General features: G+C 36.3%; 3 protein-coding genes and 1 long non-coding RNA gene across 12 annotated transcripts; 3 read left to right on the forward strand and 1 right to left on the reverse strand.

Moving 5' to 3' along the window:
* Positions 1–13,162: 13,162 nt before the first annotated feature.
* Positions 13,163–38,829, reverse strand: ptpn18 (protein tyrosine phosphatase non-receptor type 18). 5 transcript variants are annotated; one of them, XM_067394457.1, is made up of 18 exons: positions 38,338–38,807; positions 37,374–37,460; positions 34,824–34,932; positions 32,338–32,414; positions 32,008–32,103; positions 31,853–31,891; positions 31,697–31,765; positions 31,406–31,468; positions 26,795–26,937; positions 26,341–26,407; positions 26,057–26,134; positions 25,733–25,810; positions 24,185–24,273; positions 20,594–20,910; positions 19,167–19,198; positions 18,684–18,717; positions 17,385–17,474; positions 13,165–14,596 (listed from the first exon to the last, which is right to left on the reverse strand). In XM_067394457.1, exons 5-18 carry the CDS (start codon positions 32,083–32,085, stop codon positions 14,523–14,525), a joined length of 1,251 nt encoding a protein of 416 aa, XP_067250558.1. In that variant the 5' UTR covers positions 32,086–32,103; positions 32,338–32,414; positions 34,824–34,932; positions 37,374–37,460; positions 38,338–38,807; the 3' UTR covers positions 13,165–14,522. The 5 variants fall into 5 exon arrangements, 4 of the variants coding, with proteins under 4 accessions (XP_067250556.1, XP_067250555.1, XP_067250558.1 ...); XM_067394455.1 differs by lacking the exon at positions 37,374–37,460 and having other exon boundaries at positions 13,163–14,596; positions 25,733–25,774; positions 38,338–38,818; XM_067394454.1 differs by lacking the exon at positions 37,374–37,460 and having other exon boundaries at positions 13,163–14,596; positions 38,338–38,818.
* A 2,121-nt stretch (positions 38,830–40,950) lies between these two features.
* On the forward strand, positions 40,951–49,610 carry mon1ba (MON1 secretory trafficking family member Ba). 2 transcript variants are annotated; one of them, XM_067394459.1, is made up of 5 exons: positions 41,023–41,302; positions 44,941–45,730; positions 47,429–47,468; positions 47,574–47,659; positions 48,792–49,610. In XM_067394459.1, the coding sequence occupies exons 1-5, from the start codon at positions 41,128–41,130 to the stop codon at positions 49,015–49,017; spliced, it is 1,317 nt and encodes a 438-aa protein (XP_067250560.1). In that variant the 5' UTR covers positions 41,023–41,127; the 3' UTR covers positions 49,018–49,610. The 2 variants fall into 2 exon arrangements, with proteins under 2 accessions (XP_067250559.1, XP_067250560.1); XM_067394458.1 differs by lacking the exon at positions 47,429–47,468 and having other exon boundaries at positions 40,951–41,302; positions 47,574–47,721.
* Positions 49,611–50,033: 423 nt separating this feature from the next.
* On the forward strand, positions 50,034–109,262 carry gripap1 (GRIP1 associated protein 1). 4 transcript variants are annotated; one of them, XM_067394463.1, is made up of 29 exons: positions 50,034–50,297; positions 51,058–51,124; positions 54,871–54,932; positions 55,383–55,409; positions 55,530–55,637; positions 56,848–57,004; positions 57,113–57,249; positions 59,744–59,792; positions 60,005–60,075; positions 60,524–60,571; positions 60,651–60,682; positions 61,760–61,807; positions 64,273–64,372; positions 64,659–64,736; positions 67,311–67,403; positions 71,468–71,602; positions 71,938–72,033; positions 72,805–73,017; positions 73,191–73,304; positions 73,605–73,682; positions 75,169–75,264; positions 76,280–76,336; positions 77,051–77,150; positions 81,930–82,063; positions 84,625–84,741; positions 85,980–86,073; positions 97,527–97,696; positions 105,055–105,142; positions 109,223–109,262. In XM_067394463.1, the coding sequence occupies exons 1-28, from the start codon at positions 50,256–50,258 to the stop codon at positions 105,115–105,117; spliced, it is 2,586 nt and encodes an 861-aa protein (XP_067250564.1). In that variant the 5' UTR covers positions 50,034–50,255; the 3' UTR covers positions 105,118–105,142; positions 109,223–109,262. The 4 variants fall into 4 exon arrangements, with proteins under 4 accessions (XP_067250564.1, XP_067250563.1, XP_067250561.1 ...); XM_067394462.1 differs by lacking the exon at positions 109,223–109,262 and having other exon boundaries at positions 105,055–105,218; XM_067394460.1 differs by lacking the exons at positions 105,055–105,142; positions 109,223–109,262 and adding an exon at positions 102,266–103,568.
* A 16,985-nt stretch (positions 109,263–126,247) lies between these two features.
* LOC137026384 (uncharacterized) lies at positions 126,248–142,510 on the forward strand. The gene is made up of 4 exons (XR_010895872.1): positions 126,248–127,054; positions 127,181–127,342; positions 138,098–138,191; positions 142,394–142,510. It is a non-coding gene; the product is annotated as an uncharacterized lncRNA (long non-coding RNA).
* The last annotated feature ends 1,669 nt before the right edge of the window (positions 142,511–144,179 follow it).

Below are 144,179 nucleotides of genomic sequence, written 5' to 3' on the forward strand. Positions count from 1 at the left end.
GGGTTATAACTGGTGTGTTTTATGTCATAGATCAAAACATGAAAATATTTAGAGGCTTTGTTAACCACAGACCTTATTTCAGGCGATTTATCAAAAACCCATTCAAAATTTAGACTTTAAGGCGATGGAACCGGAAGTCCTAAAATGCTAACTCATTTCCGGGTTTTGCCTACAAAAACACGTCATCCCTGAGGTACTATATTGGCCGTTAGAAACTCCGGTTCCTATAGAAACAGTCAGACGCACAAGAGATGCGCATTTAGTGCATGAACTTGGTCAAGCCTGAAAAATACAATTTTTTTTTGTCATGATTCGAGTGTTTAGAAACAAAATTTATGAGACAGTTGTTGTCAGATTTCTTTGGTGATTTCAAATATGAAATTTAATCGAAAGCTTGGCAATGTTTCCCCATTCAAAGGGATAGGAGTTGCACTTGAAAGCCCGAGAAGCGTTTCAAAGATGGCCACCGAGTGAAATGACTTGTCTTAATGGGACTTTGGTTATAATACTGCAATATTCAAAAAAATCTCTTTTTTTGCATAATATAAATAATGCATATAAATTACATAAAATTATTTTTTTGTTAACTAGATGTTTTCCATATATCATAATAACTGCTTTAACATGCTCAGTGTTTCTGCTTAAATGAATACATGATTCTAGCTACAGTAACTGCATGATTTATCTTAGAACTGTTCATTTCTGCTATATGGACATTACTTTGACTGACGCTTTCTTGTGACAAATTACTTTGACCTCTAACAACAGATCACTTTTAACATAGAAACATGCATTTTCTGTAAAGCTGCTTTGAAACGATATGTATTGTGAAAAGCGCTACAAATAAATGTGAATTGAATTGAAAAGAAAGAAAAGAAAATGAGGAGATTATTGATATTGCTGGAGAAAAATCATGACACAGTAACAGTCTCAATTTTCCTAATTTATCTCATTGCCAACTAGGAGAAACAATTGGGATATGTTCAGCAACTTGGCCAGCCCTGATGAAGGGAAGTGTAAGTTACGATAGGTTAGCCAATTATAAGAGAGCTTATTTAAGCTACATTTAGAAGTCATAAATGTACTTAGGCAGCATCCAAAATCACATACTCTCTTGAGTAGGTAATTATTTTGAATAAGTAATTACCTCATGACTGCTAAAAAAGGCCACTCACCTGTGGCCTCATGGGATAGTAAAATGTCCATCGTAAGCATTCTTCAGAATCTCGCTGGGGTACTTTTCGCCTACTTTTATGAGTACTGAGTTCGGACATACTTCTTTTGTCACATTCTGTTTTTTGCCTACTATATGAATGAATGAATGAATGAGGCATTTATATAGCGCTTTCATATGTACAACTGTACACCCAAAGCGCTTTCCAATCATATCAGGGGTCTCTCCTCATCCACCACCAGTACATAGTACGAAAGTATGCGATTTCGGATGCAGCCTTAGTCTCTCTTTTCACCTGATATTAAGATGCGTTTTGGGCGATCGGTTCACAAGTAGATGAGGAAGACATTCCCGTTTACACCTGGTATTAATCCGTCTCTTTTGCACTTTCATCCACTTCTGTCCTGATTTATTTGAGGTGAGTTAAATTAGTTTTTATCTAGATCTTTCGATATAATGGACAAAAAATGAACGTGCCCAGAAACTCTGGAAAAACACAGAGAGCATCAGCTTTCATTTCTGCTCTGACAGCCGCAAGACCTTGCCGAACGCAGTGAGTGTGTGTTAGAAATCAGGAATGGTGAGAGAACATTGTGCTTGGTACATTTTTTGTCTTCAAACCAAACTTGGGACTTCAGCCGACAAAGTTTAAATCCCGTCTGGCTAGCGTGCTTCCCATAATGCTTAGCCGTTAGATCAGTAGGTGGAGAGTAGGTGGTCTTTAGTGGCTGTTTGAATGCATTCGACCACATGAGCGTTTCCATTATGAAAGCAATCCGGTCGAATGTGTTTTTGACTACCTCTGGAAGTGGTTGAAAGAGGACAAGCTCAAAAACGTTTTACACCCCGTTTACACCTGCCCCGTTTGCGTCGTCCACTTGTGATCCGATCGACCAAAAAGCATCTTAATACCAGATGTAAACAGGGCCTTAGTCTACAAAGATCTACAAAGATGTTAAAGAGATCTCATTTGTAATGTATATTCCTTTCGTTCTAGTTTTTTTATGCTCTATAATTCATTCATGAACGATGTGAATGACTGTTATGCAGTCCATTTGTAGCATCAAATTAGATCTGATTCATTCTCGAACAGTGTTCATGCTCCAGACGCTACAAAAGGATATGAACACTAATGAATATGTAGACAGTAAAACACATCCCGACCTGTGGTAAATGAAGCAATATTCTGGCCCGAGTGAGCGGAAATTTGAGTGAGTCAGACACAAAAGCAAATGATGTCAGAGAAATCTGACAAGGCAATTAAGACAAAGGCAGCCATAATTAAACAGGAAGTGCTTGCACGGGATTCTCCTGCACTGCTCTAAGGATTATTTTTTAGTCCTGGAATATATCAGGAATTTATAAAGTCTGAAAAAGCCACACAGTGCATGTATGTTGAGCGATGAGATGGAGCTTTATGACAGATGTCTGCGAGTCCATTCATTATCTGGGTTTCATTACAGTTATTGAACTTTCGCTTCCATGAGTCAGAGCGAACTACTGGGCCTTAAATCCTGCAAGGTTCTTAATCAAAACCAGCCCGAACCTCCTCTCTGCCTGTCGTACAGCAAAAATGTCATCTCCTCTCCAAACGTGCACCCTTCATCTCTGCCTCCCTCACTCCCTCGCTTCGGTTCTGCTCCTCTCTCTCTAATGCGCTCACTCTTTCAGTCTTGGCCCTCGAACTTCTGGAAAAATGCACCCCCCTGAAGCGGCGCTCTCTAATCTGAGTCCAAAAGAAGTCATCAAAAAGCCCGCGGTTGACCCGTTTCCCTCCCTCTCCCAAAACTCTCCGGCACCTCAGCGAGCACATTCACCAGGAATGAAGCGAATAGACACAGTATGTGCACATTATAGAGAAGAATTCGACTTCTAAAGCATTATGGAGAGGTTAAATGAGACATGCTCAACTCCATTTATCAATATTTATTGAAGGGGACATATAATAGAAAACATGATTTTCCTTGCTGTGGTGAAATAAAGGCCATTTTTATATATGATAGCTTTGCCAAGTGCACAAGCTAATGAAACGAACTGAATAAAATGCAACATATTTCTCCATGAAATGGAGAAATCAGCCAGTTAAACTGAGCTCTGTTCTTCAGAAAAATCCTCCAGGTCCCAAAAATACTTCAGTTTTCCACCATCTTTTGCATTTTTGAACCCTTTTCAGCAGTGACTGTAGGATTTTGAGATCCATCTTTTCACACTGAGGACAACTGAGGGACTCAAACGCAACTATTAAAAAAGGTTCAAACATTCACTGATGCTCCAGAAGAAAACACGATGCATTAAGAGTCAGGGGGTGAAAACTTTTGAACAGGATGAAGAGGTAGATTATTTCCTGTCCTTGATTTTGATTGGTCAATAGCTGTGTTTTATTCACGATAAAACACGGCTATGACCGCTTCACCCAACGGTTCTGTGTTTCACTAGACAACACTCTTAGCAACGTAAACTGTTTGTTCTCAATCGATATTGTTCATTGAAGCTTACTGAATTATGTAGATGATTGTTGTGAGAAAGAGATCAAGTTTATACTTTCATACTTCCTTCAGGTCAGTCCTATGTTCATAATAAAAAATCTGTTTAAATGTCTGATGTATTAGCTTGTCCTTTTAACAGTTGAGGGGTTTTCCCGTGACTGACAGCGCTAGTCAAAGCATTTGTCAGTTGCGTCTTGTTCCGCGTTCACAACAATTCAGTCTTTTCAATGTAAAAGTCTTCGCTACGGACTGACACACTCATAAAGACGGTCTTTGCTGCCATCTAATGGCGTAATAATGTAACTTCTGTTGCTGTTCACGGTCAGGGACTATTTTCTTCCGGCGGAAGGAAGGCTTTAGTGAAATTTTACTTCATGAGAGTTGCATTGATACATATTTTTGGCTTTACTATTTGTATCATGTGGTAACCGTTTAATAAAAGCAATAAGGTACTCGAGGCTAGTGCTGTATCGTGAATAAGTCACGGCTGAAGGGTTTGTTTCACATTGTGCCTAACAACGCCCTTCGGCCGTGATTTATTTATGATACAGCACAGCCTCTCGTACCTTATTGCTTACATATACACACCCATTGGGCACTGATATATATATATATATATGTATGTATACAGTACAGTCCAAATGTTTGGAACCACTAAGATTTTTAATGTTTTTAAAAGAAGTTTCGTCTGCTCACCAAGGCTACATTTATTTAATTAAAAATACAGTAAAAACAGTAATATTGTGAAATATTATTACAATTTAAAATAACTGTTTTCTATTTAAATATATTTGACAAAGTAATTTATTCCTGTGATGCAAAGCTGAATTTTCAGCATCGTTACTCCAGTCTTCAGTGTCACATGATCCTTCAGAAATCATTCTAATATGCTGATTTGCTGCTCAATAAACATTTATGATTATTTTCAATGTTGAAAACAGTTGTGTACTTTTTTTTCAGGATTCCTTGATGAATAGAAAGTTCAAAAGAACAGCATTTATCTGAAATACAAAGCTTCTGTAGCATTATACATGTAGCATTACCTTTCAAAAGTTTGGGGTCAGTAAGAATTTTTATTTTTTTGAAAAGAAATTAAAGAAATGAATACTTTTATTCAGCAAGGATGCATTAAATCAATCAAAAGTGGCAGTAAAGACATTTATAATGTTACAAAAGATTAGATTTCAGATAAACACTGTTCTTTTGAACTTTCTATTCATCAAATAATCCTGAAAAAAATATTGTACACAAATATTTTGTACAAGTGTACACATTAAATGTTTCTTGAGCAGCAAATCAGCATATTAGAATGATTTCTGAAGGATCATGTGACACTGAATACTGGAGTAATGATGCTGAAAATTCAGCTTTGCATCACAGGAATAAATTACTTTGTCAAATATATTCAAATAGAAAACAGTTATTTTAAATTGTAATATTTCACAATATTACTGTTTTTACTGTATTTTTAATTAAATAAATGTACCCTTGGTGAGCAGACGAAGCTTCTTTTAAAAACATTAAAAATCTTAGTGGTTCCAAACTTTTGGACTGTACTGTATACATATATATATATATACATATATATACACATATACATATATATATACACATATACATATATATATACATATACATATATATACATATACATACATATACATATATATATAGTGCACCATTTGGGACAAGGCTGATTTTGATTTAAGGACATTTACGATTTATCTGTTTAAAGCATATTTTATTAAATAGATTTAAAACTTATTGTCTTATTTTACCTGCATTTCTCTAACTAAATCCAGATAGATTATTTCTGGGGATTTAAGCTCTATTCAGACTTTCTTGAGGAGACATGTGGAACATAACATAACATATTAAATATGCACAAAAATTTCAATGTAAATGTTTTTTCTTCAGGTTTTTATAATGAGCTGATATCTGATCACTTGTATGTTTATTGTAAATTCACATGTATTTGTTGTTGTACTGCTAAAGTCACTTTTGATAAAAGCATTTGTAAATGTATGTGACCATGGATTAATCAATAAAAGTCAAAGTTAAAAACCAGATTGACAATCACAAAATGGCCACCAAGTAGAAAAAAGTCCGATACTGTAATTCAGTCGGATAAATGGATTAGTCTCCATGGAGACGGCAGACGGGAGTTGTAGTATGGAGGTATCGCAGTCTTCACCCAAACAGATGGGCGGCAAGACGGCAGGGAGCAGATCAATATCCATGTGCTCTAGTGAACACAGGCCTCCCTTGTCTGCTGGATCCAAACCAGCCTAAGGGCCACCACGGCTCCTCTTCTTTCTCACTCACTCACTGTCTTTGTCTTCCCTCAGAACTGACTGTTTTCTCACTGCAGACACTGGCTGAAAGGGATGCTTATGATCCCCGGGTCATGAAGAGACTGTTGGCTGTCTTTGGAGGACACTGAACGCTTTTTAAAGTCAAACTCTGATTAATAATCTAATAGATGACTGTGAAGCCATCTTGAAACAACAATGAAAGAACCTCACAGAGTGTTAACTGACTTGCCTTCATGGGAGCTGGTAAATGTACCAACTGTTCTGGATGCAGGCTGAGTGTCCTGTTCTTTATAGCTTTAACACAGACTCTGACAGTAAAGTGAAACTGCAATAGTAAATAGGAATCATTTGGGGTTTTAAGTGCTTAATGAGAGCATCTAAATGTACAACAAAACACCGAAAACTATCAAAAAGCTCATTATAAAAATCAAATGGACATGCACTCAAGACATTGCATAAGCTGCCAGAATGCCGGTAAAGGTAAAAAGGGGTTAATGGGCAAAAAACTATTTTCCCTGATATGTATGTATATATATATATATATATATATATATATATATATATATATATATATATATATATATATATATATATATATACACATCACTTACCTGGGGAACACATGGCACCAGGATGCACTATGGGAAGAAAACAAGCTGGCAGGAGCAGTGTGATGCTTTGGGCAATGTTCTGCTGGGAAACCTTGGGTCCTGCCATCCATGTGGATGTTACTTTGACACATACCACCTCTGCATTGGTGCAGACCATGTACACCCTTTCATGGAAACAGTATTTCCTGGAAGCTGTGGACTCTTTCAGCAGGATAATGCACCTGCCACAAAGCAAAAATGGTTCAGGAATGGTTTGAGGAGCACAACGAGTTTGAGGTGTTGACTTGGCCTCCAAATTCTTCAGATCTAAATCCAATCGAGCATCTGTGGGATGTGCTGAACAAACAAGTCCAATCCGTGGAGACCCACCTCGCAACTTACAGGACTTAAAGGATCTGCTGCTAACATCTTGGTGCAGATACTACAGCACACCTTCAAGGGTCTAGCAGAGTCTATGCCTTGATGGGTCAGGGCTGTTTTGGCAGCAAAAAAATGAAGAATTGAAAAAACAATTAAGGCAGTTCTGAAGGCAACAGGGTGTCCAACCCAGTAGAGGAGAGCAGGGTTAGTTGTCACATTGTCACAGTCTTCATAACTCCAAAACTAGAGGCTCTATCTCAAAAATCAAATAGCCACTTTGTGTGACTTCTTCTTTTATGCAATACAACTTTGTTAGATATGAATGTTAAAAATGATTATTTTGCACAACATAGAGGAGACAATAACGTGCCTTTTGATACTTTAGTTGACGTGCTATGTTGAGCGAATGTGACAACTTGCCCCAGTACAAATAAACACATAGAACATGCTCAAAAAAGAGGTTCAACGTGTTAAGTCAGTTATATTCAGAGATTAAACATGTTAAGTAAAGCGAGTTATTTGCAGTATCCCATTCAGTTATCATGGATCTATGTGCAAGCCAGAGAAAGAGTTTAAAGTTCAAAGTAAAGTGGTCTTGCCGCTTAATGTGTTTTGATTTAAATGTGTATTGTTTGGATTGAAATAATTGTTTTTCCAAATTCTCTAGGCATGATTGTTTATATTTCCAGTACTGGTTTGAATTTAAAAATTAAAATCAATAATAACAATTAAGTAGTTGTGTTCTTATTTTTAGATAATCTAGTGTGACAACTTACCTGCCGATGGGGCAAATTGTCACAAGTGCACATTCTCTATTCAACAGTCTACAACTCCATAATGAGATAAGATATGAAAATGTAATGAATACAACATATGTTCCCAAGACTTCCTTCTTTCATTTGGTATGACATTTATACCATTGTGATGCTCAGTAAATGTTAGACAGTGTGAAAAGTGTAACAACTTACCCCGCTCTCCCCTACTAGCAAGGTGTACCTAATAAAGTGGCCATTATTTCAGTTGTCAGTTATTTTAAAACTGTAATAATATTTAACAATATTACTGTTTTTACTTTATTTTTGATCAAATAAATGCAGCCTTGGTGAGCATAAGAGACTCAATTAAAGAAAAATACAAACTTTTACTGAATCCAAACACTATAGGTAGGCCTATATACATTATAACTGGACAAAAAGTTAGTTTTTAAAATAGTTGGGACTAAAAGTAGGCACTAATGCTAATCTTGCACACTAGATTCAAACTCAAACAAGCTTTATTGGCATGACTGGTACAGTATATAGAACTGATACTATGCAAATTGGGATGCTGCCAGTAACTGTGACTGTACTGTAAAATTACAATAATAATTCACTCAAACCATAACGGCTGACCCGCTCTGCAGCGATGTTGTGGATAAGAGAGATTTTATGGTAAGATGGTTTGTTCACTGGGATGCTTGTGTGCTACTGTGGGGGCGTTCTTGGAGAGAGGATCTATGAGATGTTGCTGTGAGATTGCTCCAGGCCTGGGTTGAAAAGCCATGGCAGAAGGTCATTAGATTCTGGTTTCACATTAGCATGTGCTGAATGGGATTACCCAGCCAGAGGAGACACACACACACACACACACACACACACACACACACACACACACACACACACACACACACACACACTTACCCTACAGGCTTTACTGCTAACAGAGCAGCCATTAGCAGAACACTAGTAAACAGCCTCTCCTCTTGGTCTCTGTTGGTGTTTCATTGTTATTTTTTTTCAACGAGCTTCCATCCGCCGGTCTGTCCTCAAACTCCTCTATTGAGCTCTTTCTGTCTCATCACACTCATAAACACACACACACACACACACACACACACACGGAGAGAGAGCTGGAAACTCTGCTGGAGTCAAAATATCCACTGCATGACTAAAAATGGAGTCTCTGTTGACTGCAACACCTTCAGAGTAAAACTCCCTCAAGGCTAAAACACATCTGCGGGGACTTTTTGATATAATAATCATGTTGCTTTTGTTTTGGACAGCTCTTGTACTGTAACACGAATGATCAAAGGTGTATTAAGTAGTACACAATTTATTAGTCAAAATAAAAGTAGATTTCCTCATATATTTCTATTTTTGTTTTACCTATCAAATCGTGTACTTACTACACCGTTGATGTGTGTGTGAAAAATATACATAATATTATAATATGTTGAAGATATGAATTATTTTTCTTACCTATAAAAAAAACACAAAAACAAAAAGCCAGTTCCTTTTACATAATATTACTTTAATACATTGAAGAAAATAATAACAACAACATACTTGGGTTAGTTCACACAAAAATGGAAATTCTGTCATTTATTACTTACCCTCATGTCGTTCCACACCCGTAAAACCTTCGTTAATCTTCGGAACACAAATTAAGATATTTTAACGTTAGCTGAAATCCAATGGCTCTGTGAGGCCTGCATTCACAGCAATGACATTTCCTCTCTCACGATTCATAAAGGTACTAAAAACATATTTAAATCGGTTCATGTGAGTGCAGTGGTTCAATATTAATATTATAAAAATTTTTGGTGCGTCAAAAAAACAAAAACAAAATAAGGACTTATTTAGTGATGGCCGATTTCAAAACAATGCTTCAGGAAGATTCGGAGCACAAATGAATCAGTATCGAATCATGATTCAGATCGCGTGAAATCACGTGACTTTGGCGCTCCGAACTGCAGATTCGATACACTGATTCATTTATGCTCCGAATCTTCCTGAAGCAGTGTTTTGAATTCGGCCATCACTAAATAAGTCGTTATTTTGTTTTTTTGGTGCACCAAAAATATTGTCGTCGCTTTATAATGTTAATATTGAACCATCGGTCACATGAACCGATTTAAATATGTTTTTAGTACCTTTTATGGATCTTGAGAGAGGAAACGTCACCTATGGAGGACTCACGGAGCCATCGGATTTCAACTAAAATATCTTAATTTGTGTTCCGAAGTAAGGCTTTACGGGTGTGGAACGACATGAGGGTAAGTAATAAATGACAGAATTTTCATTTTTGGGTGAACTAACCCTTTAAATACAGGTGCATCCTAACAAAAAGCCAGTTTCTTTATGACATCAACATCCCGGAAATGTTGATCTACATGAAAACATGCCACTGAAATTTATTTGGGCAAATCAGGAATTTATCTTGAAAATGTCAGTCAGCACAATCCATGCTTATATTCATTAATTATTCATTCATTCATTCATTCATGCTTATATTCATTCATGAAAAGAAGCATTTCCGTCAAGGTTACAAGAATGGCATACAAATTCAACCTATATCACGTATTTTAGCACAATTGGAATGGTGTATTGACCAATCAGCATTCAGGACCAGATCTATCTGTTTTAAAAGCAGTCAACAGACCTGTTAACATGATATGACTGCAAGTCTTTATGTTGCGGCCACATTAAAGCAGTCAGTCTTAACCAGGCGATGCATGTTTGATATGGTGTAAAGAGCAGTAGAGAGCATCTCACAGCATTTCTGCAAGATATTGCTGTTACTGCGAGAATGATTCATCATCAAAAACACGCATCCAGGAATGCTGCCAATAGGCCGAGCATCTGGGAAAACGTACTCTCAGCTTTAAGCACAACTTAAGATTCCATTGATTTTCATGACGGAAATAACATCGCACTGGAGTTTAGAGGGCAAGTTTTATGGTTCTATTCCTGAAATGAGTGCTAAGATTGGACAGATAGTCAGCACTGGATTTAGAACTGAATTTAAAAGGCTTCATACACAACACACAGCGTCATGCATTAAGCTTATTTCTAACCCTGATCATTTCAAAACATGCTGGATCACATAATCTTCATGTTTTACACAATGTTAATGCAGCTCTAGTGCTGATGCTGCCAATAAAGCAAAGGGGGACAAACCAAATACTAAGACAATTGTTAGATTTTGCTGTATTTGGCTGTGCAGTCATCTGGGTGGCTCGCCAATGTATTAGATTTCTCTAAAACATAAAACAAATAAGCTTGACCAGAGTTCTTGTGGGGAGAAGAATTTATTGAAGGTGGTAGTGTAGCACAGTTCTTCAGCAGCGATGTTAGTGTGTCAGCCTTCAAAACATCTTAACCCAAAGTTCTGTCTGTGGGACAGAACTTTATACATGACATCAAAAAGGCTACAAACAATAGAACACTGTTAGGACCTCCCACAGGAGATCGATTTACCCTGCAATCTACTCTGAGCAATGCTGTTTGTTTGTCATTCACACCCATCAGTTTCTGTGGGCCATACGTCTGTATGGGCCATTTGGTTCACACCTTTACAAACAGAGTTGATTGCATCTGAGGCGCAGTCACAATGTAAATGCATCTAACTAAAGATAATGAAAATACACATAATCTTTCACATTCTTAAGATGTTCTTATGGTTAAATATCAAAAGGGTAGATTCATAGATGAGATGTGGCATCAATAATTATGCTCATGTTATACTGTCTGTAAATGACTTTATTTTTATAACCTAAGTGATCTGTCGTTCTGGGGAGTGCCATGAAGAGAAACTACACCTCAACACTGCCCTCTACTGAGAAATGCATCATATCGCAACAACGACAAACAAGCTGTTGACTAAAAGCAGGGATGTCAAACTCAGTTCCTGGAGGCCCCCTGCAGAGTTTCGCTTCAACTTTAATTAAATGCACCTGATCCAGCTAGTCAAGCCCTTTAGGCTTATTTGAAAAAGTGAGAAGTGAGTACCCCTACTCACTTCGAAGGGCAGAGCCCTTGAAGTGGGGATTTTGGAGGGAGCAGGGCACTCGTGCGTCATAATGAAGCCATTTGGAACACACTTGGCAAAGAGAGCAATGAAAGGCCACGTAATTTCCTCATTAGCTTCACATGGAATGTTACCACGACAAAGGAATATCTTATTATTGCTGTTAATATGATACAAATAAATGTACATTTATAATAAAGTTTTTAAAATATGCTTTATATGTGTGTGTTCCCAATCGGCTCTTAACTTTATTAAGCATTAAAAACATAAAGCATTAACTCTTTCCCTGCCATTAAAGAGTTATCTCGACTTTTTTGAGAAAATCAAAATGGCCTAATATTACTGAGTGAAATGTCGATCCAGGAAGTGGTTAGGACTGTGCAAGCTTTGGGGGTGTTGATACACTTGATCTGCTCCATGCACATCATCATACTGAATCTAGTCTAGATGTAGTCTTTGACAAAAATGTTTTTTTGCAAAAAATGTTTTTTTTTTTTTTTTTTTAATTTTATGAAACTTTCCAACATTCAAATGTTGACAAAAAAGAATGCTGCAGTTGTTTAAAAGCAGAGGGTCTGTTATTTTATATATATATATATATATATATATATATATATATATATATTATATATATATATATATATATATATATATATATATATATATATATATATATATATATATATATATATATATATATATAATATATATATATATATTGCATGTTCATATATTCATACAACAAATTATTTTGGGAGCCATAATATTTTTGTGAAAATGACCAAAAACCCTAGCGGTGCCTGGCAACTTAAAAAAACACTCTCAGGGAAAGAGTTAAAGGGTTAGTTCACATAAAAATTTAAATTCTGTCATTTATTACTCACCCTCATGTCGTTCCACACCTGTAAGACCTTAGTTGATCTTCGGAACACAAGTTAAGATGTTTTTGATAAAATCAGATGGCTCAGTGAGGCCTCCATTGCCAGAAAAACACCCAGAAAGATGCCCAGAAAGCTACTAAAGATAAATTTAAAACAGTTCATGTGACTACAGTGGTTCAAACTTAATGTTATGAAGTGACAAGAATACTTTTTGTGCACCAAAAAAAACTAAATAACAAATTTATTCAACAATATCTAGTGATGGGTGATTTCAAAACACTGCTTCATGAAGCTTCTAAGCTTTACGAATCTTTTGTTACAAATCTTTTGTTTCGAATCACTGGTTCGGAGCATGTATCAAACTGCCAGAGTCACGTGAACTATTGAAGTTTTAAAACACTTATGAAGTAACAAAGCCTCGTTTACTGAAATCATGGGATTTTGGCGCTCCGAACCACTGATTCAAAACAAATGATTCGTAAAGCTTCGAAGCTTCATGAAGCAATGTTTTGAAATCACCCATCTCTAGATATTGTTGAATAAAGTTATTTTGTTTTTTTTGCCTCACAAAAAACAAAAAAAACATGAACTGTTTTGAAAAAGTCTTTATTAGCTTTCTAAGCACTGAAAGTGTTAATTGTGCCATCACTGAGCCATTGGATTTCATCAAAAATATCTTAATTTGCTTTCCGAAGATGAACAAAGGTCTTACGAGTGTTGAACGGCATGAGGGTAAGTAATTAATGACAGAATTTTTATTTTTGGGTGAACTAACCCTTTAAGTATGTTGTTATTTTCTTCAATGTATTAAAGTAATATATTATGTAAAAGAAACTGGCTTTTTGTGTGTGTGTGTTTTTATAGGTAATAAAAATCATTCATATCTTCAATATATTTTAATATTATGTATATTTTTCACACACACATGAGGGTGAGTAATTAATGACAGAATTTTTATTTTTGGGTGAACTAACCCTTTAAACATTTCTTACCTATGAAACTTTTTTAAACTTAATATGAAATGCATGACGAAAATGTAATATATAACAACAAAACAACTTGAATTATTATGTTCATACATTAACTCCAACTCTCCTGCTTTATTTAGATTTAAAATGAATTGCGAAAACTTGTCACCCTGAGTCATGACCATAAACGATTAAATTACTTCCTTTATGTGACCATCACAAGTTCCCTTCATTAGCGGACTTGTGGAAGGGAGCTACGTGAAGGAATTCAGTATTCAGTTCACTTTTATTTGTAATGCCCCTACCAATGTCGTCCCCTTCCTGAAGTGCCCTTCACGTGTGCAAAAACAGCATTTGAAATCGTGTGTTTTAGAGAAAAGTTGGAACTAAACTCTGTAGGGCTGTGGTCCTTCCTGAGAGCAGTTTGACAAAATGCTAAAGAGGGTCATATCATATCAAATTTTCCTTTATGCCTTTAGATGAAAAGGTACAATCAAAACACATTGAAAACATCCAAAAAGAACATCAGCTGAAAACAAACAAGCAAGCAACTTGCTAATGTCAGATGAATATATTACCATAGCAAATACACATTACCACCAACATTTACAATTATGGTACATAAAAATGTGAACACCGTAAATGACAAACTATTAAAATAATAAAAAAATAAATGAAACGGCCCCTTTTATTGTACATCACAGATGCATTCTTAAATCAGCACTCAAATTTTCAATTTTTAGTATAAGTATTTGCCACACAAATACATTAATAAACTGAACAACATAACCATGAATTGCAACAATAATTAAAACAGTAATACAAACAAAACAAGAAGTGGAACCTCTGACGGAAATAAATAAACGCTCTATTACCCAGCGTAAAAACAGCTGTGCATCTACTGGATCCAATTAACTCTTTATAAAACCTAAAACCTGTTCATCTTTCTGCACGACTCCATTCAGCTGGTGGATCTCGTGGGCCTTTGGGTTTCTTTATGCGACAGTTGAAACCTGAAGCGCAAGACAAACAAAGACAAAGTTTAAAATCACCACGTGCGATTAATTGCATTTAACATAAAAGTTTGTGCTTACATAATATATGTGTGTGTAAATGTATTATTATATTTTGTAGACACAAACAACAGTATAAGTAATTAAGTGTAATTTGTTATATATCACACACACACACACACACACACACACACACACACACACACACACACACACACACACACACACACACAGTCAAACCAAAAATTAAGATATTTTTGATATATTTTTACTAGTGGGTTCAGGACACTATAGTTCATTTATGTAAGTGAGGATAGCAAAATAAAATAAACTATGACATATTATACCCAAAAATTCTTCAAACAGTGGACTAAAATTGATAAAAATTTGGAACCAAAAATTATTCAGACACTTTGACCTGACCAAGTGTTATCTGACATAATTAAGATTATTTTTTCTGACACAGTTTAACTCTGAGATCTTGTCATGTTTTATTACCATTTTTTTTAAACTATAGTGAATAAACTGTAATAATGAATGAAATGTTTAAGGTCTCTCAACACACACACATATACACACACACAAACAAAAACGTTTAAGTTTGATGCGATTAGTCGTATTTAATTGATTTTACAGTCCTAATATGAAGAAAATATTTTAAATGGATCTTGGATCAGGATCAGATAGATGTTCTGAAGAAAGCAACATCATCAGAGGTGGTTGCCAAGCCGTTTCTATGTGATTACTATGATGTTCTGAGTGTGTTGCTATGCAGTTACCAGGGCTTTTAAAGGGATACTTCATTCAAAAATAAACATTCTGTAATTATATACTCACCCTCGTGTCGTTCAAAACCTAGCTAAAACATTCTAAGACTGAGCTCAACACACAGTGATCGTTTCCTTCGGCTGAAGCAGATTTATATACTTACACACGGAATCTGAACACCGACTGTAATCGCAGACTGAACGCAACTGGCACGCGTTTGAGCGTGATCAGTCATAACAAGTATCAATTTACATTCATAATCGGCCTTACAATCATTAAGCTTGTGAATGGCACTGTCCACACCACCACTATAACGATGATATAGAGAAACTATATCATTGGGATCACTTTTCAGACTATTTTTTTAAAGCTGTTGAATGACAAAACACTGGCAGCCAATCAGAATCCATTCTAATTTAAGGGCTCGTGCATTTAAAATGGCAGACATTGGGGAGAATCGCCAAGGTTGAGAAAAAGCCACCACTGTTTGACAAGTCAAACCCCCTTTTAAGGATACTTTAAAGATCATTATAACAGGCTAGCAAACAGTGTAACATAAAATTACCTCAGGTATCCAGTTTGTTAACATTGTCTAGCATCATTTGAATTTGCAGTGAAAAAACAAACAAAAAACTAGACATTGTTTTTATTGCACTATACTGACTTCGACTGCTAAATTCACTGTTAGACTAGATCGACTAGCTATTCACTCGAAACATAACATGCTGAGGACATCTGCTGGTTAAAGCCTTGTAAATGCAACAAGAACAGCAAAAACATGTTATACACCTTTGAAACCGCAGCGCATGAGCTTAAAATAAACAGACCGTTATCATTTGTTGGTGTGGACACAAATATAGTTATCGTTCTTGGTGTGAACAGGCCTGAAGAATCTTCACACAGCTATTTTCTAACTAATGACATTTTAAAGTGTCATTATTTTTGTACCACAGAATAAAAAGTCATACAGGTTTTGAATGACGTTAGCTATGTTTCAATCCACCTATTTTTATATGAATTTTGGGAAAAAAAAAAAAAAAAACGCTGGATGGAAACGTATGCACTCAATTGAGTCGGATAGGTTTTTTATCCAATAGAAAGACATGCACATAAACTACAATGGAAAAACGATTACTGAATAAATCCCAGCAAAAAACATCACATGACTTTGCATCAACAGAGGATGTGATTGGATAACTGGATTAACCAGTGGACCAATTTCATTGCACAACATCTCAAATGTTGGTTTGATCATTCTGAAATGCCTAATCCAAAGTCTGTCATCAGAATGATGTGGTATAATAACATCACAGAAGTATGAGCCACGGTGGCTTCCGACTGCAAACTTCTATTATTATTACAGTTATTTTGCACCAATTTACCAGGAAGTGACGAGTTTGTTCTCTTGAACACATGGGATGCTTAAATGTTTTATGCGACGTTCCAATTTTGCACACAAGTTAAATTTGCACCTTTGGATGGAAACATATTGTTGAGTGAACATTTGCTTTAATAACAAAAACTAGTGGTTTGTTTAAACCTCTAACCATAAATTTGAGAAACAGTAAAAGTGATGTTTGCCTTTGCCAGATATGAGCACTGCTGCTTTGAGGCCTAGAAACCACAATGTCACTTTTATGTGGTTGTAAGTGTGTGTGTGGTCTTAAGTGCCGTGCTTTTCCAACAATCTGTTTACCCTGTTGTAAAACAACTTTTTATTTATTTTTATATACTAAATGACAAGTTAGCAATTTACATGTGTACAATAAGATTGATTTTGGCAGCCGTTCATCTTTTAGAGAAACTATTTTTTTTTTTCAAGACGGGTCATATTGTTAAGTCAGTTACATAAAAAGATAGATAAAGTCTAATTTAAATTTCGAAGAGTATGACTAATTACTAGTTAGTCAGACTAGTTCTTAAGACACCGTCTTAACTTGGTGGCTACGTTTATGCAGCTGGCCCCAGTACTCTTGTTGTGTTCAGAATGAAGATTTAGTGTGCATATGGCGTTACTCACCCAGGCTGCCCGGGGCAAATGGGCTGCTGGTGTCCTTGACGACGCTAGTCACATATTCATAATCATCATCTGTAGAAGATTGGCTCTCAGCTGAGAAAAACATGTTTAACAGCGTTTAATAACTTAAAAACAAACCTCAGAGCATGAGATTGAAACCGACACTGTCTAGCAGTAAACAGGAAGAAGTGCTAGATCAGAGTTTCACACTTATTTGGTCGATAAGGAGCCTCAGGAGAACTGAAATGACTCCTATATCACTAACAACATACATGTTACTTTTTATGGTCTGTATTTGAATGCATTCATAAGTGGGTTGTTGACATAACATGAGGTCCTTCAACTTCAACATTTTAGGTTAAAATTATACCTGTGACGCTGATGCTCTCAAACTTAGTCTGGGTGTCTGGTTGAGGTTTCTATTAATAGTATTTTGTAGGTCTGTAGGTTAGACCTTCATATTAATTATGCAGCGTGTCTTATATTTAAAAAATAACACAACACCTCACTTTCCTGCATGAGATGGTGAAAAATACAGTAATAAAAATAGCTTATGCCAAAATATATAAATTAAAAAATATATATATAAAAATATTAAATTACATTCATTGTTATTCTTAATTTAAGTCTTTAAACATTTTTCTATTTTAATATGGTCCTGCGGTGTGACCAGTACTTTTATTAAAAGTACAAATAGTCCATGTAGACTCTCAGTTAATAGATCATAAATCATGTATAATAATTAGAAATTATTATTTAAAAGTTAATAAAAAAAAGGGATAAAATTGTTTGTCAACACCCCATTTAACATAAGATTTGTGTGTGTGTTCTTGTATACATGGTTTATGAGGACACAAATGTGTATAATGACAAGAGTATTATAACGTAAACATGGTGTATGAGGACACTTCCTGTGTCCTTGTAAACCAAAAGGCTTAAAAAAACTTTTTAAAAAAATTATTCAAAAAATGCAGACAGTTTTGTGTGATGGATAGGGGATAGGATAGGATAGGGGTAGGGATAGTGTAGGGGGATAGAACATACAGTTTGTACAGTATAAAAACCAATGGAGAGTCCCCATAAAACCACATATACAAGTATGTGTGTGTGTGTGTGTGTGTGTGTGTGTGTGTGTGTGTGTGTGTGTGTGTGTGTGTGTGTGTGTGTGTGTGTGTGTGTGTGTAATAAATCATTTGAAATCTTGACATTTAATAAATAATAAACAATACTAATAAATAATGTGTAAATGTCACTTCATTGTTCTCCAGATCAACTTGCATAGTAAATAAAACATGCACTTACTTGCGCTTGATGATCGTGAAAGAGGACCGCATGCCTGAGGAACACACATTTCATTTTATTAGATTTAATGATATTGTTTGGAGTTCCTAATCTGTGATTATCAGGGTTAATAAGACTGTGATCATCTGTCAAATACACATTAGAATCGTATTCAGTGGAAATATTCAATCTGTCAGGTTATTTTTACTAAATGTACTGCCTGTATGTGTGCTAAAGCTTGTTAACTTGCGAGTGTGATCTCAGCTAGAAGCTTCATATCACAGGAAGAGGCTGAATGTGAATCTGATGTGAAACACAAACAAGTAATTTGACACATCTACAAGTGTGCAGAGAGGAAATACAGGCCAATAACTGCATATAAGATTAATATGTGCCTAACACTTTAATTTGACATCTAATATGCTAACATGAAAGCCAAATGAAGCCATCTGCCAAGCAAAAATGATGGCAGAAAGTTATCTTAATACGAAACAGATTGTTTACCTGTGCATCTCTATTCACGGGCCTCAAGTCCCCTGAGGAAAAAGAAGGCGGCAAAATTTTTATATATATACATATATAGATATAACCGGACCACCACCACTATTACTACTACAACAACAACAACAACAACAACAGTATTTTTAAAAGGTGAAATATGCATTTTTAGGCTTTGTAAAATTGTACATAATAAAAAGCAGACGGTAAGCCATTGGTAGGTTAATATGTATCTGGTATGTAAACACTGGTGCTAAGTGCTGCCTTTTGGCTCAGCAAATGCCGTGAATTTGGAGGCGGGACTATCTGCTTGGTAGACCAATAGCAGACAGGGGAGAGATTATGAAACCAGCTTGAGAACACTGGCTATGTTCAAAAAGTAAAACTAGCTTACTACTTACTGAATACTGTTCAGTATACACTATATCCTGCTGACTATTTCTGTTTGGTGGCACAGGAATTACACACTTCACCTGTTAGGGCTCTGCTGACACTTTAAAAGTTCAATAACAGATGCAACAAAGAAGCATTGAGAGAAATGGAAATACGAGCTTCAAATAACTTAACTTTTAACAGATAAACACCAAATGAGAGGGCTCTGAATACCCTTATGATCACATGAAAGAGAAGAACTCAAACATGAGAGGACAATGAAAGCTGCAAGCAGAAGTTTCCCTAACTTTAGCCTCCTAAAACAAACAAGTTCCCTCTGTCTGAAATTATCTTCCTTTTAGTCTGCAGCTGAGTTTGCATTTTTTTTTAAATTCATTTTCAGTTCAGCAAGATTCTCAGTATATAAGAAAATGTGGCTGGTCTGTGCAAAACTTAAGTGTGGATGATAGTTGCTACAGTGTTGTAGGTGGTTTCCAGTGCATTGATATGTAGTTGTGTAGTTGTTTTTTGTGTGGTTTTCCCTGAACACCCTAGCAAATGCATAGAATTGTCATGGAAATCCTCCTGCAACACCCTAGCAACTGCATAGCAACGCCCTGGAAACACCCCAAAGCACTGTAGCAACTGCATAGCAACTATCCACAACATTCAAGTTTTGCACTGAGCAATGTCTGTGTTGTTCTGGTTAACTTTTATACTATTAAAACTATTAAAATGTTTTTGACTAATTGAATAATTTATTATTTAATAAAATATTAAATAAAAAAACCTAAACAAAAATAATAAAATGTCACCTTTTGTGCATAATTTAAATTTAATTTGCAGTAATAAAACAAATAAAATTTTAATTAAAGCTAAAAAATATTTTTTAAAAACCCTATAAAACTACAAAATTTAATACTAAAATAATACTGGTTCAGGGTCGTTGCTTAGTGGTTCCTTTTTTGTTTCTTTCTTCAGATGAAAATCGATGAAAACTACTACTAATTACGGAATAAAAGATTTTTTTTTATATATGAGCCATTCAAATTGTCCCTTACCTGGCAATAGCTCATAGCCATCATGGTCCATTGCTTTAGGTGACAGTCCTCCTCTCTGATTGGCTGTTGGTGATCTGTCATAAACCGGTGAGGTGGGAGGAGGCAGGAATGATACAGGCCTGCTTTTAGGTTTGACTGCACTGTATACAGCATTGTTTTTGCTTTTCTCTGATTTAGCATTGTCATAGTAATGGACAGTGAGTGAATGGGCGGCAGAGCTGGGGGGCTGCAGTTTTGGCTTGTTGACGACCGCATAAGTGTCGTTCATCCTGGTCTGAGGAATAGGATGAGAAAGCCTGGGCTTGAGAGGAGGATTTCTGAAACCACAGACAGACAAGTACACTTTTTAAGTTGGCATGAAATGAAAATTCACAAAATTCCCACAACTCAACGTAAAAGAGGCCAGCTAGAAAGAGCTGTGCGCAATAACTTCACTCCTCTGGCCTCAAATGGTGCACTAGCGACTGATGCTAGAGGCTGCGGCCTTCAACATCCATGTTAGTGTGCCCGTCTCCCATGCCGGAAACGCAGGTTTGAATCTCACTCAAAGCGGTGAAAGTAGAACTGAAGGGGTTACATTGGTGCCGTGACCCGGATGGGAGAGAGGATTAGGGGTGTGAGTGTAACAGAGGCCAACTAGTAAAACTTCACTCCCCAGGCCTCAAGAGGCGCACTAGCTCCTGATGCTAGCCTTTAATGTCCTGGTTAGCGTGCCCGCCTCCCGTGCTGGTTTAAATCCCGCTCAGAGCGGTGCGAGTAGAACTGGAGGGGTTTCATCAACAGCCAATGCATTGAACCAAGACCCCAGCCTATATTTTTTCCTTTTCGATAATTCATTTCACTCTGATATACATCACAATGTGAAAGAAAAGGTCCATCACTACTTCAGTTTTATCGTGAATAATTTATCAGTGTATCATTTAGCAATTTTTTTTTTTTTTATTTTAGCAAAAAAAGTCTATGTCCAACATCGCCCCCTATACCCTTAAAAAGGGCACTATTTGAGGGGACAGCCATTTGTAGTGGTGTCCGAAACCATGGTGGACGTTATCGAGTACACTCAGTCAATCCCACAATGCACCGTAATAATGAGCGTACAACCAATGTATGATCAATAGGGTTTGGAACCGAGAACCGGTTCTCATCCGGAACCGGTAGTGTTTTTTGAAAAGAACCGGAACCGTGGAAGATTTCTAAGTTTCGGTTCCGAAAACGGTTCTGGTGTGATGGGTGGTCGAAGTGCGGGGAGCGTATCCTTTCATAGAGACGTCTCACATCATGAATATTATAGCAATGAATGCACTGAAAAGCCCTCGCGTGGCGCTACTCATATACGCAAGATTTCAATTGAGAGAGAGAGAAAGAGACGTGCCCAAACCTGCATGATTAATCTTTATAAGATCGCGTTCTCGATTTCATCACCCACATGATCGCCCCTGTATATTAAACCTTTGACAAAAGTAAAATCGCGACATTCAACCTTGCGTTTGCGCTGCCGTTGATCTGAAGAGAGTTGTAATGTGTATATAAACAGCTTCACAAACAGTCTTTTCAAAAGCACAGTAGGCTATCATTATTTCTGTGTGAGAAATAGGCCTATTCCAATTATAACAGAAGTATACAAAAGTTTATTATTCAGATAGAAACGCTGATGTTTATGTAGGTCTATAATAAATTACCTTCTGCTCTGAAAGTGACGACTGTATCGATTGCATTGTTACGCCACTAGGTGGCAACAAATTTACTGTTAAAATGTCTATCAATGAATCATTCTGTCAGAAACAAGTCTTTATGAATCCAACTTACAAAAATATTCTGTTTCACCTGTCTGAATCTTACATGTTTGTTAAAGCATCTTATCTAATTTGTGGTAACACTTTATAAGGTTCATTTATGAACTAACCATCAATAATACCTTTGTTACTGTATTAGTTAATCTTTGTTAATGTTAATAAAAATACAGCCGTTCAGAGATGTTACTTCACAGTGCATTAACTAATGTTAACAAATACAACTCTTGATCTTAATAATGTAAATGTTGAAATTAACATTAACAAAGATTAGAAATGCTGTAGAAATGCAGTTCATTATTAGTTCATGTTAATGTAGTTAACTAATGTTAACTAATGAACCTTATTGTAAAGTGTTAGCGAATTTGTTGAGATTAACAGTTTGTTAAATTAATTTCACACAAAAGGGACTGTTTGAGTCGAGTATTGTGCATTTTTCCCTTACTACTATTTTTTAATAGTTGTTTAATTATTTTAATGGAACCGGAATCGTTAGGCAGAACCGGAATCGGAACCGGAACCGGAAAATTTCTCACGATTCCCAACCCTAATGATCAACGGCTAGAGAATATCCATAATGCATTGTGAGGGTTGCGACGAATTAATTCCCGCGTCCGACCTGAAAGTGGCGCCTGCAGTTGAATCCTCCATCCATCCATTTTCCAAAACGCTGGTCAAATGTGGCTACAGTGTAACTTCATACAAGTAAAAATTCCTTTTTAGTTGATTATTAAATTGTTTAATTAAGGTTTATACATGGTTTCCATGACAGAGTTCTAGATAAATCTTTTCATCTTACTACTGGAGCTGCCAGCTTGCTAAGTTTAAAATAATTATTAAACAGCAAGCATAAACTATGCAAAAGCGGCAGCCCTTCTGGCACATCTAGTGTCCGAATTCACTCATTTGTTTTAATTCACTCTCTCAAGTGAACTATATTAGTGGACTAATGTAGGGAATAGTTAATGAGGGTAAAGGGGGCGATTTCTGAAACAGCCCTAAGGCACCTAAGACCAGAATATTAGAGACATGCAGAAAAACATTTTTTACTTCAGTAGCCATAGCAATACCCTAGGAACCAACGAGCAGAGAGTTTTGTGCAGACAAGCATCCAGAGAAAAATGCAAGAATCTAGTCATAATATAATCCTCATTATGGTGAAGAGATGAGGTGACTAGCATGTCAATTACATTTCTAGTACATACATTTATGTAAGACTAGTAGCTCACTCACATTTTGCTCTGGGTGGCTTGAATACATTGGTGCATTGTGGGACCCCAAATACAGTAACGTATAATGACCAACTGTCACATTTGCATTCAATATATCTTAAGAAATACATTATTTACCCAAGGGGAGCGGCAATAACAGAACACTGTAACTTAAAAATGATTAAATGCTTAGTATAATCTGAGCATACATTCATGCCAAATATTCACATCTTTGGATCAATATTCATTACAAAAGTCCTATTCATCTGTTTGCAAAGCAGAAATGCCACTATGAATGCCACTGTGCAATATTCAGCTATACATCGATGACTCATGAGATTAACTCTGCTGTAGTCACATATTAGACAAGAGAAGTTCAAATTGCTCCCTGTGGTGTGTGAGACAGAACCGACAATAACAGCTTGCGTCTTGGCTGAGTCCACCTGTGTGACGCACGGCACCGTAGTTAGCAGAATTGCGCGTTGTGAATCTCAAATTGGCCTCTGGCTGTCACTGATTTTAATCACAGACATCCGCAAAAAGTCAAAGGGGGTTAGAAATTTGGAAACCAGGGTCATTTGTGGTCTTACCGTGTTTTAGTGGATACGCTGAAGCCTAATGTTCCCGATTTCAATGAAGCCTTTGGCAGAACCGCATTGATGTACAGAGAGGTCGAAGTCTTGTGTTTCCGATATAAAAAAGAAAAAAGACAAACAAAATGTGAAATACGTACACCGTGTGGGAGAGCAGCTGCATAGAGCGTCTGTGTTCAACTGTTGAAAGATGCCTGAGCATTTGCATAGAGGAAGCACACAGTGAGCGCGCTTCCTGCTAAACTGCTTTTTTAAAGCTCAGGGCTTAAGGTCTTGAGGAAGTAAAACAAGATGTGATGTAAAAATGGGAGATGCAATGTCAGAGAAATTTTATTTTAGACACAAATATCAAAGAAAATAATACAGAGACTTTTTCTACATATGACGACAACGAACGGAAATTGCTCTTTTGTCTCAAAAAATATCCACCTTCTAAACATGCGTAAATGTAACCACATGTACTCGAACATTAGTACGTCACCCAGCAAAAGAACATTGAGCAATATCTGTTGGACATCATGACACTTTTAAATTTATAGTTCACCCAAAAATTAAACTTCTGTCAGCATTTAGATATGACTTTCTCAAAAGGAGATATTTAGCAGCATACCCTAATGACCTAGTGGATCAAAACAGAAGATGTGAAAGTCATATAAGGACAAAAAACAAAAAAACAAAAAAAACCCCACCAAGACACCAATAAATTAGTCCATATAACTCATGCTCTATATTTCAAGTCTTTGATAGCTCAGTATGAGGACAAGGCTGACAGTTTGACATTATTTCACTTTCATATCAATGAGTATGAGCTGAAGAAAGTGAACTAATCCTTTAAAAGTGAATTTCAGAGCTATGGCAGAGGGGAAGATTATCAATGAATAACAACATATGTTTCAGTTTGTTCATCACTATGAATTTAGATGGCTATAAACATAGTGTACAAGTCATATGGACTACTTTCATAGTATAAAAGATAGTATGAAAGAATAAAAGGAAATCATGTAGGTTTGGCATGTGAGTGAGTAAATGATAGAAATGTATTTTTTGGGTGAACTATCCCTTTAAATTGGATTTAGTTACTCTACTCTTCAAAAGTTTGGGGTCAGTAAGATTTTATAATGTTTTTGAAAGTCTCTTATGCTCACCAAAGCTGCATTTATTTGATCAAATATACAATAAAAACAGTAATATTGTGAAATATTATTACAATTTAAAATAACTGTTTTCTATTTGAATATATTTTAAATAGTAATTTATTCTTGTGAATTTTCAGCATCATTTCTCCAGTCTTCAGTGTCACATGATCCTTCGGAAATCATTCTAATATGCTGATTTGCTGCTCAATAAGCATTTCTTATTATTATCAATATTTTGTATCGTAATATTTTTCAGGATTCCTTGATGAATAGAAAGTTCAAAAGAACATCATTTATTTGAAAAAGAAATCTTTTATAACATTATAGACGTCTTTACTGTCACTTTTGATCAATTTAATGCATCCTTGCTAAATAGAATTTTTTTTTTGAACGGCAGTGTGTGTTTTACCTCTGTATCCTTGTTTATAGCCTGCAAGGCCTTCTGAAACATCTGAGCAACCGTATGAAAGACAAATCCATACTGCTCCTGAGTATATTCACATAAACATGACACTTGACATCAGGAATTCACATGGTGTTGTGGAATATGAGAGACAGGGCTAAATGGGTCTATCCATGTGCTCAGATTAGATAAAAACATAGCTTAAGCATCAAGGCTTTCATTTTTTTTTCTTTAATGGTCAGAGGGGTTAGTTATAATCAAAGAACTTAAGTTGTAGATGTTTTCCATTATCTGTGCCATGCAAAAAAAATCATGTTGTTATGATGTTACCTTGGTCTGCACAGCTGAAGGTCTCTGTTTTCTGAGTTCTAACACCAGGTCCAAGATATTAAAATCCTCCTGTATTTGCTGAGAATAAAATAATGCATTTGTAATATGTTTTATTAGTCAGATCAATCACATATATATATATATATATATATATATATATATATATATATATATATATATATATATATATATATATATATATATATATATATATATATATATATTAGTATGCTTCACATTCAAGCAGAGTACACATAAATGTATATTGGTTATGATATTAATACCTCTGTCAGTAGTAGATCATTGACATAGTCAACAGCACAAATGACCCCGGTTCTACCACAGCCAGCACTGTAAAGCAAGAGAAGCCGTCACATTTCCATATCATGATATGATCCGTTCTCCCCTGAGTCTTAGTTCAGAGGGTCATGGAGGGAATTAAGGGCCATATTGTCGGACAGAGCCTCTCTCATGTATATAGAGAGAGGGTAATGAGTGAATCTGTGCTGAAGTCTGGAAGTTAACTGGCTTTTCCAGCGCCACATCAGGTGCTGAATATTTAACATGTCTCACTTCATTTAAATGGTGCCATTAAAATGCATGGAACCAGAGGAACACAGGCCGGCCCCTGCTGCACCCCAACAACACGGACGAACTCAATGAATTTTCATAGGCAGATGGGTTATTTGTCAGAGGCACAGAAAAACACAGATACGGCTGTGTGTGTGTGATACAGACCTGCAGTGGATCACTAAAGGGTCCGTCTGGTTGCCCTGTTTTTGGCGAGCCAACTCCATCATACCCAGAATGCCATCCGGCATGTCTGGAATTCCGTGGTCCGGCCAGGCAGTATACTGGAAATGAGACACTTCACGAGTTTCCTGTGTGGAAAAGATGGCGAGTTTTGACCTCTGAATGGATTATGGTTTCTACACCAAATTACAGTGTTTGAAATTAGCTAAAATGGGAAACATCACACGCTGACATCGTTATAGCGGTTCCTTGTTTGGAACTGTTTCAGAGTGTTTTAACAGTGTTTTACAAGACACTCAAAATGAAGTACACAGCAATTTTGTGGTGTGACAGATTTTCTTTAAGTAAAAAATGCTCTTAAAGGGACAGGTTAGCATAAAATTTCAACTCTCTCACCTATATATATATATATATATATATATATATATATATATATATATATATATATATATATATATATATATATATATGTATATATATACACACACACACACACTACCGGTCAAAAGTTTGAAACATTACTATTTTTATTGTTTTTGAATAACAATAAGTCTCTTATGCTCATTAAGGCTGCATTTATTTCATAATAAATACAGAAAAAACAATAATATTATGAAATATTATTACAATTTAAAATTATGGTTTTCTATTTTAATATACTTTAAAATATAATTTATTCCTGTGATGCAGAGCTGAATTTTCAGCATCATTACTCCAGTCTTCAGTATCACATGATCCTTCAGAAATCATTCTAATATGCTGATTTGATACTCAGTTATTATCAGTGTTGAAAACAGTTGTGCTGCTTAATATTTGTTTGTAACCTGTTGTCATGATCACCGTCTGTTCCTGTCACTGTTCCTGGACTACATCTCCCATCATCCTCTCTGTCACTCACCTGCACACACTTCACACTAATCACTGATCACCACACCCAGCTGCAGCTCATTACCTGGACTATAAAGGACTTCCACACACACCACCTCACCGCGAAGTATTGTTAACTGTTGTTGCAATTTCCGAGCGTTTATTCCCTGTTTGCCTGTCTGTTCTCGACCTTGTTTGTTCCTGTTTTTGATCCGTTGCTGCCTGTCCTGATCCTTGCCTTGTATACTGTTCTGTGAGTGATATCTGCCTGCCTTTTGACCTACCGCCTGTACCCTGACTACGACCCTGCCTGTCCTTTGCTGCTCCTGTTTGTTCCTGATTGACCCTGCCTGTACGACCATTCTAACTTCAATAAAGACGCTGCACTTGGATCTCCTGCCTGAGTCTCCATTCACAACAGAATACTTCGCCACTACCAAGATCCAGCAGCTACCGTGAGTGTTCCTGTCTCAACAATTATGAACCCATCTGCCAAGTTAATAGGTCTCCGTCAAGGGGACAGATCCATTGAGAACTATGTCATGGACTTTATTGAACTGGCACCGTTAACCTGTTTTAATGAGGAGTGCCTAATGATATTTTTTCGCGGTGGACTATCTGACCCGCTCAGTGCTGTCATGCCGCTACACGATCCAAACGGGATGTTGGAACAGTATATTGAACAGGCTTTACTACTGAGCGGATCTCCCTTTACTGTGGGTGTCGCAGAAGAACGCGACACCATGCTTAATCACGTAATGGCCGCCGCATCAAAGAACACTCACAAAATGGTGGTCACCACAATAACAACACCAAGTCAAGTCAGCACTGATCGCCCAGAGCAACGTCACGTCTCCGCTGATCGCCCAGAGCAACGTCACGTCTCCGCTGATCGCCCAGAGCAAAGTCACGTCGCCGCTGATCGCCCAGAGTCACGTCACATCTCTGGATCTGTCTGGGAGTGGAGAGGGTTGCGTTCCAGAGTGGCTGATCCACCGCTGATGTCGGCGCGTGCGGCTGGAATTCCCAAGCATCAGTCGGCCTCCTCGCACTCAAGCCCGCCGGCCGCCTCGCACTCAAGCCCGCCGGCCGCCTCGCACTCAAGCCCGCCGGCCGCCTCGCACTCAAGCCCGCCGGCCGCCTCGCTCTCAAGCCCGCCGGCCGCCTCGCTCTCAAGCCAGTCTGCCGCCTCGCTCTCAAGCCAGTCTGCCGCCTCGCTCTCAAGCCAGTCTGCCGCCTCGCTCTCAAGCCAGTCTGCCGCCTCGCTCTCAAGCCAGTCTGCCGCCTCGCTCTCAAGCCAGTCTGCCGCCTCGCTCTCAAGCCAGTCTGCCGCCTCGCTCTCAAGCCAGTATGCCGCCTCGCTCTCAAGCCAGTCTGCCGCCTCGCTCTCAAGCCAGTCTGCCGCTTCGCTCTCAAGCCAGCCTGTTGCAACGCCCTCAAGCTCGCCTGTTGCAACGCCCTCAAGCTCGCCTGTTGCAACGCCCTCAAGCTCGCCTGTTGCAACGCCCTCAAGCTCGCCTGTTGCAACGCCCTCAAGCTCGCCTGTTGCAACGCCCTCAAGCTCGCCTGTTGCAACGCCCTCAAGCTCGCCTGTTGCAACGCCCTCAAGCTCGCCTGTTGCAACGCCCTCAAGCTCGCCTGTTGCAACGCCCTCAAGCGCCCTGGACGCGATGGACAAGATGGCTGCTTTGCCAGTGCCTACGGGCAAGATGGCCGCCCCTTCGGTGCTCACGGAGGTAGGGGACGTTCCAGCCATTAAGTCCGCTCCAGAACCCGCTTCAGCCAGTGAGTCTGCACCTGAACCCGCTCCAACCGGTGAATCATCGACTCACCCTCGGAAAAAAAGGAGGAGGAGGAAGAAGGCGTCCTCCTCTCCTCAAGACACCGATGCCCTTCAAGAGGCCGCTGTGGGCCTGGAGACCATTCCAGTGGTCTCTCCTGCTCCGCCCAAGCGCCTCGCCCTGCCGGCGCCACCTGTGCTCCTCGCCCTGCCGGCGCCACCTGTGCTCCTCGCCCTGCCGGCGCCACCTGTGCTCCTCGCCCTGCCGGCGCCACCTGTGCTCCTCGCCCTGCCGGCGCCACCTGTGCTCCTCGCCCTGCCGGCGCCACCTGTGCTCCTCGCCCTGCCGGCGCCACCTGTGCTCCTCGCCCTGCCGGCGCCACCTGTGCTCCTCGCCCTGCCGGCGCCACCTGTGCTCCTCGCCCTGCCGGCGCCACCTGTGCTCCTCGCCCTGCCGGCGCCACCTGTGCTCCTCGCCCTGCCGGCGCCACCTGTGCTCCTCGCCCTGCCGGCGCCACCTGTGCTCCTCGCCCTGCCGGCGCCACCTGTGCTCCTCGCCCTGCCGGCGCCACCTGTGCTCCTCGCCCTGCCGGCGCCACCTGTGCTCCTCGCCCTGCCGGCGCCACCTGTGCTCCTCGCCCTGCCGGCGCCACCTGTGCTCCTCGCCCTGCCGGCGCCACCTGTGCTCCTCGCCCTGCCGGCATCTACTGAGCTCCTCGCCCTGCCGGCGCCGCTCAAACGCCTTGCGCTGCCGGCGCCGCTCAAACGCCTTGCGCTGCCTGGCCCTGCTGGCGCCACCCGAACTCCTTGCCCATGAACCTGTTACGGGCCCCGCTGAAATCCCCAAGAACTTTTTGGGGGGGGGCAGTAGACCTAGAAGTGGGGAACTGGTGGGTGGGAACCCTGCCCAGCCACTGCTGTCAGGGCCATTTATGGACTGAAGCTCACTAGGGCCATTCATGGACTGTAGCCCACTTGGGCCATGTATGGACTCATTACCGTGGCCGCCCGAGCCACCTGACCCGCCGTGGCCGCCCGAGCCACCTGACCCGCCGTGGCCGCCCGAGCCACCTGACCCGCCGTGGCTGCCTGAGTCCCTGGGGCTGCATTGGAGATTCCGTGCCTGTCTGCCGTTAGATCTCCAATGCACCCACCCCCCCTCCCTAGCTGTTCCTTTTACGGCGCAAGGACGTGCCTTCCGGGAGGGGGGCATTATGTCATGATCACCGTCTGTTCCTGTCACTGTTCCTGGACTACATCTCCCATCATCCTCTCTGTCACTCACCTGCACACACTTCACACTAATCACTGATCACCACACCCAGCAACTTGAACTTGAACTGTTTGCCTGTCTGTTCTCGACCTTGTTTGTTCCTGTTTTTGATCCGTTGCTGCCTGTCCTGATCCTTGCCTTGTATACTGTTCTGTGAGTGATATCTGCCTGCCTTTTGACCTACCGCCTGTACCCTGACTACGACCCTGCCTGTCCTTTGGATTTTTTTCAAAATATAAATCTTTTCTAACAATATAAATCTTTACTATCACTTTTTATCAATTTAACACATCTGTGCTGAATAAAAGTATTAATTTCTTTCAAAAAAATAAAAAATACTGACCCCAAACTTTTGAATGGTAGTGTGTGTGTGTGTGTGTGTGTGTGTGTGTGTGTGTGTGTGTGTGTGTGTGTGTGTGTGTGTGTGTGTGTGTGTGTGTGTGTGTGTGTGTGTGTGTATTTTATATATATATATAATGCTCTTAAAGGGACAGTTCATTTCAACTCACTCACCTATATATATATATATATATGTGTGTGTGTGTGTGTGTGTGTTAAGTACACAACAATTTTTCCTTTAAATAGAAACACTCTTAAAGGAACAGTTGACTGTAAAATTTAACAATGGCATTACATCAGTTCTATATCATAATGACACACTGGAGACACCACTTACATTGCAATAATTTACCACCAACGTCCGAACAATGACTTCCTCATTTGGTCGCAACTCCTTAATCTAAAGACAAAAATGACAGTAATCATGAGGACTTCCTCTTGTGAGGCCTTGCAGCTGCATGAACTACACTTGGTATTGAACTGCTGACAAAAAACTGAAGAAAAAAAAACAAAAAACGCTCATGACGCATGAAGATAACATCAAAAGGAACTGTTGTAAAAGATTAATATCCTGTATCTTAGACCTAACTGTTGATTTACACAGTTCAGAAGCACAGAAAACACTTACAGTTGAGACAGTAAAGGGACCAAATGTAGATGTGTCTGTGGTTGACGCCCAGTAGACTTCACATTTTTTCTAAACAACAGAGAGGTTGTTAAACAGTGAGTGCCAAGAAAATGACAGGCGTATGACACAGAACAACAAAGGAAATATAAAGATTACCTTTCCCATCTCAACCTCTCGACAAGCCATGATTATGACCTAACAAAAAAAGAACAGACCAGACTTTAAAAAGTGGAAATAGTTCAAAAGCAATTCAGTCAAGCTATAATGCATAATTATTATAGAATGAAATAAAATGTGTCAAAGCAGCTCACCTTTACACTGTGTTGCCAAATCATACGCCAGAAATCAATCACAGTGCTGCTCAAAGGGCCTTGGGTGGCGATATACATCTTGTTCTTAGCAGCTCCCTATTGGGGAAAAATATAGAAAATGATAATAATACAGCAAAAAGAATTTCTATCCATCTATGATTCAAAAAATATCTGGACAAAACCAACACTACACCAATTTATCTTACACATACAGTATAAAATGATCTACTATGTTCTTAAAAAGTTTTTGTCACATATTATCTTGCCTATCACAAAAAAGTGAATGATGCTCCTGTGAATAGAAGTGTTGAAGTTAAAACGCTCCAGTACCTTGATGAAGTTGGCATTAATATAATCAGATTCATATTCAGATGGGGTCGGAGTTAGACAGACTCTGGTCTGATCATCTGGAATACACACACACACAAAAAAAAGAGGAAAAATATGAGGGATTTGCATAATTTTCCTATTATCAGTGTAAGTAACACATAATAATTTATCGTGCAACACAATGTGTTGAATCAATTATGAAATATTATGACATGTTTTTGGCATTGCAAAGCTAAAAAACAGTGCTGTAACTATAGGAGGCATGTTTTGACAGATTCGTGTAAAATAATTTTGGTGCATTATTCTGTCATACTGAGAGAAACTGTGAGTCACGAATATTTCAAAGCTGATGAGATCTGAGCTCACTGTCAGATGTGAAAATCCTGATAGGATATTAAAATATGTAATATACTAACACACAAAAAGTGTTAATCTTAGCATCAGTAAAAATGGGTTGCAAATAATACAAAAACACCATATATGCCATTGTTTTTCTGTAAAAGTGTGCTTATGAATTTATATGTGTTGGAGATATATTGTAGCTGTATAATTTATTATAAATTATTAGTTATTATTGCTTAAAACATAATACACTATTGCAAACTATTTAAAAAAGTAATGTTTAATGAAATATATAAATGTATTTATTTTTGATACATAAAAAAATGCTCCTGAAAATAAAATGTAATATAGTTTGTGGAGGGACCAGTGAAAATATTGGCCTGATTGGGCCAGCAGATTGTTAAGCCCTGACAACATTTTTCTTGTAAAATTATGCAAGCAGCTTTTGTGACCGCATACTAACCATTTAAAGACCTGGGTGTTATATTAGACAGCAACTCGCTCTTCGAAAATCGTATGTTACAAAAACGGCCTTTTTCCACCTCAGAAACATCGCTAAGCTACGGAACATGCTGTCTGTTTCTGAAGCAGAAAAGTTAGTTGATGCATTCATGACCTCTAGACTAGATTAGTGTATTGCATTACTGGTTGTCCTGCATCCTCAATAAACAAGCTACAGCTAGTCCAAAATGCAGCTGCTAGAGTACTTACCAGGTCAAGAAAGATGATCATATAACACCAATTTTATCATCTCTACACTGGTCACCTACACTGTAAACCCTAACGCTCAAAATAATTAATTGGTTTGAGTGGGACAAACTTAAATTAAACAAATTAGTTCAGTGAAAAGAACTTTCTTTTTCTTTCGAGTTCACAGAACTGATATATTTTAACTGTTTCATTGCTTTAAGTTTTATGAACTTATTTCTTTTAATTTAGACAAACTTAAGTTTAACTGAAACTGGGCTGGGATTTCTGTTTCCCAGCATGCTTTGCCCATGGCATTCGATAGGGAGAGTAAATGCTAAAATTAGTGTTTTATAATGTTTTTTGTGCAAGATTAATGTTTCTGTTAATATTATTTTTGGAGAGTTCATGGTAACAAGTGGTGCATGTGGATTGGTTTGAGAGCAAGTATGTTAAATGTATTTTTGTATTCATCCAGCAAGTGCTATACCATGCAATTGCTGACATTAGCAAATTAGCATTTATACTTAGCATCTAGTTATAGATAAAATAATAAAAAATGTTACGGTGAGATTACGTGATAATTTTAAATTAAAGGTATGAATTAGTTTCATTTAATCAAATATTTCAATTTAAATACAATTAAAATCTTTGGGTACAAAATAAAAATCTGCCAGTTCTGCTTGAAACTTTTCATTTCTTAACTTCAAAATTCTGATGCAACCGATTGCCTCAATTTTTTTTATTTTTGCCAACTTATTCAGATTTACAGTGGTTCCATATCATTTACAAAGTATTGCTACTGACCTATAAGCCTGTGTATTATTTAACCAATCTTCTATCGCCCTACAATCCACCACGCTCTTTAAAGTCACAAAACTCTGGACTTCTGGTTGTACCTAGGATATCTAAGTCCACTAAAGGAGGGAGAGCATTTTCACATTTGGCTCCTAAACTCTGGAATAGCCTTTCTGATAATGTTCGGGGCTCAGACAATCTCATCGCCCAGTTTAAATCTAGATTAAAGACGCATCTCTTTACCCAAGGATTCACATAATGCATCTTATAACCTTATACTCCAGTTATATCAGATCAAATGCAAATGATTATCTTTGCTTAATATTATGAACAGCAGCTATGTTAATTATTTTACATTCGCTTTTCTGTTTTATCTCGGGATGCCCAACACGATGTAACTAGAGAGTACATGAGCTCCAGTTTGGATCCAGTCTCTTATGAAGACACAGTCACCTCAAATAACAGATTGGATGCATTTTCTGTAAAGCTGCTTTGAAATGATATGTATTGTAAAAAAAAATGTGAATTGAACTGAATTTAATTGAATTTAAATTAATTGGTGTAAATTGAATTAAATTACAGAAACTGTTTCACCAAGAATTACCCTTAAAAATTTTACTATAATTAAAAAAAAAACTTTCTCTGATGAGACTACATACAGGGCAGAATATCCCTATAGCGGTTTTTCTTCACATTTTCCTTGAGTTCTCCTGCCGCAGTGGTCAGGCCACAATCCTCTTTTAGTGATGCACTTTTCTGTCGTATCAACTGAAAAAGGAGAGAGAAAGCACAGATATGAGATCAAAACTAATTTTTTAATACATCATATTAAATACATGTTGGTCGATTGCACCATCTGACCACAAGGTGGCGTCTTGTTGCTTGTAATGCTATGGTGCATTCCAATAAACGGCTCATGAAAAGGGTCTTTTTATTTAAGGGTGGATGCAGTTTATGAACCTTTCAGGATCAAACCCTAATTTATGCTATTAATTATGCTACTGTCAAAACATACTGAAACCTCAAGTATAAACTTATATAACTTTATACATTTACAGTACATTCAGATGCATTTTCATGCAAAGTGATTTGCATTACATTCAAGGTACACTTTAGATCCATTCAAGCATTCCATTTCAAACATGATTCGTTTGCAGAGCATTTCCAATACGTACGCAGTAGGCATGTGTTGTGGAAGCAGCAAATGGCCATTGTGCATTGCTTTGTGCACACGCAGCAATCCTGCATCCATATGCAGTGTGAATGCTCTAAAAATGCGCATCGTATACACACTGCAAACGGAGTATGTGTGAAACAGGCCTAGCTGTTGTTAGCGGAAAGCCTTCAGTGTATCTCAGACAAACAAAGAGGTAATGAATATCTGTAAATAGAAGCAACTACACAGTTATGACTAAAACTACTCTGTTTTACTTTCAGTCCCTAAAAGCAGAAGAGATCATCTCACATGTGTTATTTTCAACATCATGCTCTGGGTTAGGTCTACGTCAAGGAAGCAACAGAACATCACAACCCATTTTTGTCCCCTTTACCACAAGCACTACAGTCTCAAGTGTTGTTTTTTTTTCCACAGATGCTTCATCTTCTAACTCTGAATGCTGCCTGGAGTATATATATCCGAGAAACTCAATGAGGAACTGCAGATTGTGCTTCTCACAAATGCCCTCTTACTTTCACTAATGCAGCCAAGTGAGTCAAAAAGAAAGAGACACTTCTGTAAAACGTTGGTCTCACTCTAACCACAGTGGAATGTAATAACATATAAAATTATGAGTTTAGATGATTAAAGTTCACCTAAAACGAACATGAATGCCTTAAACATTAAATATGGAGCTCTCTCTCTCTATATATATATTTATGGTGTAGGATACTGTATATGATGTTCTGCTTTCACATCTAAACGGGACAGTTAATTATCCAGTAGTATATATTAGGGGTGTAACAATGTATTGTGTCACAATATATCACAATACAAAAATGCAACGATATGTATCGTGGATAGTGACAATCTGTATTGTGTATAGATCATCCAAAATAAAAAAAATTACTGTGAGAAAAATTCAAGTTAGCAGTGTTTTAGTGTCAGCACTACATTAAACTGCAGTATATAATGTTGAATATATTGTATAATAATGGAATAGGGGAATATTTGTGGTTCCTGATGTCTTATGTTACCAGTAAAAAGTGGCCTATACATTATATTAAATATGTCTAGACAGAGAGCAAACTACACTCTAAAAAATGCTGGGTTAAATACAACCCAAGTTGGGTTGAAAATGGACAAACCCATTGGTTGGGTTAAATGTTTGCCAAACATGCTGGGTAGTTTTATTTAACTCAACTATTGTTTAAAAATTACAGTACTGCCCACTTAAAATGAACCCAAAATGGGTTGGAAATTAAAAATCAGACACATAATTACTAGAGGCAACAATAATAATCAGAAGGTGAACGTTTATTAATAAGCAGTTTAATAAATGTTTATTGTTTAATTATTATTCATTAAACTTATTAATAAATGTTGATTTCCAACATACTTTGGGATTATTTTTAAGCAATCAGTACAGTCATTTTTAAACAATAGTTGAGTTAAATAAAACTGGCCAGCAGGTAAAGCAAGCATTTAACCCAACTACTGGGTTAAAACAACCCAATCACTGGGTTTGCCTATTTTCAACCCAACTTAGGTTGTTTTTAACCCAGCATTTTGTAGAGTGTATACATGTTTTATTTTGCTGTCATCATTGTCCTGTGCATTGGGTTACCAGCACCAAGTCCAAACGTATTCATTCACACCTCCGATGTAATACAAAAATTAAGTATTTTAATCAACAGTATAATTTTGTCCATATGTATCGCAATAATATCGTACATCGTGAGTTCAGTATCGTGATATGTATTGAAGCGTGACATGAGGGTATCGTTACACCTCTATTATTTAGGGCTTGTAGTAAGTTGTGTACATTTTGGGACTTTTTTTTTTTTTTTTTTAGAAAACAAAAAGGGTCTATCCACAACAGCGTACGGAATGCAAAAACTTTGAAGCTCAATATCTCAAAACTGCTCAGAATGCAGACAGAACCTTATAATTCCAAGGTGGCGAAATGTTAGAAAGATGTCCCATGAACAATGTATAAATAAAAAAATTTTGTGGTGCCAATGTTTTGAGAATGTTATTAAAGACCACATACCTTTGAATGAACATTCTATTAATATTACTGGAAGAACGTTTGCTCATAACTTTGAGAGAACCTTGCCTGTTAGCTGGGTTTAAGCTTCTGAAATGAAAAAAGCTTGAATGGAATCTTTCACCTCTGTTTATTGTTGCTCATGCAAATGTTGTGTAAATTGCTTTTTATCTAGTATGCAGTCATTAACTAATTTGCAAAGAAACTGGCTAAAATATATTTAACACTACAGTAAAAATAACTTTCACCTCATAAAATTAGTAAGAAAATTAAAAACTAAAGCACATTCATGTAGTTAGAAATGTCCATATATTGAACATATATGGTATAGTGATGATACAGTAATTCCATGTAATTTTGATTACCATAATCACATACCATGGTATTTAGATGATACTTCAAATACTGCTATCGTGAAAAGACATGGCTTTACCGTAATGTCTGACACAGTGGTGGTACTTTATACAAACTAAATGACTTCTATATTCATTTACCATGGTATTTACACACTACTCCAAGTGAGTGAAGTGCCTTGGAGTAGTGTGTAAATACCATGGTAAATGAATATAGAAGTCATTTAGTTTGTATAAAGTTTTACATGTGAAACCATGGACTTCTTAGAAGTACCTCAGAGTGACATATAGCAATATATATATACCAAAGTATGGTATTACCATCACTGTACCACGATATCACCAGAGTTCACAAAAATCATAGTGTCCAAAGATTTTACCATGGTACATAAAAATAACACAATAACACTTTTCAAGCAAAACGTTAAACAATGAGAATTTTGTTGTAATGACATTCTGACAGGTGTGGATTTACCTCTAATGTACACATCATGACATTATCCAAAAACATAGTAATACTATGGTATTGTGTGTCAGCTTATTATACTGATATGACCTGGTAAGTAATATGAAGCATTATCAACTAAAAAAGAGGTCTAAAGTTTAGGACTCACGCTGAACTCGCTGGAGATGAGTTCTCCACTGCTGTCATGGTCGGACAAACAGCGTACCCGCTCCACGAAACTCAACAGGTGCGCTTCCATCACCATATAATTAGTCTCCTCAGCATCTTACTGCGTCGTTTTTTGATACTGGACTCCCTGTACTTTCTTCACCACAAATATATGATCATTTAACACTAAACCTGCCCTGTTTCCGTCTTGGTAAAAGGTATCCAGGCAGCAGAACTGACACAGGGAAGTTTCTCCTGCTGATGTTTTTGCTTGTCACCTTCGTGTAAGGCGTTGTGTCAATCATTAGCCGTCGCCAAGCCCACTTTACGATTCCAGCCAATCCGCGGTCAGAACCTCACCTGAAGCTATAAAGGGAGAAACTACTACAACTCTCTCATTTAGCTTTTGAAAATAAACTACATTTCCCATCATCTTTTGTGGCAGCACGAGAGCTATATAATAATAAACAGACATATCGTCGATTACAGACACATTTGTTCTTCATTATGTTACAGTAGTACTAAATTCCTGTTGTGAAAGTGAAAAAGAAAGAGAACTAGTGCCCTGCAACCCCAATGTAATGTCACAACTGTTATGTCCAAATTTGTAAATAGAAACTTCCACATGGTGAACTGATCTGCCCTATAGTAATTTAGACTTTTTTTTTTTTCAGTTTGAATTTATTACAAAATAATCAGAGGTGTAAAGTAAAGAGTACCTGAAAACCGTACTTGAGTAGAGATACCTTACATCGAAAATGACCCCACTACAAGTTACAAGTAACCAATTCCAATTCGACTTGAGTAAAAGCATCTGATTTTAATAGTACTTGAGTATTTTACTCATGCTGAATGTAGGCTCAGAGATGCACTAGAGAGACATGCTGGTGAAAATAAGAAACAATTGATTTGTAAGATGAGAAATCATGTTTATTTTCTAAAATCAAACTTAATATTGCAATAAGGTTGACACAACCTTTTAAACATCTATAAATTCTCAAGTCTCAGTTAAGCTCAAATCCACAAAAAGGTCATAAGTAAACCAATATCTTTCAGAAAGGTTGTCGTCAATATAGCAGATAAATAAAACAATGTTAAGTAAAATTAAATAGTCAAAGTCGACTGTATGTGCTGGTTTGAGCCTCATCACCAGCTGCAGTCATTTTCCTCATCTAATAAATCAAACACCTGTGATTCAGAAACCACCTGCTAATGCACTCACATTCACGTAAAGTAGCCTTTTTTGACAAGTTTGGGGGAGTAAAGGCAAAATGCACAAGATATAGTACCTTCAATGCCCTTAGATGGCGATATCGCTTCTTTATATCAGAAACAAACTGCTGCAGAAAAAGTTAGGTGTCATGCAAAATGTAATCTGTAATTGCATTACTCATCCAAAATGTATTGGAGTAAAAAGTACATTTACTTGTTCAAAAATGTAGTCAAGTAGAGCATAAAAGTTGCCAATATCTTTGATACTCAGTACGACTACAAAGTAGCCAAAAAGATACTTAAGTACAGTAACTAATTACATTTACTCAAATACTTTACATAAGTCACAGTATAGGCTAATGTTATTTCATAGTTAGGCCTATGTCATAAACAATGATTATTATGGTGTAGATGTTACTTGTGATGTTATCTGGTAGCATTCAACTTTTATTTTGTACTATGACTGTATTTTTTTATTTTTTGTTTATTTATAGGTTACATTTTTATCATATTTTAAATAGTATTTATATATAATATATATGTGACCCTTGACCCTTGTCATAAGGGTAGTTTTTTTGAAATTGAGATTTATAGCCTACATCATCTGAAAGCTGAATAAATACTGTAAGCTTTCCATTGATGCATGGTTTGTTAGGACAATATCGGACAATATTTGGCCGAGATTCAACTATATGAAAATCTGGAATCTGAGGGTGCAAAAAAATCAAAATATTGAGAAAAACACCTTTAAAGTTGTCCAAATGAAGTCCTTCCACTCACAGAAATAAAGTTTTTGATATATTTACAGTAGGAAATGTACAAAATGTCTTCATGGAGCATGATCTTTACTTTTTTGGCATAAAAGAAAAACAATAATTTTGCCCCATATAATGTATTGTTGGCTATTACTACAACCCGTGCGACTTATGACTGGTTTTGTGGTCCAGGGTCACATATATCAATTTCCCATTTATTTTACTTGTCACCAAATGTATATGTTTTCAAGATATAAATCTAAGACTTAAATCAATAATGTGATAGTTTCATCAACTCATCCAAAACTTAACTCAAAATACTCCTAATTATATACCTGGATGCTCCATTTCCACTCCATTTTGCATTCAGTCAGTTTTATGTCCCACTTTAATATAATCTAAGTCAGCACTGCCACAGACCAGTTAGAAATAATTCTTTCAGCAAGAAATGAAGCATCATGTTCATCCTATTACACAGTTTTAACCGTTCTCTGATCCCCAGGCATCATGTGATACCTCTTGGAGTAATGGAGAGTCACAGAGATCCATTGTGTGACATCAATAGAACAAGTGTTTGTACCCTTAAAAAGAACACCAAGTCCAGACACAGAAGATTCTCACTTTGAGGGAAATGAGAAAGAGACGACATGCACAGGAGCGAGAATAGAGGAAGCAGGGAGTTTCAACCTGAGGACACCTTAATAGAGGATTCTGGTGAGTTTACATCTTGCTTGGCCCAGGCGAACCTCAGTGGGCAGAAAAAGGACCCCTCGGTAGGTTGTGCTGTTGATGTCCCAGATCTGTCTTATCGGAATGAAGATATAATGGCAGAGAGTTGGAGGCAACACAGGAAACATGTGTTTGTGTTGAGCGAGGCGGGTAAACCTATCTACTCGCGCTATGGCAATGAGGAGGCCCTTTCCTCCACCATGGGCGTTATGATGGCACTGGTCTCATTCGTCCAAGCTGGAGGCAACACAATTCAATCTATTTTTTCAGGTAAGTTCCACCATTTTCATAGGATTTAAGAACTGTCTGATGGTTGTCTTTGGTTCTTTGCAGCACATTAGTTTAGCAACAAATCAAAAGACTTCAGGTTAAGGTTGTAGATTTCTTTGGAACAGTGTAGTAAGTAATGAAGAATGGTGTCTGATTGTTTGAATATATGTTGAATGTTTAAGTTAAAGCCTCCTTAAATAAAAGTTTTGTGGTCACCAATATGTTATAGTATAAACATGTTCACACAAAGAACTGTTATTACATTTACCTTTAAAATGTACAATATTTTTATTCATGGTAAAACATATTTTATATGTATATTTTATATTTTAATATTATATACATTTTATAAAAAAAATGTAAGTGATTAAGATATTTAATCTCTTAAATATACTGTACCTATACACTACAATTCAAAAGTTTTGACAAGAGTTTTATGTTGTTCTTGTTGTTGAAGAAATTTATATTTTTATTCATCACTGATGTATTAAATTGATCAAAAATGACAGTAAAGACTTTACACTGTTACAAAAGTTTTTTATTTCAAATAAATGCACTAAATCATCATATTAGAATGATTTTTGAATGATGTGTCACTGAAGAGTAATGATGCAGAAAATGCAGCTTCGCCTCACAGGAATAAATTACATTTTGCAAAATAATAAAATAGAAAATAGTTATTTTAAATTAAAAAATAATATTTTACAATATTACTGTATTTTTGATCAAACTTAAAATTACACTTCAGGAAATTTAAACAAAAACATGGGAAACAAAACAACCACAGATAATGAACTAGACACAGGTGAGACACATGAGGGCAAATCTATGGCAACCGATGACAGGGACAAAGGAAACTGAACTGGGAACAGTGCACAAATAACAGGCTAACAGCTCAGGGAACATTTACATGACAAAGATGTACTAAAAGCGAAAAAGTGTTTCCTTTGCATTTTTCGCATACAGACGACAATGTTTTCAAAACGATCCTCATTCACACAGATCCGCGAAAACGATTAAAAAAGCTGTGTTATGCCTACAGGCCAGTAGTTGGCGATGTCACTTTGTAAAGCGATCTGCTATGACATCACAATCAAGTTGAATTATGGGATATAGAACTGCTTGAAGTGTACATCGGAGTAGACTTGCTCCCTCAGTCAAAATCAAGGGGACGAGGGAGGGTCTGTCCATATAAACTTCCCTCGTCCACTTCACGAAGTGGAACGCACTTCAAAATGGCGTCATGGATTTCCCCGAGGGGAAGTGCTGAGGGAAGTTCGCGATTGCGTGTCTAAAAGCGGAGTTGAAAGTAGCCCACGTAATACGCATGCACGTGATGTCACCATTTTCGCAAATTTGCCTTTTTGTAGTTTACACTGAGACAAAACGGTATCATTTTCAAGAACTTGTACTTTGAAACCTGTTTTCAGAAGTTTACATTTTCAGGCCCCCAAAACTCTGTTGTCGCGTAAACGAGCAGACAAAACGCATAAATAGATTTCAGTTTTTAGTTGAAAACGGTGTCATGTAAACAGCAGTTAAAACAGCATGTAACACTTATCAGCACATAGACATTCTATTTAAAAAGCAAAAAAAAAAAGAAAGGATGAGACCTCCAATATGTCCTGGCAAAACTTATATCACTGAACAAAAACTTGAACAAGTGTTTCCTTTGCAGTTTTCACATATGGACGACAACATTGTCAAAACGATCCCGTTCACACGGATCTGTGAAAACGATAAAAAATGCTGTGTTATGCTGCCAGGCCAGCAGGTGGCGATGTCACTTTGTAAAGAAAAACTATGCACCTATAGACTGAACACATAATACATGCTGCATTCACTCCACCTCGTATTTACCAGAATCTTGAGATAACAACATGTGATATTCAGAGCCGTTCACGTCCTTTGACTGGGAATTATGCATTTCCATGACACCACTATCAATACCTATGAATCTACAGCGGTCAGGTGGTACAGCGGCCACATGGTACATCTGGGAGCTTTCAGAAAACTCCCAGCTTACAAGCTGTAATTACGAGCTCTACGAGGATGTGAACGCTTTTTACAAGCTAGAATCTCGTAACTACAGGAATTACGAGGCCACATGAACGCACCTACACATGCGCATGACATCACTATTTTCACAAATTCACATTTTTGAAGTTTACACAGAGATAATAACGGTATCATTTTCAAAAAATGGCACTATGAATCCCTTTTTCAAAAGTTTATGTTTTCAGGCCCCCAAAACGATATTGTCGTGTAAATGAACGGTCAAAAAAGGTTTCAGTATATAGTTGAAAATGGTGTTGTGTAAATGGCCCCTCAAACCAAACTCAAACCCAGAAACAGACTTAACACTATCACCGAATAAAAAACTTGAACTAGTGTTTCCTTTGCAGTTTTCACATATGGACGACAACATTGTCAAAACGATCCCCGTTCACACGGATCCGTGAAAACTAAAAAAAATGCTGTGTTATGCTGCCAGGCCAGTAGGTGGCAATGTCACTTTGTAAAGAAAAACTATGCACCTATAGACTGAACACATAATACATGCTGCGTTCACTCCACCTCGTATTTACCAGAATCTTGAGATAACAACACATGATGGTATATTTCGGAGCTGTTCATGTCCTTGGACTGGGAATTATGCGTTTCCATGGCACCATTATCAATACCTATGAATCTATTGTGGTCAGGTGTTACAGCAGCCACATGGTACATCTGGGAGCTTTCAGAAAACTCCCAGCTTAGAAGCTGTAATTACGAGCTCTACGAGGATGTGAACGCTTTTTACAAGCTAGAATCTCGTAACTACAGGAATTACGAGGCCACATGAACGCACCTACACATGCGCATGACATCACTATTTTCACAAATTCACATTTTTGAAGTTTACACAGAGATAATAACGGTATCATTTTCAAAAACTTGCACTATGAATGCCGTTTTCAAAAGTTTATCTTTTCAGGCCCCCAAATCGATGTTGTTGTGTAAATAAAAGGTCAAAATGCATTAAAAGTTTTCCGTTTTTAGTTGAAAATGGTGTCGTGTAAACGGCCCCTCAAACCAAACTTAAACCCAGAAACAGACTTCTATCACCGACGCTATCTATCATCTATCTATCACACACAAGTATTTCCTTTGCAGTTCTCACATATGGACGACAACATTGTCAAAACGATCCCCGTTCACACGGATCCGTGAAAACAATAAAAAACGCTGTGTTATGCTGCCAGGCCAGTAGATGGCGATGTCACTTTGTAAAGAAAACGCACCTATGGACTGAACACGTAATACACATGCGCATGACGTCACTGTTTTCACAAATTCTCTACCCTGTCAGTCTCGTACGCAGTTGACGCAGTGAACACAGTGCAGTGCAGTGTGTTTTTGTAGTTTACATGGCAACAAAACGGTATTGTTTTCAAGAACTTGCACTCTGAAACCTGTTTTCAAACATTTTTAGGCCCCCAAAACGCCTTTGTCGTGTAAATGAAAAGCCAAAACGCATACAAATATCTGAGATCTTTAAATTGTGCATGTAAATAATGTTCTATATCTATAAATCACTTATAAAATAATGACAGACAGCAGCTAATATTTCTATTCTTTCCCTCTGTTTCTCTCAGATGAGCGTACGGTGGTGTTTTTGCAGAAGGGGCCGCTGGTGTTTGTATCCGTTTCTTCCACTCGCCAGTCTGAGCAGCAGCTCCGTAGCGAGCTCCTCCATGTTTATCATCAGATAGTCAGCATGCTCACGCAGGCTAGCATAAATCGCATCTTTGAGCGCCGGAAGAACTATGACCTACGGCGTCTGCTGTTTGGCTCGGAGAAGGTTCTGGAGAGCCTTCTTGATGTCATGGATTCTGATCCCAGCTTCATGCTGTCTGCGGTCCAGTGCCTGCCTCTGCCATCCTCTTCCAGAGACGTTCTTAGTCACATCCTACAGAAAGCCGTCACCCCAAATCTGGTCTTCTCCTTTCTCATTGCCAATAACCGACTTGTCTCCATCGTTCAGGAGAAGACGGTCCTGGAGGATGCTAGACTAAAACCCACTGACCTTCATCTCCTCTTCAACCTCATCAGGGCCATTGCTTTTCAGGCTGGAGAGATATGGACGCCTGTCTGCCTGCCTCTGTTCAATCATGACTGCTACTTTTATGCTTATGTGGCATATCTAGACCCTCCCGAATGTACTGTATGCCTTGTTCTTCTGTCTACAGATAAAGAAGCTTTTTATGCCGTGGCAGAGTGCAAAAGGAAAATTGAAGAAGCTTTCACATCCCAGAATGCCTTGCAGTGTGTGGCAAACACTCAGATGAGCTGTTTTAATGATATCGGTGCAACTAATCTCAAGCACTTCCTGTACAAACCCTCAAATGCGCTAGAACACCATCGCCAGCTGCCACAGTTCACATGGTGCGTAGCTTGTAGTGCTTCATTTAATATAAAGATGAAATTAAAACCAATTTAATACCAATACCAATTTATTTATTTATTTTTAAAGAGGACACATTATGCCCTTTTATAAAGTCTAGATTTAGTTTTGGGGTCTAAGTCTTCAAAAAACATCTTGTTTTTTTCCACATATCTTTCATTGTTGCAGCACCTCTCTTCCCAGTCTGTCAGTAATGCTCTGTTTAGGCTGGGCACATTGATTTTGGGCCCGATTTGTAACCCCCAACAATCTGGGGTGGGGTGGGGGTTGTGTTTGGCCCATTTTGGTGGCTTCTCACAACCGACTTTTGTCAAAAAATCCTCAATTGTGTGGAGTCATTAATATTTTTTTACTGCTCCCGATCACATCGGAGCCCCTCTCATGTTTTATATGTACAGTACGATCCCAAATCATACATATTAAACATGTTTGATATTTCCGACTCTTGATTGGGCTTCCTCTCACGTGATACCTGCGTTAGCCAATGAGGCGACAACACGCTACTAAGACAACTCAACCAGGCCTCACCCAAACAGTGACATTACACACTAAAGAAAGTTGAAAATGTAAAAAATCAGTAGGTCCTTTTTAACACAATATCCCTGGTCTTATTATGCACAAGTCACCAGTGCATGTTATTCCAAATTCAATTGACTTTCATGAAAATGTAACTACTTGATCAGCCTCTAAAATTACTTTTCTTTTCAGATGCCATCACATTAATCAACGTTAATTTACTCACCCTCAAGTTGTTCTAAACCTGTATGAATTTCTTTCTTCTGCTGAACACAAAAGAAGTTCTTTTGAAGAATGTTGGTAACCAAACAGTTGATAGGCCCCATTGACTTCCATAGTATTTTTTCCCACACAAACGCTGTAAGTCAGTGGGGCCCATCAACTGTTTACTCATATTCTTCAAAATATCCTCTTTTGTGTTCAGCAGAAGAAAGAAATTCATACAGGTTTGGAACAATTTAAGGGTGAGTAAATGATGACAGAGTTTTAATTTTTGTGTGAACTATCCCTTTAATTAAATACTATGACATTACTGACAAATATGAGTAGATTCTTGGTCAAAAAGTCTTCTCAAAAGCAGAAAGTATTCCGATCTGACTCTGTTCTGGTATGTAAAACACCCACTTTTCATCATCAAATCAAGTCGCCCTACATTTTTTCCTCACTGAATATTCTATTTACCTATTACAGAAGTTACATGGGTTATGAATGCAGGTTAATGTTGACTTCAAGCCAAAATGAGTCACTAATAAGCATTGAACCACAAGGAAACGAACAAATCATTAGTGGTTTGACTCATTTATTCGAATCATTGGTTCTTTTGCCATCAGACACACCAGATGGCTCTCAAATCCTGATAAATGATAGCCTATAAGCCAGGATTTCCACATTCTGCAAAAGATTAGACCACTTTGCCATGAATTCTACAACAGTAATCACTTGATTCGGCTAATCACATGGCTGAAATGTTTCAAACCCTGTGCGGACACAGTTGAGAGGTGTCTTTTATGCAAAAATGCAAGCAAATATAGTCAACTGAATGATTAGATTGAAGCATCAAAGACCACATTATGTGTGGAAACAGCCTGTGTCTGTTTAAACTGTGTCTATCTCAAATTGACTGAAACTGAGTGTTGTTTTCATCATCTGGTTTGCATCGACAGTCTATGTTTTCAGAAGACACATCTCTGGCACTGTAATAATGTAGGTGGCATGATCAGGTCACATGTCTTAGTGAATAACGGCTGTGTTGGAATCGATGATGCACATGCTAAATGATGCCCTTTTTTCTTATATCATTTCACTCAGCCCAGAGATGGATGTGACATACAGAACCCAGGAGGAGAGGATACGTTTGCTGGATCTGTATCGCAACATGCACAATCGCATCCACAGTACGTCACGGCCTCTTAAACTCATCTACCATTCTGCAGAAAGAGAAACTCTGCTGGCGTGGGTATGTGCCAATCTGTTTTTAGAAGATTCAAGACAGCTTCAGTAGTTAAGGATACCGGAAAATAAATATATACACATCATTTCTTATTGAACTTAGTTATTGAACTTACTGAAGCTATATACATACAGGACATTTTTGCTCACCAGCCATGTGGCTAGAGGTTTTCCAAAGTTACTAGCCACATTGATACCATGGGGAAAAACTGCTATATAGACATTTTTAATATTATCTCATAATTTGGCAGCAGGTATATTAGGCTGCTGTCACTTTAAGACCAGACGCATGGATCAATTATACTCTTACACATGCGTTTTCTCAACTGTTTATGTTCACTTAAAACACATGACTGTTTTAAGCGCAATAAGCAGTGAAAAAGGACTCAATTTAGTACTGAGAGGTGGCTTTATGTGCACACACTTTGGGTGTAAGAACAAAATCTGCAGAAATGAGTAAAATTAAGCGCAATACGTGCAATCCCACACTGAAATTCATGCCCTGTAACACCAGCAATATTCTTTCAGAGCAAATGAAACAAGTGAGTGAGGGGAGCGGGTTTGTGTGTCAACTCGCTGTCGGAGAGATGAGAGAGATAGTTTATTATCTCAGATGCTTTTTTAAAAGACTACAATTGAAAAATGTATATTATATATAAAATTCAACCTGCCAAAGTGGCTAGTAGGAGTGACTGTGTTACACACTCATTATATATATATATATATATATATATATATATATATATATATATATATATATATATATACAGCATATATATGTCACATCAAATCAAAAGTGACAGTAAAGGCTGTTACATTGTCACAAAAGATTTCTTTTTCAAATAGATGCTGTTCTTTTGAACTTTTTATTCATGAAAAAAAGTATCATGGTTTCCACAAAAATATTAAGCAGCACAACTGTTTTCAACATTGATCATTTTTGATCAAATAAATGCAGCCTTGGTGAGCATTTTTTTTTTCAAATACTCCAAAAAACCCTCCAAACCCAACCTATCCTTACTTGAATAGTAATTATTAACAATATGTATTTCCTAAATTCTTCCTCTTGTTCTATAGGTCACTAGCAAGTTTGAGATGTACGCCTGCTTTACTCCGCTTGTCACTAAGAAATCAGCTATCAGTGAACTCACTAAACTGCTGCGATGGATCAAAAAGGAAGAGGACCGTCTCTTTATCTGTCATCTCCAAAAATACTCCACTACCCCACAGCCGGGCAGGAGTTCCTCAGACAAACCAAATACATCAGACACTGGCCTTCTGTCTCTCTTGTAGTCTTGTGTAACCTGTTTTACTTCGATGTTTCATGGTAAATTCAGTGGGTTTGTTTTGAATGGGAGATGTGGCTGCATGCATTAAATACATGTCTTCCTATGTGGGATTGTACGTGTCATGCTTCCTTAACGAAGCTCTGAAATTTATGTTAATTTTTCAGTTCAACTTTTGAGTCATTGTTCTGTAATTTGCAATGACAGACTGTTGTATTAAATTAGTACTAAAAAGTGTGTGTGTGTGTGTATATATATATATATATATATATATATATATATATATATATATATATTCAACATTCCTCAATGTACTGTATGTAATAATAAATGTTTTTTGAGCAGTGAATAAGCATGTTTGATTTTTGAAGGATCATGTGACATTGAAAACTGGAGAAAGGGCTCATGATTCGCAATCACAGGACTAAATTACATTTTAAAATAAATTAAAATAGAAAATAAAAAGAAAACAACTGTGAAACTGTGGCCCACTTTAATAACAATGAATAAAAAGCTGAATTACATTCAAAATCACCATGGATTTTCATGTATGCCACTTTAAATCACATTGGAGATGTATTTACTGGTAACTGCTTGTAAAAGTTGTTAACTGTGCATGTGACACTCAGGTGTTACTCATGTTTATTCTACAGATACAGTATAAAGTTCATTGACTTACAAACCTTATCAGAGTATTGTTTTTTGTTTTTTTTATGTGTTCCTAAAACAGCAGTCATTTGGCTGAAAAGTTTATGCTTTTCCTCTTCATTTTCTGTCCCAACCAAGAAATGTTAACCTAGTTATTTTGTCAACAGTGTCGATTGTCTCTTTGACTGTGGACAAAAGAGCATAAAATCATTCCTGTAGTCTCAATTCATTCATCTATGTGAGAGAGCTTTTCCTGTCAATATCTATAAATAATTTGTAACAAATGAGCATAATAGGGTGTCGTCTACTCTAGGCTGTCCGCTCACTAGGTTTTGAAGCACAGCCCATTTCACTCGTCTCAAGAACTACAGCAGTGAACATATATTGTCTGAGTGCGCCATCTTCAGGACAGGTGCGGTCATTACTCATAGTGGCGTTTCTGTCAGCAAGCCAAAGCGTTTAGATGGGCGACAACAGAAAGCTGCAGCTTTAACCTTAAACTTATCAGAATGACAGTTATTTTGGCAATACAAAGCTGTCAGAAAAAACAGTAACAGCAGACAGAGAGAGTTTGTATTCTGTCCAGCAGTGTTTTGCTGTAGTGAAGATGGCGCAAGCACTGTCAGAAGAGGAGTTCCACCGTATGCAGGTACAAATCTCTTTATTTGCACTTGGATTTGACATCTACCTCAACATTTAATGTACATACGCGATCGTTAATGTGTTCAAAAGTTATTTCCAGTGGTAATATGTGTCTGTTTGACAATCATCTTGAGCGGATTAGGACTCTGTTAGCTGTAGCCGTTAGCGTGCCAAGCTAACTGTTATGAGGCCGAAAAATAGTTGTAATGGACAATTACGATATTTTATATTAAAGCATGTAATAGTTTGGCTAATAAAACTCCTGTTTGTTGGAATGACATGGACTTTAGTATTTATATAACGAGTTTGTGACAAATGTAATAAAGATGCGTTTAGCCTGTTAGCACGCTAACCTGTAATTAATGACCATTAACACCGTTAGCTAGTCAAACAGCTGCTTTTCTACACAACTAAATGTTTTTTTTTTTAATTATTATTATATATTAAGTGTTTGAGACGTGTTTCGTATGTATTTTAAGGTACTAAATATCATATCGCTGTTGTTTTGCCCTAACATCCTCTTGTTTACAACTCCAGAGGCATCTAATATTCAGATTTATAGCAACCAGACTTTTTTATTGAATGTTTCCATTACGTAAATCTCTGTTATGATTCATAGCATAAAAAGACCCTGAGATTTGTATAATGCTTTTATTATGATGTGTTGTCATTATTTCTGTTTTACAATAATCAATAATATGCATATTAAATACCCTGTTAACCTCAGTAAACTATCTTTTGCTCTCTTTTAATGCTCCTTTCATCAGGCTCAGCTCTTGGAGCTGAGAACACAGAACTACCATCTATCTGATGAGCTGCGGAAAAATACAGCGGGTGAGTAGAGAATGTAAACCTAAACCTTTATTTATTCAAGACACATACCAGCTGACCTGTTTGCGTCATTAACACTTTAGATTGTAATTTGTCGTTATTAAAAATCAGGTCTTATTGCACCTATTCCACTGAACTTTTGTCACATTTCTGTGAATGAGACGCTTTTTGACAGCTGAAAGCACAATCAAATGTAGTAAATTATTTAATAATTGAACATGGGAAGGGGGTGGATATATAAAGATAGGCATTCTAATTCTGTCAACCATTTCTGAGTTTTCTGAGGGCCTGAGGCCGGTTGCACCAGTTGTAAGTCAGAAATCTAGTTTAAGCATAAATGGCACTAAGTTACAATGTATGAGCTACTAAATATTAAAATTTGTGTGAAAATGTGAACTAATATATTAACTAAATATTTAGAAAATTAGTGAGCTCATGTTTTGCTCACAGACCTCAATCATTTAGACCAGGATGTCCCAAAATGCACAGGATTCTTGAATTGTTGAAAAGCTAGTAATTAGTTAAATCATAAAAATGTAAAATTAAAATGAATGAATAATTTAAAAATAAAAATACAAATAAAACAGTTGCTAAAAAAGATATTTAAAATAAAATATTCAAAAGTAAAATATGTATGTCATGTGACCATGTGTTTAGAAAATATGTGAAATGGAAATGTTAAATTATTGATATATTAGCTTATATTAAGTAAATATTTTAGGTCAAAGGGGTTTTACAGACAAAAATGTTTGATAATCCCTGCTTTAGACATATACAATGATGTAGACATTTTAAGACAATGTTACATTTTAAGAAATAATAATTGAAATGTTCCACTATTTGTATTTATTTATTGTCCCTTATTCATTTTATGTGCAGTTCCTGGATGCACATACTCAATGAAAATTATGGAATAAACCTTTGACAGTTATGAAATGCAAAAACATTAGAAAACAACAACTGCGAAATGTATGGAAACTAAAATGTATGGCTTTTCAGCACTACTTCTTATTTACAGTTTTGAAAACTGCTTATTGGATCAGTAACAGTTATATCAACTCGGCATTAGTTTACAGAGATCTTATGACCTACAAGCAGTGTCTTGCTTTAATTTGTAAGATCTTATGAATGACTTGTGCAATCATACCCTGGTCATCAGTGAGCAATCCAGTGTTCTCTAAAAAAACACAAATTTAAAGTATGCAGGGTTTTTTGTTTACTTATATTATAGTCCTGTTAATTATTAACAAAATGCCTTAGCATTTTCAGCCTGTGCAGTTGTCTGTCAAATGTGATAAATACAAGTATACAGTAGGGTTGGGCGATATGGCAAAAAAATAAAATCTCAGTTTTTCAGAACGATTGACCGATTCACGATTTCGATTTCGAAAAAAAAAAAAAAAATTAACTGTTTAACTAGTCAACTTAACTTAACTACAATATGATTTAAGTAACATTCTCTTTATTAACAATCAGTAGTGCAATATTAATGTACTCAACTGTGCTATTTTGAGACGGCATGAAATATGAACTAAAATGTGCTTCTGTGTTTAAAAATGTATTTAGTTACCACTTGTAGCACACTATGGGTTCAAATGTACTATAAGTAGTATCTAAATATATTTTTTAAATACAGAGATAGAATATTTAAAGCACATTTTAGTTAATATTTCATGCTGTCTCAAAATAGCACAGTTGAGTGCACTTACATGTTCTTAAGATGATCTTAATAAGTACTAAAGATGAATTTTTAGTATATTAAGTTCAAAATTAGTGCATGAAAATAGAGCATTTTAAGTACATTATAGAAATGTACTTTTTTCACCTCGGGTAAATGTTTAACAAATTGTTAAATATCTTAGCAGAAATATGCCTGAAATATGAAGACAAATGTTGTACAAATTTATCTTAAACACATAGCAATAAATAACAAGAGTAACAGGCTATTATTACCATCAAATGCGTTGTAAAAACAGAAAACAACAGAGCAGCTTTCAGCCGGTCACCATCATGCAAACAAGAAATATCAAACAGGTTTACAAGTGTTTGCATTCCTTTGCGCTATTTGTCTTATTGTTTTTATGTTTGGCGGACATGTTTAGGTGTTGAACTTGTCTCGTGTCTTTTGCAGCATCTCGACCATGAAACGGCATTGTAAAAACACAGCGGTCAATTTAAAAAAAAAAAATTAAGTTCAACCCGCGTTTAATAACTTTGCCTTTTTTTCCTCATTCCACTGCCTGCGTCTCATTTTTATAATGCAATAACAGATTTCTGAATGAACAGCCGCTTAAGTGAGTGTCACATGAGAGCAGTTAATCAGGCGCACCGGCGCCATCCTCAGGTTGGATCGTTTTCTTCTCCTAATGCGGTTATCACTGCTGTATTGTCATTTTTATTAAAAATTTCTCGATTCAAAAAATAATAAAATCGAGGCAAAACATAAATTCGAATTAATCTAAAAAATCTGAAAAAACGCCCAGCCCTAGTATACAGTGCCCTCCACAAATATTGGCACCCTTAGTAAATTATGAGCAATTTGATCTTTCATTCAAAAATTTCACACAATTCTAACCTTTCATTTAAGTAAAACAATTGAAAGTGTGGGGAAACTCACATTATGAAATAAATGCTTTTCTCTAGTTCACATTGGCCACAATTATTGGCACCCAATTATTGCAACATCCCTTTCCCGAGATAACAGCTTTGAGTTTGGAGAATCTTTCCAGAGAGTTTGGAGAATCTCTCCAGATCCTTCGGATCTCCAGCTCCATGTTTGTGCTTCTTCTCTTCAGTTCACTCCACTCATTTTCTTTAGGGTCCAGGTCAGGGGACTGGTATGGCCATGGCTCAGTGGGGCTCAGTGACCCATTTTTGTTTGTTTTGGATCATTGTCCTGATGGAAGATCCAACGGCCCATTATAAGATTTCTAGCAGAAGCGTTCAGGTTTTGTTTTTTTATCTGTTGGTATTTGATAGAATCCATGGTGCCATGTATCTGAACAAGATGTCCGGGACGTCCAGCAGAAAAATAGGCCACAACATTAAAGATCCAACCGTGGGCATGGGGTACTTTTTATCCATATGTGCACCAAATCCATCTGGTGGGTTTGCTGCCAAAAAACCCTTCTGAACAACTTGTGGTGATGTAGGTGCAGTAGGTGCATCTTTAGTTGACTGGAATTTCTTAATTATTGCCCTGATGGTGGAAATGGGGATTTTCAATGCTTTAGCTTTTTTTCTCACAGCCTCTTTCTATCTTGTGAAGCTCAACAATATTTTGCTGCACATCAGAACTATATTTTTTTGGTTTTACTCATTGTGATTAATAATTAAGGGGATTTGGCCTTTGTGTTTACACATTGTATAGTCTATTTTCATGCTCCTAGTCACCCTGGTGTGCTAAAAAATGTAAATATGAATGGGAATATACTTCAGAGATATTTTACTCATAAGAATTTCTAGGGGTGACAATAATTGTGGCCAACATGTATTGGAGAAAAACATTTATTTCATAATTCAACTTCAATTGTTTTACTTTGAAAGGTTAGAATTTTGTGAATTTTTTTTAATAAAAGATCAAAAGGATAAACAGTGCAGATTTATCTTCACAGCCGCCTTTGCTCATATTTTCTAAGGGTGCCAATATTTGTGGAGGTACAGTGCGTATGTGTATCATTGCATAAAATGAGTTTATTATGTTGTTTCTAGTTATTTTGTGTGTTAACTTAACATATTCTGTGTTACAGAGCTCAACAGTGTCCGTCTGAAGACCTCGAACTTGGAGAAAGACTATATCAAAGCACAGAAGGTAGTTTTTTCCTTAATTTTTCAGCAGGTCATTGCCATTAGATAAAGGTCACTTTATCACACAAGGCACTGGTCATCATGTTGCAGAATGTTTTTAATGTAATCAAAATGTAGCACAGTACATTGTGTCTGTGACAGCATTGACAAAACACTCATAATTCTGAATGAATGGTGCTGCAAGAGGAAGAAGTTATTTTAATTAATGATTTTGAGCACATAAAAAAAGATGTGCACGGATGGATTATTTATAATAAGTACTGCAAAATTAAAAAAAAAAAAAAACAAGAATTGTTAATTTTAATTTCATGGCGACTAAAAATATTAATAGTGCAGTCAGTGTTTCTTTATCTTGTGTATGTTGTCATATTGAAAGAAGTTGTCTGTTCGGTAGTGAAGTCTGTTTTAGTTAACAATTTATTTTAGATAATGTTTTCTTCATTTTCACCCTTAGGCTTTGAACAAGAGCAAGAAAGCACAGGTGAGAGTATCAGTTTTTGATTTTTGACAGTAATGGCTATGAATACAAATACAGTGATATGATATCCAGAGTAGTATGTGAAAAGTCTCTGGTAAAGTGTTATATTCTTTTTTTTTTCAGGAGGTAGACGCCTTACTCAGTGAGAATGAGATGCTTCAGGGCAAGTTGCACAGTCAGGAAGAAGACTTCAGACTGCAGAACAGCACTCTCATGCAAGAGCTATCCAAGGTGCTGAGCGCACACACACACAATGTGGAACCCCCGTCATGACCATGTGAACCCAGACGACTTATGTACAAGTATACTAGAAAAGGATTGCTCACACTCTGAGGAATGAGTAATGAAATACAGTAATGTATCCACCTTATTTTGTAACATGGAAGTAAGCTATTTTCTGTGGATGTACAAAATTTATAGTTCATTAGCCGCCATAAGTAGAAGAATGACAGAGTGTGGTAAATGGTAAAACTATTTGCGCTATAAACCAGTGTGTTTATAATTAAGACAATACATTAAAATAATATGATAAGAAATACCTGTTTGCAATATCAAGCAGCATAACAAGCTGTTTTGTACAGCTAAAAATAACTGGAAGCGGATCCAGAAGCCTTGCACATTAAATTTACAAATGGCCACACCCGCTGTTACGTTGAAAATAAGGTGTATAATCAGTAGTCACATTGCTAATAGGACAATTTAGACAACTTTACAGCTCAACTAGCTCACTTTTTTTTTTTTTTTTTTTTTTTTGTAAAAGCCTCGATAATACATCACCTTTCAAAAATTTGGGGTCAGTCAAATTTTCAAAGAAATAGTTTGTCAAGACTGCATTTATTTGATCAAAAATATAGTAATATTGTGAAATATTATTATTGTTTTTTATTTTTTTCTATTTTCATATATTTTAAAATGTAATTTATTCCTGTGATGCAAAGCTGAATTTTCAACATCATTACTCCAGTCTTCAGTGTCACATGATCCTTCAGAAATCATTCTAATATGCTGATCTGCTGCTCAAGAAACGTTTCTTTTTATTATCAATGATGAAAACGGTTGTGCTGCTTAATATTTTTGTGAAAACGGAGATATATTTTTTTCAGTATTCTTTGATGTAAAGAACAGTATTTATTTTAAAAATAAGTATTTTGTAAGTGTCTTTCACTTTAATGTAATTTTACTGTCAGTTTAATGGCTGAATAAAAGTAGTAAATTCTTTCAAATATTTAAAAAAAACAAAAAAACTAAAAAAAATTACTGATCTTAAACTTTTTTTAAATGGTAGTTTAAGCACTTTAACAAAAGTTGCATGTCACAGATGATGTCATGTGTATTGAACACAAAGAGAGTCTCTACCTTTATGTCCATTATGTGATGTCACACCAGAATCATATGAGTTTTTATTTTTCTGTTTCTGATCAGTTGCCGTTTGTTTGTGTAGTTATGTTCCCAGATCGAGCAGTTGGAGTCGGATAATCGAGGTTTAAGGGAGGGTCAAGGGCTGGAAAGACCCACCTCCAGCCCCGCCTCTGGTCCAGTGGATGCTGAGCTCCTGCGCCTACAGGCTGAAAACTCCGCCCTGCAGAAGAAATTGACATGTGAGAGGAGCTCATGCATACAGTCATTATCTATTTTTCCTCACAAACATTTTAGGATAGGAGTTATGAATCTGGATTGATTATAGTGTTATGTGTGTGTCTATGCAGCTCTTCAAGAGCGTGCAGATGTTACTGATGGAAAAGCAGCTCTCATTGATGGAACGGCTGGCACTAACGGTGTCCAGTCAGATGCCAGCAGTCACAGTGACGACCCTTCTGCCTCGGGAAATGATCAGATTGATCAGGTAATTGATCAGATAATGTGTTTCAATCTCATCAGGGTTGGGATGCTGCACCATACAGTGGAGGTTTGAAAGTCAGTGGAAAAATGAAATGTCCTCAGCTTCTTCTGAGATAATAATTACACAATGTCCACTTCACAGTGCAGCAAAACCAGAACTCTCAGATGACTGTCAATGAAGCCCACTACAGTGCTAGCGAGTGTGATTGTCATGTGTCTCGTGTTTGTGATTAGTTTTCAAATTTTGAACTGTTCGTTATTCTTAAGAAACTTTAAAAAAAAAGTTTAACGTTTAAGTAAACAAGTTGCAGTCAGAGTATCCTAACAGTATCAGAGCGAATCAATTTTTCAGCTACGCAGTGCTGCACTCATCGTCTGGAGGCGTTTATGGAGTTCACTGAGGTCATGTTTAATGCAGGAGCTACAGATGCTGGGTGAACTGTAGCCAGACACAGCAGAGACACCAGCATCAGCTTTTTTCTAGGAAATCAGCCCAGTAAATTTGTAAGGACAGTGAACTGGTGTCTAGTGTTTGACCACCACACCCCATTCATTAGCATTACCAAATTTGATAAAATGAGGGCTGCTGCTAATCGGTTATTCTTTATATAGTTTTGTAACTTTTTTTGAAACATTCCCAATCCCAACTGATTTTAACTTAATGTGGTGCAATTTCAGAGTGAAACAGAACATCCAGCGGGAAATGATGTAGAATGGGACTTGATTTTATCCTTCATGATTTGATTGGATGACGAAAAGTAGGTTATGATGTTATTGGTTAATATTTTTTTCCCAGCCTGCATGTCCTTGCTTTAAAGGGGATCTATTATGCCCCTTTTCAAAAGATGTAATATAAGTCTAAGTCTCTGGTGTCCTCAGAATGTGTCTGTGAATTTTCAGTTCAAAATACCACACAGATCATTTATTATAGCTTGACAAATTTGCCCCTATTTGAGTATGAGCAAAAACACGCTGTTTTTGTGTGTGTCCCTTTAAATGCAAATTAGCTGCTTCTCCCGGCCCCCTTTCCAGAAGAAGGCGGAGCTCTAACAGCTCATGCTTTGGTTGCTCAACAGCAACAAAGTAGCCAAAATGATGATTGTCAGTAATGGTGTTCAGCCTTACATTGTTTAAACTGGAGTCGGACACTGATGGAGAGACTCAGGAAGAAGTTTAAGAATGCAACTGGATGTTTCTGAATGGTTAAATGGGTAATTTTTTGTGCTTTCTGTGGAGTTGATTTCAACTCATTGACTAGCATGTGCCGTCATGTTAATCTTTTGTGCAAATGTTGATGCTTGCAAAAACAAAATGGCGGCACCGTGGGTGGAAACGTGTAGATTAAGGGGCGGTAATATTATAATAAGGTCCCCTTCCAATGTCACTAGGGGAGTGAAATCTGAGTGGCTTGTTTTCTCAAATGCTTGCAGAGAAAGGCTTACCAAAACAAAGTTACTGGGTTGTCCTTTTTCATGTTTTCTGGGTTGGCAGATGCGCCATGGGCCCTATTATATGGAAAAAGTCAGATTTTCATGATATGTTCCCTTTAAATCAGCAGAAAAGTTGTTTAGGGGTCCGTTCACGCAAAACGCATTTTTTCATTAAAAATGCGAGAGCAGGGCAGAGGGGGGAAAAAACTTGGGATGTGTTTTTAAAAGTTTTTACTTGACACTTCATTCTAAAAACTCAACATAAATGTGAAAAAGATGCTAGACATGAGCAATCCGGTCATAGACGTCCATGAATCGCATGTTTACAAAGTAAAGCAATGGAAAACAAGCACAATAAAATGCAATGTGTTCTTTGTGAAGGTGGAGAAAGTTTTACATTTGATGAAAGATAAAGATGCATTTCTTTTCATTAGAATAACGGTCCCACTTTATATTAAGTGGCCTTAACTACTATGTACTTACATTTAAATTAATCATGTGATACAATGCACTTATTGTGTACATACATGTTTTTACATTGCACTTATATTTTAAAAACACCTGTATGTAATTACATCTGTAATTAATTTCTGTAACTACATTCATAATTACACTGTTGACTTATCTCTTACACCTTAACCCACCCTTAAACCTACCCATACCACCAAACCTGTCCCTAACCTTACCCGTATCCCACCTCTATAGCAGCCAAAGTGTTTTGCAATTCAATATGAAGCCAATAAGAACATTGTACTTATTTTTTGATGCAAGTACATAGTAGTTAAGGCCACCTAATATAACCAGAATAACTTGCATCATTTACAATAAGTCCTGGAACATTTATTAAATAGGAAATAAGTATATAGGGTTTATTTTAATATTTTAATATGCGGAAAGTCACTTTTCATGAAGTGCTTTCCTTTTAACGTCCAGTGATTTCGGCATTTACTGGGGTTTTATGTCTTGCCACTTTTTAGAACCTGCTGTTAAAATTCTTTGTGAACAAGAGTTCATTTTTACAGCGTTTTTTTTTTTTTTTTTTTTTTTGTCTTCTTCTTTGTTCTTTAGGCCGAAGTGCAAAGCGTCAAACTGGAACAGCGAGATAATGAACTGAGTGGTGAGTACATCTTTCTGACAGCTTCCTTTTAAAGTTGTGACCTTATCAAACTCATTGAAGAGTTAAGTGAGTAGAACTAGGGAAGATTGCATTCTGGATCTTCAAATAGCAGCACAATGGTATGACACTGACTGAGCATCAGTTGAACACCTCTCAAACTCAAGATATTTTAGGGGTCGTGTGCATTGATGTCTGTTAACGCTGGTTTTCAGAGGTGGCATTAAAGCTTCAAACGGAAATGGAGGAGAAATGCTTACTGAGGGAACAACTCCAGACACTAGAGGTAAAAACATCAGTTTTATCCTCTAAATGCCCAGGACAGCATGAAACAGACAAAAGGACAAAATGCTAGGATTCGTTTTGCTGATGAGTGTATATTTTTACCCTCGCCATGGGTGCTAATTTTGGATGCATTTATTCTCACCTTGCACCAGAGAATACTTCCATATCTATGATGAAACATGCATTTTGGAGGTTTAAGAGGCAGATGATTTCTAGAGGCAAATAATAGAACATTTTAGAAGGTCAGATATTAAAAACAACCATTTTTTTTTAGGTTTATCATTAATTTTTGCATTATCAATTGAAACATATTATATTTTCAGTTCATTATCTGATTTTGATTATTCACTTTTTCAAAGATCAGATTGTTGGGTCTTTTTGTGTATCCATATTTTAGCCCCCCATACAAAATACTTTTCTTGCTGTAATGTATTTCTTTTCATTTTCAGATGTCCAAGCAGACAGAAATCACAAAACTACAAGAAGAAAATGCTAAAGTTAGTGTCACATGTCTAAGAAAGCATGTGCTCAATGATAAAATGCCAAGTGATAATGTATTTTTTTTTTTTTTATTAGTTGTCTGATAAGTTGAAGAAAAAACAAGAGAGGTAAGTGCAAGTTAGTTTTTTGCTTTTTTTGTCTTATATGTTCAGCACTTTCATATATCAAAGGGACGGTTCAACCAAAAATGAAACAGGATTTTTAATTTCTCCTTTTGTGGTCTAAAGATAAAGAAAAATTGTCATATGGCATTAGAATAACACCAGGGTTAGTTAAAAGTAACACAATTTTCATTTTTGAGTGAACTATCCCTTTAAGTACATTTAACTTTCCCCCAACATAATATAAAACTGGTCACAAAACATTTCTTTATGGCCCGAAATTCACTTAACATTCAGAGACACTCACTCTTTCCTTTTTGCATTTCTCAAAATATATTTATTTTTTCTGTTACTTTGCATTTCTTAAAGGTGCACTCCGTCATTTCTTTTTTATGTTATATATTTTATGTTGGCCAACATGACAGTTAACATGATCTAGTGGCATGGACATAGCAAAAGCAAGCCATGGTAGAAATATGCAGTTCTCAGTCAGCCATTCTCATGTGAATGTGCATTATATTACAGAGTTTTTAAAAGTAATATTAGTTTCTTAATTTGTTTTTAAACTTTTGTAAGACTGCAACTTGCAGTGATTAATTGAGGAAGACAGTGCTGGAGTGATTTCATGCAAAACCTGCTGAAATATAGAAGAATGAATGTTAAAGACAGTATTAATGGACAGTACTAATGTTCCATTTGAACACATTACCCTCTCAAGCACAAGATAAATGACTCAATCCTCCATTTAACTTGAGTCCATGATACGCTCTTCCTCTGTACAGTAGCCAATCAAAACTCTCTGTGTGATCACCCCTTAGCGTTCCATCCAGGGTGCTGTGGTAACTCAGCTGTGGCCTAGCGACAGTCACTGTGTCAGTGTAATGAGTCTGAATGTGAACTTGTTGTCCTGGCACTTGCTGTAGACTGCTGTATCAGCACAGACTACCTCCGTTCCGCATCCCTCTGGTCAACACAGAGCCTGTTTTCACTGATCAGGAGATGCTGCCTGTTATTTATCACTGCTGTATGGGTTTTCTTTTTAGGGCCAATAAAGATTCCAGTCTCTTTATGCTTCTCTTACAGCTTCCAGCGGCTACAAGTTGAGAAGGAAGCACTTTACAATGACAGCAGGTGAGAAAGACAAACCCAGCAGAGCAGTTATTTTGCCGTAAAGCTCAACAGGGGCTGCCCACTTTTTTAGCTGCTTGAGTTCTGGAAGTGTATTTCCCATTTAATTTCTCAATTAGGAGTTATAAACCTTAAAGCATATTTTAACTTTTTTTATTCTAAACAAAAAACAAGGCAAAAGTATGAGCCTCTGTCTAACGGCTGATTCACACGGGGCGTCTGAAGCTTGGTGCTGACACTATTGTCACAGTGATAACAGCCAATCACATTACTTCCAGCTTACTTACATGCTATGCTAGCTGTCATTCAATGATAAACAGAGTACATGGACACAATACAAGCACAATACACACCAGATTCACCAACTTCCTCTGCCACCTCCTTCAAGGCTTGGTCCCTATGTTATGAGTTCCGGTACATATATAAAGACTGATTGTGAAGAACCGGGTGATTACCCACCGCAATAAGTTTTTCCTCCATTTTGATGGTCCTCTATTTTCTGGTGTTGCATGAATGCAATTGGCTAGCGTCTACACTAGGGTATTTGCATAAGGTGATCTTATTGGCTGACACCTGCATTGGCCATTGAAAAGTTGTAAAATTTTCAACTTATTCCACAAGCAACACCAGTGATGTGACGCAGCAGAACCTACCATTCATTTCGGCAACGCATGACATCACCCATTCAAAGTAAACGAGAATCATTAACTCTGACGTCCCGTGTGAATCAGCGGTTATGGGAGAAGGAACTACTCATCCCATAAACCTGATTAGTGGATCTTGATTCAGGATTTTAGGTAGTGTACTACTTCTGAATTTAGGGGCCTTGCATAATACTGTGCACGCTACCTCTGAATGTTGCAGATCTATTGATTTCAATGGAAAAATCGAATTTGCTATATTTCCGCTTGATTTTAAACTGATCCGACTCATTGTACACTTTCAGAACAGATCATACACATGTGCATCTGTTTAGTGCCTTCAGTTTTTGAAAATCAATTCTATAGAACCATAATATATTGTTTAAAGTGCCCCTATTGTGCTTTCTCAGACATTACCTTTCATGCAATGTGTAATATAGCCGTTTCGTGAATGTAAGAGGTCTGAAAAGTTTCAAAGATCAAAGTGCACAATAAATGGAGTTAGTCTCCCAAAAGAAAAAAAAAAAACTATCAGCAATCAACAAAAAAATATCAATAAATCCAGTCTTACTTCCTACTTGAACCTATGTAGGTTTGTAACAGATTTGCATAATACCAGTTTATGGTCTTTTATTGGCTGCCTGTGAATGATGTCTACTTTGATTCGCCCCCAAACATTGTAGTTGTAGCTGAGGGTTGGGAGAGTTTGGTTCGCATTGTCGACATGTCTAGAAGATGCTGTTTTCTGCGCTGCCATAGCAAATCCGCTTTGCATGCACTTCCAAAGGATGAGGACTCGGGCTCAAATTGATATGGAAAAACAGGATTGGGCACCCTGATGTAGACCTATTGTAGGAGACCTACAAAACAAAATTAGGAGCCTTTAAAATGGCACAGGGGCACTTTAAATATCTCAGAGTTTGCTGGAAATATATTGAATAGCATTTTTACTTCCAGAACCCAATTCTACACAGTGTCAAGTGGTTCCAATCAAATTATATTGAGTAATTTGTACAAATTTGTACAAATAACAATTTATTTGTATGAACAAAAGAAATTCAAGTAAAGCTGACAATTTCTTTGAATAAATACAAATCATTTGGATCACATTTAATTTTTTATATGTGCAGTTTACTTAATATGTAACACATTTATTGACTTAATTTACCTTATTAAATTAACTCATTGAACAAACTCAATTTAAATGAGACCAGGAATTCCATATTAAACATGCGAAAATGAGTGTTCACAGGCTAAACACAGGTGCCACTCTTCTGCATAATGGTAGCCACAAAATTCAAAAACATTACAGACAGTCCTCTATATTGTCCAACATAACATTAAACATCTACATAAACTTACTGAAAAACACATAAAATAACACTTTAGTCTCTAAATTTACGCCAGATGTAGTTCTTTGCAAAGTATGCTGGGAACTATGGATCCACTGCCCAGTTAGTTATGTCAACATTAATTTGTGTGTTTCACTCAGCAATGTTTACTTGACTGAACAAACACTTAAATAAAGCTGACAATACTCATTTTTAGTAGAAACAACTCTGTTAAATTTAAGTTCATGTAGTTACATGAGTTAAGTAATGTGAACAAGGATGGTTTGAGTGAAGCTAACAGTGAAATTTATTTATTTTTGTGTGTGTGTGTATACTACATCTGTTCCCATGATGTCATTTATACGCCCCATGTTTTTTTTCCTGCTGAATTTGCTGTTGTATTTTGGTATTCATTTTACAATACCTGAAAATAGACCCTACCACACATTATTCACATCAAACCCCTGATAGCATATGATGCATTTGTTTTCCACAGGACTAAAATTGATGAGATCCAGCAGAGGAAAGAGGAGGAGCTCAAATCCATAAACCTTCGCGTGCAGAAACTGCAGGCAGATTTAATGGCCGCCAACCAGGTGAGATCCGCTCAAGCCCGCCTTGTCAAATTCTTCATTATTAAAGCCCATTTGTTGCATATCTCAGAGGGCGATCGATAGATGGCCTCTAAGGGAGTATGATGATAAACATTTGCAAACCCTTGGGAGTGGGCTAAAGACTGCAGTCAGTGCTTCAGCTTTAGATTCTGGCACGGAGGCACATCTGCAGAAAATAATGGACCGTAGACACGCTGCTGCATTCATCACTGTCATACTAAAAATGCATTGAATCTTCCCGTCTGACAGTTGGTGTGTGTGATTTCAGAACGTCGCTGAACTGAAGGAGCAGTTGCAGAGCAAACAGAAAGAGCATGAGATGGCCATCCATGCGCTCAAAGATCAGGTAGCTGTGTCCTCCTTTTACGAGACCACCAAACCTGTTTAGTTTTAGATAATTATTATTATGTTATGTTTCACTTGACTTAGTGTTTTCAGTATGATGAATAAATCAGAAGGTTCATTTTTGCACAAGATTGGTTAAAAATGTAAAACAAACATTAATTTCTAAGATGGTCATGTGACAACGATGTTGCATACTAACGTTTAAAATGTTTAGCACTGTACACTGTATTGTATTCATTGTACTATACAGTTCATACTGCAGATTGTGCTAGTATTTAATTCCAAACATCGGCAAAGGCAATGAAAGGAAGAATGCAGAAGATTAATAGTTGGTTAAAATGTTCATTTAGCATTTCTTTTAATGTTTATTCCATCACAGATGGTCGTTAGTGCATCTCCAGAGAATTAATCTGCAATTTCCACGTCTGCTGGTTGGCTGTTTACTAACAGGTTTATAAAAGAGAGAAAGCAGACAATTAATCTGCCTAAATTGAGTGTGATTTTAATGATAATAGGTCCTACAGATTCAATTAAATAAACCGTAAAAGGCTCATGTGGGTGTTGTTATCAGCTTGGAACACAATTACATTTTTATTGTTCCGCTTAAAAAAATCAAATAATGAAAATTGGACTTTTTTTAAATGGCAGGATGCAGTTTTGTGATTATTTAGCTGTATTCGTTCTCAGTTCTGTTTTCAAATGCAGTTTAGCTTTACTTGGAAAGCTCTTTTCAGTCTTCTTTATCCAGTATTACAGCCAGAAAGAAAAAATTCTGTTTCCTTGCCATCGTTTTATTCCAAACCTGTATAACGTTGTTCTGTGGAACTCAACAGAAGTTTAGCAGAATGTCTTTTTCTGTTTTTCTCTATTCAGTGAAAATGAATGAAGGTCGATGTTATTGAGCTCCAAAAATGACAAAACAGCATCATAAAAAGGACTTTTGCACTACACTACACTACACAGACTGAAATTCAAGTGGTCATTCGTTAATAATCTCCCCCTCAGGTGTAGCTTTCAAAAGTCATTTGCACTTTTGCATATTCACTCATGGGTTTTTATTTTAATTCACTTTAAACGTAGAGTGCACTATATTTAAATATTTATGAATGCCAAAGATTTTTTGCAACTCTTGGAGGGCAAAATTTTCAACTAATATTATTTAAAGTGATTAAATATGAATATGCTCTGATTTTTAGAGCTTCACTTTCATTGTATATTGAAAAGAGAAGTGTAAACCTTCTTCAAAGTGTCTCTTTGTATGTTTTAAGAAAGTTAGTTAATTTTTGAGTAAACTATCCCCAAACTGAAAGACATCTTTAGCGTGACCCACCCGTCTTTCTGCTGATAGCAAACTCATTGTGCTTAAGGAGAAGTTAGAGAAGTTTATAATTACCTAAAGAGCAGCCTGTTTAATTGAGCATTTATGGACGATGGTACTCAGGATCAGCTGAGTAATTAAGGATTAGTGGGGCTCAGTGCCGGTGGCTGAGGGGCACACACATGCTACGCAGGGGCCCCTGAGGGAAGGGCCCCTCTTATGACGCTGTCGGCCCTACTGCAGGTCCCGTCACCACAAATGTCTTTCACTTCCTCTGTGAGGTCACAAATCTTAATTAAACAGCTGCCTCTCATGTGCAACAAGCAGATAAGGATGAAGAACTTCCCTGTTCTGTTTTTCCATTCAGAACTGCTTGACTGGGTCTCCTCTGTTTGATGTGGAGTTTCTAACTCAGCCTGTTTTCTTCTCTCTTCTTTTCACTTGTTTTGGGCGTTCTACTTTCTTTATCATCTCTTGCTCTCGTTCACCCTCTCGGGTTTTAATCTTTCTGTATTCATCTTCTCCATCACTCCTCCTACAATCCCATGCTGTTGCTGGACATGTCTTCATTCATCCTTCACATACATTTCTTTCTCTGTACATGTTCCTTTCCTCATTGCCTTTATTCATTTGTTTTCGTTTCTTTTTCATTATTTATTTTGTTCTTTTTTCTTTAAAATTAAATCCCTTTTTTGTTCTTCCCCTCATTTGTTCTTTATTTGTTTTTGGCTTTTTTCCATTATTTTTTGCTATTTTTTTTATTATTTGTTTGTATTCTGTATTTCTTTCATATGTTATATTTTTGTATTTTTTCCAAAATGTACTTCTATATATATTTTATTTATTTTATTATATTTAATTTTCTTTGTTCATTATTTCATTCTTTACATTGTTTAAAAAATTGTTTTTCTGTTTACAATCTCTTATTTATTAATTTGCTCTTTTCTTTCACGTTATTGCGGGTTTCCTTTTTACATTTTTTTAATTCTATTTATTACATTAATATTTTGTATTTTTATTTTTCAAATATTTCACTTTTTTGTATTTTATTTTTTTATTTAATTTATTCTAATGTTCAATTTCTGGTTTATTTTATGTTTTCTTTGTACTTAATTCTTTTCTTCTTTCATTTGTTTTTCATTCAATCTTTCATTTATTTATTCTTTCATTCTTTCATCTTTCTGTGTTGCTTTCTCTTTTGTTCCTTTTCTCTCTCTGTCTCTCGTGGGGTGGTTTTATGTTTGGGCGGAGCTACAGGTAGCGTGTCAGAGCGCGGTCAGTCAGGAGCAGGTGGAGGGCATGCTGAGTGAGAACGATGCTCTCAGGACAAATCTAGCGGCCCTAGAACAGGTACCTGACCTTGATACAGCATCACGACCTTCATCAACCCCAGTTCCTGCATCATCTTCATTCAATGACCATGTCTGGTCTAACACACATTCTCTTTGTGCCATTAACTGTTAAAATACACATGTACTAATGCCACTTTCATCAGCTTTAAAGCTATTGCCTGTGTACAAATCACTTTCAGTTCACACCAATTAGTTTGATGCCATATTTTCTTTTAATTATTTTAAAAAGTGTCAGTATTTAAATGACAATTCATGGAGGTTCATTTAGATGCATTTTTTGCTTTGAAAACTTGTTTGTCTGTTTTAATTTTCTAGTCACAAAGACAGTATGACTAGTGTCTTATGGAAGTATGGCGTTGTGATAACTTAAAACAAAACCTCAGTACAGTCATATATACAGTGGGTACAGAAAGTATTCAGACCCCCTTAAATTTTTCACTCTTTGTTATATTGCAGCCATTTAAGTTCATTTTTTTCCTCATTAATGTACACACAGCACCCCATATTGACAGAAAAAACACAGAATCGTTGACATTTTTGCAGATTTATTAAAAAAAGAAAAACTGAAATATCACATGGTCCTAAGTGTTCAGACCCTTTGCTCAGTATTTAGTAGAAGCACCCTTTTGATCTAATACAGCCATGAGTCTTTTTGGGAAAGATGCAACAAGTTTTTCACACCTGGATTTGGGGATCCTCTGCCATTCCTCCTTGCAGATCCTCTCCAGTTCTGTCAGGTTGGATGGTAAACGTTGGTGGACAGTCATTTTTAGGTCTCTCCAGAGATGCTCAATTGGGTTTAAGTCAGGGCTCTGGCTGGGCCATTCAAGAACAGTCATGGAGTTGTTGTGAAGCCACTCCTTCGTTATTTTAGCTGTGTGCCCAGTCTGAGGTCCTGAGCACTTTGGAGAAGGTTTTCATCCAGGATATCCCTGTACTTGGCCGCATTCATCTTTCCCTCGATTGCAACCAGTCGTCCTGTCCCTGCAGCTGAAAAACACCCCCACAGCATGATGCTGCCACCACCATGCTTCACTGTAGGGACTGTATTGGACAGGTGATGATTAGTGCTTGGTTTTCTCAACACATACCGCTTAGAATTAAGGCCAAAAAGTTCTATCTTGGTCTCATCAGACCAGAGAATCTTATTTCTCACCATCTTGGAGTCCTTTAGGTGTTTTTTAGCAAACTCCATGCAGGCTTTAATGTGGAGGGCTGGAGTGATGGTTGACTTTCTACAACTTTCTCCCATCTCCCAACTGCATCTCTGGAGCTCAGCCACAGTGATCTTTGGGTTCTTCTTTACCTCTCTCACCAAGGCTCTTCTCCCCCGATAGCTCAGTTTGGCCGGACGGCCAGCTCTAGGAAGGGTTCTGGTCGTCCCAAACGTCTTCCATTTAAGGATTATGGAGGCCACTGTGCTCTTAGGAACCTTAAGTGCAGCAGAATTTTTTTTTTGTAACCTTGGCCAGATCTGTGCCTTGCCACAATTCTGTCTCTGAGCTCTTCAGGCAGTTCCTTTGACCTCATGATTCTCATTTGCTCTGACATGCACTGTGAGCTGTAAGCTTTATATCGGTCCATTTCAGAAGAAATGGACAGCACCTGAGTTAAATATATGAGTGTCACAGCAAAGGGTCTGAATACTTAGGACCATGTGATATTTCAGTTTTTCTTTTTTAATAAATCTGCAAAAATGTCAACAATTTTGTGTTTTTCTGTCAATATGGGGTGCTGTGTGTACATTAATGAGGAAAAAAATTAACTTAAATGATTTTAGCAAATGGCTGCAATATAACAAAGAGTGAAAAATTTAAGGGGGGTCTGAATACTTTCCATACCCACTGTATAAATTCCTTTATTACCAGTGCTGAGTAGATTACTTACAAATTGTAGTCCATTACCGAATACAAATTACATGATGAAAACCGTAGTAGGGACTTGCCTGAAGTCAATACATGGATATTGACTTTAAAACGAATAATGAATTCCACCAAATAATAGGTAAAATACTCGTTCACTCCTTGTGTTTGCTAGATAACAGGTAAGCCAGAAGATAGCATAGCAAGATATTATACATAAACATTATTATACATAAATCCCTACGCAATAATGAGTGTGAGGTGAATGTAAACTATATGAATGAAATGAGCAGAGTGCAATTGCGAATACACACTCTGTCATCACATTGTCTTCACTGTGCGTCTCTCAGAATAATCAGAGCTTTGACGAGTAATATCAGCTAAAATACTACATCATACACATTTTCTACTATTTGATATGTCTATTTTAAATGTTTTTTACTATATGAAACATGAATGAGTGTAAACTTTATCAAATAATGTCCCCTGAGACGGACCGGCATGCATTCTTTATAACTGATTCAGATATGCATAGTAAAAGTTGTTTTAGCAATTTTCAAGTACTGAATATTTTTTTTTTCCCAACTTCCATGTTCTCTATTCAGCTATTTTATATAGAGTCCTCTTATTTGAGGTTGTGGATGGTTGTCCTGACATAACTCTATACACAAAGTTTTTCTGGAAATAATAAAAAAAAAGTTTTTTTTTTTACTTTTATTTAACATTTAGTATTGTAAGATATTTAAAAAATGTTATAATTATAATAAAAAATAATTTTATTTTATAAGCCATACAAGGAATATTTGTTAAATGGAAACTATGAAGGCAATAGAATTACATTACATTACGGGCTTCTTATGTAATTCACAATTTTCCATTAAAGCCCCACCCACTTCCAGGTTTATCATAATACAGATACAAATATTTTTGAAATTGTTACAGATACAGATATTGGCTCCACTGCGCATCCCTAGTTAGTAACGTAATTTCTTACATTACACATTTTAGGTAATGATATCGGACTACTTTTTGATTACTTTGACTTTACTATTAGCCTTAACTTGTTTATCACTTAGATTTGAATAGAATAAACTTGTACTATATTGATATAAAAATACAAAGAGAAAAAAAAAGATTGTTGAAAATTTGTCGTCAACAAAATGAAGTGCATTAAACATTAAATTATGTCAGGGTTTCCCAAATGGGTTTTTGAAGGAAGTGCTGGGGGTTCGTAAGTTTATGAAAGGTGATAATTAATTACACCATAAAAATGTAAAATTTTCAAATAAAAACAATCAAAATAAAACACAAAAAGTGTTATATTATATAAATATTTTGTTTGTTATGCTGTGTGGCCTCTGACTTGTCTGTAAAGTCTGGAAGACTTTCTGAACATACGCAAGCAATAGGCTGTTTTAGAAAGGACAATTTATAAAGACAAAAAGAAGAATTAATGAGAATCAATAAACTATGAATATTTTACTGCCATTTTGTGGATATTAAGTGACCATTTAATCAATAAAAATGTAACTGTTGTCTTTTAAAAAGTATATAATTTTTGCAATCTGATTACATAATCCAGATTACAAGTAATCATTTACTACCCAGCACTGGTTATTACTGTATGATTAAACTCATAATGCTTATTTATTTTATCCGAAGTGATTTACAATGTATTTAAGGTATATTTGCATTTCTATGTGCACTCCCTGGGAATCAAACCCATTACCCATTGTGAGCAATAACTAAATATTAATATTTAAATAAATATGAATAATTTAATTGGTACTCCAAGGCTGCATATAAGGTTAATTTGGCAGGACTTCCACTGCACTTTAACCCTGGTTGAGGTTTTGAAAACTTTTCCATATTTAATATATTTATTTCTATGTATGTAGTACTTGTGCTAGCCTAGATATTTTGTTTATATATGTTCACACATACATGCGTATGCTGCATCATGCATGAAGGTTTATATTTGGCTTAAAAGCGCTCATGGGTACACTTATATTGATATTGGTTTCTGCATTGTGCTGCATTGTGCTGTATTGCATTTTCTCAGCTTTTCTCTGGTGTTAAGCTCTTTCCACTGTTCTGTTGGCATTTTTTCCTCTTATACACTGAATTCAAACTGAAAAAGACTTAATTTAGTTGCTCTGGGTTCTTTGAGCATCTGATACTCAGTGTGTGTTTTTCACAGATCCAAACAGTGAAGACTCAGGAACTGAATTTGTTGAGAGAGCAAAATCTGGCTCTCAACGCAGAGCTTCAGCAGAGACGTACAGAACAGGAGAGTTTCCTGGCACAGAGAGATGATCTCAACTCACAGCTACAGGTATTTTGGTACCCGTTCACTTTTTAAACAACATAGAAAGGCATTTGCAACAATTAAACATTGTATGTCTGAGTGTTATGTTATTGGATTGGATAGGAATCATATTAGGCTTTAATATTATTTTTCCCTGCCTACAGCAGAAAAGTCCAATCCTTTAGGAGATTGAGAAAGTCAGTTTTGACGAAAAATAATGTTAAAAAAATATTTTTTAATGGCAAAATTACTTTAGTTCTTTTATTACTGCAGCAATTACATATTTTAATATAGTTAAATGTAAAATATCTCTATTTGTATTCAGATTATACATAATGATTTGACTTCTTCTTGATGATCAGGAGTCAAACCGAGCGAATAGTCGACTACTGGAGCAGCTCACTGAACTTGGTCTGGAGAAGGACAAGCTACAGCAGGAGTTAGAAGAGGCTAGAAAGGTGACGATACACACAAACCCTCTTTTCTACCTTCTGATCTTTTCACAATTCAGTCAATTCCCACTGCAGCAGGTGAAAGTAGTTTAACGTTTGGTGCACTCACTATCTCTGTCGTCATTTAAGCTTCTTTAGTGAGTCAGTTCGCTCTGCTCGTTTTTCCATCAGTTAATACTCTGATCTTTTGACCATCATAATGACTTTATTAATTTAAAAAACGCTATCGGATTTAGACACAAATGGGCTCTGGAAGGTTCACCTCTTTTTTGTGTACTTTTTTTCCCCCTCTAAAATATGTAATGTTAGTCAAGGTTTCTTGCACCAGATCCAGGACCAGTGTGTGGTGATTGGTCACACCCCTTACCATAACTGCAAGTTTCAAAACGCTACTAACACAACTCAACTAGGCCACATCACCTTTTTTTTCCTGCTTATGCCTTGAGCGGGAACTTTGCAGACCATTCTCATGCTCAAACAGCAACATTGCACACTAAAGAAAGTAGAAAATGTAAAAAAAGCATAATAGGTCCTCTTTAAAGACAAGCCTGTATATAGCATTCTTTATATAATGTAATGAACAGATTTCAATCTAAATACCCATTATCTAAATACCAGTTGTTGAAGAAGATGATGCCTTTATGTTTTATGAAAAGTCTTATGCTTCAAGAAAAATTCATGCTTCAAAAAAAAAAAAAAAGATTGAATCTTGATAATGACTGGAACTTTGAAAATGCCACATTTTATTTAAAACTAAATTCCTGACTGTTCTGTCAGACTGCAGATAAGCGTAAGGCCATGCTGGATGAACTGGCCATTGAGATGGCGCAGGAGAAATCTCGGCACAAAGAGGAACTCAGCAACGTGCGTTTGCAGCATGAGAAGGAGGTGCTGAGCATCAGGGCTCGCTACGAGAAGGAGCTCCGCGGCCTCCACGAGGAGAAGAACCGCACGGAAGAGGAGATTCGCTCACAGCTAAGAGATGAGAAAGTAAGGAACATTTCTGGGCCAGTAACTGAAAGTGTGTAGGTTGAGACATGAACTTTCAATAAAGCACTTAACCTCAGTTTGCTTCAGGTGGATTGTGTCTGTACAAAGTGTACTTTGGGCAAAAACGATCTGCTAAATTTCCTTTCACAATGGTATTTCTTTTATTTTTTGAGGCTCATACCAAAGAGCTGGAGGGTCTTCAGCCATATGTAGAGGAGCTGAAAGCTCAGGTTCAGTCCATGGAGGGGACGAAGGGCTGGTTTGAACGCAGACTCAAGGAAGCCGAGGTACTGTGGGTTTACAGCCATCTCTCACTGCAGAGCAATGCCAGAGATGGAAACTGTCTTTTGTTGTTTACATCTGGGTACATCAGTATCATTCTGACCACATGATGTCAGTGTTGTTTTTGTCGTTAACGTGTTATAGACTTTAATATGCCAAATGGTTAAAAAGAAGAGCATTTTTAGTGGATTTGTTTTTATATTTAAAAAAAAAAAACAAAAGGTTGCATTTATCTTAAAACTGTCACACTTGGATGTGTGGTTGATTTATATTTGATGCTGGTGTCATTTGTGTGTTGTGAGCAGGAGACCATGGAAAAGAACAAACTGGACCATGCAGAAGAGATCCAGCGGGTACAGAAAGATCACACAGTCCAGCTGGAGGTAAACTTTTGGATGCGTGTGTGTGATGATAAAAACACATTTGGTGTTCGATAACACTTAATGGAATACAGTCGGCTAAAGCAGATGAAGTAATAAGCGGTAAAGCTATATTTAGCACATTTTGTCTTTATGACACATTTGTTGTCTTCATGCATATTCAAGTCTCAAGCACTCACATTAGAAGGCTTTATTCTGTCATGTCTCATTGAGTTGATGGGTGCTTGCTTGACATAGAATTTTACTTAATGAGCTTAAAAGACTATCAAATGCATGAAATGCGTTTATCATCCGTAGGTGCTCAAAAGTTAAGCATTTCAGAATGAGGTCATTGAAACTCAAGTTCAAATCCCATCTAATTACTTTTGTTTTCTGTAAAGTAGTAGGAGTCCATTTAAATTGCATTTAATTTATTATTCTACTGAACTTAACCACCAATAAAAGTCCCTATGGCCAGTCCATCTCTGACGTGACTTGATTTTATCCATCTTTATTTGAGTGGATCGTATAAAGTTGGATATGATCTTAACATTTAATATCATTCTACCATGCTATCCTTGGTTATGTTAGCACAATAGAAAATTTATTTCAGAAGCAGAGGAAGTTGTTTTGATGAAAGATTTTGAGAGCAAAATTTATTTTCTTTAGAATTTTTCTTTTCTGCTGACATAACCAAGGCAGAAAATGTAAAAAAAAAATTTTTAAATTGTTTTTTAGAAAATATATTTTTTAAGAAATATAGATATTAGTCGGTAGTTTTCCAACAACATAAAGGGGTCACCTTTGCAATTTTAAAGGAACATCTAAATATATAATCAGGTAAGTAAGTAGTACATGGATCCAAATCACATGAAACGACACCTTTATCTCTTCAATGTCCATCTGACTTTGAAAATAAATATATATATATATATATATATATATATATATATATATATATATATATATATATATATATATATATATATATATATATATATATATATATATATATTAATAAAGTCACACCTAAATCAGTTTTTAAAAACAGGCATTTTTAAATTAAATTAAATTAAATTAAATTTAATTAAATTAAATTAAATTAAATTTAATTAAATTTAATTAAATTTAATTAAATTTAATTAAATTTAATTACATTTAATTAAATTTAATTAAATTTAATTAAATTTAATTAAATTAAATTAAATTAAATTAAATTAAATATTATTGAAAAATAAAAATATAGTAAGTAAAACATACACAGGTTTTTAAGCACCTTTTATTGTTTAACTATTTTGCCATAAAAGTTTAGCTTTCATGGAAGCTGGCATGGAGAACAAATAAGCATAACCAAAGCCATGTGGGCATGGAAAAAAATTATATTATTATATAGTCACACACAATAAGACCAGAATATGCATTAAACAAGTAAATAAGGTTTATTTTCTCCAGAAATTTTATCCATTGTGCATTTTAAATGATTGAAGGAACATTTTCCTGCCCTTTTTAGGCTAAAGCTGCAGAGGTGGAGGCAGTTAAACAGCAAGTGAAGGAGATGGAGAAAGAGAGAGAAGATCTCAATGACACAATCGGAAAACTCAAACAGGTGTGTGAACAGAATGGATTCTTTTTTCTGGCAGTCTCCTAGTGGCTCTGCTGGAGCGTTAGTTCTTCAACGTGATGAGAACCATGTGTTTTTAAGATGCTAAATAAGGCATGACTCAGATGGAGGATATTATGGGGGTGTGATTGCTGGAGCTCAGCAGTAATTTCAAATGTGACTCAAGAACGATGCGTGACTCAACAGTAGGATGAGATTGTTCTTTGTGTGAGCATCTGGTGCCAGCAGCTCCTGGGGGATGTTTAGTTTTCAGAGCTGAAAAATGGGTGTTTCCTGGTCTCATCTTAATATTTTTAGGATGATTTATTAGGACTTTCCTTTGTTCTGATGTTACTTGTTTCATGGTTATTATATAACTAAGACTAATTTACTAAAATTAAGATTTAAAGCATCATACACTAATGTTCAAAAGTTTGGGGTCAGTAAGTTTAAAAAAGTGAAGACACAATGTTGCAAAAGATTTCCAGTCCATTTAAATAAATGCTGTTCTTTTGAATTTTCTATTATTAATCGAAGAATCCTGACAACAATTATTTCCACAGAAATATTAATATAATAAGAAGAAACATTTCATGAGCACCAAATCATCATATTAGAATGAATTCTGAAGAATCATGTGACACTGAAGACTGGAGTAATGATGCTGAAAATTCAGCTTTGCATCACAGTTTCACAATATTACTGTTTTACTGAATATTTGATCAAATAAATGCAGACTTGGTGAGCATATGAGACTTCATTAAAAAACATTAACCTCATAACATTGTTTCTGAAGTTCTTCTGTAATTGAATTTTAGAATTTCTGTAAATGAAGTTCCTCTGTAAATGAATGGTGTGCTCTCTTTTATTGTCTAAAATAAAGAAAATGAAAGACTAAACTGTAACTCACTGAACTATTTCAAACTAAACTGAAAAGTTATTTGAAAATAGTCATTTGAAAATAGTTTTAAAATATATACTTATTTGCTGAACTATAATAACCTCTGTGTGTGTATTTCAGGAGATTAAAGACACGGTGGATGGACAGAGAATCCTGGAGAAAAAAGGTAGTTCAGCGGTAAGTAGGCAATCCAGCCAGAAAAAAAAGAGATGAGTCAGGGCTTTCCCTCTCTCCATTTCCCAGAAAGTGAATTAAAATAGTCCCAGGCGATGGGCAGGACACCTCTCTGCCCTACAGACCTGAAACCAGACCTCCCATTGATGAAGGTCGATCAGCTTTCATTAACGCTGTAGCCGTTTCATCAATAGAATCTCGTTTGACGGTTCATCGATTGCCTGTGTGTGCCTGTGTGTGTTTCCAGCTCCAGAATCAGTCCATACTTTTAGCTCAAAGTTTTGGTAATAGTTTTTCTATGGCATTGTTTATTATTTATATATTCACACTGTTTATTAGGTTACAAATGCAGTCCCTCTGGGAAGTTCCTTCCTGCTTGAAGTGATTTTGGATGAAAACGGATGAAATTTCATATATAGCTTCTCCTCTTTTGGGTTTTTTTCTTCTGGCAAAAACAAAAAAAGCTTTTGTAGTAAAATGCTACTAGCTACTGCAGCAAAATTGATGTACAGGATGTTTCACTGATGTGAAATTGTCTATATAGATATATATTGGTTTGCTATTTTATTATATATTGCAGTGATATTCATAGATTTTCAAGTGTGGCTTAAGTGTCCAAATACTTCTGGAGCCACTGTATTTACTGGATTCTTAAATGTCTACAAAGCTAAATGTCTGTCTGCTGTCAAAATAATGCCTGTCATGTTATGTCTGCAGCTGAAAGACTTGAAGAGGCAGCTCCATCTGGAAAGAAAGAGAGCGGATAAACTCCAGGAGCGGCTGCAGGAGATCTTAACCAACACTAAGACTCGGACAGGTAAACACTTTTTCTCTTTCCCTTAAGATTTTGAGACATATCTCCTTTATCACCATATAAAGCAGTTGTAAATGCAGGGAATAAAGCTTTTTAGAGTGGTCGACCACCCTCTCAGTTGATTTAAACTGCCATGGCCTCAGCAGTCGCTGTTTCATCACACATAGGGGACATGAATGAAAAATTAAAGCAGGTAAGTAAATATGCGGCACTGTGCATAAATAAGGCAGCAGCTGAAGACGGCTCCACCCCTGCTGCAAATCGCTACAAATGAGACAAACCCAAAGCCTGTTCTTACCACCTGAAGTGAATTATAAGGAGCCTGTCTGCTTTGCTTTTGCATACGGTTCCTGTGGGATGTTGAGCAGTTCACTTTCCTGCATCGGCTCATTGGCTATAAATAGTTTTTTCCAAGAAGGAAAATTGCATTAATGTAGTTTTTCTTTCACATTACAGTGGTGTTATTGCATATCATGGAGATTTTTGGCTCCATTCTGGTATGTAACACTCACTTTTCACAATCTGATAAATTTCTCAAGAATAACATTCTCTCAGCCCATTTCTTTTCTTTTCACCAATATAGGAGTAAAATGGGTTTTTAATAAAGTTTTTGTTGACTTTAGCTGACTGTTTTATAATATTAAGTTAAGTGAAGTCAATTTTGTTTGTATAGCACTTTTTACAGTACATAGAGTATTGACTATGTTCACATGTGCACCAGTAATGTGATCATTTCCAATAATAAGAGTATGGATTTAATTGCAGTAAGGACACAAGTAAACCTCGTCACTCCCATTTATGCACAGTCTTCATTATCCTGATTATTCACTTCATTATTCTGATTATTGCCATGACCTCTTTATTCACATACCCTAACGCACAACACATTTTTTTTTGATTCATTGACACCCTAAAATGTCTTCATTTCAATGTTTTTCAACCATCAATATACTGCATTATATTCATGTGACTCAACGTTGTTGTCATGAACTCAGCACCCTAAAAATGTAATGATGTTTATCACTATATTTACAAATCTGTGCATGACAGCGTCATCCATGTATACAGCGTCTAAAACTTAACTTTTTGCCACACCTGCCAATGGCTGTGTGAAAATTTACTGGCCATAAATACTTTTTACCAGTCATGTAATATTCACAAAAACGGGCAGTTAACACACCAAAATTTTACATACCAGTGGAAATTCACAATTCTACATTCCAATTGCGATACCACAGCTAAAACTCCTAACTTATCTAATATGAATTTAAATCATTGTTAAAGACATGTAAACAGTCAGTAATAAAATAAGAATAAAAAATAAAATTACAATAAAAGAGAGATACAAATAAAATAATTAGTGCTTTTCAGGTATGTCTAACAGTAGTTTTCAAGTACAGAAATTTAATAAGTAATCAAATGTAAAATAAGAGCAGTGAGCTAATGCAAGGACCAAATATACTGACACACATGTGTTTTCTTTCTCAGCTGTTTATATTCACCTAAGACATAACTTACTATATTATGAGGATACTCACCAATTCGGGTGTTTGCGCACAGAAAACGTCCCACACAGCACACGAGTAACAAATTGAGTTCCCTTTTGCGTCATCTTGCGGTTGAATATTTAAAATTGGCAAGGCTTAAACTTTCATGATGATGCAGCACTGGTCCATCAACTTTACCGAGCGGCATTCACGTTTATGTTCTCACAACATTGCATTGTTAGAATTCATAAAGCAAACAACTGGTGATTGACACTGTTTCTTATATTTGCCATCATTGATTTCATTTTAGGCGGTTCCTGTACATCACAAGCACACGCACACTTTGGACAGAGTAGAGGAAATTTAAGCTTTACATGCCTGTTTATTGCAATTTAAAATCTGCATAAGCCGCATATTGTACTACAATTATGTAAAATTTAATTGCAGTATTGCCTAAATCTCATTATATTAACATTATGAGGGTGCATGTAAACAAATTGTTGTTGACGTCACAGAAAACATCTTTATTATGTAGCCTTGAGAACATTTTTTTTTTTTTTACGAACTGCGTATAAAAAAAATTTTTTTTTACTATGATTTTAACAGGACATGAACGCAAGGCGTAATACCTTATCCGTGTTGTTTATGATCAAATTTTTACATTAGGACCACATAATCGGCAGCTCAAAATTCCAATGCTCAAACGCTGAATCAAAATCAATACAGTGTGCCAACTTAATAGAAAATTTTCGGAGTACATTTGTTCGTTTGTTTTTTAAAAACTTTAACTCCTGTGGGGACGGACCCCACACACAACAAGGCAGGAGAGGCGAGTGCTGTAAATATTTGATGGAGCCCCTCTAAAAATGTGCTACAGATCCATGCATATGTGCACTTGCTCTCTGTAGATTGTTGGCAGTGCCAGGGCACTCCTCTTTTGAGCCATTTATAATTTAAAGTACACTAAATGTTTAATGGTTGCGGTACAGAAAGTTTAGAATCAGACATTTTAAAGTAGGGAGCTTTATCTTTGTCAAATGTCCAAGAGGGTCTGAAAGTCCACACACACATTCTCAAAGAGAGTTTCGACATGTTTTTTGGTTCACTGTCCCAATCTGTGAGGGGGAAAAGGTGGTAACAACTTGGCACTGTACATACAGATTTCATTGTTGTCTTCTATTTATAATTTTCTTTCTTTAAATGAAGTATTTATAGCTCTGTTACAATACCTACTGAGCTTGCTGCCTGGATAGTCTACCTTCTAAGGGTAGCATCCCAACTGAAAGGTCAACTCAAAAGAAATTCAACTCACAATTGATTCCAATAGAGGTAGACTTAGCATTTTGCTAACAATCTCATACTTTGAAAACATAGCACACAAATAATGAATAAAATAGTCAGTTTTAAAGTATACTATTTATTGATATTTTTGGTATTTAATGTTATAAAAGTAGATTTATTTATATTTTCTTGCATTCCCCCCGCCCCCCCCTAACACACCTATGATTTCTTAAAATACTGTCTTGGTAGGCAGCTCACTAGTTTTTGGAACATAGCTTATATATACAGTTCTGTTCAAAAATTTGGGGATTGATAAGATTTTTTTTAAATGTTTTAAAAGAAGCTTCTTTTGCTCACCAATGCTGCATTTAGTTGATAAAAAATACAGCACAAACAGTAATATTGTGACATATTGTGAGAAATGAAACAATCAGTTTTTTATTTCTATGTATTTATAAAAATGTCATTTATTCCTGATGCAAAGCTGAATTTTCAGCATCATCATTAGTCTTCAGTGTCACATGATCCTTCAACTTTAATTCTAATGTGCTCATTTCTTCTTAACAATGTTGAAAATGGTTAAGTGGTTAAGTGCTACATAATATTTTTATGGAAACTACCTTTTTTTCGGTATTCTTTGAGTTGGAAGTTCAAAAGTACAGTATTTATTTGAAATAGAAATCTTTTGTAACATTATAAATGTCTTTACTCTCACTTTTGATCAGTTTAATTTGTCCTGAATTTTGCTGAATAAATGTATTAAGTTATAATTGCTGACCCCATGCTTTTGAACAATAGTGCTTCCATACATTCTGTAATTAAATGTTACATGAAACAGATGACGTCTAACTTTTGTGAATTGTTTACCTTGTAGATTCTCTGTCCGTGAGTGCAGGTATTAATGGATGGCATTCTGCTAAATAGCCTGTATGTTAGCATGCTTTTCTCTAGTCTAGAATACTCACTCAGTAGTTTTTCACTTACTATCTGTTGATTGTAAAAGTAATTTGTGCTGATATTGCTGCTAACTGATAATTGCCTTGCAAATAGCTAGTTGTTGATCATAATAGCAGTTACCTTATCTGGAAACCGCTATTTAATAGTAACTAGGGCTGTGTGGTATATCGATATATTTTCAAACAAGATATAGAATGAGACAATACCATTATATCGCTTCTGAAAAATAACCAAGGAAATAGAGTGAACTGCTGCAGGAAATGTGCATAATCAAACTGTCCTAAACATGAGATATTCTTTATATTAAGTGCTTCAAAATAACTCATTAACATATACTTTAAAGGGACTTGCCCACCTGTCAGATACTTGTGCTGTTTAATGCATTTGAGACCAGTTTCCTTCAGTTCATCTGTACATGTTATAAATTAATTGAGTTAGGAAAGACCGATATGAACATTTTGGCCAATAGTGATAACTGATGATTCTTTATATTCGAAAGGCGATAACCAATATATTGACAGATAAATCTAAATCCAAATTTTTATATAATTTTTGAGATCCTGATTACAAAAACAAAAGTTTCACCATTAAAAGCCATGTCCCAAGCACACAATTATAATGTTCTTATTATAATTTTATGTAGCCTATATGACTTGCTCTGTACATGTTGCACTTAACTGTATTTTCCTTTTTGAAGTGACTCCAATCATATTTCAAGCAATTCAAAACCATCATTGTGAACAATGTGCTTCTGTAGTGTCTCAGCTGAAGGAAATAATCAATTATTTATCAGCTTTTAATATATTGGACTGATAACGCTAACATTAAAAATGAACATATATCGATCGATACCGATATGGTGGCTAAATCGTGCATCCCTACACTGAGTGTTTCTATTTTGCATAGTCTTGTCCTAATAGTAAGCGAGTATGCCTAAACATACCGAGTTAAGTTATATAAGTTATATATAATATCTAGCTAACCTGCAGCGCTTAGTGATTTATGTCCTTATAATATTCCTAATATTACTCTTTTTGCATCATGTTTGAATTTGCAGGTCTGGAGGAGCTGGTATTGTCTGAGATCAGTTCCCCGAGCCGTACGCAGCAGACGGGTGACAGCAGTAGCATTTCCTCCTTCAGCTACAGAGAGATCATGAAAGATGGCGCATCAGCTCCCAGCACCAATAAGGTAGAGCCACCCACTGGAGGCCAACGACCCTTGCTAATACTTTCACCACAGTTGATGCTTCCTTTTCTCCAGCTCCCAGGAGTTTTTCCGTCCATTGCATTTCTGTCCTCCCGAAGCTATTAATAAACACCAGAACCCGTGTAGATTCCATAAATATACCGTGCCTGTGAATAAACAGGGGAGAAAAGAATGGTTGTCGTGACATGCTAGACTATCTTGAGGGACGTAAGTGTGGTTTAGTGAAGAAAAACAGAAGCTTTGAGGTACATTTGACTAATTATTGCTGTTTGCCAAGTCTAGGAATTTGAACAAACCCCTAAAACTAAGTTTTAAACTTTGTGCAACAGACATTAATGATGCTTCATTCATAAATCATCTAGATGATTTTTAAATGCAACATGTCAAGACTCTTGTTTTAGGCCATCAATTTGTAACATAATGCATATCAGTCTTGTCTGAGATGTGTTTAAGAAGAATTGTCATCTTCCTTTTGTAAGGGAAGATAATTTTTTAAGCCAGAGGGAAAATGAGACTCATGGGATGAAAATAGTACACACAGGGGACGGCGAGAGTCTCCAGGACGAGCCGACCTTCATTTGTTTGGATCGTTTCCAGCTCCTTGAAATGCCCTGAAACAAACTAAGGGACAGAATAAAACCACCACATGATCGAGTCTGGTGGAATTCCTTCCTGTGACTTTCATGTGATGCCGAATGGCACAGTGTTAAGTTACAGACAAAAACAAAAAAACAAAAAAAAAAACCCTGAAGTTAGAGATAACTCACCCAAAAATGAAAATTCTGTCATAATTTTGTTCCAAACCTGTTCAGTGTTATTTTAATATATTTTTTATATATAATTATTAGGGGTGACCCCGAATAGTCAACGATTCGAATCTTCGATAGGAGGAGCCTGATTCGACTACCAATCTCACAGTCGAATTGTCGCAGAGGTGTTATGAGATGAGATATGGGGACGCTCAATATCTGATTTTACATAGACATACTGGTTCTTTCCCAATAGGTTAATATACAGCCCATTATGTTAATACTATAAATAAAAATGTGAAAAGAAATAAGCTTTTAATAAATATTTTTAATGTGCATGAGTAAATCCAACCTGTGCCCAACAGATTAGCATCTTCAACAGTGTCTGGGATAAAGTGTACAATTAGATGCACTTTGAAATGGTAAAAGATGGTCAAAAAACGTATGATGCAAGTTGTGCCAACAGCTCATGTCCTAGAACTCAACAAGCGCTTCTGCCGGCCAACGAGCTGACTATAGCGCGCTATTTGAAAAGACTCAAACAGACACAGGCAGATCGCGTGAAAGACTGGATTTTTGTCTCTCAATCAGGTAGGGTAGCTACAGGTGATTTCAAACTATTTCAGCCGGATGTAATATGATTTTTGGATGTTGTGAATGTTTAGCTAAAAAGACTGCCACTCCAGTTTAGCGTTTATTGTCTCTGCAGTTAAAAAGACAAGTTGACAATTCTGGCTATACTTTCGTTGTTTTAATAATTTCTTTAGTTTTAATTTATTTATTGATCACTCTGGGTTATTTAATTTAACTATTTGTGGCTTGTGTTTTGAATATATGTTCCCTGCACTTCAGGCATTTTGCATTTTGACTCGATCATATTTCATTTTTTTAATTAGACTATTTTCATATATTAGAACGGTATATTCTGTTCTAATTCAATTCTGTAAATGTTTGTTTTGTGCATCAATGTTGCGCTGTAGATTAGTTAAAGCAATTTAGTTAAAGATTTAGCCGATGTATTTTGATTTGCCGACATATGAAATTTAGCCTATATCTATCTGTGTGGCCTTTCTGCAGTTATATATATTAAGGTTTATTGATCCAAAATGTTTTTATTCATTTTCTTCTATATCTTTGAGAGTGTTTGGTACATCGTGGCTGTGAATGTTTATCCACATTGCCTTTCATTTGTTTAAAAAAGATAAAATCATTGTCAGTTTCGTCTATCACTTGACAGGCAGTTTGGTCGGTTTATTAGAAAGATGTTTCTCTGTGCTGTGTGTGAAATAAAATAAAAGTTGTCTAAAGCTGCAGGTAGGCTATAGCCAGGCCTTACTTCATTTTCCGTGTCCAGCTCCATCTCGTGCACAGTTCAGCGCGCAAACCTTTCAAAGTCCGCGAGCACTATCTAGTGGACCCCCCCCATCAGTTTAGGTTTGAAACCTTTCATATAAACAATTTTTTTAGTTATAAAGCTGTTGAGATCAATCATTAAAAAACTTTCGTTCAGCAACTTGAATGTCAGGGTGGCACAACTGCAAACATGGCTCTATTATTATGAATTGACAAGGTAATATCAGTACACATGATAATGCATCATGCATCATCAGCCCAACTGATCCTTGTAGTAGAGTAAAAAGGTTTGTAGATCTCCCTCAAACACTTGTAAAAGCTTTCTTTGTCAATGAACCTTGTATGGACAACAACAGTTGAAACATTCTTAAAACATGGTCTTTTCAGCATATCTGTAAGTAATGCAGATGTTTCAGTAAAGTTTTGTTTCTCTTTCCAAAGTCCAACACCAGCAGCCCTCAGTCCCAGCGACCTGCTGACCTTTCAGATGACGAGGTCAGTGAGCTCTTCCAGAGACTTGCCGAGGTCCAGCAGGAGAAGTGGATGCTGGAGGAGAAGGTATGATGTTTTAACCAATCATTGCAGTCTCATGTTACTAGGAAAAGTTTACCTCGCATGGAACAGCCCAGGTTTGCAGTGTTGCACCAAGCCTACACTCGGACACAGTTCTTCTGTGTGCTCCACGGGGGGCTGTAAGTGCTGAATTGTGTCTTTGGATCATGAAATATGCATGCAGGTATTGATGTTTTCACATTTTAATCGATCAGTCTTGGTTAGTAACTATTGGAATGGAAATATGTAGCTAGGGTTTTGACAAGTTACATCACTCTTTCTGCTTTAAAGAGAGACTGGAAGCTCAAACATGTCAGTGGAAGTCCTATTAAACACATTATTTCATAAATCTTCTGGATTTCACAATATGCCTTTTATAGGATGTTTTATTTTTTACTGAAGAAAATTGTTTGCACAACTGGTCAGACAAATAAAAATTATGCTAATACATGGATTGTTTAAGTGATTTAAGTACATGTTGTATTTTATATTGATAAATCAGTTTGATGCATTTGTTTTAATGCATGTTTGATATTTTTAATTAATATTAAATTAATTATATAAAATTATTTATTATTTTAAATTAAAATAATTATAAATATTTATTCATATAATTAATAATTTATTTCAAACATTAAAATGCATTACCGTTTTGACTTAAAAAAAAAAAAAAAAAATCTTTTATCCAGCAAAGATGCGTTAAATTGATCATGTGACAGTAAATGCATTTACATTGTTACAAAAAAATATATATATTTCAAATAAATCCTTTTTTTTTTTTACTTTCTATTTATCAAAACGGTTCAATTGTAATAATATTTCCCAATATTTTTGCTGTGTTTCTAATCAATTAAATGCAGTCTTGGTTAGCATAAGAAACTTCTTTCAAAAGAATTAAAAAATCTGACTGACCCCAAACTTTTCAACCATAGTGTTTAATGTTTGGTTTGAATTTGGGACAAATAATATTGTAAACTGCTATATTGTTAAAATAATATGCTTTTTCAATTGTGAAATTAATTGATACTTAAACTGACTAAAAGGATTAAATATCACATGATAATGACTAAATTTAAAAAGCATTTTCTAAATCTAAATCCAAAACTGTATGAAAATGAACCCTAGCTGGCATTGATCAATGTGTCCACACCTGTGTGTTTTCGTATCAGGTTTATCTCTTACTTTTGTGTGGTTGTGGCACCTGGCAGTTTATTGCAGATCTTATCTTTGTGCTCTCTGTTCAGGTGAAACACTTGGAGGTCAGCTGTGCCTCAATGGCTGATGACATCTGTAAAAAGAGTGCCATTATTGAGACATACGTCATGGACAGCCGTAGAGGTAAGCGGCTTTGTCATTGTTCACAGTCTCAGACTTGCTTGTTTTCTGAAAGCACATAATCTGAATGTTTACAGATGAGGTCAGGTGATAGCTGATACCGATTGTGCTTTTATTCTAAGGAAAACTGTTAGCTGAAGAGTATCAAACATTTGGTTGTCACTATGTTGTATCTGCACGGATAAAGACCTTATGCTATCAACTGAATAGGACAGGTCTATTAAAAATAAAACACTATTTAGACTGATACAGAGAAATGGCATAATTTTCTTTATTGTATGTTTTTGTTATATTTTTATATCTGCACTCGTACTTGCATAATCTCCGGCTAAATGTTTTATTAGTTCTCTTTGTAACACTGCTATTTCGGTGCCATTGTATAGTTCTCAGGTATTCTTGAAAAAGCACTTTGCAGCTGAAAATAATCACAGCCAATAAATGTCTTTTTGTAAGGGGCCGTATGATCGCAGAAGTGTTTTATTCCTGTGACAGTTTTGATGGATTGGAATTCAACAATCCCTTGTTATCATCTGTCTGTATATACTTTGTTAAATTAACATAAACATTGACTCAAAGATCAGATCGAGTCCCTTTCTTTCTGGTTGCAGTAGTTTTTGCTTTGCTGATTTATAAAATCATTTGCTGGGGTTCATTTGTATTCATGATTAATCAATAGTTAATTGTGTTCTTGTAATTGAATGTGACGGTGCTAAATGTAAGTAAGGTGAGGATGCATCTATTCAGAAGTTCTGTACTGGAGTATAGTTCACTACAAAAGTACCTTTATTCAGTAGATCTATCAACAACATTTAAGATCTATCAACAACATTTGTAGCGTAAGTTTGATCACCACAGACAGTAACTTCCTGTCAAGTTTGCCTGATTTTAACATTGCTTTATTAGTGGTAAATGCCACCAGTATTGTTGTAGTATTATTTATATACTTTTACTGTATTTATTAATATTTTAAATTAGCTTTTATTTTTATAGTTTTAGTTTTATTAATTTATGTGCTTTTATCATTTTTATTAAGTATGTATGTAATGTGTGTGTATACTTTGAACATTTCATTTATTCATTAATTCAGTTTATTCACTATACTTTAAAAAATGGTAATAAAATATGACAAGATCTCAGAGTTAAACTGTGTCAGAAAAAAATAATCTTAATAATGTTAGATTACACTTAAGCAAATCATGGTCAGTTTTTATCAGTTTTACTGGTAATCCACTGTATGAAGAATTTTTGGGTGTATATATATATATGTATATATGTATATGTATATGTTAAATTATATATATTTAGTAGGGTTAGTACTTCAACATAAATGTAAATGAAAATTTAACTAATATAACTAAAATAAGGTTTTTCATCTAATATAATTTAGATTTTATTTCAGCTTTCGGTTAACACAATTTTTTCATAGTTTTAGTTAACAAAAACACAAAGTGTCACATCTCTTTTTAAAAAGGATGGTTGTACCAGTTCTCTCTTTCTCTGCGTTTTTATACAACTGAGGATCAGTTAAAAGTAAAATCTGTGGTCTTCATTATTCATTATTATATCATTATTATGCTACAAATGCTGTCAGTAGCTTTGAACTTGTATTGAACCCTGAATGTTCCATTAAAGGGGACCTATTATGCCCCATTTTACAAGATGTAAAATAAGTCTCTGATGTCCTCACAGTGTGTATGTGAAGTTGTAGCTCAAAATACCTCACAGATAATTTTTTTTATAGCATGTTAAAATTGCCACTTTTAGTGGTTGAGCAAAAACGAGCCGTTTCAGTGTGGTTCCTTTAAATGCAAAGGTATCACACATAGCAAAGTACACAGAAACACTCGTTACAACTTACAGTAAACAAATATATAAAGACCTTATGCCTTTCGGGTGGTGCTTAATAAACTGGTAAACTTTATACCTGTAAATAAACTCCGATGAACTGTAATAAAGTGCTCTCACCTTCATTACTGCTGTATCCAGTATCACTCTGGAGACTTTAAACTGGATCACAAACAATTTTTACTTGTATATTCTTGAGTAGCATATTTTTAGCACAGTTTCTGTTTTGTTTTGTCCCTTTGTATTGATATTCGTTCACAAAGCAGTCTGGTGTGAAATGATTCACGCAAACATAAACGAATTTCGGCAGAACTGAGGGAGCATTTGGAAAACCAAGTTAATCCACCTCGTCTTCAGCGGCTCAGATTTAGGGAGTAAATGGAGAGAGCTATGTGGATTAATCCGTCCAGCTACAGAACACCTAAAACGCTTGGGAGACATTCTCGTCAGTGCAGCATTGGCGGACTGTACAACTGGCTGTGAATGCACTCAGGGAGGGTCTATGTTCAAACATCAGTGTCTGTCAACATTCGTGGGCGGGGCCTGTGGCTTTTGTGACGTCACATTGCCAGGGATCTGGAAACGGCTTGTTCTGACACACTGTTTAAGAATTAATGGGATTTAAAAAAAAAAGGAGTGGGTGGATTTTTATCACTATAGGGTGGTTGCGTCCACACACTGCCAACACACATTTATGTCTAAACACCATGCAAAAGTGAATTTTGCATAATAGCTCCCCTTTAAATTTGTCATCATATATAGTAGATATATTTGCCTAGAAAGTTGTCTATAAACTCTAACTCTTTCTATGAACTCTCTAGCACCTTGTGAAATTCAAGTAACAGTCACTTTTTCAGTGGACTGAACAAAATCCTGACACATCATGACCCGTTTTTAGAATTTGGAAGCATTCAGAGCAGCTCTTGACAGCTTGGTTTGCTTGTGTGCATGAAAACAGTCAAATTCAATAATATTGGCAGGGCTTGTCTCACAGAAGTTTGGTATAAAGCTCTGGATTTTTGCACTCAAACCAAGATCTCGAAAAAAAGGAAAAAAAAAAAAAACAAGAAAGAAAGAAAAAAAAACATCTCCTGGGAAAATAGCACTGGTACTTTTCAAACTTTCATAGCCCAGCCTTAGTTCACATACAGAAACTCTAGATTTACTGTATGTAATAGTTGGACTTATATAAAGTTCTATAGCTGTTTATATTTGTGGTGTAGTTGTTAAACACCTTTTTATTTTACTTTTTTGTAACGCTTAATAATAAGCATAAATTCATTAACATTTATTAATGCATAAGATATCTAACAATTATACTTACAGCATATATTAATCTAAATTTTATGTTGTGTGTGTATATATAAATTAACAGTAGCCATCTGTTATGAACAAACATGAATAGGCTATAAAAATCATATAAATTAATTTATAAATTAACATTAAACTTATTGTAAAGTGTTTCTATTGTCCTTCTGCATTCTACTTACGATGTTTTTAAGGTGTCTTGTAGTGTCACATGTCAGATTTCCACCTTCCATATGCCCTTTTGAATTAAATGGATTGTTTCAATGACATCTGATTGAATAACCTTTGTAGTTTATACTGTCTTTCAGCAGGACGAGCAAAGTAGCTGAATACTGAATAGGATTGAAAGTGGGTTGGCCGTATGTTAATGAGCTCACGATTGTGACATTATACCCGTAAAGATTTCTGAACTAGACAGGCAGAATCTTAATTGAGCTACTTGTCCATCTCTGTCTCTGATTGGAAACATATATAAAATGAGTATACAGTACATAAAGGCTGCATTTGCTTATCAGCATCCTGCATTGTCTTTGGGGTAATTATTGAGACATTTTTCAAACTTTTTTGCTTCATTTAAAGCAAGGCTTCTCTTGTGTTTCCCTGAGAACAGAGTGGAGGTGGTAATGTTGCATCTTCCTGTCTTTCCCCCCCTCATGTGTTCTCCTGTTTTAATTTCATGACTGACTGATTTAACATTTAATGGCAGACTAGATTCCATTAAGGCTGTTGTCGTCTAATTGTAAATATTGTGCTATAAAAGTTTAAGATCTCTGGGTGTCAGGAGAGATTACAAAACAGTCCTGTTCATGTAAAGGCTTTTTTTTTTGCCCATTGCAGATGTCCATAGAGAGGTGAGGATTGAGAAGAACAATGTTAGTAACAATGTTTGGTAACAATAACAGTGGTAACAATATTTTTTTTTTATTATTTTCAAAATCAATCCTAACTGTGAAAGAATATGATGTATTTACCCATATCCCAATTATACTATTCAATTGAGATCCAATGTGATCTTCAATGTGGTGGCAAGTCTTGTGTTTTACCATATCCATCTGGTTCAGGCCAGGATAGCATTGGAAACGTTCCTTTATATCTCCTACAATAATTGAGGATAGACCCGGGGAGATGTAAAAATGGGGAGGTGGAGACTTCATAGAAAAATGAAGAAAGGGTGCAGAAGGTAGCAGCGCTAGATGAGAGCTGACATTAGCAGGATGTAAATGATTCAGAATGCCGACATGCCTCAGTGAACCCAACACTCATCCTCAATAATGCAGCAGAAAGACTGAGCACCCCTCTTGTCTCCTCTCCTCCATCCTCTCTCCCCTCCCTTTTACTTTATCCTTACACCAGTGCGGCTCCCCGTAAATTCATGCCAGTGATATAACAAATGAAACATACAGTACGTAGCCTTTTGAATCAGTAGTGTTTCCGTTGTTGCTGATGTGTTGAGGAAATGGCAAGTCAGGAAGTGCCTCAGATAAGCCAGATGTATGCCACTTTAGGGGTATTGTTGACCCTTTCCTTTGGTAGAACGTTCCCCAGTATTCTTCCCTTCAAGGGAGGGATTGCATAGATTCTGCCGATTGTAAAAGGCACGGTTTTCCCAAGTGTTTGGCTTGCGACATTGCGCAAATCAGTCCCACAACCTTGTAATTGCCTCTGCAGTGTTTCAGGACACATGCTCCTGGTTATGTGTACCCAGGATCATTCTGTATTCATTAAGACAAATGCTGAAAATGTCAACTGTTAAGCAGCGATAGGCAATAATATACATGTTAGTCGGTGGAGCTCTGCATGTGTGTAATATAATGTAGGATGGTTTATTTGCGCAGCCTCCACTAATCAGCCATTCAGCAACATGCCGCAGTCATGTGTGCTCCGCCTAAGTGCTGCTGGAAGAAGTCAGCTGGGGTGAGATGTTGCTGCAGTCTGGAAACCCTCTGCCCTGCCTCCTTGTACCCTGTTTTAGGCCTCTGCTGAAGCGTGAAGTAAGCTAACCTTTCAGTGTACTCCGGCTTCTTACTGCTGCATCATTTAAGGGAGAATCTATCCTTATCGTGCGCCCTATAGCTCCAGAACCCACCAAGATAATGGGGGAGTGAGTGTGAGTCATAGCAGAATTATTTTTCTTCCCTCTGCAAGCAAATTTGGTCCACTTTAGAGCGAATTACGCTACCGGGAATGGGTGCTAATGGGCACTCTGCTTAAAGAAGTTGCGAGATAAAATATGTGAAGAACATCTCATCGATGTCCACACAGATTCCTTCGAAAGAAGGGGTCACATCTGTAACTTGGAATAACACATGGCTGCAAACAGGAAGGAACCATGTTGTCGAGATGAAATAGCCTGTTCGCCCCCTGGCAGAGGTTTACGTTAAGTGCTGTGTCTCCTGTGAGAGATGGCTGAGAAGTTGCAGCCGCCTTGCAGGATCTGCCAGTTTGACTGATTCAGGACTGCTGACTCTTGCACTGGCCTGAGGAGATTCCCAATGAGGCTTGCAAAGAAGTGGCCACCGTTTCAGTGGGGTTCAGTTGCATGGTAATTGTATGCTTTTTGCTGTTATCTTGAAACAAGCGTGGGTGCTTTGAGGCATAAAGAATACATTTTTCAAGGCCAAGCTCTGGCTGCCATGACTCTCCTCTGTATCTTCACTATCTTTTATTTTTCTTCACACATGCAGTAAGGGCTGTTCACTTTAAAAACACTTAGAGCCAGGGTTGTGCAAAATTCAGAGTTGAATTCAATTCAGTTAAAAATATTGAATAGTGAATAGGGCTGGGTACCGAACTCGATATTTTTTAGGTACCGATCGAACTGCCTCGATACTATCGAGTATCGAAAAGTGTCTTGTCATTCGGTACCAAATTTCGGTACCTCAGAATGGAGCCGAGTAGAGGGGCGGAGAAATGCTTTTGCGGTCTCGGTGAGGAGCAAGTAACTTTGCGCTACATTATTATTTATATCCAAATATATAAAACTATACGCGCGAGAGAGACCCTATGTGCGAGAGGGCGAGTGAATCAACGGTTTTGTTTATGTGAGCAGCTGGTTCACTACAGATACTGTTAATAGAAAACAAAAGTGTCGCACTGCCTGCAGAAACAGCGGAAAGCGCAATGTTTTTTAGACTAGTTATGGACAGGTACAACACACAGCAGCTTTACATCAGCGTTCGTCCCTCAAGTCTATGGAAACACGCGACCGGTTCGTGACAGGCTCGTTCGCCTGCACGAGCACAGGCTCTGCCTCTGGCTCCAGAACGCGAACAATTCTGCTGAAAAAGGGGTATCAGCGTCCTCCTGATACTGCGGATAATCTGCGGGTCGGGCCAAGTAATAAAAAAATAACATTCAAATTAATTGCGGGTGGATGAGAGATGAATCATTAATGTGTTTATTTTAATAAAGACACAGAACTCTTATTTCACGGTAAGACACAACGAACTTGAGTCACTCTTACTTCCGCTTTGATCTTGTTAATAATAATAAATTTTTTGAAGAAGAACAATTGCTGAGTGATTTAAAAAGAGCCTCACATACTGAATTTTTGCATTGAAAACTAAACTTTATTAAAACTATTTGCACAGATTTATTGTGTTGGGTAAATTTTGTTAATTTGTGCTTTTTTTATTCCCCGCAGTGGCTCAGCAGATGAGTCTTTGAGTCTGAAAAAAAGTCTACAAAGTTAAAATATAAAACCAAAGATTTTTTTGAGGTTATGTAATCTTGTTTAAACAGATTTTATAAAATTGGTATCGAAAAAGGTATCGTTTAGGTATCGGTATCGAAGTCAAGGTATCGGTATCGTCTCGGTATCGAAAATTTTTGCCCTAATAGTGAACCTAAGAATACAAAGAAAACCAAACAATACAACCATAACATGCCTAACAAAACAAAACAAGGGACGGGGAGGTATAACATAAACAAGGCATAATCATAGATTCAATGGATTATTACAAGGAAAACAATAATACATTATTTAGAGTTCCCAGGAAATCCATGATGACTTGCCATATAGTTTGGAATTGGCGATGAGATTTGCTGGTATCGTATCCTATCCAGTTGTATAACGTCATGAATTTCCATACATTTGGAATCCTGATTGCTACCTAAATTAAAATTTAAATTCACAGTAATTGAATTGGAATTAAAAAGACATTCTCTAGGGCTCAACGCTAAGGATTTTTTCTAAATTTGGTTCAAATTTTTGGAAACAAAAAAAAAAAAGTAATAAATAAATAAAATAACATAGGCCTATTTATTGTTTTAGTTGTTTTTGATCCATGTAACCTTGATAAATAAGGTTATAAAACCAAAAACTACTAGCCTAACTTTAAATTTTAATTGTTACAGACAGTCATTAATAAAATAAGAACAAATAATCAATTATGAGCAATAGCACAAATAAATAAAACCGAACAACCATATACAAATTAAATGGTGTTCTTTTCAGGTTTTTCATGTAGGTCTAAACTAGATTTTCAGGCACAGAAATAGTAATCAAATGTAAAAATATCACTGCATAGTCTTCACTGTATAAATAGATTAACCCTTATTAAAGGTAAGTCAAAAGTAGTGATTGTTTTTTTTTCTTCTGTCTTTTCTGTCTTTTGTTTGATTAACATAAAAACAAACAGCAGCAGGAATATTAGGCTGCTGTCACTTTAAGAGCTGCACGGATCCAACATACTATTACACATGCATCTTATCTCACATTTACGTTCACTTAAGACATAACCAACTGTTTACGATGACACTCCACAAGATAGAAAATTTGACATAATTTTGTCAGTGCAAGCTCAGAAAGACGTGAAAGAGTGAGACGTAGACGCAGATGTGAGATGCAGCGTTCTGAGCATGCTCTTTGAATGTGTTGCTGCGCACACAAAACTAATCACACAGCACTGTGTGCACTTGAAATTGGCAAAACGTATAAAGGCGCAAATGATCATCTTCTGTGAATCAGGCAAGTCGCAGTTCCGTCAACTGGCCCGAGATTCTTTCACGCTGGCCCTGGGCCATCGGGCAGTCCTTATTGTCAAGTCTTGTTTTCAATTCAATTCTTAATGGTGCACAACCCTGTTAAGTCCCACTTTATTTTCTGCAAGTTGTGACCTTCACACTGTTCTGACATAGTCCAGTCAAGCATGTAATCAGTGATCCCCTGAGTCGTGAGTCGGGAACATCTGCGTGTCTTCAATGTACCTTCCATCTCGAATCTTCATTTGCTTTCGTGACTTGGCTTCTTATGTTCACATCCTCTGCTGGTCCAACAGCGGAATCCTGTCTGTGCCTGCCGCCATTCCACACCTTTGAAAGCCATCGGCTTGGGATTTTCCATCCATTAGAGCAGGGAGTCCTCTTTGTATATCTCCTTTGTGGATTTATCAAAGTGTCTCCATAGAGTGCTCATCCTTACGCCCCAGCAAATTAGATTTAATGCCACTGATCAATATGGAAGAAATGCAGGTTACAGACAGTTGTGCAATTTTCTATTTGCAATGTCATTAGCACAAACATTGACGTTGCCGTCAAAGGATTCACTCGTCTTGTTCCCCAAAGACTCAAATGCATTAACTTTAGTGTGAGTTATTCATTTCGGAGGGAGTTACGCCATGGTGAAAAGAGACACTGCAACATCACAAGATGAAGCCTGTGATTTCCATACTGTAGATGTTAATATAATACTAATGAAGCAATGCTTTGGTTGTAATGGGCTATTTGGTTGAGATGCTAAGCAGTCAGTGGTTATTGGAAAAAGACGCACGTTTGGAAAGAAAATGTTCTGGACTGCAACGGAAGTGGAATTGCTAACTCTACTCAATTTTCTTTCCATTGTGGTTGCATTAGAGTTGTAGTTTTTATTATTTTTTATTTTAAATTTAGTTTTTATTTCAATTTTATTTTAAATTTGTCTTTCCAATTTTTAATTTTTTTTTGTTAGTATTTACTGTATCATTGTTCATTTCTGAATTGTCTAGTTTTATTTTTAAAAAAGAGAATGCCATTAAATATTTTAGCACATTTTGGTGTTATTGCTATTCAGTGGTATTTCCATGTTAATGCAGGCGGATATTTAATGGTCTCTACTTTTATAAGATAAAACAAAAATGGCCATAAATTAATTTTAGTTATTTCAATTAGACTTGTAGTAGGGATGCACTATATTCACTGTATACTACATACTGTAAACTAACACTGGGCCACAGCAGTACTGTAACCATTTGAAGTGTCAAAGCTGTGAATGTTCACCAGGCATAGTATTCACTTTATGCTGTGAGCTGACAAGGTTAATTATCTTTATAGTCCAGATAAAGAGCAAAGAGTGTGCTTTGCACCTTGTGGTGTTTACTGTCAGGCTTCAGGGGCGAGGCAAATGTCATTCATGGCCTGTAACGCTTAAAGCCATGCATTCAAAGGTTGAACAGGCCTCTGGGGGATGAAGTTAACATCTCAATTAGCAAGAATGCATCACGTTCTACTTCCTGTTGGTGGCTCCGGGCTTATAGCATTAGCTCGGCTTGACCAGCAATGCTTGTGTGCTGTACTAATGTGCACGGGTGAGGGTTTCCTGTTAGCCACACATATATGCTTCTCTTGCGCCAATCTAATAAGGTTAAAGAGGCGTGAGATTGCTAGTGCTTAGCTTGATATACTGTGATGCAACAATGCATTAAGCTCCTCAACTAACTGTGACATGGCCTGTCACGAGAACAGGTCACGGTCGCTTGAGCAACTTAATGCTTTAAAAATCCAGGTTAACGTGCATCACTCGATATGCACACTATTGTTACTGAATTCTGTTCTTTATATTACTTAAAGGGATAGTTCACCCAAAAATGAAAATTATCCCATGATTTAATCACCCTAGTTATTTTACTCTTAAAAAAACCCATCACTTCATTTCAGAAGGCCTTTATTAACCCCCTGGAGCCGTATGGATTACTTTTATGATTGATGGATACATTTTTTTTTTTTTTTTTTTTTGGGCTTCAAAACACGTCCCCCGTTCACTACCGTTATAAAGCTTGGTGGAGCAAGGATATTTTTAAAATATATCTACGATTGTGTTCGTCTGAAAGATCAAGTAGTAAATTAGAAGGTGAGTAAATCATGGGATAATTTTCAATTTTGGTTGAACTATCCCTTTAAGGGGCAGCTATTGCCAGCGAAATTTTAATTTGAAAATAAAACAGAAAAATACAAAATTCAAGTGCAGTGTTAACTGATATAACTCAAATAGCCGCATTAAGTTTCTTTGCCATATATTCTATCCTATATATATTATTCTATGTTAGTTGGAGTCATGACAATTATATTCATTTTTATTTCTATTAACAGAGGTTTTCACTTGGGTCTTTGCCTTTTCAGAGTTTTTATTGGAAACTGCGTTTAAACACTCACAGGAAGTGACACATTTCCCATGTGTGCCATCATCAGACCACAGGTGTAAGAGGTTATTTGACAGCACCGTTTAGGAACACACTGCTGAGCTGACCTTGAATGTCTCCACTCACCCAGATGAAGTGAAAACCGAGAAAGAAGCAGCTCGATCGAACTTATTGCTTATGCCCTTGACACGCAGAAGCTGGCCAGCTCGATTCCCTGTCCTCCCTCAGAGGAAGAAACTCCACTAAACTATTTGACAGTCCACCAGGAACCTGACAACATCTTAGTAGCCAGCCTTTAAGGAGGCTTTCCAGTGTTCAGATTAGAGGCCTGCAGTATCTCAGCCTTTCCGCACACTCACCTCCATTAATCATCAATTAAGCAACATCTTTCATTTTTTAACACACCACCTTGTCCAGTTACAACCCCACACCGATGTCCCCTGCTTACGGTCATTTCCGTGGTTGTGTGTTACTGTCATGAACCCTGTTGACAGACCTTGTCAGGCTGCCTTTAATTTGACTCCATCCTTACTGTCAGTCTCTCTACCTTAACTGGGGTTTGAATTTCTTAAACGCTAGAATTTGTTCTTGGCGGCTCTCATGAATGTGCAACGGTGTTTATTTGCCAATGTTAAGACGTACATGGCTTTGCGTCAAACCTGCAGATGATTGCACTCGAGGTGCTCGTAAATGTTGTGGCGTGTGAGGTGAGAGCCGTTAGAAATGTTCTCCTCTAAACGCAAGCACTCTGTATTCACTCAGCAGACGCTAATGGCCCCCTGATAGAGATCATCTTTATCCATGGGTGTTGAGGCATTACTGGGGAAAACATGGTTAAAAAGCAGAAGCTGGAGTGATAAAATGTTTGCCATCTTTAAAATTGCACCTTTTTCTCTCTGTTTCTCTCAGATGTATCAGGAGGAGTCGGAGTGGTCCATGGTGCTCAGGGTGAGCGTGGAAGTTTGAGTTCTGTGCTGAGGGACTTGGTGAAACCTGGGGATGAGAATCTGCGTGAGATGAACAAAAAGCTGCAGAACATGCTGGAAGAGCAACTGACAAAGAACATGCACCTACAGAAGGTAAATAGAGGGTTGACAAGCCATTTGGGATGGGAAAAACAAACTTTTATGTACAAGGTCAATTTAGGTTGGCTATAAAACCGTCTTTTGAAAGGATATGAATATGAACATCGCAACAATATTCTGCTCTTTTTAATTTTCCTCATGATTGCAGTGATTCCAAGCCAGCACTGTATTGTAATTTCTCTTTTTATTTATTTATTTATCTGCAATTAAGTCAACCTGAACAACTTAAAAAACAGCGTCCATTTTATTTTATTTTATTTTATTTTATTTTATTTTATTTTTTATACATTTTTGCTTCCAAGCCAGCACTGTTTTGTAATTTCTCTTTATTTCTTTTATTCTCTGTAATTAAGTCAACCTGAATAACTTAAAATTTTATTTTATTTTTTATTATTTACTACTGTACTAATATTTTTTCTATTTTATTTAATTTTATTTATTTATTTCTATTTTTATTTTATTAATTTGATTTAATTTTATTTTATTATGTCTTTACATTTTGTTTTATACATTTATACATTTTCTTATTTTATTTTTATTTATTTTTTTATTTGTGGATATCATATTTCTTTTGAAATTTAAGGTTAAAGTTTAATAATACCTGTATTTTTGTTCCTACTTTTTTTACTTCTGGTAATTTTGTCTCGCTTAATTTAATTCTGCAGGATACTACTAATTCTACAAATAACTGCAGGATCTGCAAAAATAGTGCAGATTTGATGTGGGTCTTATTGGGAATAGTCAAACTTCTTGGCATAGCATTGACTTTAAAAAAAAGTGAAACATTTGATGCTTCACAGGGAGTAAAGAGCTAATCCGTGTTGAGCAATGACTCATTCAGTTGAATCAAGGTGAACTGACCATGAGTTTTGCACCTGCTAGATAAGAAGGTAGCTGCAGTCCCTCTGACAGTGTGATCGGCAGTGTGTGTGATCATGCATTTGTGATGTGTGTGTGTGTGTAGGTGGCTTGCTGTCATATGGCCCTGAGACTCCACTGAGAGGTCTTATTCATCTGCAACCAGAGGGTGGGCGTGTTGTTAATGCTAAAATGTTTCTAGGAGCAGGAATAGAAAGTGCACATCAGGCAGCCTGCAGGGTGATGCGTTTGATGGGATTACACCATCACACAGATTGACTAATGACAATTAACCTCTCACACCCCTCTTGATATTTCCAGAGCACATCGTTAATAGGAGGTTTGTTCCTGTAGTGAAGCCATGTGTTGTTGTTTTTTAATTGGATAAACATTAAGTAGAAAATACATAAAAATGAGCTATAGTATTAAAGCTTTTCATTTATTCCTGTGATGCAGAGGTGAATTTTAAGCATCATTACTCTAGTCTCCATGATCCTTCAGAAATCATTCTAATATGCTGATTTGCTGATCAAGAAACTTTTTTTTTTAACTGTACCTTCTGTACCTTGAATGCATTAATGCAATATTGCTTTGGATAAAAACATCTGCTAAAATACATACATGCTTATTTTTAGCTGTAAATTTAACCCCAAATTCTCTTAAAGATTACATAACCATTCAGTAATGCCTATTTTTGTATAATCCACTGATTTGAATACTTCACAAATGAAAGTACTTCATTTTATTTGTTTATCTTCTCTGTTTATATAGAACTGGATGGATGCAATCCAGAAGACAATTCATGTAAAATGAATAATTCTAGCAGCTGTGTAAAAACAGCGGCTTCATGTTATATAAGCCTTGAGTTAAAAACAAAAGACTCAACAGTAATACATTATAAATTTGATTGGATGAGCCAGTTTAGAGAAGTTATATGCATACCTGCCACTTCACATCCGTTATATTCTTTATTAATGGTTCAATATTGGTGATATGTGCTGCTTGCACTCTGTTTTGTGAATGTGAATAAAATCCTTTCTAAAGGGGGTGTTTGAGCCGATGTGAGGCCTGGAGACAGTCTGGATCTTGGCGGAGTGCATCTTGTGTGTGTGTTGGTGCCCTGGGGGAGTTGTAGGTTACAAAAACACCCTGTCGTAACCTTGGCAGAGACAAACGATGCAAACCAAGACCAAGATGGAGTGATGATCCCTCTGCAAAGCTTGTACATAACTAAAACCGGAAGGTTTGCATTGCAGGAAACTTTCGAAATCGATTTGCAAAAATCTTGAGAAGCATATAAAGGGTCAAGTCTGGTCAAGTTTAGTACTATAGTTATATTTGCAGTGTGACACAGATCTAACTTTAAAATGGGTGAGCCAATTTTAAAGCTGTAACATGCACACGCTTGTCAACACTTAGACTCAGCTATAGTTTGGAAGTGAAATTGTTTTATCATTATTGATTTTCATTATTGATTATTATTACTAAAAGCAATTATTTAGTAGTAGTACTTCATAGGTAAAAGCCTTAAAACATCATCATTTTTAGTCATCTTCATGCTTTGGATTACTGTATATGCACTTAAATGTGCGTAAGATGTGTATTTGCAGGTTTCGTTGTTGCAGATGGTTTTCAATACAGCAACACGCTGGAAAACGATCCTGCAGGCTGCAGCAATAGTGAGCGTGGATGATGCGTCAAGCTCGTTAACAACCGATTAAGCGTTCAGTTTTCCTGCAGACGAGATGTGAAAAATCTGGAGCTGCTTAAAAGCTGATGAGCTCAATCTACAGCAGTTCAAGACATGGTCACAAACTTCATGTTTTTTTTGTCTCTGTATATCTGTCTGTGATGGGGCTCATCACGCCATCAAAGCCCTTGTTAAGTGTATTTTAAGCCTAAATGACAGTGATGCCACTTTAGAACAGCTCTCCTGATAGCTAAAAAAGTCTAAAAAGTCACCCCAAAATAAAAAGGAACAAAAAAACATTTAAATAAAGAAAATGAATATAATTTTTTAAAAACATTTAATTTGTGTTGTAGTGTAACATTTTCATGACAATTGTTTACCCAAATCCACCCTTTCATTTTTTTATTGAATGTGGACTTTTTTTTTTTTTTCAATATCCAAAAAAATAAAAAAATAAAAAATAAATATATATATATATATATATAAATATACAGCTATGGAAAAAATTAAGAGACCACTTAACATTGATTTCTGAACTTGGAGTGGTCTCTTAATTTTTTCCATATAAAAAAAATTATTTTTTTCATATATATATATATATATATATATATATATATATATATATATATATATATATATATATATTAATCAGATGAAAAAATAATCGATATTACAACAATAAAACAACGCAAATATTACAAAAATGTGACATTAAAAAGTGTTAAAGTCACTCATTTTTATAAAGTAACACTGTCCAACAGCAACACCAGCAGGTAAAGATACAGTAGGAGGCTTGCCTCCCCTGATCCCATTGACTTATAACAGACCCCCTAAAGCATGTGGTGGGTTTAGTGGGGGGTAATTGGGAATGAACAGGGCAAGGTCATGGGAGAGGAGGCAATTTCTCCATTTCGCTATGATTGGATATAATTGGTTTGTGCAATAAATCCCGCCTCTTGTTTTCATACGCATTCTCGAATCGTCCTAAGTGAAGACAAAGATGTCATTAATGGGAAGACTAAAAAGTAAGTAAACAACTCTGCCACTTGGATATCAACACTTTGTCACATCAAAATCCAACTTGAAATGGCCTGAAAACATGACTGGGGGGTGTTTTAGTGAGCTATCAGCTTGGTGAAATTAAAGGTACGTCTTCATGTCTGTGACCAGCACGTACAAGCTTGATGACAGCTAGTAAGTTGATATATATATATATATATATTTATTCTCGATAAATACTATCTTTAGATTGTCATTACCACAATACAGTATTTTTTTACAGCAGTGCAACAAATACTACTATGATGTATAAACATTTTTCATATAAAAAGTTTGGGGGTTTTTTTGCATTACAGTAAAGAGAATTGGGAGCGCATGTTTAATTTTAGTTGAAAAATAATTCAAACAATGTAAAAACTGTTTGATTTACGTTAAGCAATATAAGTTTTTAATAAAATATTTTGAATATAATATTTCTTTCTTTTCATTTTGGGGTGGATTTTGGCAGACTTTTGCAGAGCAAATCATCAGTGGAGAAGCCATAACTACAGACCAAAATGTCTGCTGTCTACGGTTGTTGACTTTCGACGTCTATCTCTAATCCGGCGAGCAACTACCTCATGAATATTTACTGGCAGTTGGGGCCACCAGCCCAGAAACAAACAGCCCACTTAATATTTGATGGCTTTTTTTGCTTTAGAGTGAGCACATGGTGCATGGAGCACTGCCTCTGCTGTTGTGTGTGAGTGTGTGTTTGTGAGAGAATGATAGTATAATACCATGTGAGATTGCAGCTGAACTCAGGCCTGACTGCCTAATGGCTCCTTCATAGCTTTTTCTTTTTTTAAAAACAAAACCCACAACATTCTGGGTTGGGTTGAAGCTAATGTGTAAAGCCTAGCAGGAGGGCAATAAACATAAAATAAACATTTACAGTATGCAACCACTGCACATTTTTAATACTATAACTGTGATCTTTATCAGAATCACATTTAAACTCTCCGTTTGTCTTGCAGGATCTGGAAGTTTTGTCTCAGGAGATTGTACGTTTGAGTAAAGACGGTACCCCTGCGGAAAACTCCAAAGCCACAGGCTAAAACTGGACATCATCCATCCGATGATTCAGTAGCCTTCTCTTTCTCGTTCTCTCATCTCTTCACGGCTACCAAGAGGAAACTACATCCATCTCTTACAAAGTCCTCCAACAATCTCAGATGTACTAGGAGCACAGAGGGTTGAAACAGATCAAGTCCATCTGTGATTCACATACTACTGAATGTAACGTAACACTTTATATGTTGTGTGTCTGTGACTGAAAAGAACTGTTGGATAAGAGGTCGTCAAGCAAACCCTGGCTGCTTGACATCTGTGAACTGTGTGCTCGGGACAGTGGCATGGCCTCGGTGGTCCAAGCAGGACCGCTCTACCAACCACTAATTCCCCTGTTCAGGAAAGCGCGTCCAATGTTGGCGTCCTCAAACTGTTATCACTGTTGTATTGCCTGTTTTGTATATTTGATTCGCTAAAGACACTTATTTTGTGCGTGAATGTGTGTATATGGGGCGTAGAACAGATCTTTTCATCTAAAATGTATTTATTTGTGCCAGAAAATCCAAATATCACCACGTCTACATCTTATGGTATGCTGCTCCTGTCTGAAAGGTTCACTATATCACAAAATTAGGAAAGTTTTCCGGCGAGAATGAGATTGGATTTAATTGCTGCGATAATTATCTGAGCATTTTTGTAGGGCTCTCAAAATGTTCCCGTGAAGGAAAGCGGCTCCCTGGACTCGCCTCGTTAAGCAGCAATCTCTCTGCAGCTTAACGACTCAATTTGACACCTCTCTGTCTGTCTCAGAACTGACGGCGCTGTTGGGGAACGGACCAATTTCTCACAGTGCGCACTTGACTCCTGCTCGACTCCCATGAGAAGCTAGCCGCCTGTTTTAGTGTCTAATGCCAGTTTCGCCCGTGTGCGTTGACGCCCCTGTTGCGACATATTGCTTTTATGCATTCCGCTTTTCGTGAACATTTTAAATTGACACGCATACAGAACTGTTTTATTTGGAGAGTGTCAAGTTAATTTAATCGTGTGGTCACATGACTGATATTTTACTGTCAGTCCTCAGGCTCACTTCATATTTTTACTGTGTAACTGCTTGCACTGATGTCAAGCACTATTGTGTCTTGATTTTTCCAAATATTAACCAGCTTACTACAGCTCTTATAAGAATATGCCATATTTAAAGGGATAGTTCAACCAAAAATGTAAATTATCCCATGATTTACTCACCCTCAAGCCATTCTAGGTATATATGACTATCTTCTTTCAGGTGAACACATTCGGAGATATATTTGAAAATATCCTGGCTCTTACAGGCTTTATAATGGCAGTGAACGGGGGGCCAGATTTTGAAGCCAAAAAATTTAAATGCATCCATTCATCATAAAAGTAATCCATGCGGCTCCAGGGGGGCTAATAAAGGCCTTCTGAAGTGAAGCAATGGGTTTTTGTAATAAAAATATCCATATTTGAAAACTTTATTTGCGCGGTATGCGTACGGAAGTCTGCCAGAAGCTAGTTACTTGAATTTCTAAAGTTTTAAATATGGATATTTTTCTTACAAAAACCTGTCGCTTTACTTCACAAGGCCTTTATTAACCTCCTGGAGCTGAATGGATTTTAGTTATGATGGAATGATGGATGGATGTATTTTTTGGCCTTTAAAATCACTACCATTATAAAGCTTGGTAGAGCCAGGATATTTTTAAATATATCTCTGATTGTGTTCATCTGAAAGAAGATAGTCATATACACCTAAGATGGCTTGAGGGTGAGTAAATCATGGCATAATTTTCATTTTGGGATAAACTATCCCTTTAATGTAAAACAAATGAAAACTCATCGAGTTGACACAATGTCAGCCTCATTTTCTTTCATGTCAAATTAAATATGGCATCTACCCCGACTAAGGTCCACTGAATATTGACCAAACAACTATGAGATTATTATTTGTTTAGTTCGTTCTGATTGCACAGCAGAACATAGTAGATTGAACATTTAGTAACATGAGATTATGGATCTCACATCCACCTTATTCATTAACGGTTCTGTACTAATTTAGAGTTATACGTGTATATTCACCTTGGCAAAATTATGTTTTATTAGGTGTGAGATGTGAACGATTACCATTCTATTTCAAGCCTTTGCATTGCTTTAAGCTTTATTACGACAACGGTTCGTTTCCATGTTCTTGGCACATGAGCGTGACGTTTGTGATTGGTGCATTAAATGCCTGTTAAATCCCTCTCTCTGACTTCTAAAGGTAATCCTGACGGAATGCTTTTCCATATTGCATCCATTTATACCATGCAGAAGTAGGAAAAATATGATATTCTTCATTTCTGCCATTGAGGAAACTGACTTACCAAAATTCACTTGGACCATTGTGCTCAAAAGGATGAAGGATGTTTGCCTTTGAAGCTCAGAGTTGTTTCAGTTTTTTGCCTTTTTAAACTAATATCTGCCAAACAAGCTTTTCTTTAATTAGGATCATCAGTTAATCATCACTAATTACATGCAAGCAGATTCTATTATTAATGTCCGATCCCACTACGTCTCTATGACTAATATTTATTTATGTGCATTTCATTGTCATGTTCAGACTTGCATAACTTGCAGTGATAATAAAGAATGGCTGGACAAAACAACGTCTGAGTGTCAAACTTTATATGCTTGCTTCAAAATGTACATTTTACTTATTTGATGGATGCCTTTAATTGTATAATTCTTTTTTTATCAGATTCCTGGGAATCCAACCAATGACCTTGGCGTTGTTAGTGTCATGCTGTACCAGTTGAGCTAGAGGAACCACAGATCGTACATCACAGGTTTTTTTCTTGATGTTTAATTGTTTTATTTAAAACCCGAATTCTGGAAAAGTTGGGATGTTTTTTAAATTTGAATAAAATGAAAACTAAAAGACTTTCAAATCACATGAGCCAGTTTTTTATTCACAATAGAACATAGATAACATAACAAATGTTTAAATAGAAAAATGTTACAATTTTATGCACAAAATGAGCTCATTTCAAATTTGATGCCTGCTACAGGCAAACTACAAAATAGTTGGGATGGGGCATGTTTACCATGGTGTAGCATCTCCTCTTTTTTTCAAAACAGTGTGAAGACGTCTGGGCATCGAGGTAATGAGTTTCTGGAGTTTTGGTGTTGGAATTTGGTCCCAATCTTGCCTGATATAGGTTTCCAGCTGCTGAAGAGTTTGTGGTCGTCTCTGACATATTTCCGTTTAATGATTCGCCAAATGTTCTCTCTGGGTGAAAGATCTGGACTGCAGGCAGGGAAACCTTTATATACCTTTATATACCTTTCAGCATTCATAGTGCCTTTCAAAACATGCAAGCTGCCCAAACCATATGCACCTATGCACCCCCATACCATCAGAGATGCTGGCTTTTGAACTGAATGCTGATAACACGCTAGAAGGTCTCCCTCCTCTTTAGCCCGGAGGACACGGCATCAGTGATTTCCAACAAGAATGTCAAATTTGGACTCTTGGTCTGACCATAGAACACTTTTCCACTTTGAAACAGTCCATTATAAATGAGCCTTGGCCCACATTTGGTTCACATATGGCTTCTTTTTTGCATGACAGAGCTTTAGTTGGCATCTGCAGATGGCACGGCGGATTGTGTTTACCTACAGTGGTTTCTGGAAGTATTCCTGGGCCCATTTAGTAATGTCATTGACACAATCATGCCAATGAGTGATGCGGTGTCGATATCCAATAAAGGTCTTTGGCCTTGTCCCTTACGCACAGAGATTTCTCCAGTTTTCTGAATCTTTTGATGATGTTATGCACTGTAGATGATGAGATTTGCAAAGCCTTTGCAATTTGACATTGAGGAACATTGTTTTCCACAATCTTTTTACGCACTCTTTCACAGATTCCCTTTTATAGCTAATCATGTTACAGACCCGAGATCAGTTAACTTAATATATATGTTATATATGTTCTCCCAGCTGAATCTTTTCAAAATTTATTGCTTTTTCAGCCATTTGTTGCCCCTGTGCCAACTTTTTTGAGACCTGTAGCAGGCATCAAATTTGAAATGAGCTTATTTAGTGGAAAAAAAGTGTAAAATTTCTCTGTTTAAACATTTATGTCATCTATTTTCTATTGTGAATAAAATACTGGCTTATGTGATTTGAAATTTTTTTTTTTAGTTTTCATTTTATTAAAATTTAAAAAAAACGTCCCAACTTTTCCAGAATTTGGGTTGTAAGAAAAGTGCATTACATTTGGTTGAAAGTTAAAGGGATGGTTCACCGAAAAATTTAAATTCTGTCATTATTTATTCACTCTAATGTTGTTCCAAGCCTGTATGACTTTTCTTTCTTCTGTGGAACACAAAAAATATATATATTGAAGAATTCATGCATTGACCATCAACAGAGTCCAAAACAACATTGGACCCTATTGACTTTCCTTGTACGGACATTGAAAATAAGAAAAAAAAAAAAAAAAAAATCTTGTTTCATTTTCCACATTAGAAAGTTATACAAGTTGAAAATGATAAATGCCAGTTCCTCCCCAGGTCAGTGGACTAAACACACAAGCACGCCCCCATTTCACTCTAAGTGTTTGTCTAATAAACTTGTTAATCTCTCCTCTGAGCACAAGCGGTGTTTACCGCACTATCAATGATGCCTGCAAGAACCTTGCAAACAAATGACATGGATCATTGAGCAGCATTTAATTGGAGCTGTTCAAATACTGCTGTCATCTTTGTTACTGTTCAGTGAGTGTGATCTCTAATCAACACTATATGCTGAAGGGCTCCACGGCTCTGCAATGGGTTTCATCCTTATAATGAGCAACATTCCCCATTAAATAGACCATTTTGATCTTTTTGAGAAGACCATGAAGTTTCAGTTTATGATATTCTCACATTTACAGATGTGGGGGTCACACCATTGCCACACCTGCCAATGTTGAGTTATTTGAGAAAATTTATTGGCCATAAATATTTATTACTGGTCATTACATTTTATGGAAGCTTGTTTCCATAATATGAAGAGTTAAGTAAAAACTGTAATTACAACATTGTTTCTTATAATAGTGGTATGTGTATATATGTATATGTGTGTATATGTGTGTATATGTGTATATATGTGTATATATGTATATATGTGTATATATGTATACATGTATATGTGAATATATATGTATACATGTATATGTGAATATATATGTATACATATATATGTGAATATATATGTATACATATATATGTGAATATATATGTATACATATATATGTGAATATATATGTATACATATATATGTGAATATATATGTATACATATATATGTATGTGTATATATGTATACAAATATATGTATGTGTATATATGTATACAAATAAATGTATGTGTATATATGTATACATATATATGTATGTGTATATATATATGTATGTGTATATATATATGTATGTGTATATATATATGTATGTGTATATGTATGTGTATACATATATATGTATGTGTATATGTATGTGTATACATATATATGTATGTGTATATGTGTGTGTATATATATAATGTATATATATATATGTGTGTGTATATATGTGTATATGTATATGTGTATATGTGTATATGTATATGTGTATATGTGTATGTGTATATGTGTGTATATGTGTGTATATGTGTGTATGTGTGTATGTGTGTATATGTGTATATATGTGTGTATATGTATATATGTGTGTATATGTATATATGTGTGTATATGTATATGTATATATGTATATATGTATATATGTGTATATGTATATATGTATATATGTATATATGTATATATGTGTATATGTATATATGTGTATATGTATATATGTATATATGTGTATATGTATATATATATATGTGTGTGTGTATATATATATATATATATAAACAGTATTAACAATTAAACTACAGACCATGTTAATAAGTGGCCTAAAACATATTAATGAACAGCAGATTTTTGCAGTGTATCATTTTGTGTGGCTACAAAATAAAAAATGCTGTACCTACAGTAGTTTGCACAGGAGCTTCAATAAATCTGTTGTGAAACTGCAAACTAGTCGCTTTTCAGCGAAATTCAAAAGTGTAGAACCGAAGAGTTTTTTTCGGGGGGATGTCAGGGTGAAATTGAAAGCACAATAAACATCACAAGAATCGAAAATTAGCTACTTTCCCATAGACTGGAGAGAGACAAAAGACGTTTCTCGAGCTGTCGCGATCCGTCTTGGTGCTCTGTGGCGTGACGGATCGCTGTAGATTCAGTTCAAGCAGAGTGCACGTGAACGATCATCTCTACTAGTTAAAACAGGAAATAAACATGAATGAACATCCGAAGATATGTTAAAAGATACAGTAAAACTTACCCAAATCCGTATCGTCACATGTAATTGATCTATCAGTGTTTTAACTGTGGAAATGCGTCAATGAAACAACTTGTAAAAATGTCACATTTACGTCACATTTACCTCAGAGAAGCCGTTCAGTGTCTAAAAACAACAAAAATAAATGCAGTATTGCATAGCCCATTCATTGTATTTGTAGTTAACATGTACTTCAATATTTAATGTATAAATCTTATGACAGCCACCATTTAAATGTTTAGAAACTAGTTTAAAAACTTTTAAAAATGAGTACTTTACTAATTGTCGTAAAAAAGTGATTATAACATTATTATAAAAACTTCTTTGTGTAATTTATATATAAGTAGCTTAAAAATCAATTAATTTTAACCTTTAACATTATAATGATGTACCAACTGTGGTTCCCTGTATAGTTTACAGCATTACAGATATTTTTTCTTTCAGGAAATTTGCCATGTACTGATAGCTCCCAAATGAATTAATATTTAAGTAAATGTTGTTTTTTCCATTTATTTTCTTGTCAGAGCACAACAGAATGCTTTGTTTACATGTTACAATCACAAAAAATGTTTCCTGGAGGAGGATGCCCCCAAACCCCCCTACAACTGTTTAGTTCGAAAACTTTTTCAGCTCATTTCAGTTTGCAGGTAGGTTCATTTTGCTTCACGTCAGGTGGTTCTTTGCTTCCATGTTGTGCATTAGGCTAAGTCATTTATAATGAGCAACGTCTTTGCCATTAAGTCATTTAATGCACACCTAGCCTTGGATTATTCCTTACGAAATCAATGTAAATACGGTACACCTCTCCCTCTGCCAAAAACGGTAATCTTCAGCTCAATTATGAAGTGCTTTTATTTTTTTTTAATAACACAAAAAGCGATGGAAATTTTTCAGGTGACTGAAACTCACACTTACGTTTGACACTCACAGGTGGTAAACTGGGCATTAGTGGACTGACTAATATCAAATCAATATCTAATAAAGAAGGGAATTATTCAGGACAGAAAAATAGTAAGGTAGAATCAGCAGGATTGAATCATTTCAGCTTTGTGGTCGCTCGTTAGCTTTACACATTGCTGATTTAATGTAGCCTAGAGGCTCTTCAGCATCTTAAATGATTAAAGCATCGATTCATAGTCAACATACCTACACCTGTGGACATAACACTAAGTCATGGTTAAAGCTCTCCTGTGAGGTCTAACTTCTTGTATTTCTACATTTTGACTGTTTTATCACTGAACAGGCGACTAGGGATATCCTGCATTGATTGGCGCTCCTTTCACATAACCGTCTTTGCCTCTGGTTATTGTTTGTGACTATGTAGTCTAGTCTGGCCATAAATTCAAAACCTTAGAAATATCGAAATCACTGTTGTAACACTGCTGTCTGCTTTTGTGTCTTTTGCTGCAGTAATTTAGCCATGAACCCTTGTATTGACGTTGGACTTGTAGAAATTGAATGCAGTTGATGGAAAGGGTAGGAGAATTGCTCCTATGGGTGTTAGAGAAAACATCCATTCTGAAATGCATGATGCTCCCATGATGCTTTTGGTAAGTGGTTTTCCAACAGTCATCAAAACACTCACTACTTTAAGTCAACATTTACTTTCAATCACGGTTGCCTCTTTTTTTCTTTACTAAAAAGTGTTCCTGGTTTTACCAGCTAATATTCAAAAGAATGTTCTCAAAATATGATTTTTGAAAGGACTTTCCTTTTTGGCTGACATCACTTAGGCTGGTTAATGTTGCACATGGCGCAGGTGCACTTAGGGCGTGTCCGAATCCACTTTTGCTAGTTTAATGGGTGTGTTTTGGGCATAACGTGCAATAAACCAGAGTGTCATCTCCCATTCCCTTTAAAAGCCAGGAGCGCTTGCCCCATGGTGGATTGCTATTTACATGGCAGAATATAGACACCCTCAACATGATTGGCTGAATATAGACATCCTTGTCATGATTGGTCAAATAATAATTAGCCAATTTAATTTGTCATTACTGCAAATAGGTAATTCTGATACATGCACTGACTATCCATTATGACATGTAGGCATTTTTGTCTGTATGTACAAACCCGTTTCCAAAAAAGTTGGAACAATCAAATTTCAATATTCAATATTCAGAATACAACATAGATGACATATCAAATGTTTAAACTGAGAAAATGTATCATTTTAAGGGATAAAAAAGTTGGGACAAGGCCATGTTTACCACTGTGTGGCATCCCCTCTTCTTTTTATAACAGTCTGTAAATGTCTGGGGACTGAGGAGACAAGTTGCTCAAGTTTAGGAATAGGAATGTTGTCCCATTCTTGTCTAATACAGGCTTCTAGTTGCTCAACTGTCTTAGGTCTTCTTTGTCGCATCTTCCTCTTTATGATGCACCAAATGTTTTCTATGGGTGAAAGATCTTGGGTCTCATTTATAAAACTGTGCGTAGGATCCCTACTAAAAGTGTACGTACGCGCAAAAGCTAGATTCTGCGAACGCACAAAAAAAATCAGATTTAAAAAACCATGCGTACGCCAGAACCGGCGCACAAATCCTTTTATAAATCCCAGTCAGCGGAAGATTGTGCGTACGTGCATCTCCACCCTGTCTCCTCCCCGAAATAACCATATATGGAGCTTACGACGCCTAGTTTTACTATGCATAACCTCATCTGCATATCATTTCCATACACGTTCCCAACCACGTGACACCATGGTTAACACCGTCAAAGGTACAAGACATTGGAAAATATTAGATATGGACTATAAATGCCATTTGTGCCACACGTTATATTGATAAAGATCATCCAATATCCTCTTTATGTTTTAGAATAAATATCAAAATATCCATAAAAACAAAATTGTATAAAATACTTCAGATAAAGGTTTTAGGATAGAGTTGATTCATTCATTTCCACTGACCAGATAGTATTTTAATAGTTTTAAACAATTCAAATCAAATTTATGCAGTTTTGCTGATGAGGTGAACATATCTTTTAGGAAGTTTATAGGCTATTTTTAGTGAAAACAGATCGGACTACTTATTTATTGCAGTGTAAATACAATTGTCTGACTCGGCGCGTCACTGACAAAGTATTTTAAAAAGAAAACATGCAAATCTTACCGTTTTCCTCAAAATATATCCTTCAAATGGTAATTGTTTGAAGATCCTTCACACGAACACCTCCTGCTGCTGTGGTTGTACAGTAAGATATTATTGGACCTATTCAAACTGGACAACGGACCGTTCGACCACCGAATCCTGCAGTGTCTTCCATAATATCTAAGTTAAGTGTGCATGACTGATCGTCATTCTCGAAAAAATATTTTGTCATAACATCTGCAGTTTAGTTTAAAGAGAAATTATTGTGCTCCCAGCGCTCCTCGCTGTCATAAAACAGTGATCGAAAGTAGCACATCTACTATCTCAATTCATATCTCTTTTGTCTCAAGAATGTGCGTACGCACGGCTCAAAGTTTGCTTAAAGGTGCGCACATTCTCCCGTCAAGTTTGTTTTTATAGATCACAACCTTTGCGCGCTTTATAAATGAGACCCCTGGACTGCAGGCTGGCCATTTCAGTACCTGGATCCTTCTTCTACGCAGCCATGATGTTGTAATTGATGCAGTATGTGGTCTGGCATTGTCATGTTGGAAAATGCAAGGTCTTCCCTGAAAGAGACGACATCAGGATGGGAGCATATGTTGTTCTAGAACTTGGATATACCTTTCAGCATTGATGGTGCCTTTCCAGATGTGTAAGCTGCCCATGCCACACGCACTCATGCAACCCCATACCATCAGAGATGCAGGCTTCTGAACTGAGCGCTGATAACAACTTGGGTTGTCCTTGTCCTCTTTAGTCCGGATGACATGGCATCCCAGTTTTCCAAAAAAGAACTTCAAATTTTGATTCGTCCGACCACAGTTTTCCACTTTGCCACAGTCCATTTTAAATGAGCCTTGGCCCAGAGAAAACGCCTGCGCTTCTGTATCATGTTTAGATATGGCTTCTTTTTTGACCTATAGAGTTTTAGCCAGCAATGGTGAATGGCACGGTGGATTGTGTTCACCGACAACCGTTCACCGTTTTCTGGAAGTATTTCTGAGCCCATGTTGTGATTTCAATTACAGTAGCATTGCTGTATGTGATGCAGTGCCGTCTAAGGGCCCGAAGATCACGGGCATCCAGTATGGTTTTCCGGCCTTGACCCTTACGCACAGAGATTTTTCCAGATTCTCTGAATCTTTGGATGATATTATGCACTGTAGATGATGATAACTTCAAACTCTTTGCAATTTTTCTCTGAGGAACTCCTTTCTGATATTGCTCCACTATTTTTTGCCCCAGCATTGGGGGCATTGGTGATCCTCTGCCCATCTTGACCTCTGGGAGACACTGCCACTATGAGAGGCTCTTTTTATACCCAATCATGTTGCCAGTTGACCTAATAAGTTGCAGATTGCTCCTCCAGCTGTTCCTTATATGTACATTTAACTTTTCCGGCCTCTTATTGCTACCTGTCCCAACTTTTTTGGAATGTGTAGCTCTCATGAAATCCAAAATGAGCCAATATTTGGCATGACATTTCAAAATGTCTCACTTTCAACATTTGATATGTTATCTATATTCTATTGTGAATAAAATATAAGTTTATGAGATTTGTAAATTATTGCATTTCTTTTTTTATTCACAATTTGTACAGTGTCCCAACTTTTTTGGAATTGGGTTTGTATGATAGGGCCCTTTTTCTTTGTTTTAGGCTATTTTTGTTGGCAACATCGCCTTTCTTATGTTTGACTATATGCTGTAACAATAATGTGATAAAAGTTAATACCAAATAATGATAGACTGTCTTATTTAAAAGTGTTAAACTGGGAAATTCAGTGTGTTAAGCTTGGAAGTAAATTGGGTTGTGAATGCCATTTTATGTTGACCTTATGACAGTTTGAGTGTCATGGTTTCATTTGGGTAACTAACATGATCTTTTAAAGATTGGGCATGTCCCAATACCCACTTTTGCAGTCTTTGCCTGTTGAGAGCATGTGCACGTGACAGGAAGTAAGTTCTCAAGACTTTGCATGAAAAATGGCAGAGCTCAGTGACCTGAACACACATTAAATCCTAACTCCACTAAAATCTCTAATACTGTTTCAGTGTGGTATTTGAAATTAAGCATATGTATCTTATCATGTTTAGGAACTCATGTACTTGAAATCTTTCCACTGAATACCAGAAATACTTCATGTAAGTAGACAAGTGATTGAGATCAAAGACCGCAAATGTCGGTATCACAACAGACCTGTCCACTCCTACATGACTTTGTTTACTTGGTTCTTATTTGTCTTCCTAAAATAACTAATACATGAGCCTCTCTGCTGCCCCCATCAGCTCTGGAGCACCCATGTGGTCAGGAGATGTTACTGCATGCTGACTTCAGTTGATGTTCTCTGGAAAATGTTAGTTTGAGGTAAGTTTTTGATAAAAAGACATAGCTGGTCATGTCATTTCAGCATAGCATCACCTTACGCATTCTAGGCCACTATTATAATTAGGTTATAATTACAATTATTTATTTTTCATTTTAAAACACTTCATTTAAAATTAATATTTGAAATGTTCACATTTAATTAAGTTAGCATCTTGTTCTGTTTCATACTGTTCGTACTTTACCTTGAAATTAGTTATTCAAATGGTACATTTAGCATGCTTCATTACTCTGGGTATGCCATGCTAAGTGTGAATAGTTGCTTAACCCAGGCTTAAAAATGAATGTTTTTAAGCCTGGGTTAAGAGTAAATATAGTCGTAAACCCAGAGTTAAGCAGTTTGAAAAGACGAAGGACAAATGTGAAATAAGGCTGTCAGAAATCTTTTTGCTTCACTTGCAAGTTTTTGTTTCTATATTTGCATTTGAGGATATTGATCAGAGCATTCAATAGGTCCAGAAAGACGTGTACTGCACTTTATCCTTCCCAAAATATTTTGCCAGCACATTTCCATAGTTAGAAAGCAAACAGATCTCATTGCCTCCGTCCTCTAAGAAAGGTTCTAGGTGTCGTATCGCTCTGATGTATTTAAAACCCTTATCATATGACCCTGGATTGTGACCCTGCACTGGGATGTGTTGATATCCTTGACAGATACACACAGAAAAAATGTGCTCAGACTGAAGTAGGACGAACCATTAAGGATTAACACAAGGTGAGGTGTATGAAATATTGAATATGAGCACCACAAAGGGGCTAGTTAAATGGGTTATGTAAACGCTGTGGACTCCAGTAGGCCTGGTATTTGGACAAGGAAAGATGCTGCCTATCAGATTGTGCTACCGGCATTACATTCATGTTGTGTGATGTGGTTTGAGGCAAAAATACTCAAAAATAGAATTTCTATCATTAATTACCCAGTCTCATGTCAATCCATGCCCCTAAGACCTTAGTTCATCTTTGGAACACAAATTAAGGTCTTTTTGATTGAAATCCGAGAGGTTTCTGATAGCAATGTAATTACCACATTCAATGCCTGAACGGTAGAAAAGACATGGTTAAAATAGTTGACGTGACTACAGTGGTTCAACCTTAATGTCATGAAGAAATGAGAATACTTTTTGTGCGCAAAAACAAAACAAAAATAATGACTTTATTAAACAATTTCTTCTCTTCCTTGTCAGTCTCCTACATTGTTGACATAGTAAACACAGTGCAGCGCTTCCGGGTTCTACATCAGAACGTGACTCATTATTGGCCTGCTCTTGCGTCAGGATCACACGCATGTGTCGTACTGCTCATGTAAACAGCGTCAGCCAATACTGAACCCGGAAGCGCTGCGCTATCTATACAACGTAAACAGCATGTAAGTTCATATCAGAAACCTCTCGAATTTCATCAAAAATATCTTAATTTGTGTTCCAGAGACGAACAAAGTTCTTGAGGGTTTGGAATCACATTAGGGTGAGTAATTAATGACAGAATTTTTATTTTTGAGTGAACTAACCCTTTAACATCCAAACCTACCCCAAACCCTGACCCTACCCTAAAACAAATGCAAATATAGTGTTGGTAGCACAATCTGATAGGTAGCATTTTTCGTCAAGACACCTGTTCTGCACCAAAAAACTAAAAGTGCAGGACAGTTTCCATAAAAATTGTTCAGTTGTTACTGTTAGTTTGGCATAAAATTAATCTAGCATGAAAATGAGTTAGTTTTAAACTGATCAATTATCTGTATACATGTTTAAAATGGAGATTTTAACCTGTTCCAGAGATCTTCACGTTTGACTGTTTCCAGCAATTAAAAAAATATTATATATCTGTTGAACTTTTTTTTTTTGGTCTATTTTCCATTCACTTTGACTCTTCCATTCACATTTGACATTATTCTGAACAGTATATTCAGTGAAACAAAACTGTATGATGGGACTTGATTTTATCCATCAAAAATTGATGTGAGAAGAGAACTGATATTCAGTTAATTATAGTAACAGGATTTTTTTCCATTTTTAATTTTTATTTTTCATTATGTGTTTATTTTGTATATTTTCTTCAATTTTTTTTATTGCATGCAATTAAAATCACAAATCACGGTTTGTGTTCATATTTGTATTTAGACAACTTTTGTTAACATTGTTACAAACCTAATGTAATATGAATAGGGGAAAAAACACTCATGCAAAATTTAGTTTTACCTCCCAAAGTTGATGATCAACATTTTCTGAAGGTTAAGCACCTCCGTTGATTAACCATTTGTTGAAAAAAAATTTTTTTTTTAAATATTTTTATTATTTTGTGCCCTATTAGTGTAAAGTTTCACAGTCCATTTTGTTTTGTAAATAAAACACATCATCATTTATAAATTAGTGTCCTTCCAGCAAATGATCATTGTTTGGGGAATTTTTTTCTTTTTAAACGCTGTAATAGGACTAACGGCGCATCTTTTTTTCCCCAGTGTAAGGCTGTGAATATGAAGTAAATGTAATGAGTATGTTCTGTTAATGAAAAATTGACTTTTCTAAAGATAAGTTCTCATGTTCATTTTTGTGTGTATTAATTTTTTTTTTTCTCTTTCCTTTATCTTAAGGTGAACTCAACTTTCAGTTCAGCTGGTGAAAGAAATCGACAAATTCAGATGTTAAGGCTAATTGAACTGACACTCCAACAACCTTTGAAATCTGTTTTTAATTAAAGGCGGCATGATGAGGTGCCTTGTGTTAAACTTTCATAATTACACTGCTGCAGACACGGTCTCTGTGTAAGATTTAGATAACGGCCTTCAATGTACGATCAACTAACTGCATCTCATTTCTCATTGCAGCCCAGTCCTTCTCTGCTTGTTCAGTCTCTGAAAGCTTGTGAGTAATTCTTGATATTACTTATGATATGCTCTTTATGCTCATGCCAAGAATCTTTTACACATTTGTAGCATTTAATTTTTTTCACCAAAACAGTTACAGAACAGTAATTGTTTTACATGACTATTTTCCATTCACTTTGACCCTTAATATTTACATGTAATAGCATTCGCAACCATATTTGACTTCCATAATGTGACATTATTCTGAACAGTATATTCAATGAAACAAAAATGTAGGTCAAATGTGCATATTTCATAAAAGCACACAATTTTGAGGATATATAGGATTTTATATATGTATATGTTGTGCATGGACTTGGAGGGAGCTTTGTTTTGTAAATTAAAAAAAAAAAAAAAAAACCAAAACATTTTTCCACAAAATGGCCTTTTAGAATGACCTATCACTGCATTGTGTACTTGCCTTAAAAAGAGCAGACTGACATATGGAACGACTGTCTGACCAGCACAAGCTTCACAAAAGTCTTTTCATCCATATTTGATGATAAACAGCAGCAGAGAACTGTACTGTAGTGGCGGGCGTTTGGAGACAGTTTCCATAAAGGAAACTCAAAGAATGAATAAAATGGCCTGCGGCGTATGCGATTCCCCTCGTGTCGAGCAGGAGTGATGTGCTTCTTTCATGAGAGGATGGATTGTGCTGCATAAGCTCAAATGTCCCTGACTGTCTCACCCTCACACATGCTGCGCTGTTCCACTGCCCATGTGGCCACTCTAGGGTTAATATTTCATGACCGAGACATTATTTTTAGATTTCTGCTGTCAGAAGGAAATTTCTGCATATTAGCTACATTGATTACCGCTTTGACCGGGTGCATATTATGTAATATAAAACTGAGAGAAAAAAAAAATTGTTTTGACTGTGCTGTATATTGTGAATAAAGTCAGCATTTTTTCTTTCAAATGAATCCATTACAATGGGACAGTGCAACACAATTTTGACAATGCTTTATATGTGTGTAATGAATTTAAACTTGTTAAAGTTTGCTTCATCTATTTGCATTAGGACTACATTAATAATTGTCATAGTATTAACTAGAAATTCAGATCCAAGATGACACTGACATTTTTATTATATATTTTTTTATTTTATTTTTATTTAATTTTATTTTAATATATTTCAATAATTTTATTTCTTTATTAATTTATTAATTTTATTTTTTATTTTTTATTTATTTAATTATTTTTAACTATTTTATTTTTTTATTGTATTTCAAGTATATATTTAAAATATATAATTTATTTTATTTTATTTTTAATTTATTTCTTTCTTTATTTTTTAACGTGTCCAGGAAACCATACTGAAAATGATCATTATTTTTGCAATATTGTTTGATGATGCTATAGTGGCTCAAAAATGACACACTTGAGCTTTAAATGTCATCATTTACTCACCCTAGTTGTTTCATTATTTAATCACCCTTCTTTTTGCTGAACACAAAATATGATATATTGAAGAATGTGGGTAGCCAAACAGATGCTAACTTCCATAGTATAGAAAAAAATACAATGGGAGTCAATGGGGACCAGGAACTTACCCACATTCTTCAAAATATCTTCCTTTGTGTTCAGCACAAGAAAGAAATTAAAACAGCTTTAGAACATCTTGAGGGTGAGTAAATGATGACAGAATTGTAATTTTTAGGTGAACTATCCCTTTAAGGCACTGACCGAAGGTCTGAGAGGTCTTGTCTGATGTCTTCAGCACTTATTGACCATGAGCAGATGTGTAATACAACACAAACAGACGGTATCATTGGATTGATGAAGAAAAATGGAGGCAATCATTCGCTTGTCCTCAGCCTGTCACAACGAAATATAACTCAATTATTTCTTGTCAACAGATGAGAAATGTTAAACGTGACATCAGAGTGGAATGGAACCCGACTTTCACACTGAATGCGCAAATCTAAGAATCCATGTTGTGCCAGCTAAGATGTGCTGGTGCGTGCATTATGCTGAAATGTGTGGACAGATCTGTCACAAGCTGTTGGTGGAGAATGTGTCACACCAGGACATCCGTATGTGAGAAAATGTCACTTGACTGAACATTTGAATGTGTTTATGACCTCTTCCTCGAGGTGGTCACCATTCATTGTGCATTATATAATGTTATACCTTTTGTTTTGATTTTGGACTTAATTTCTGGCGTATTGCCATTGCATTTATATGGATACATCTATATATTTGGAATCACCTTAGTTTATTCATGCCATAGGGGCATGTTGTCACAAAATGTCAATAGGTGCGTCCCAATTCGCGTACTTATGCACTATTCTATGACATTTTTAAGTATAAATAGTGCAAGTAGTGTGTTCACTCTGAAAATTCCAAAAAGAAAAAGTACACTTTAAATACCTGGATGATGCACTAAATTAACGGAAAAAAAGTGTGGAAGGTTGGACACTTCATGCACTCAACTGTTGCAGCTTTAATTACGTGGCAGAGGGGAAGGGGCTGTCAGACTCAACTGTTAAATAATAAAATAACCTTATACAATTCACACAGTACACTGATGAGTAGTGCACAAGTACATAGTGTATAGTGCGTTATTTGGGACGCAACTAACGTGTGTTTAATAAACTGCATCTTTTTTTCCAGGACAATGACAGTGGAAGTGTTAATTAGCTTTTGTGTAGCCAAGACTTTAAAGGGTTAGTTCACCCAAAAATGAAAATTCTGTCATTACTCACCCTGTCGTTCCACACCTATAAGACCTTCATTCATCTTCAGAACATAAATTAAGATATTTTTGATGAAATCCAAGAGGTATATGACTCGTCCATAGACTGCAATATAACCACCGTTTTCAGGGTCCAGAAAGGTAGTAAAGACATCGTTAAAACAGTCAACATACTTTTTGGGGGCAAAAACAAAACAAAAATAATGACTTTATTCAACAATCTCTTCTCTTCCCTGTCATTATCCTTACGCAGGTGATGCAGTAAGCGCAGTGAAGGCTTCAGTGTTTACGTCCGAATATTGGCCAGAGCTGATCACGTGAGCAGCACGGCGTAGAACCTGGAAGCGCTGACGTAAACAATGTATGAGAGTGACATAGAAGAGATCATTTTCATTTTTGGGTGAACTAACCCTTTAAGGTAACATTATGTGTTTGTAGAAAATGACTGAAATATTCAGTGTGACTAGCTTCGGCCTTCCCTACACATTAAGCACTTGTAGTTAATTAGAATTATTGAGTAGCTGCTTATGTAAATACACTGTAACATGAAGACTGTAATGTAAGTTGTGACATGATATCCTTCACCTAATACTGAACATGTACAGGGCTTGATTTCCTTAAAGAGACAGTTCAGTCTAATTGAATATTCATGCCATTCCAAACAGGCATGTTATTTTTTTTCCGAGAGAATGTTTAAACACTACTGTTCAAAAGTTTTGGGTCGGTGAGATTTTTTACATATAATGTATTTATTAGTTTATTTTAGTTGTTATATTTTCTCATTTTTTATTACTTAATACATAAAATGTTATCCACCTTATTCCTACGCCCCATTATGATGCTTTGCACGAAATATGGGTGTTACTTCCGTTAAGCTGTAAACAATCAGTGAAAGACTCGCTCTATGAACGCAATAATACTTTTTTTAAAACTGGATACAATGAGATGACAATATTCTGCTCACCCTTCAACCATCAAACATTAAAAGGACATTCAAAAGTGTAAAAGCATCGACAAGGTGCTTTCAACAGACCATTAATAACCCCAAAGCGTGATTCTTTCCGCAGCAATAACGGACGGGTTAAATATCACTGTGCAGGGCAGGACTTAGGGTGGTGGGGGCCCCTGGGCTTGAGTCACTTTCGGGCCCTACCTTCTATACATTACTTTAAATAGAACAAAATGATACATACACAAGCTATGTATTAGAGCTACACAATTCTGGATAAACTGAGAATAAAAATAGAGATCACGATTCTGAACAAACAACTTCAGCAATAAACATAAATTATGTTATTTTGTTAAGTCTATAAAAATGTTAATTGTTAATCTGAATCATTTATTTAAAAAAAACTTTGGTTTGAATGAATGATTAAATTCCTCAATCAAATACACTTGTTTCATAGATGAATCAGCATTTTGAACGAATCTCCTGAATGAACGATTCAATGACAAATGTTTTTTTAAGTAATTTGTCGCCATCTGGTGGCGTAACAATATAATCGATCCAATCGTTATTTGAAGTGCAAAGCTACTTTCAAAAGGTGACTAGTACAGTATACAGAGTTACATGTTTAAAAAAAAAGACCGTTATAATTTATTTATATGATCAATTATTAAAAAAGGTTTTCTAATAAATAAATAATGATTAAAAAAGTTCAAAGTGATCATGGTGTTTATTGCAATGTACAAATATCTTGGTCAGAATGAGAATAAAACACTTATTTACCTGGAAAACATACTGAAAAACAAACAAATACCTTGTAAGGTTGCAATCATTACAAATCATTTGTATTACATATAAATAGCTAAATCTATGAGTGTATAAATCTGTTCTTGGTAAGTACTGACATATTGTATAGATTATATACATCTCCAGTATACATATAGGCAGTGTTAGGCTGACTTTGACCTACAGTATGTCTACTACATCACATAAATTACAATCTTAGAGAATAATATATAACAAAATTAAATAAGCATTTTCTCATTACCATGGCATTTTAAAGATCATTAGATGTAATTTAGTACTCTAGCAAAAATACATAAATAGAACTTCATAGAACATGCCTAACTTTGTTCAAATTTAGTGGTAGGCTAATATAAGATAGCAATTTTAATATAGGAAGTGCCTTCTGTCAGCATAGTGGAATACTAGCGCGACTCGAATGAAGTGCACTCAACATTTGTACATATGCCACAAATGTGGTTAAAGGATGGCTGTAGTCGGCCAATTTCATGTAAATTCAAGGTGAGGTATTTAGCAGCCGCAGATCTCAAAAAAAAAAACTTACCGATCGGTGCGATTTGCTGCTTAAAGTCGGAGGAGTTGAATACGTACTGAAGCCATACATGCACTTTGCTGTCTTTATTGCAGATGAAGCTGTTTATATATATTTGTGAAATAAACGCATGTTTCCAACATTTACGTGCAGTAAAAAACTATTCATTCAAACCTTAATGCACTACTTATTTCAGCGCCTACAGGCCTTTGTACAATGAAGATCAACATAAGCTTATTCTTTTTAAATATCAAAGTCTATTTTTATACTTTTATTTCGATAAATATGGCATACATAATAATACAAATTGTGTTTAATATAATACTATTTCTACATGAAAACTGTTAATGTTGTAAAAACTGACTCATGTACATGGCATTTTTACCATAGTAAAAAAACATTGTCATTCGTCTCTTTATTGCAGAACAAGATCGTCGCATACAAAAATATACAGAGGATTTACAACAGTACTCATTGTTATAGCAGCAAATGAACAAAATCAAATTATTTCTCCAGGGAATAACATTAAATGAACACATAGGCTACTTCCGTTTTGTATTTTCAATACACTTCTTACAAATTATACAATCTTAATATATTGCAGCAGTTCAGTTTAAACTGGTATGATGTAAAATTATCTCAAATCTTCACACTATTAATTCTTCGGACTATTATGGACGTACACTTCCAGATGTCCATTATTTGTAAATAAATCTCACAAGAACATTATCATATAGCCTACCAATTTCTAAAAATAAAGATTTTTTTAAAGACAATATTCCTTTTATTCCAAATAGGCTAACAGATTTGTGTGGACACACAATCGTTGTGATAAAACTCAATTCAATGACAACATTGCAAAAGTTTCTGCTCGTGGAAACCCTAACCAAGGCAGTTTCAGAAAGTAAATAATAAATATCATTACCAGAAGAAGCCGACTGTGTAAATCCTTGACATAAACCGTTCGCATTTAAAGTTATTAAAGCATTTTCCCGAGAAGTCGCCGGCGCGAAGGTAACAACTGATACACTGCTTTGCGGATAGGCGGAAGTTAACTGACGTCATTGTGAAAAGGGTCTATTAAATTAAAATTTTCATTGCAGGGGCAGGACCAGGTAACAATGCTAGTCCAATCAACAAACTTTAAATGAAAAATTAAAAGACTGACATATTATTGAAAAAATCTAACGTAAATGGGCGGGGCCCCCTATTGGGCGGGGCCCATGGGCTTGAGCCCAGTCAAGCCCAATGGTAAGTCCGGCCTTCACTGTGGTAATATATATCTGTATTATGTAACATATGTTGCCTTGATCAAAAATGTTAATTAACTTCAGCATTGCGTGATACCATTTCAAAGTGATTTCTGCCATTTTGTCAGATAATAAATTGTATTTACCAGTGAAAACAAACCCGGAAAGAGGCGTGAGGATTTGAAGAGAAAAACGAGAGATTATGGGATATATCGTAAATTAAATGGACAACAAATGTGCAGTATATGTTGTCCTTTTTCATACTATTAATGTGGAATGCAAAGGAAAAAAAAAGAAAAGAATCATGAGGAAAAGAATGCAGCAAATGAAAAGAGCTCTTGTCATATTCTTGTTATAACATGTCACATTAAAATACCAAGCGTTACATTATTCTCATGATGTCTGAAAATAAAACGTGAAGGAAAATTGACCGCTCATTCAGTCTAACTGATGGATAAACTTTATGTAGGGCAAACTTATGATTTGAAATGATTCATTTCAGTCTTTTTGAATGGAAGTTCCCCAAACCGGAAGCGCCACCCTTAATTCAAAATGCAGTAGGCTCGTCAGGAAGGTGGATGTAATAGTTATATTTTCTATACAGCAGCCCAAATCATGTAATGACTTGCCCAAATAATGACTGATCTGAACAGTCATGAAACTTATGTTTACATGTTTTGTACACTTCCCTGAACTATGTCCACCATTGTGGACGTGACATAACTTTAATGCCATTTTAAAACATGTCTGATTCAAAGTGTCTCCAGTCTCCTTTAGAGCAGATGCAAGGAAAAGGTAAGTGAGGCCTTGAGTCACTAGTTTTAAAAATGTACTAGTTTCTTGATTCCTTTTTGCTGCCATCTATAAATAGCTGCTTCTCTCAGCTTTACAAAGAAACATGGGACATCTGTACAGGAGGACCATGTCTGCATCTCATTTCTGCGCTCCTATTAAAGTATTAAACTGCACAACGCATGTTACTCTTTTCCCGGATGATCTGAGATAAGCTCCCTTCCAGACGTTCATTATCAGCTGTAGTTCATTTCCCTCTCTGGGTCGTGCTAAACATGTTTGCCAGAGGTTCGTAATTACGCCGGCATCATTTTTTAATGAGACAGTGAGTACTGAAAAAATCCTCCTGTGATGTCTTGGAGAACGGGAAGTTGAAGGAATAGTTCATCCAAAAAAGGAAGATTTACTCACTCTCTGTTTTTCTAAATCTGCTTTCTAAATCTAACAGGAGCACAGAGTCCGTCAAGCTCTAAAGTGACAAAAGATATAGCCTAATAAGAAGCAAGAAAAATAAAATAAAGTAAAATTAAATAAAATAAACTTTTAAATATTACTACTACTAATACCAGTTTAAACTGATTTTTAATTTAGTTATTTAACATATGCAAAGCAAATGAAAATGACTGAACAGAATAACAAAATAAATAAATAATTTACTAGAGTACTAAAACCACATGGACAGATGATGCTAGAATAAAAAATATTATATATAGCCTAATGCCATTAGTTCTCGCATGTCTTGAGATTAAAGGTGCAGTAAGTGATTTCTGAGAAACGCTATTGAAAGTGGATCAGACAAAGCACCACAACACACTTGTAGCCAATCAGCAGCAGGGGGGCGTGTCCACTCATGATGGGGGAGGAGAGAGAGAGATCTGAAGAAAGACTGTAGAAAGAGAGATGGCTGAGTGTTACAAGGGAATAGAAGGGTTATGATCAGGCAAGAGCTTTTGGACCAGCGTTAATATTAGAAAAGCTTTCCAGCGGGAAGTCCTGAAAATGGATGCTGAGATTGTGTTGTTTCTGCTCCATATGTCAGTGTAACGCAGTTCGTATGTACGGGAAGAAGGAAGCGGGAACCGGCGAACATTCAACAAAACTTGAATTCAAAATAAATAAATACAAAACGAAAGTAATTCCGGCAGACCCTCGCGAACGTCTGCCGACCACACAAACATAATAAAACATAAAATAAAGTCCTCTCTCGCCCTTCACTGTCGTTGCTCCTCCTTTTATGCCTCCGGAGCTCCTCCATGAGTGACTCAAGGCTGGCGCGCCTCGCAGGTGATGCACATTATAACTTGCGTCACCGGCCTCGCGCCATTCCCTCGCGGCTCTCGCCCCGCCTTGCTCGTCACAGTCAGTAACATTAGTTTTTATATGTTTCACAGGACCAAGATATGCTGTTGTTGTAATTTTAGCTATAGTAACGGGACAGTTTTGATTCTAGCGACTAACGACCAACTCTTGCTTGTATATACACTTATGTATTTTTTTTGTTCTTCCTTGTCAATCAATTGTAATCGTCACTTTATTTTTTTTGTGGAACATTGTTTTGCTTCGCTTCAGCTTTCATAAAGAAACAACCACACTTGCATTGCGTGTTTCTGCATTTTGGGGGCGGAGCAATGAAGGGGCGTGTTTGTTTAGGTTGATCTCCAATGTCAATAGTGTTTCTCAGAAATTGCTTACTGCACCTTTAAGTTTGCCACAATACCAAAAATTCAGGGATTACTATTTTAAAAATTCTCAACACAGAAAAATGAATACACTATTAAATTTAATTTATTTTAATTTACATTTTTATTATTCGAATTTCAGGCTTTTTAATTCAATTAAATTATGTTTTGAATTTCAGTCTTTTGTATTGTATGATTTTAGAAACCTTCAAATATAGTGCCTGAGTCCTACAGGCTTTATTCATGGTGTCTTTTTGGTAACACATTATTTTACAGTGTCATTGTTACGTATGTTACATGTAGTTACTGTAGTAAAAACTATAAATTACATGCAACTAACCCTAAACCAACCAAACCCTAATCCTAACCCTATAGTAAGTACATGTAGTTACTTAATATTACTCAGTACTTAAAGGTACAATTTGTGATATTTTTTTCCGCTAGAGGTCACTAGAAGCCTATTCAAAACAAAGGCGTAGTTTGATGACGTAAAGTTTTAGAGTGGAAACTTGGGACATGTGGTCTCCATCTCAACGGACGGTGCAAAAGAATAGGGATTGGAGTCTGGAAGAACTCATGTTCGTGGATGCGATTATTAACGTTACTGTAGTATGAAGCAGAGCAGGACCGAGTGTTTTGGGAGCTGAACGAGGAGCTGGAGCGATTGATCAACACACGCCTCACGAGCAGCGGGACTTTTATTATGACACAGTCGCCGGCGCCGCTTCCGCTTTTCCGGTCATGAGTTTACGGGAGCTGTCCTTGTCGACAGAACCAGCGGCAGATGGTAAACAGTAATTATGTTCCATAAATAATTAACACAATCCACCATAAAACGTGCAAGAAGTAAATAAGGAACTGTTTGAAGCAAGCTAGTGGTTTGCTGGACGCTAGACTCTACTTCCGCATTTGTCCACGGCACTGTTGTCATGTGGTTTCTACGTCAGTAAAGGCGGTAACAAAGGTAACTGACGTCATTGACAGGCGACTGCACTGCCCCGTGTCACTGTTTAGAATGGGAATTTTCTCATGATTTACAAGTAGTTGAAAACATTAGAGATATTGTTAGTAATCAGCTGGACAAAATATATAACACTAGCCTAGTGGTTTTTGGATATTTTACTGCAAAAATTTTACAAATTGTACCTTTAAATGTATAATTACAGTGTAACAAAGACACTTTAAAATAAAGTGTAACCGTCTTTATTTTTCTCTCAACATACTCAGTCCCCATTCACAGCATGCAAAAGTTTTTTTAAAATCCCTCATTTTGTGTTTCACAGAAGAAAGCAAGTCGTTTGGAACAACACAATGGTAAGTAAGGGATGACAATAAATCAAATGTTTTTAAAAAATACATTTTTGAGGGAACTATTTCTACATTTTAATGCAAACCTCCATCCGTTAGCTGTGGTTGTCTCTTTGTCTTTGTGCCCTTTAGCAGGTGTGGTGTAAAACATTGGAAAAGGATGCATTGACTCTTCTCATCTGAACGTCAGTGTGTAAGAAAATCTGCCGGATGGGACGCATACCGTGTCATTGCGGCAGTGTGATAGGACACAGGAAAAGGAAAATCCTCCTAATCGAGGCTGGATGAATTGAGGTACTGTAGGTCAAAATCCATTCCTGGAGAACCGTTTATCTGTGTCTAAATCGAGAAAGGACAAGAAATCTATCTTGAAACGGCTCCATTTTTGTGCCAACTGATCCTATACGTCAGTCCAGGAGAGATAGCGAGGAGCCTTGTCTTTGAGTTTTGATACGAAGACACCCTTTACAGTCACAGATAGTGATAATGACTGAAACCTTTTATTGTGCATAAAAACCACTAAGGTAAAAGTTCATTTTATGTAAATCACCGGCATCTTATCTTATGCTACTTTCCATTCAGTCATTTGAAGTAGGATTTTCCTACTTTAATTTACCGTAGGGGTAAACCTCATAAACTGTCTGGGCCATATTTCATGGCAAATAATATATATATATATATTTTTTTATGACAATTGATCCTCCCTCCCAATCAGTAAATATTCATTGAAAAGATGGCTTGATATTGATTGATAAAATCCCAATTTGGTGGATGCATGTTTTTTTGTCTGTGCACTTTGTTGTTTCTTCGTTGTTTCTGAAGAACTACATTGTTTGACAGAAGCATACATTTGTTATCGGGGCTGTCGCTAGCGGGGCGAAAGATAGTGACGATTTTAGGGGACATCCCCCAGAATGCAAAGGGGGGAACCACCTTAAATCCACTGTAAACCACGGCTTCTTGGGGCTTACTGCTTTATTTTAATGAATTACTGAAAGAGAAGGGTCTGCACACATTTGTTAAAATTCTGTTGGATTTTTCACAGAAAGTATTCTCGTCCCTTCATAATATTAAAGGTGCCATTGAATGGAAAATTTAATTTACCTCAGTATAGTTAAATAACAATAGTTCAGTCCATGGAAATGACATACAGTGAGTCTCAAACTCCATTGTTTCCTCCTCCTTATATAAATCTCATTTGTTTAAAAGACCTCAGAAGAACAGGCGAATCTCAACATAACACAGACTGTTACGTAACAGTCGGGATCATTAATATGTACGCCCCCAATATTTGCATATGCCAGCTCATGTTCAGGGCATTACACAAGGGCAGCCAGTATTAACGTCTGGATCTGTGCACAGCTGAATCATCAGACTAGGTAAGCAAGCAAGAACAATAGAGAAAAATGGCAGATGGAGCAATAATAACTGACATGATCCATGATTATATGATATTTTTTGTGATATTTGTAAATTGTCTTTCTAAATGTTTCGTTAGCATGTTGCTAATGTACTGTTAAATGTGGTTATTTGTTAAACTGTTAAATGTGGTTATGTGCGCTATTTTCATTTTTTAAACACTTTCAGTCTGTATAATTCATAAACACAACTTCATTCTTTATAAATCTCTCCAGCAGTGTGTAATGTTAGCTTTAGCCATGGAGCATAGCCTCAGAAACTCATTCAGAATCAAATGTAAACATCCAAATAAATACCATACTTACATGATTAGACATGCTGCATGACGAACACTTTGTTAAAGATCCATTTTGAGGGTTATATTAGCTGTGTGAACTTTGTTTATGCTGTTTAAGGCAAGCGTGATCTCCGGGGGCGGGGAGTGTGAGGAATTAAAGGGGCCGCAGCCTGAATCAGTGCATAGTTAATGATGCCCCAAAATAGACAGTTAAAAAAATTATTTAAAAAAAATCTATGGGGTATTTTGAGCTGAAGCTTCACAGACACATTCAGGGGACACCTTAGACTTATATTTCATCTTGTAAAAAAAAACGTTCGATGGCACCTTTAAGATGAACCACTGTAGTCACATGAACTGTTTTAAACATGTCTTTATTAGCTTTCTGGGCATTGAAAGTGTTAATTATCTTGCTGTCAATGGAGGCCTCACTGAGCCATTGGATTTTATGAAAAATATAGAATATTCCAGAAACGCCTCAATTATAGTCTTTAGTTTTCTTTCAGGAACGTTCACGTCACAATATTCCTCATTTAAATAATTCCTGCCCAAGGCATATGCAAAAAAAATTGGGATGAGGCCTAGTTGAGTTGTGTTAGTAGTGTGTTGAATCTCGCATTAACTAATGGGACCTTATTGTAGAGTGTTACCAATTATTCTCATATGTAAAAAATTGGAACAAAGATCAAAGTGGTAGGAACTGTCTTAAAACATTGCTTTGAACACAGCTTTAAAACAATGTTTATAAAACATAATAAAAGATATCTCGCACAGTTCAAATTCAGCAGACCGCATTTGTGAATATGTTTGTTGGTAAAAACAAAAGTTTTTCAGATTCCTTCATGATCCAGATGGCGTTTTGTGTGTGGATTTCTAAAACTGCAGCCTGTCGGTTTGAAACGGGCTGCTGAAACAAAAGGCTGCCCGCACACTCACCGTCCAAAATGAATACCGACAATCTGATTCGGCTTAATCTCCGAAGCCCAAACCCACACGCTCCGTCAGCAGCTCTGGAGGTGTCAGTCTTTGCAGCATCTCCTAATCCTCCGTTTTGTGCGCCAGCGGTTAGCTTGCTTGTTGACTGTTGACTGGAAGGATGTTGTTGAATGTATTTCTTTCTCTCTGAAGGAAGGAGGGCCTCATCCCTGGATGGAATTTCAGCTCTTGGCTCGTCATCTCTGAAGTGGCCAGAGATTATCTGTTTGTTTGGGGTATCGATCCGACACTTGAGCTTGCTCGTTGGAACCGTATACACGTTCAGATGGGACTTTCACCGAGGTTAAATTCGGACCTCAGAGGCCCCGCGGCTTAACCGTGAACGACAACATTTATAACTTAATGACAACTGTTTTGGAGTCCGCACGGGATGACTAATTCAACTCGATGGTCAATTTTACCACACAGAAGTGCCCTCTTCAATATCCTCTCCATATGGGCTGTTCACCCTGTCCAATTCATTAGGCACTCTGGGCTCTTGTAAAACTGTGTCCCGTGATTCACTGGTGCAGAGCTTCTATTGATGGTGACAGTCCATTAAATTCTTCATCAAGAGGTGCTTCGATGCCCAGAACTCCTCGTTTAAACAGTACTGCCTGGCCAGAGCAACCAGCCTCTGTTTACCTCTAAACCAAACAGCATTTTGTTATTGTTCAGGGTGCAGAGCAATAATACTGCGTGGTGACTATGACTATTTTAAAAATACCACTTACACTGCAAAAATAGCTTTTCAATAAGTTTGTGATTAGGTTTTATTTTTGACTTGTTTTCCAGTTTAAAAAACAAAAAAATCAGTGTAGCAAGATGCATAAGATGTTAAGACTTGTTTTCAAAGAATCTATCTTTAATACTGCACTTGCACATTTTTTTCCATTTGTTTTGCATATAAACAAGTTAAAACCAAGTGGAAAAACTTGCTAGAGCAATAAGACAATACTCTTATACTCAAGATGCAGTCTATGAAAACGCTGTCTTAAGCAAAGTTGCTTCTCGATGATATTTTTAGTATTACTTTTATGGCATTTATTAATATTTTGAATTTCCCTTTATTTTTATATTTCCAGTTTTTATTGTATTATTAGTTTATTCTATACTCAGTTTTTTTTAATGTTTATATTTAGTTTTAATTTATTTTTTTATTCAGTTTTAGTTAATTGATTTAGTACTTCAACTTATTTTATTTCAGTTAATTTCCAAGGTAACACTTTAATATTTTCCCCTAATTTTTAAGTTTAAGTTTTTCATGTAATATTTATATTTTTTCTTTATTTTAATTAGCAAAAATGATTTTTAAATAGCTTTAGTTGTAGTTTTAGTGAACAATACAAACACTGTTTCTCAAAAGAATTAATATAAAATAATTTGTAGACATTTTTTTAAATGGAAAAACAAGATAAACATGCGCATTAAAAATAGTATTTTCTCAGTGCTCCAGTTTATTCGTTTCAGCCATACCGAGTCACATTTTCAAATAAGTAGCATTTTACTAATCTATTTATGGGTCAATGGGTCATTTTTTTTTTTTTTTGTCCAAAGGCCTTAATAATAATAAAAAACAAAGATATGACATCCAATGTTTGCAAGGTAGTAAAACTAGATCACTTTTATTGAATCCAAAAGGTTTAATTATATTTTGCTACATATAAAAGTATTTTAAAGATTATGAAGTGTCAAAAGGTCATTCGGTTTAACCGTCCAAAGGCCAATACAGCCATTTAATTCATGATTAAAATATCTTAGAATGTAATAAATGTATATATTTTTTATTCTGGCATGATTGTATAACATCATATATCAACATAGTGCAAAATGGTATTAAAATTATGTGTAGAAGTCGTTACTTTATGAGAAAGAATGTCCAGAAAAATGAATTTAATTTGTCATTCGGAGTAACCAATATAAAGCGACCATTTTGGATCAAGTCATGCGGTCAATATCATGTGACAGGATGTGACGACATCATTCAGACACCTGCAAAGGACCACATGGTTGTGAAGCAAAGTAAAAAAAAAAAAGTAATGTTTTAACTTCCCAAATGTCCCAAAACATCAGGTCATTCAGTACAACTGCTATAATACATGGAAAATGTTGTAATATTTTAAAAACTTGTACTAAATATAAAATGTTTGATTGTCCTTTTGCTAGCTAGCTAGATATCAACCTGTTAGCATCGTTTAAAAATATTGTCATTCGGTAAAACCAAGAGACCGAAATTTTGGTTAAACCAAATTACTTTTTTGAACAAATTTTGTTAACAATTAATAAATCTTCAAAATTAATTATATCTCCATTATGTTTTTTTACACTTTTAAAAACCTTATTCATCAATTACCCTGTTTTAATATAAAGAGATATGTCAAAATGGTATGTCATATATGTATGCGTTGCTCTTGCCATGCAGTCTTCTATAGTCAAACAATGGCTTTTATTAGGAGTAATGCATTCATGTAACATGCTTTTTCTTACAAAAGTGATGAGTTTGGGAAAGAAATCTCTTTATGCAACCAAAAGCAGAGGAGAGTGTTGATCTTTTGAAAACAGTCATTATTTTTGCCATTCAATTGAGTGATGCTAAGAAATTATGCACATTAATATGAATTTCACTGCCTTTGCTTCAAAATTTCTTCTTTTTTTTTTTTTTAGGCTCACACTGCATGTCCCATTGCAATTGTACAGTGAAGATTTCTGTGACAACATTCGACAAACTCTAAACACTTTTTTGCATCAGGCAGCAGCAGCGGAAGATTAAATTGCGTTGTGGCAGTGGCGGCACAGTCAGTTCGTGGCTTCATCCATTATCAATCGTCTACTCGAGGCTTAAGAAAGGTTGACATGCCACAGCCAGACATGATAATGAAAGAGATACGGGATCGGTGCTGACGAGGGGTCAGTGAACGGCCCTGAATGGGTTCATATTGATTACATGACCAGATCCGCCTTTTCATGCTACTTCGTGCTGTCCTGAAAAAGTTGATGTTGCACTTAGACGAAATGTCCACTGCAAACAAAATAAAGCTCATGATTCCTATTTCAGGCAGAAGGTAAGATGGATGGTCCAGGTCATGCTACTGATACGCAATTGGATGCTTCAACCCTACTGACATTCATATAATAGGCACGTCCAAGACATTATTCCAAAACAAATCATGGCTTGACCAGAAACCGCTCTCAGATTACTAAGCCGTTTATACAATCAAAGTAGCTGATATGCGAGCCACTACAATACTTGACCCAGTTTCCAATGGCGGTATGAAAATGTGCACAGATTTTCCTTCCTGCATTGTCATGTCTAATTGCATCAGTTGAAGGTTGTAGATGATCCAAAGGTCTGTGACCTGTTTAAGCCATTTTTTTGTTGTTGCCGTGTTTAAAGAAGAGTGCTTCATAATTACCTGGAGCATTTTGGTAAACAGTTGTCAGAAACAATCAAGTAATTGGCCCTGAAACTTCCTTACTGGCTGATGTCATGGAGTTAAATTAGCTTTATCGTCTGTTTAGGCCCTTAGAGTGGTTGTTTTTATCTATTGTCCACTAACGGCCTGAAGAGCTGGCTTTCTGTAGATTTTCTGTAGGTTTCAAAATGATTATTTTTCAGTTAATGAGTTCATAGTGGAAGGAGAAGCTTGCTTGGATTGGCAAGGTCTTGTGTAACTCTTTATCGTTTGATGTTGCCATATGTGTTTGTTCTCATTCTCACTCACTTTTAAAGGTGCTAAAGAGGATTTTTTTGTCGACTGAGAATCCAAAGAATGTTACTGAGTTTTTGAAATGAGCGCATGTGTAAGAACAGCCCCCCTCCTTCACAGCTCAAAGGAACGCCTCCCAAAACTCGTGCACGAGTATTGGAACACGAGTGTTTACCACCGGCATTCGCTGGATTGTGGATTCATCATGTTGGACTCACCGCAGGTAACTCATAATCTGCAGTTGTTACTCCTGTCTCCTGACAAAAACATTGCATGCGGCGCCTGTGGAGTGTGGAAAGTTACTGGAGCGCGCAGCCGCGCTCGTCTCTCACAAGGAACGTCACGGCAGTGATTGACAAGCCAGAGAGTCAATCGTTTATGCGATGATCGCGTAAACGATTGGCTGATGATGTATATTAATATCATCATGCACAGATGATGTATATTAATATTATTCCTTTCAGTGCACCTAATACATAGTCTTTTATCAGTTAGTAAAGACAGTTTCAAGTAATATTGCAAAAATGTGTAAAACAAAACATCCTCTTTAGCACCTTTAAGAACAAAATTGTGTAATAATGTGCTTTTTACTGGTCGGCCTCCATGGATCGGACTTGTTTGTTCAGCACATCCCACAGATGCTCGATTGGATTGAGATCTGGGGAATTTGTAGGCCAAGTCGTTGTTGTGCTCCTCAAACCATTCCTGAACCATTTTTGCTTTGTGGCTGGGTGCATTATCCTGCTGAAAGAGTCCACAGCCACCAGGCAATACCGTTTCCATTAAAGGGTGTACATGGTCTGCAACAATTCTTAGGTAGGTGGTACGTGTCAAAGTATAATCCACAAGGATGGCAGGACCCAAGGTTTCCTAGCAGAACATTACCTAAAGCATCACACTGCTAGCCTGCCTTTTTCCCATAGTGCATCCTGGTGCCATGTGTTCCCCAGGCACCCCAGACACACACGCACCCGACCGTCCATGTGATTCAGACCAGACCACCTTCTTCCATTGCTGCGTGGTCCAGTTCTGATGCTCACGTGTCCACTGTTGTTGCTTTTTGTGGTGGACAGGGGTCAGCATGGGCACCCTGACTGGTCTGCAGCTATGCGCCCCCATACACAACAAACTGAGATGCACTGTGTATTCTGACACCTTTCTATCAGAACCAGCATTAACTTCTTGAGCAGTTTGAGCTACAGTAGCTCGCCTGTTGGATCGGACCACACAGGCCAGAATTCGCTCCCCACGTGCATCAATGAGCCTCGGTAGCCCATAACCCTGTCGCCGGTTCACCACTGTTCCTTCCTTGGAGCACTTTTGATAGATACTGACCACTGCAGAGCTGCAGTTTCCCAGATGCTCTGACCCAGTCGTCTAGCCATCACAAATTTGGCCCTTGTCAAATTCGCTCAAATCCTTATGCGGGTGTATGTGATGTATATAATATATGTATATAACGTTATAGATATAGATATATGTGATGGATGGATTTTTAAATAATAATGAAAAATATAAATATTGCCATATGGCAGTTTTGAAACTGCAGTGATCCATTTCTTGTTTGTAATTTTAATAGATAGCGACATTTATTATATTACTGCAGTTGTTTATTTGGAAGTGTTTATAGTAATATTATTGAACTTATGCATAAATGGCACAATTCTGATTTATGTTTCATGTCTTCAGAAAAGGCCAGAAGAAGAGTGCACTACTCATTCTAACAATAAGGATGAGTCAGGCTTTTAAGAACATTAATTAAAGATAACTGATAATGATTCACTCAATTTGAGTTTGTAGGAGTTCCAAGTTCCAAAGGAGTTTTAAATATCAGTCGATAAAACGGATGGATGGATGGATGGATTGATGAAGGAATTGATGGAGGGATGGAGGAATAGATGAATGGATTGATTGAAATAATTGGGTTTTATGGTTTTACTTTGAATTCAGCTCTAAAATAAATGTTTATAAAATGGATCATTTCGATCATGGCCTCTGATTGGCCAGTATAACTTTCCAGCCATGCTGAGCAATACCTAAAAGTACATCTAAAGAAAACATCTGTCACGATTTGTAAGTCTTGTAACAACCCTGACCTCAGTGTAGACCTTCAGAAGAAGGATGTCTAAATTGTTTTTTCCCCCTCTACAATCAGATGTAGAATATTCCTCACCAAACTGAAAAAAGAAGGAACAGGAAAAATAGAAGGACTTCACAGTGGACTATTACCCAGCAGTCCATGCGTAGACTTTAAGGAGGATGGTGAGGGTTGAGGGTGGTGTTTGGGGCAAGGTAGGATACAGTGGGTACGGAAAGTATTCAGACCCCCTTAAATTTTTCACTCTTTGTTATATTGCAGCCATTTTCTAAAATCATTTAAGTTCATTTTTTCCCTCATTAATGTACACACAGCACCCCATATTGACAGAAAAACACAGAATTGTTGACATTTTTGCAGATTTATTAAAAAAGAAAATCTGAAATATCACATGGTCCTAAGTGTTCAGACCCTTTGCTCAGTATTTAGTAGAAGCACCCTTTTGATCTAATACAGCCATGAGTCTTTTTGGGAAAGATGCAACAAGTTTTTCACACCTGGATTTGGGGATCCCCTGCCATTCCTCCTTGCAAATCCTCTCCAGTTCTGTCAGATTGGATGGTAAACGTTGGTGGACAGCCATTTTTTGGTCTCTCCAGAGATGCTCAATTGGGTTTAAGTCAGGGCTCTGGCTGGGCCATTCAAGAACAGTCACGGAGTTGTTGTGAAGCCACTCGTTCATTATTTTAGCTGTGTGCTTAGGGTCATTGTCTTGTTGGAAGGTAAACCTTCGGCCCAGTCTGAGGTCCTGAGCACTCTGGAGAAGGTTTTCGTCCAGGATATCCCTGTACTTGGCCGCATTCATTTTTCCCTCAAATGCAACCAGTCGTCCTGTCCCTGCAGCTGAAAAACACCCCCACAGCATGATGCTGCCACCACCATGCTTCACTGTTGGGACTGTATTGGACAGGTGATGAGCAGTGCCTGGTTTTCTCCACACATACCGCTTAGAATTAAGGCCAAAAAGTTCTATCTTGGTCTCATCAGAGCAGAGAATCTTATTTCTCACCATCTTGGAGTCCTTCAGGTGTTTTTTAGCAAACTCCATGCGGGCTTTCATGTGTCTTGCACTGAGGAGAGGCTTCTGTCGGGCCACTCTGCCATAAAGCCCCGACTGGTGGAGGGCTGCAGTGATGGTTGACTTTCTACAACTTTCTCCCATCTCCCAACTGCATCTCTGGAGCTCAGCCACAGTGATCTTTGGGTTCTTCTTTACCTCTCTCACCAAGGCGCTTCTCCTCCGATAGCTCAGTTTGGCCGGACGGCCAGCTCTTAAATGCTTTTAGCAAATGGCTGCAATATAACAAAGAGTGAAAAATTTAAGGGGGTCTGAATACTTTCTGCACCCACTGTATGTGTGACCACCTTCTGTATATGTTCTGTTTTGCTATCGGAGCCACATCCAATGTCAGATTTACCTGATCCAAAATGCTATAAACAATAAGTGAACAAGTGTCCATTTCATAACCAGAATCTCATGCTGATATGAAACTAGCCTTCAAACGGCACTTCACTCTCAGACTCTACCAGTGTCCGCCGTTTCCGCATTGACGTTTTGCTGTAGTGAATAAAAATGATGGAGGAGAAATATAGAGGGGGCAAACGAGAGTGGCCATTAAAAGAAGGCAATCTATGGGGTAATAGGAATCATTATAGAGTCATCATGAATAAATAATGTTTCTTTCCTTTCTATTGAGCTCTCTCCCCCTCTCTATCTCTATGTCAATGCTCGACTCAGCAGGGTTTCCTCACGCTAGCTTTCGGTCTGTCCTGGAAAGGAGGGGCGAGGGTGGCGTAATTGAAATCTAATCAAGTTGATGAGTCAAGAGAGGAGAACTTGCATGAGGAAAACACTCTTTCGAATGAGAAAAAGATAAGGGCTGATAGGAAAACGAAGTGATTTTTCACTGGAGTCAGTATGGTGGAGTGTCTGCATGGATTTTTTTAGCCTGCTAATGTACATCATTATAAAAACATCTGAATCACCGGAGAAGAAATATCCCTTGTTCTGTTAGAAAGATCTGAACCATGGCAACTAAAATTGACATCTTTAGCAACTTGGTCTGTATACTAAGAATAAATGTTAAGGACAATAGTGTCATGTTTTCTACATTATCTCTGAAAAGAATGTGCACATTAAGGCAAATAGAGATAAAGTTTCAGGAGGTTTACTTTCCTCAGTTTTGTTTTAATTCTCCCCAGTTTTTTTTTTTTCTCTCTCTCAAAATGATCTTGTTGAGTTGCACTCAAAGCACTTTCCATTGCTTTGCCATTAACAACGGAAACATGCTGTCAAATGTTATTAGCCAGGGAACTTATCTGCACAACATTCAGTAAAACATCCCAGAATGTACATCATATTCCATGCTCGATTATTAACAATGTAGCTTACACAAATGACTTGTTGTTGCCAACATACAAGTAATTTCAGAAGTTTGTTTAGAAGCCCTAACCATAAGTATTCAATTTTGCATGTGTCGCTTCCCGCACTGTTACATACATGAAAGATACATCAAATTATATGGCTTGTAAATATATTTTATGTAATATTAATTATAATGTTTGCATTGCAGATTATAAAGCCCACAGATTTGCATTTGAGGGAGCTGAGCTATATCTGAAGACCAGAATATCAAAGACTTGGGGACGGAGTCTCGATGTGGACCAGTAAGTAACCTTCTCACAACCACATGGCAGCCTGCTAAAAACCACTTAGAACACCTTAGCAACCACATGGCAACCACCCAGAACACTCTAACATTGTGGTGGAGAGTTTTGCACAGGCATATATTTCCCCACTTAAAGTCTAGTAGTAACTAAGTATTTGCTGCTAATTTCACCAAAATAAGAAATTGAGATTGTGAAAGCATTTTGCGCTTTTTGAAAGATGGTCATTATTATTCATTATGCTGTCAAGAATTAACAGTAATTTTTAGAAAGAATGGTATTTTGATTGAAATTATAATTACCATAATTTAATAATAAAATGTATCATTATAATAATTAACATTTTATTATTATTGTATAATTATTTAGAAATTATATAAATGATATAATTATAAAAATATAATTTTATATAAATAAATATGTAAGGCTACATTTATTTAATAAAAAATACAGTAATATTTTGAAATATTATTATAATTTAAAATTGTTTTACATTTTAATACATTTAAGTGTAATTTATTCTTGTGATCAAAGCTGAATTTTCAGCATCATTACTCCAGTCTTCAGTGTCACATGATCCTTCAGAAATCATTCTAATATGCTGATTTGCTGCTGAAGAAATATTTCTTCTTATTAGTGTTAATTAATACTAATACTTTTGTTTATCAAGGATGCATTAAATTTATCAAAAGTGACAGCGATGACATTTATAATGTTACAAAAGATTTATATTTAACAAATGTTTAAAAAAAAATGTAATTAATACATGTAATAAAAACAAATAAATGGTGTTCATTGAACTTTCTATTCATCAGAGAATCCTGAAAAAGTATCACCATTTCCACAAATGTTAAGTAGCTGTTTTCAACTTTGATAATAATAATAAATATTTTGTGGGCAGCAAATCTGCATATTAGAATGATTTCTGAAGGATCATGTGACACTGAAGACTGGAGTAACGATGCTGAAAATTCAGCTTTGCATCACAGGAATAAATTACATTTCTAAATGTATTCAAATAGAACACAGTTATTTTATATTATAATAATATTTCACAATATTGCTCTTTTGTACTGTGTTGTTGATCAAATAAATGCAGCCTTGGTGATCATAAGAGACTTATAATATATATAATCTTAATTATGTCAGATAACACTTAAACAAAACATGGCCAGGTCAAAGTGTCTGAATCATTTTTGGTTCCAAATTTGTATCAATTTTACTGGTAGTCCACTGTATGAAGAATTTTTGGGTATAATATGTCACAGTTTACTTTATTTTGCTATCCTCATTTACATAAATGAACTATAGTGTCCTGTACCCAATTAAATTTTAAACAATTATAATATGCAGTAATTCTAAAATAGAATTATACAAATACATACACATTTATACTGGAAACGGTGATTAGTATGGTAAATAGGAGTTAATATATGATGACGGTATGTGCTTTAGCAAAGCTCCCTGTGACAAGAAAACACTGCTTCAGTAGAGAGCTGACCCTCAAATGAAGAGTCCCTCCAGGGAGGCAAAAATGTGACATGCAAGCGAAAGTTTATGTGTTCCCCTGCTCCCAGAGTCCTCAGTGCCGCCCATCGCTCATTCACAGCACACGATAACAGTCCCTGTAATAACATCAGCAGCAGGCCTGGCGCTTTTTATCTGCATAAAAGTGTGGACTACACACATCCATCAATTAGATTGTTTTGGAGGGCAGAGAGAAACTCCAGCGGCATTGCAGTGGAGATTAAACTTCTATTAAAGGTGCATATTCCTTGTTTTTGTGCCTAAATATATACTGCTGCTCCAACTCAGACTTGTGTCTCCATTTTAGTGCACGGATCATCATTACTAATTCTATATACATAGTATTGTATATAGTAAAATACTACTAGCTGTGCACTATATTTGCTTTGAAATACAATGCAACAGCTTCCTAATGTCATAGAAGATATTCGAGTGAGTTTAGCAATAACCAAGCGTTCCTCAATCTGAAATTAACTGACATTTATATATACGTTTACTGCTTTTAGCTACTCTGTCCCATGCATTTTATTGTGTCACACTTTTATTAATTTTCCATGCAAATGCATCTGATGCCATTCAAACTGGACCAATTTCAGGCATTTTAGTGGACAGGATGTGACACAAATGGATTCAGCATTTGTCGGTTTTGTTTGAATTTTCTATGTGCTGAAGGGATAAAAATAATGTGAGAATACTGACAATTTAGTTAATGTGAGAATACTGATTATTTAGCAAAGTGGACACAATGTTTTCAGTAATGATTCACTAGCTGTGGAAAATGATTTTTGCTGTGGGCTCCTGGGTAATCTACATGCTATGCAGCACCAGCTCAGAATTAAAAATAGTCAAATACAACTGTACCTTGTTTTTAAAGATGTTTCAGTAAAGACCAACACACTTCACTGGCATTTATTTTATTTAAGCTGTGTTTTCTACTGGTGCCTCTTCCCGTCTGTTTATCTTGGCGACGGTGAAGACAGTCTGACTTTTATAGGGTGAGGGTTGAATGTGTTTTAGTTGTAGAGTTCTGCAGTTGTCGCATAAATGGATCCAGTGTGTTGTGCTGGTTGTCTTCCCAGAGGACTAGTAGATTTAGAAGGCTGTGCTCTGAATTTTAAGCATGCTGTCAAATGCTATCTCAACTACATTCCCAATCTCATACTCAAGGCTTTTAACTGGTAAGTTAGGCAGAATTTTTACCCTTTTTTGAGTTGCGAGCTTTCACATTTCATTTCTCAATAGTGTCTGCACTGTTGCTCTGACTGCCACACAGATATATTATGGACAGTAAACTGGATTTGAGAATGAGCACTTGCTTTCTAAAGAGCAATTTTGCTCAACCTTATAACCTTACCCATCTAGTATGTCGTACTGGTGCACATCCATTAGTGATACGGATGACGGTGTAGTAGATATCACTAATAGTAGTGTGGTGTGTGCAAAAGGCCGCTTTAAATATGGTTACATTTACAAAACGGATAATAATAATTATATAAAATCTGAATATATTAATAATTCTATTAATGCAGAATATTAATTAAAAGGATGTTGCAACCATATAAAATGCACTGCTTCAGTATCCCTCAAGTAGTTAATATAAATAAGTTTAATAATAACACAGTATATACATTGTATCACTATAAAAAAACAAAACAAAAAAAAAACACTGACATTATATAAATGTTTGTCATACCGACCAATCATAAATGTAATTCATATATTTATAGGGTATAAATATATTACGGATATTTTAATGGGTCTGTATGACAAACATTTACATTAGTATACAGTAGTTAGAGTATATACAGTCAAACCAAAAATTATTCAGACGTTTTTTATATTTTTAATATATTTTGACTAGTGGGTGCAGGGCACTATAGTTCATTTATGTAAGTGAGGATAGCAAAATAAAGTAAACTGTGACACATTATACCCAAAAATTCTTCATACTGTAAAATTGATAAATTATTCAGACACTTTGACCTGACCATGTTTTGCTTAATTATGTAATCTGACATAATTAAGCTAATTTTTTTCTGACACTGTTTATCTCTGAGATCTTGTCATATTTTATTACCCTTTTTTTAAACTATAGTGAATAAACTGAATTAATGAATGAAATTTTGCTGTTCCTTGGTCATGCTTTAACTTTGCAAATTCTAGTATTGCGTTAGTATTGCGTCCTTCTCATGAGCATTTAATCATTTTTGACTTTTCAGTCTGAGTTAAATCTCTTTTTTGACTCATTTTGCCTGTAAAAGCAAACCTGCCTAATATGCACACCTGAATATAAGGCGTTTTCATTTCCAGCCTTCATGAACAATTATATATAACTTAGAAATGATTAAATACAATATTAATAGTAGTTACTATAGTAGTATTATTTTTTATTTTTTCCCCCAAAATGTATATACTGTATAATGATATTATTATATATACTGTATTATAATAGAATGATAATGATATATATTATAATAGGCCTATATTTATATAACTGTATTATGATTTAGCAACAATTTTTTTACTGTGATAATGCACTGAAACATTTTTTGGACGTCACTGGTTATAAAATCATGATGTTTATGCATGTTTCTTTGGAGGTGAATTTTAGAAGGTTGCAAAATGTCATCACTGTTATAATTAGGTATAATAATACATATGCTTTGACTTTCTAGGTTTTTGACTCTTACGGGACCTTCCCAGTTTGCTACAGTAGGAGGCTGACGTGGATGTATTCAGTGTATTCAACTTCTGTCTAAATTTTGATGGTGCTGGAATATTCCGACTGCTCACTGACCTCCTGTAAGGTATGAAAATAGTTATTTACAACATAGTAGATTTCACAGTAAAAGCTTCACAATGAAACATTTCTAAATGTGAGCTGCTGTTAAATATAGTTATTAAGCCATATTTAGTGAAAAATTAGTACTAGTATTTATATATTTTAAGCAAGTGTTTTGCTATGCAGTGTGTATCAGAGGGATATAACAGTATAATTTGATAGGTTTGATTTCAGTTGCATTCTGGTAGATTTAGCATACTTTTTTTTTTTTTTTTAGCATATTACAGTATTTTGGTCTGTGTTGTGGAGTGAAGTATTGCAGTAAAGTGCAGAGACATGCAGGAAAGCTTTTCCCCATCTTCTTCAATCATTCATAGAAAGACTCCAGAAGTATGACGCAACGGCTCTCACTGTAATTCCAGCCTCTCCAACAATAATTCATTTCTCTGTATGTGACTTAAAGTTTTTTTTTTGTTTGTTTCTGTTATGAAGGATATACCCTCATTGCATAAAAGCCTTGTTGTGGATTGAATTGATATTTTTGATGGTCTTCTGTGGAACATTTAAAAAGAAATGTTGGCTACACTTTATTTTACAGTGCCGTAGTTGCATTGTAATTACTCAAATAAGTACTGAGTACTATTAATTAACTACATGTACTTACTATAGAGTTACAGTTAGGGTTTGATTTAGGGTTCGTTTCTTGTAACTATGCATAATTTACTGTTATTACTATAGTAAGGACATGTAGTAATGTGTAACTATGGCAATGTAAAATATAGTGTTACAGAAATGTTAAAGAATGTTACAATAAGCCCAAGCGTTCAAGCTCCAAAAAAGGACTAAAATTCGTATTGTTGCATGTAGTTTGAAGTATGAAAGAGATTATATTTTCAGTGAATAAAGAGTTAAATTTGGTTATTTTCTTTCCACAAAGCAATCTAATGAGTTCTGATGACTTTTTAGTGTGCTTATGGTGTCCTTTTTCAAGCTTAACATCCCTCAGTAACCATTTCTACCAATTTATGATGTACGACAGAAAGTCATACCGGTTTGGGATGACATGATGGTAAGAGTTGACAGAATTTCATTTTTGGGTGAACTATTTCTTTAACAAACTTTGAGAATCTGTCACAGCTGAAAAAATTGGTTAGAGTTAGAAAAATATACAAAACAAGTCCAATTAATGTAACATGTCATTTATTAATATGTAATACAGTGCAGTTAAAGCATGGTCAGTTCATTTTCTTTAGTTAATGTGAACTGTCGACCATTTCTGAGATGTCCCATGGGAGTCTCAGGAAGTCTTCACTCAGAAAATTCAAAGATCCTGAGGTCTCGTTCATGTACTGTAGCCTTTTTTTTTTTCACCTTTCTTCTGGGTCTTTGTGAAATCAGTGAATTATTAATGTTTTTGTACAGATCTGCTCTTGTACTCCATGCACTACCACTCTTCTGTTCACCGTGTGTCCCTACATGAAGCAAAATTTCACATTGTAGTCTGTATTAATCTCATTCTGATGAGGTAAAATATGTAACTCAACATCTGAAAAATCTGATTTAAAATGTTGCCTTATTTGCTACTCTTGAAAAGAATGAAAATGCATGCACAGTAACACATAGATCCCCCCCCCCCCCTTTTTTAATCTAACCTTTTCCAATGTTGACCTCTTTTGTTC

This window comes from Chanodichthys erythropterus, chromosome 9, assembly GCF_024489055.1.
Source record: "Chanodichthys erythropterus isolate Z2021 chromosome 9, ASM2448905v1, whole genome shotgun sequence".
Classification (NCBI taxonomy): domain Eukaryota; kingdom Metazoa; phylum Chordata; class Actinopteri; order Cypriniformes; family Xenocyprididae; genus Chanodichthys; species Chanodichthys erythropterus.

Bases quoted from the DNA above. Each gene is read 5' to 3' on its own strand.
- mon1ba (XM_067394458.1), top strand. From the start codon at position 40,951: ATGCACAGGAGCGAGAATAGAGGAAGCAGGGAGTTTCAACCTGAGGAC. The intron at 41,303-44,940 runs GTAAGTTCCACC...TGTTTCTCTCAG, and splicing joins AATTCAATCTATTTTTTCAG to ATGAGCGTACGGTGGTGTTT. The intron at 45,731-47,573 runs GTGCGTAGCTTG...CATTTCACTCAG, and splicing joins CAGCTGCCACAGTTCACATG to CCCAGAGATGGATGTGACAT.
- ptpn18 (XM_067394454.1), bottom strand. From the start codon at position 38,433: ATGGTGATGGAAGCGCACCTGTTGAGTTTCGTGGAGCGGGTACGCTGT. The intron at 20,911-24,184 runs GTAAGACCACAA...CTGTGGTTTCAG, and splicing joins AGCGTATCCACTAAAACACG to AAATCCTCCTCTCAAGCCCA. The intron at 18,718-19,166 runs GTAAACAATCTG...TGTGTTCCTCAG, and splicing joins CCGTGAATAGAGATGCACAG to GCATGCGGTCCTCTTTCACG.
- gripap1 (XM_067394460.1), top strand. From the start codon at position 50,256: ATGGCGCAAGCACTGTCAGAAGAGGAGTTCCACCGTATGCAG. The intron at 51,125-54,870 runs GTGAGTAGAGAA...TCTGTGTTACAG, and splicing joins GCTGCGGAAAAATACAGCGG to AGCTCAACAGTGTCCGTCTG. The intron at 54,933-55,382 runs GTAGTTTTTTCC...TTTCACCCTTAG, and splicing joins ACTATATCAAAGCACAGAAG to GCTTTGAACAAGAGCAAGAA.